At 39.5% G+C, this 144,179-nt stretch overlaps 3 protein-coding genes across 3 annotated transcripts in view; 2 read left to right on the plus strand and 1 right to left on the minus strand.

Moving 5' to 3' along the window:
- Positions 1 to 2,993: 2,993 nt before the first annotated feature.
- SPATA16 (spermatogenesis associated 16) lies at positions 2,994 to 69,807 on the plus strand (the record flags this gene model as incomplete). The annotated part of the gene is made up of 10 exons (XM_080624006.1): positions 2,994 to 3,111; positions 3,286 to 3,566; positions 17,805 to 17,950; positions 29,546 to 29,635; positions 41,345 to 41,429; positions 54,314 to 54,461; positions 57,695 to 57,841; positions 58,080 to 58,192; positions 65,171 to 65,335; positions 69,676 to 69,807. 10 exons carry the CDS (start codon positions 2,994 to 2,996, stop codon positions 69,805 to 69,807), a joined length of 1,425 nt encoding a protein of 474 aa, XP_080480132.1.
- Positions 69,808 to 95,493: 25,686 nt separating this feature from the next.
- On the minus strand, positions 95,494 to 125,713 carry ECT2 (epithelial cell transforming 2). The gene is made up of 24 exons (XM_080622769.1): positions 125,597 to 125,713; positions 122,265 to 122,422; positions 120,983 to 121,062; positions 119,672 to 119,854; positions 118,962 to 119,051; positions 117,848 to 117,955; positions 116,624 to 116,697; positions 116,306 to 116,436; positions 115,176 to 115,291; positions 114,895 to 114,957; positions 114,280 to 114,502; positions 112,539 to 112,675; positions 111,772 to 111,891; positions 109,820 to 109,888; positions 108,745 to 108,855; positions 107,627 to 107,723; positions 106,821 to 106,902; positions 105,800 to 105,878; positions 105,491 to 105,610; positions 103,394 to 103,532; positions 102,310 to 102,464; positions 100,180 to 100,287; positions 98,897 to 99,043; positions 95,494 to 97,200 (listed from the first exon to the last, which is right to left on the minus strand). Exons 2-24 carry the CDS (start codon positions 122,392 to 122,394, stop codon positions 96,889 to 96,891), a joined length of 2,874 nt encoding a protein of 957 aa, XP_080478895.1. The 5' UTR covers positions 122,395 to 122,422; positions 125,597 to 125,713; the 3' UTR covers positions 95,494 to 96,888.
- A 5,511-nt stretch (positions 125,714 to 131,224) lies between these two features.
- The window catches only part of NCEH1 (neutral cholesterol ester hydrolase 1), a gene marked incomplete at both ends in the record, with an annotated part of 15,930 nt that continues 2,975 nt past the window's right edge, over positions 131,225 to 144,179 (plus strand). Inside the window, 3 exons of the mRNA XM_080624161.1 lie at positions 131,225 to 131,362; positions 139,613 to 139,841; positions 141,907 to 141,976. Of these exons, the coding sequence (XP_080480287.1) occupies positions 131,225 to 131,362; positions 139,613 to 139,841; positions 141,907 to 141,976 (437 nt within the window). The remainder of the gene's footprint in view (positions 131,363 to 139,612; positions 139,842 to 141,906; positions 141,977 to 144,179) is intronic.

Here is a 144,179-nt window from a genome sequence, read left to right on the forward strand (position 1 = left end):
GAAATGTCCATATGTGACGAAAACATTACTGGTCTGTATTTCACAGTTTGTGCTCTGCTTTTTTTTATTCCATGACAAATTATTTTTCAATTCTTAAGACAGTCTCATGGCAAAAAGTTTGGTCCAGCCAATTTCCCTTTCACACTGATGTCAACCCAGCTTCAGATAGAGGACTTTGCCTTTGTTAGCTTTCTGGTGAGGAAAAGACGGCCAATTGTATTTTTGGCTGCATCCAAAGAAGTGTGACCAGCGGGAAGTGGGAGGTGATTCTGCCCCTCTAACTCTGCTCTGGCGAGATTCCACCTGAAGTACTGTGTCCAGCTTTGGAGTCCTCAATACAGGAAAGATATGGACCTGTTGGAGAGGGTCCAAGGGAGGGCCACAAAAATGATCAGAGGGATGGATCATCTCTTCTAGGAGAAAAAGCTGAGAGAGTTTGGGTTTGAGGTTGTTCAGCCTGGAACAGAGAAGATTCTGGGGAGACCTTATTGCAATCTTACAGTTCTTATAAGGGACCTATGAGAAAGACGGGGAGAGACTTTTTACCAGGATCTGTTGCAAAAGGACAAGATTTAAACTAAAAGAGGGAAGACTCTGGCTGGATGTGAGGGAGAAAATTTTTACAGTAATGGTGGTAAAATATTGGCACAGGTTGCTCAGAGAAGTGGTGGATGCACCATCCCTGGAGACATTTCAAGGCCAGGCTGGATGTGGTTCTAGGCAAACTGATCTAGTTAGAGATGTCCCTGTTCATTGCACAGGGGTTGGACTAGATGACCTTTGAAGGCTCCTTCCAACCCAAATTATTCCCATGATTCTATGATTCCATGATACTAATTCTGCTTGAGGGCTCCTTAGTACTATACAGCTGCTCAGAGGAAGATTCCTATAAACTTTTATGTGATGTAGATACTTAAATTTCATTTTCTAGAGTTCTATAGGACCTTCACTGAACGGGCCACTCAAAAGGCTGTGAAAGTCCTGTATTCTCCCTCCCAAACATGGTATAGCCATACACTGCAGGGCCACATGGAGGTCCATAACAGGTCCCACTTACGTTGGCATGACATGGCACTAAGATCATCAGGCTCATCCCCTCAGCTGGTGCTGGGGCTGGCTGGAGTATCTGCTCTGCTGCACAGTGAAGATAAATCATAATTTCCTAAATTACCTAGTGCTGAAGCCAGCACTGAAAAACACAGCTTCCAATCTTTAGGCTGTTCTATAGTTTGTTTTAAAAGGGATTGAATATCTTACAAACAGGTAAAATTGCTGCCAGATGCAAGTACATTAGCCTTTTCCAGCTGCTTTACTGCTGCCATTCAAAATAATCTGCTATAAATATGATTCCTTTGAGCTCTATCCTGACAAGTGCGGAGCACTATCTGGGGGAAGGGCCAGTGGTTTTCCATCTCCACTGAACTCAGTAGGAGTTGTGATTTCTCAGCGCATTGCTGGAAAAGTCTGCTGAAATTACCTTAAATGACACAATTATCCCCTCACCTCTTGCTCCTTCTTTTGCAGTCCTGGAAGGAGGAATAAGTTTCTCCACAGGCAGTTCTGCTGCACTAAAGTTTTCAGCCTGGAGGTGGTGAACAAATGTCAGAATCAACAAGTTCCTTGCTTCTGGGCTTGGTGACAGTCCTGGCTGCAATCTGGCTTAGCCAGGGAAGAGGTGCGAAACATGGCAAAGATCTGAAACCCTATTTACACTAACACTCAGCTTCTCATATGGGCTAAAATGGCTTCACCTCTTCCCTTTACCCCTTCCTATAAATTTCTGCCCATTACCTAATTCTCACTCCCTTACACAACAAAGGTTCACTGTATCACAGCATCCAGGACACATTCTGGCAGCTTTTACCCGTGCAGTAGCACATAACGTAGGGCTTTCGCTAAAATTCTCCAAGTTGCCTATTGTTTTAAATCTGTTCCTGGCTGAACAGAAATGGATTTATTATGTATTTTTCCTTTGTGCAATCTGTACCTGTAGTTAAGTACATTAAACTGGTGTTAAATATATGGAGGTCTGTTAAACAATAACAAAATGTTAAAGGCTGAGTGCTTATGCTTAACAAACCATTCTGAAAGACGATCATCATGAAAGCTATTTACAATTATACTTGTCATAATTGATGGAAAAACTGGAGAAGACAATTACCTGTGCCTTACACCTTTTCACTCTGAAGTCAGCAGAGGCAGATGAAAATCAACATTTCGTTTGAATCAGAGCACAGTTATGAGTTTACAATGCCAATTAAGTCACTTTATTGTATAGGAACTGGTGTTGAGAAGAGGCTTATGAACTTGATTCTGCACCTTGTTTCACAAGTTTGAATACACTACTGGCTCCCTAAACTGAGAATTAGGGTGTCAAATCTTAGGGGAGGGATGATTTTAGCAGCAACACTCCAGTGTCCCTTGTAAACAGTGCAATAAGAAATGGCTTTGAAAGCCAAATCCAGATCTGAATTTGGCTCAAATACAGCTGGGACCCCACTTGGAGCTCATGCCCCTCTGAAATATATTCAGTCTACCTGATTTTTCAATACCCCTCTCTGACCTCAGCAACTGTGCTTAGCAGCTCTCAAAGATCAGAACACAGCGATTTTTTGCACTGTGTAACAACATACAATGCAAATCAATCAGTCTCAGGGTTTTGGTTTTCTTTTGCTTAAAAGCCAGATTTTCCCTTCTTGTTGCAGATATAAAACTGGTACACTGACATTATTTTGCAGTTTAAGGGACTTAAACTTTTAGACAGGAAAGAGAAAGTAATTACAGCACGTCTAATATTTTATGTGCTAACTGTTGAAGGGTTTCCTTCTTTCATAATAATGCCCACAATAGTGGAGAAGGCATTAGCATGCTTTTTTTGGCTTTGGAACATTTGAGTATTCTTAACTTTCCTACATTTTCTCGTAGGACTTTTTCTTTGCTCAAGTTATGGCATCATAAAGCAACATTGACTTCCAAAAGAATATTTCGTAAGCATGAATGGCAAGAATGAAACCTCTCAGCAAACGCATAGTAGTAAGCAGTTAAATGTAGCAGCAAACAAATTGGATGATATTCCTGCAGCACTGCAAGAGGTCAAAAAACATCTTGGAGGTGCAGCAGCAGAAAATATAAAGGAGAGAATAAAAATGGCAGAGAGAAAGAATAAAAACCAGAACAACGATGTAGAGAGAGCACGCCATAAACGGAAATCAGAAAATAATGAAAAACCAGCTGTGCAAACAGAAGAAACAATGTTAAAGACTGGCAATCCATTAATGCTGACAGCTCTGTCTCATATTCCTCTGAAAAGCCTAAGTGACATAGAAACGAAGCTGGTCTACATTGAGGAGGATACCATTTTCCTTGAGTTTGATGAGCTTATGATGCCTAGCAGCACACCATCGGGGTGCCATGATTCTGAACAAGCACATGCTCTGAACACACCCGACAGCAGCACTTTGCCCCACATCAACAAACAGCTTCAGATGACCCTCCTGGAAGCCAGCACTTGCTACAAACAGAAGAACTATGCAGCAGCAGTGGAGCAGTTATCAACAGCAATGGAGGTATGGGGTTAAAGAAGTATGATCACCATAGCAAAGTAAATGAAAGGCTGTCATTGTGCTAACTTGGTGTGAGAATATCAGAGCAAACAAGGAGCACAAACCTGGGATGGATACAGTTTAATAAAACCCCAAGGTGCAATTTTCCCATGAAATCTGAAAATTAAAAGCTTAAAATAAATCACAGAGGGAGGGTGGCACTGGACTGAACCAAAAAAATCTTAGCTGATCTTGTATTTTTCTCTAAGTCTTCAACAGTATTTACATATGGAGAAAATTTAAGTCCCATAGAGTGTGGTGGGTTAGGAGGGGAATCTCTTTCTAATCCCAGCTCTGTCAGAGACAAATGATACCTCGATAATCAGGGGAGTTCCAACTCTATCCCAGCTGTCTATGCACTACTGGGTTAAGTGTTTAATCATACATTCTGATTCTTTTTTTTCTCTAAAGCCAGAAGATGGCCACTGGATCTGTGTGGAAATCCGTTTTTTTCCACATGAGAAAGAACAAGCCCGGTAGTGAGCAACCTCCTCCAGACACAAACGGCTTTCTCTTCAGTAGCTATGAGTCCGAAAGCTAGGGGTTTTGTGAAAAGAAAGTCTTCTTGCCTGCCTGAGATATTAAAGAAATTATATGACCTTGACTATGATCTTTGAAACTAATCTACGATTTTAATGACTTTCTGCTTTAAATGCTCAAACTTGAGCTGTCTTAAAACACATCTATTCTTCAACAAGCAGTTATTTTTATGTTTTCAAAAGCTGAGCCCTTTCCAGTTTCAGCTGAGCCCCCAAAAGGAGGTATATAAAGGCCTTTGACATTTTTTAAAATCTTAGCCAGCCTTGAGTTTTATCAGTATGATATGAAAGTTAAAAAATAGAAGAGGGAGTTCCTAACACTCTGACAAGGTTGAAATTAATTTCATGGGGGGAGGGAAGAGAAAGGAGGTGTAGGAAACACCATCAGGTGGGTCACAGTTACATCCACCAGCCTCTTGTTTCCTGGAAGCCAAAGCTAGCAGCATTTACAGTAAAACTGATTGTTCAAAGTTGTATCATTATTCCCAGATTTCTCAAGTGCTGCTAATCTCAGTTAATTATATTGGAAATCCCTTGTATTATGACCATGTAATTCATGATGTGCCAGTAGAAGTCATGGTTCATAATAATCACATAATGGGCAAAGACTTAGACGTAATCAGATTTTAGTTACCCTGTCATGTTTCCGTAATGCTGTTGTAAAACTGACATAATCACAAAAAAGCACCAGTTATTTAAACATTTTTTATCAGATTGATGTACAGTATCTTTCTCTCTCTTTTTTAAACAATGTAAGATAACAAAAATTGGATTACAATTGCTGGGAACAGACTATGATAAACTGTTTGCTTGTGTGCAGAATGAAATTTAATAACAGCTTCAGCATCTCAATTTTTAGTAATGTTAAACCTGTTCAATAGCAGCACTCTGCAGCCAAAGGCTGCTTTCAAAGAGGAAGCATTACAGCATTTTGAAAACTGTATCTCCAAGAGCATAGCTGTCCTATAAACGTTGAAAAATACCCTATACCCTCACAATTAACCTAGATGCTAACATTTACTGTGCAGATGAGGGCTTTACTTTTTCTATGATATGTGATGCAAAAAAAAAAAACCAAAACACTCTTAGTAGCTGTAAGGATTTTAAAGGTCAGTGTCTGCTTCTCAAAATAAAGAGAGATACTTTCTACTTTACAGGAATATGGTCGGTGACTAGAATAGAGGACTTGCAAGCTAGACTCTCTGAACTCTAATGTTTCATCTCCACTCTGACCCCAATCACTTCAGCTGAACACTTGACATCCTGAGAAAGGGTCCAGCTACACTTGTTTCAGCACTGTACTGCCAAACTTAATTCAAAAGCATTTATGAAACACTAGTTTGCAGTTGAAAAACAGATATCCTATTCCTACTTTTTTTTTCTACAATACCAAAACGCACTTTATTTTAAAACAATAAATACTACAGAAGTGAGTGCCTAGAATTAGTAACTGCAATCCTTTTTAGGCTTCCCCTTCTCCCTCTTTCAGAAATGAGCTGTGATGGTGACAAAAGTACTTATCAATTGACATCAAAGGAGTACCTGCTGCCTCCTAAAAGGAAATGGAAAAGCTAGCTAATAGACATCCTGCTGAAAGATTAAGTAGAGGTTAAAGAATTCCTTCCTGGGATTGTACACAGAGTGATTGGGAAATCACAGAATTGTAGGGCTGGAGCTTCTCAGCAGCCTCTTAATCTGGCTCTTCTCAGAAGTAAAAACCAGAATATCCCTGAAAGACACATCTGTGTCTTTCACAAAAGTGTCTTTCACAGACAGACTTCTCATCTGTATCAGCAAGCTGACAGGAAGTTTTTCCATGTCTTCCATGCTGCAAAAGGGCTCATAATGGATTTTGTATCCTTATTTGACATGAAGAGCAATTAACCAACCTATTCTCTTCGTACTTGCAACCTCCTGACATATCTCTTTTTCAGTCTTCTCTAAATTAAATAAATTTAATCCTCTTAACATTTCCTCCTAGGTTATGTATTCTGAACTTCAATTTTTTTTTTGTTGCTTTTTGTTGCAACGTCTCCAATTTGCCTACTGATTTGGATTTCTCTCCACAAATTGGAGATGGTGCAGAGAAACCCAGCAAACTTAAACTGCCAAGATTGGAACTGTAGTGGATTTGCCCATTGCTTTTTGGAGAAATAAACAAAAATTCCTCTGCATTTCACACAAGTGAAGAGATGTGTGATACGATGCAATAAGCTCAAAGGTCAAAGCCATGGTTTCTGTTTACAAAAATTTACAGACTTTTTCAGATTTAAGGAAATTAAGGCTTTAGCCTGACATTGCTACATTTTGAGTGAGAGATTTTGATACAGAAAAGCATGTGCACAGCGTTAAATTTGAATAATACCACAAAAGCTAGTGCTGCCTTACATACTGCAGACATCATATGTTTGGCTCTTCTTTAAGAGAAGAAAAAATCTTCTTCGAAATTTCTTCTCTAGATCCATCTATATATTTATATTGCATTATAATTTTTTATATCATGTCATTTTTCAGATATGCAAATAACAGGCAGTTCTGAAAGTCTAGCACTGAAATTATTGGATATAAAATTATTAATCAGAACGGAAAATTGAAATGCTTGTTCGATTTAGAGACTTTTATATGTTGGACAGCATGCTGCTGATTACCACAGACATCGCAAAGGCAATGTTATCAGGAGAACTGGTGGCTTCTCACTATTTCTGCACTATTTAGTTACCATTACATTAATCAGGAGGGACTTAGCATTAGTCAACTGCATTATAGTTGGCCTGGGAGAGTTAAAAATAACGCTCCCTTGGAGAACTCTCACCATTAGAGCATAAGAATTAAGTACTTTTTGTTGCTAGTGAGGAAAATAGCTGTGGAAATTGGGGCAATAGTCTTTGCTTTTCTACTTCCTAGCTCAATAATACAGTTTATTATATACACTACATTGAGAAACACTAAATTTCCCTAGATTTTCGGCATCCATCTGTTGCAACATAGGGGAATAGGACTTGAACATCTGGAGTGGGATATGAAGGGTATGAGGAATCACTCTTTAGCTTAAACCCTCAGTAGAAACCATATACGTGTATCTATAAAATCTCTAGCCAATTATTAACAGCTTAGCTACAAAATAACATTAAACCTTTATGAGGATTGAAAGATCTTGTCTCAAACTAATCTCCTAATATCAGAGAGCATAAAAGACCTCAGAAACACCAGCTTGTTTAAAATCTGCACAAATTTAAATTCCAGACCCTATTGTTCTGAAAATAATCCTCCCCTGTGATTAAAAAATAAAAAGAAGAGTTCATGACTGCAGTGCACAGAAAGAAGCACACAGTATCCTGGCACACAGCATCCTGGCACACAGCTTTTGGTGTAGAATATCTGAGACATTAAATGAATTCCGCAAGTAAGGTGAAGGCCTCAAACAGCATGTGATTAATTTACAGGAGTGCTGTTGTGGTGCCTTCCGTAAGCTGGAATACCTCCATTTTCCACAGATAGCTATTATGGGCATTGTTCCTATGGCAGGGAGATTAGTGTCATTTTTTTCTTGCACACCTTGAGTTTTTAGATTAACCTTTCCTGTGCAACAATGCCTTCCATGCAAAATTATCTGCAAAAAGCAAATATTTTGAAAGCAGCTGTGGCACTTGTGCCTTGTGGACATAATTACATACCAGTATAGAGTTAGGCAGCGTGGTTCAACCAAGCCTTCCATCAGTTTCATCTTATGAGAAGCAAAAAATCAATATTTCCTAGATAAATACCTGTGTGAAAAGAGGTACATTTTAAGCAGTGTATCCACTGGCAAAAGCACATGAGAAAAGCACAAGTGGCTTTCTTTGAGTCATTGCTGCAAGGGCATTTCCTGGGAGCACTGTAGGATTAAGGTCTTTGGATGTGCTCCCTGTTGTGACCATTGGATCAGTGCTGGCTGCTGCAGAAAGACTAGGGCACAGCCACATTTCTGCCCACCCTTCCTCCTCCAACATTGCCTCTTTTTGCAGATGAGTCTTGAGGTCCAAGAAGCTATCAATGTATAACAATGTATAACACCTTACTTCATGGAACATGAAATTCCTGATCATGTGGAATGAACAGGGCATATGATGGGACTTACTAGAGTTTTCCCTAACCCCTCTCACCAACAGCTGTGCAAGAACTAGACACAACACAATGGAAGTCCTCAAGGGAAAGCCTCATGTGAAAGGCTGAATATTTATTTTAGCAACTTTCTGGAGCTAAAATTCAGGCTTAGATTATCAACCCTTACCATCAGCACAGATCCTCTAGAAACTTCTTGGGAGTACACTAGATCTTGGGCAGAGAATATCAAAGATGACAAGCACTATTTCCCTAAAGCCTGAATACAAGATGCTGACTTCACTCTCTAGAAATATTCTTTGAACGTCTAATAACAAAGTATTTTCTGAAATATGCATTTAACTTTCTTTAAAAAAAAAAAAAAAAACAAAAACAACAACAACAAAAAACAAACCAGCTTTTTCTCTCCCTGTATTCCCATCACTATATTTTTAGGCTGCAAAGCCAAGAAATTGACTTACACACACACACACACACCACTGATTTTCTTTTATGGCTGCAGATTTTAAACCAGGAATGTGAAGCTTATACAGATGGCTCAAATCTGGCTTGTAGAATAGAGTAGGAATCTGTTATAATGATCCATTTGGACATGCTCCCATTTTTTGATCACTGAATTTGAATTTATTCATTTTCTAGACATTTCCAGCATGCCCATCACCATTAAATAAAGCTGAGGAACTGCACAGCTATTTCTCCATAAGGATTCTTGCCCCCTCTCTTCTTGCCTGATCAGCTGTTACATACTGTACTTTTTTCCTCAAAGAATACTATATGTTGACCATAAAACAATATATTTCCTTACTCATATGCATGTACAAGAGCAAAATTCCTATTCCAGAAAGGACAGGCCATATTTTCTGATCATTTTGGTGCCAAAGCGGATCAATTTCTAATTAACTCTAATTAGCTTCCTCACATTATGAAATCATTTACCTGGAGGTGACAGGCGCTTAAAAGCACCAAATATTTTTTCCATACTTTCCAAATGTTAAGCAGTATATTTGATTAAAAAAAAATCATCCACTCCTTGTCACTTACAATCAAAAGCCTCATTGTAAAATATAGCCTGTATGTGTTTAGGTCAGTCACTGAGAAATGGAGAGAAGGTCCATGTAGTAGGTTCCTCAGCAGGTAACACAGGAAAGAGAAGAGAAAGGAGGTAAAAAAAAAAAAAAAAAAAAAAAAAAAAAAAATGGAAAGAAAGAAAAAAAAAAAAAAAAAGACGGGACAGCCCTGAGGGAGGCTGTAGCCCATCCTGAAAGACACAGGCTCAGATTTCTACTCAGAGTTAACATCAGGGCTCAGGACATGTCACTGCCAGCTGGATCCATAAGGGGCTTCTCTGAAAGCTGGGCAGCTAAAATTATCTAGGTGCTTAAACCCTACAGCTCCCCTCATGTATTGCAGGCATTGTGGCACCCAATGACAGGTAAACACAAAGGTGCGATGCTACCTCACCTCTCTCTATGTGCCTTACAGCCTGCCTCAAAATGGAGTTTCTGTGATGCTCAAGGGCCCTAAGAAATTGGAAACATTTATCCTCCCAGCTGCCACCTGCTCCTGGAAGGAAGTGCAGGAACAGAGAAGGAAGAGCAATTCATGTTTAATTTGTGGCTCTGGGTGCTCCCTGGCTAGAGCAAACACAGCACAAGAATGCAAAGGACAATCAGCTTAATTTATACTAAGAAAATTAGGCAAGTTCGGAGAAGGTTCAATCACCAAAAGCAGCTAATTCAGGAAAGCAGCAGTCATAGAAGGTGTTCTGTTAAAGTATTTTCTTGCTGAAATGTCTTTAAATCATACCACTGCATACCTACACAGACTCTGCATAAAGACGCAGGCTGAAGTGGGCACCGAATTGGAAAGTGTTCATGGACTGATTTGAGAGTAACTTTATCCATGAGGACAGTTTAGAGAAAGTGTGTTATTAAAGTACTTTATTTCCATTTAGAGATTCACACAGGCATACACAGACAGTAGGTGGTGACAGCTGCTACCAGAACCATTTGTTATCTTACTCCTGTTCAGCTTTTGACAGTGTAAAATGAATATAAATGCTGAAAAGCTTTAACAGAGGTGAACCAAACAATAAAAAGTAGGGGGGAATGAATTCTGGTTAGGCTACTTTAGGGAAGAGCTTTATTTCTGTTTATTCCTGAGGCATGTATATGTGCTGTGTTTCTAATGCTGACAACACTGTTGAGAGGATTCTTGCTGGATTTTACCAAATCCAAACCATCCCGAGGTGAGAGAGAGGGGAGAGCTGGCCTTGCAGCTAGCTTTAATGATATATCCAGAAGCGGCATGAAAATTCTTCAACGTATGGCTTTTCCCTAATAACCCTGTCCATCAAAATGGAGTGAACCTTTCACATAGTTTGCCTTAATAAAAGAGCTGGTGAAATATCTCTGTGTTTGGACTTAGCAGGAGCAAATCTCTTGGCATCAAGGGGATTAAATTAGTTGGCCTGAAATTATATTGCTTTTTCCAAGCAATCATGACAGCTCTTAAAATCTTGCTACAATATAGTCACATCACACCAGCTGACAGTTGCCTCCAAAAAAACATCCATTTTGGCCAGCTCCTCCTGTGAACACTATCAACAGACTGATGCTCCTGCTTCAAAGTTGAATAGGCATTTTGAACTGTAATCCCCTCAAGAGGAGGTACCTGTATCAGTTTTGACTTCTGACTGTTTGGTTTTCATAGAATCGTAGCATGGTTAGGGCTGCAAAGTCCTTAAGATCATCTAGTTTAAACCCCCCTGCCACAGGCAGGGACTTCTCACCCTAAACCATGTCACCCAAGGCTCTGTCTAACCTGGCCTTGAACACTGCCAGGGATGGAGCATTTACCACTTCTTCGGGCAACCTCTTCCAGTGCCTCATCACCCTCACAGTAAAGAACTACTTTTTTATATCTAGCCTGAACTTCCCCTGTTTAAGTTTAAACCCATTATTCCCTTGACCTATCAACAAGAGGAATAGCTCACATGGAGTATATACTCCATCCTCAGTTTGGTTTGGTCTTGGATGAACTCACAGTGAAGGACTGACAAATTTCATATTACAAATACAATCTATAAAAGAGATTTCATTATGCTGTACAAAATAGAAAGTTCCTCAGAAACTAATGTATATTGATTCCACAATATATGTTTCATAATAGCACTTTGGGGTTGTTTTTTTGGAGTGGGTTTGGGGTTATTTTGGTGGTGACAGGTTTTTTTGGTTGGTTGGGATGTTTTTGCTTCTGTGACTACTTCTTTCACCCCAGCAGTACTGATAATGGAAACACTCGACAAAATTAGGATTGATCGTAAGAGGGACAGATTTATAGTGCATCACAGAGATTAAGCTGAAGTCAAATGGATGATATATTCCTAAAACCTTTGCTCCTGATGTAATACTTCTGAAGCAAATTATTTACAATATGAGACAGACCCCTAAGTTTGCACTGAGGGGAGATAAAGCCTTTCATCTGAACTTGGGCCAATAAACAGAAATGACTTAGGCTTAGGAATACTGCAGGGAACATCGTTAGCTTCTGTGGGAGGGAAAGATTCACATCAAGATTATTTTTATAAAGCAGCATTCACCTAGAAATGAGCACAAACTAAAATGTTATATCCTCCGAATTTGGTGAGCACTCGGAAAAAAAAAAAAAAAAAATCTCATTTCTGCAGAGAGTTCTTATTTCCAAAAAGGTCCAAAACAGTGATAGATGTACAAAACATGTCAGCCTTTGAGGAACATAAAATTTAGGTTTGAATTTCTCTAACATTCTGCCTCACCTGATAAACAAATCCCTTCCATGTACCTCTGGTTCCCGCTAAAAGGCTGGTTGTAGCCAAAGAAGGAATTTAAGCATAGGCATAGACAGAACTTAAGATAAAACCAATGAAAATGTCGGGAGAGCAGGATCAATTCTACCCCACCAGATGCCACAGTGAGGGCAAGCAGACTATTAAGTTCATCTGGTAAAGTCACCCCTCACCAGATCCATACTTTTCTGGTAAACTGGTTTTCTCAACAGAAATAGGGAACATTTCTCGTAACGCAGGACAACTCAGGTATATTTGGCTTTCAGCCAGTATTGTGCAACTAGCAATGTGCCCAAGATAGCAAATGTGTCCTGCACAAACATTACAGCATCCAATGCTAACTCTATACAAAGTAGCTAATACACCAAAAATACCATACGTACATATTATTTGAATTACCCATTGCAGAGCACATTGTAGGAAGCCTCGTGAATTTAGTTCTTCTCACCTGACATCTGCATTCATATTTAGTAGTGAATTATATATTTTCAGTATGTTTTCTTACAAGTTATTTACACAAATCTCATTAACAATAAAGACAGGGGGGTTATATACAATTCCTGCTCTGCTGACTGAAATTGCATACCAAGATGTCAGTATGACTTTGAATAGAGCTGGAAAGTTATGCTGCATGAAATCATGTCATTGAGGAAAAATCCTCTCTTTCTTCCCCATACTTTTTGTCTTCCCACTGAGCCAAAACTGCCATTAACAGTTTCTTTGTTATCCTGGTTTCCTGCAGTATTTTTCATAATGCCTAATAGTTGTAAAGACTCGATTACAGTACAATATACAAAAAGCAGTTTGTTTTCAGCACTGTGTGACGCCTGCTATCAGGTTTTGAAAATTATTTTCAGAAGTAGCTTTCCTTAGCAGACATTTTCTGGGATGCAGTTAGTGTTCAACTTGCCAGGTGCCTGATGTGCAATGCAGTAACATTACCAGGCTGATTACTTGGATGGATCCGAAGTGAAGGCATCTGGTTAGGACTGTTGGCCAGTCAGAAGAAAAGGCACTAATTAAATACTTTTTGCCTTTTCAGGTTTGTCTCTCTGATTAGCCACTCTAAAAATCACTGCAGGGAAAACCACCATTATCTTTAAAAGAGAGGCATGATTAAACATTCCTCTGCTAACAAAGAAAAAAAAAGGAAAAAAATAGAAAAAAGGCAACGCAATCAACTCAGCAAGGCTAGCAGGTTATTGCTGTATTCAAAGTAACTTAGCCCTTCCGTCTGACAGAGGAAACATGAGTGATCTCACGGAATTTGCCAATTAATCTTAGTGCCACACACTATTTGACCCAATTTACTTGTTTTCCTAAGCTAAATTGTTCTTAAAATATGTATCTATAACTACATGAATAGATGGACATCTATTGGGCATCTTTAAAGTAAACTGTATTCCTGAATTTAGCATACACCAAACCTGTAACAGTGATCAGTAAACTGTTACTATTACCAGTTTTTTTACAACTGAACCTTTCACCTGGCTCTCAGAGAAAACAGTTCCAAAGTGCCAAGGTACAGATCACCAGAGCTCTAATCTTATTCTTCTAAATTGCACATGTGCTAACTAGAAAGCTATCTTAATCATCAACATTTCCACTGGTCTTTTACCAAAGCCATGGTTGGTCTTCTGGGGGATCTTTTCCTCTCTTCCTTATTAGCTAATGCCTGGGAGGTCTTTACTCATAAAATTTCCTTGCTTGCTACTGCCTAAATTAAAGCCTTAATACCACAAAAAAATCTATGCTAAGTTCACAGTATCACAGACTCATTCTGTGACCTTTGATAAAGTACTTTATCACAAGCATTTATATGACTGTGTTTTCAGCAATATTTATAGGGTCCTATACACTGCAAGAGAGGCCTCTTTTATCAGTGAAAATAGAATATAGTGTCAGTTCACCCCTAATACAAAAATTGCCCATGATGCTTTCATTCCTTACATTTCATTTATATACTTGATAACTCTTTGAATGGGATAACTCAGTAGTCTTCTAAAGGATGCATGGGCACAAAACCTGCTTGATAGCTTCCAGTTGTAACAAGGGCCTCTATGAAAATATAAATATCCTTTGGCAGGATTTTTAAAATTAAATGTTATTTCTGGAAAAACACTTGTATCTACTGGCAGGGGCACTCTCAGGTAAACTAAGTCTGAAAGTAAAAATTACTGTTACATGTGCTAGCTATGGTAAAAGACATAAACTGGCACATTACAAGTTTTCAACCCCAGATTGGCTGTAAAACTTCAAATGTTTAAATGATTTGCTTCAGATTTAAAGCCTCTACAACCTTTAAGATATTGGCTAGATTTCTGCAGACCAAAAGCTCACTAAAGTTTTAGGCAAGATGTACCCCAAATTTCCCAGTTTGGAATTAAAATACAATTCTCACATAGCTCTAGGGAAAAAAGTAAAATAAAATAACCAAACACCCTCAACAGTACAAAAAGCAACTGCCTCTCCAAGCCAACATCTATATTTGAATGTCCTTGTGACAAGACCATAAGGTATTCAGAGGAGTGAGAGGGAGCTGCTTTTACTTAAAGCATTCCAAAAACACCACAGCCCTTTTGATCTTCAAAGTTGGTGTTATTGGACTGCAGACTGCAGCAACATAAATAAAACTCAGTTGTGCTAGGTGAAACATGAAAATTGCAAACAAATCTCCTCCCTGCTCATTATGTCTGTGCATGGCACAGCCTGTCTTCTCTTGCTCTCAGTCCAGCTGAGTTTTCTAAAGTTATGACAACCTGCAGCTACAGAGGCTCCTTTGGATCCCTAGGAAATCTTCCTTTTCCTCTTCTCCTTTGAAACTCAGATGTGAGTCTTTCTACAACTCTTCTTCACATCCCCCCCCATACTGAAAATCTCAGCTCACTGTTTTCTTTCTGCCTAATTCCTCCCCTGGGAGTTTCCCCTAATCAACTTTCTCAGGTGTTTTCTGGGACTGTCTTTGCCTCACACCCCCAGAAATGCTCACTCAGACTTCATATTCAATGCCAGACAGGCCAACACAAGGAAGTGGTCCTTCTCCTACTGCATAGCCAAATCATTTTATCAGAAAGGCCAGCAAAATACAATAAAGGGTGATAAACCACATACAAAACATAAATCCTCCATCAGAGCTTGGAAAACAATGATGCGCTTTTCAGGCAGTGCTAAGATCATTCACTCAATTAAAACCTTTTCCAGTGGTGTCTCTATTGCTACCAAAACAGTACATTTAATTGTGCATCTTATTGTGCACCAACACCAGACACTAGAGCTATTTAGTATATTTATAACTTTTCCCGCTTAGTACAGAAGGAGCCATTTCTGTAAAATTAAGTTGAATCTGATTTTTGGTGCATGTTTCTGCTGTTTGTATGGAACTAATGTGGAAAAGTCTCTCTCAAATGCATTGACCCACTGCAGAAATGCTACACAAAAATTAGGAGAGTTTGGGTCACAAAAAGCATACAGCTTAGATATAGGATGTCCCAAATGCAGGCACATCCCTTTAAAAATATTACTCTGATTTTGCAAGATTAAAGATCTAGTTATTATTAATTTCTTTGAACTCTTACTCTGAGATGTCTTAGAGGAGACCTTACAGAACCCAATCTTCACCGTATTTAAATATATTTTCTGAATCCTTATCTGTTCAGGTACGGTTTACAGAGACTCATATCTTGTTTTTTGTCAAAGATAACTGAGGGGTTACACAGGTCTAAACATAACTCTTCATATCAGCAGTAAGACTCAAGGGAACTCAGAATTGCAGCACTTTATACTGAAGGGAGTCCTAAATGATTTTTTCTTCTCACAATCGTTCAAGAACCTGAAAGTCCAGGGAGTAGCCTGATATCTCTTATTCCCATAAATTTAATAGAGGTCACAGCATGGCCAATTCAGCTGAAAAGTGTTATTACAGAAAAACCTGATGATACTTTTATGTTCACTGATGTGAACATAATTCTCTGGGTCTTTTAGGTACATATAGCATGTCTTATCTATAGAGACACTTCAGCAGATATATATGGTACCATGAGCAAAGTTGTAAGTGATGAATTTGCTGATTTATAACTTCTACTGATAACAAGATGATAGAAAATCTTAAATGTATGGGTGTTATTATATACACTGTGTAACTTCACTCTGTGGAGAAGGGATGTGAAAGAAAAAAATATTTATCACACCTCAACTAGGAGAACGCTTCCTCAAATGACCTTTGTTGCCTCTTCAGAATTGAGCTGATCTCCAATCAGTGAACAAAAACCTTAAAGATAGGGATAGCTTTGTAGATGCTAAGTGTGGATGTGGGTCTATAATCCTTCTTGCCTTTAAGAATCATAAGCAGGAAGAAAGATGCATACATAGGAGAGCTTTTTTTCTGGACAGATTTAATCTTCTAAAGGGATCTCAAACTGCTGAGTTGATAATGCACCTCCTACAGATCAACCACTGGATTTTAACTATGTAGGCACAAGAAACTAATTATTATAACTAAACTCATTAGTGATGCGGAGCTGGAAAAACTGGGTTTAAGCAAAAGTCCCTTGGTTATACCCCATTTAAAGTAGAGGCTACATTCATCCACGTCAGGCTGTAGTTGTATATCAGTGCCATAAGCATCCACAACACTGCTCTCAGTGTGATCCAAGATTTTAAGCACGCAGCCTAGATAAGTATTAATTTGTTAATCTTCATTACAGATCTACTTTTAAACCTGACTCGCAGTGAAGGCACTTAGATGAAATCATTGCACGCTACACAATCCTGTTAAGGATGTTTATCCAAGCTAGGGACATCCAATTCTGTTTTGATTAGTAGCACTGTATGGTTATTCTACTTAAAGACAACAATCTTATACTTCATTATTTGCTTACAGTTGACTTTTAGTAAGAGCTAAAATCTAATTTTTACTACTCTTGGGCATTACAAAATCAGGTAGACTAATAAAACAAAGATTTAAGGACTGAAGGTGGTCCTACCCAGTACTGCAGCTCTGCTAGCACTGAGGACTCTCCAAAACTTTGAGGAATTGTGCGTTATCTAATTCTAAAGATGTGCATTCTTAAATCAAACATTGTTTACTGAGAAAGTCACTGGCTGTGATGAACAGCAGGCCATTTATCTATCAGGAATAGATTTTTTTTTTTTAAGAGAAAATATGATGTTTCTCTCTGCTAAACTCTATATGGACCAAGACGATGGGAAAGATCTCATCCTTTTTACTTTCTATAGTAGTCTCCTGGAAGGACAAGTCCTCCCATGAAAGGAGGGCAGGCTTTCTGGTTTCCTTGCCTTGTATCACACTCTGCTTTCCTACCCATGGAACAAAGGCACCAGAGCCTAAGGCAGAGTTCATCACTGGCTTACTGAAATAAGTAAATAGCTGTCTGAGCCTCCTCCTTCAACCTGCTTCTGAAGACAGCCATGGATTTTGGTATCCTGAAGTTAAGCCTCTATTTTTTTAAATGGGGAAAAATATAGCTTCTTCCCTAACAGTGCTTTTTAGTTTTTAGTTTATTTTCTACTGTCTTGACTATCCCTTCAAGGAATATGACGCTGCATTTTATATATTCACATGCATTTGTACTGATTTTTATAGTGCTAACTTTGGTTGAAGTCAGGGTATATTTTACTTGGAATTCCATCTACTCAATTTATCAGTTACAAAAAGTATTTCTACCTAAAAAAGGTATATTATAACATTAGTAAATAACGTTTTTGTTTCTTGCACAGCTTTTCAGTAAAGGTGCTGCTATAGACAATCCCTTTGAGTCACCTCCAGAAGACCTTTCTAGTATTGCCAGTTTTATTGAGACAAAGCTTGTAATCTGCTACCTAAAACTGAGGAAGCCTGGTGAAGCTCTCAATCATTCATACAGGTAAAAATAAATATTGATTAGATACACTGCTAAGACAATAATAAACAAAAGACCATGAATTAAACCTGTGCAGGGAGAAAGAGTCTAATAATGAGAAAAGAGGAAGCAATAAAACACAAGTTACACATGACACTGATGCTTAGTGTAGACTAACACAACATTTGAGACATTAAGCCACAATAGCCCTGTATATATTTAACTGCTTTGACAATGCATAAGGTAAGGTTTTGCAGGCAAGTCATACAGTTCAGGGCATCCTTAAGGCTGAAGCTAAACAAATATAAACATTCTTAGCCTTATATGACAGTAATGATATTATGAGCTCTTGATCTGCTTCAAGCCAGATTAGGTCAGGGATAGCTTCAAATTACTTTCATTACATAATTCCTCATAGGCTCACTTGTGATCCACATGACCAGCACCACCAGCAATGCATAAAGAAGCCAGAAAAAAAAATTGTACATGGTGGAGATGAAATTCCCATTAGTTTCAGATGAGTTTGGATTTTGCTGGGCTTGTGCTGCCCCTAATTAGCATTCAGGCATAAGGACAGTTTCTGTTAAGCACATGCATGTCCTGCCAGCAACACTTCATTACTGAGGTCTCTGTTCATTTTTTTTTTCCCTTGGATGAGATGTATTAAGATGGATACTGCAATTAGTGCAAAGTGAGGATTTTTTCCATACAATCATTCCAAATTAATGTAACTACAAGAGAGTCATTACAACAAAAGAGAAGGCACGTGCTTATGCCTGATGCACAGAAGACAGTGGTGAAGAATAACGTGTTGGTATAGAAATGCAATGCTACCATGGCAGCAGGTTCATTTAGCTACACACTAAAGTCATGGGAAGTCTGAGAATCCTGACTTAATGACAAGGTCTTCATCTCCCACCCCCACTCATCCCCACCCTTTTCCCCAGGATTTTTTGTCTGTAAAGCTATACCTACCTGGAGCTTATAAACACTGGGGGGATTCATCCTTCAGACTAGTTCCAAGTACCTTTCTGGGTTGATAGCTTGAATGCCCAGGAGTGGTTAGAGAACATTAGGTGCGCTCCCAGGGAACACATTTAGCAAGCATTCCTTCCAGGTGGAGTATTCTGGTACATTAGCCAAAGCATAGGAAGTGGGGAAGAGGAAGACTGAGATTCCTGCCCATGGCAGTGGGGTTGGAACTAGATGATCTTAAGGTCCTTTACAACCCAAACTATTCTATGATTCCCGTTACAAAAACAAACCAAACCAAACAACAACAACAACAACAACAAAAAAAAAAAAAAAAAACACCACCAAAAAACAAACACCTCAAAAAATCCATAAAATATACTCCTCACACAAACTAAAGATCAAACACATTTTTGACGATTTCTCAAAGACCGTGTTAGAAAATAATAATAAAAAAAAATGTATGTATAAATTTGACTGGACTCCCAACTTTCAGAAAAATCACTCTCTCATTCTAACTGGTATTACCAAGAACACTAAAATAAGGAAACATTTAGACATTATAAATATAACTGGAATAGGAAATACTCTACTTGCTTTAAATTATCTTGGTTTCAAAATAGTAAAATGTATTGACCCTGGTGCTACAGAAACTAAAGACTATTCAGACATGCTTTGGTTTCAATTGTCTAAAACAGAAACCCACAACCTACAAAGAACGTACATGCAGTCAGATTGAGATCACTACAAAACTGAAAGGGGGAAAATTCTTCACTTTTTCTTATCTGCAACCACAATAATTTGTTCTTAACTCTCTTAACATAGCACAAAGAAAAGTGGCAATCAGTTATGCCCTTTTTCAATATAATTCATTTAATAACTTCCAGAATGGGAATAAACCTGCAGACCATAGTTCTCACACTGAAAAATGCAGCAACTTGTACAATAGTATATCAGTAAAAAAAAAAAAAAAAAAAAAAAAAAAAAATATTCTGAGACATAATTAACAGAAAGAGAAAACTTTAAATACAATCAATTGCTATATTTTTCAAAAAGATCAAATAAATTACTGTATGCTTGCCTACTAAAAATAGCTTACTACTATCAGTTAACTGGTGTTTATAGAATTTTTATTCCTATTGAGTTTTTATGTCATCACCACGTTGTAGTGGCTTGCTGGTAATCCTTTGCCATTAATCATGAATCCAAATTAAAATTTTATTTCTGCATTTATTTGCATTTACTGAAATATTCTTTCTTTAATTTAATGTAAATTTCACAGCTCATGCATTCATTTCTGAAGCCTTAATAGCCAAAAATCACTTTAATATTCTCACACAGAGTTGTATCAAATATATAGAAGTGGGTTTTGCTAGGAAGAAATCTTATAAAGTGTCACAACTAGAGGAATAGAAACAAATTCCAGCAACTTTGTTTTAAAGTATTCAAGAACAGGCATTTACAGGAGAATAGCTTTCCCATTCTTAAGAAATGAAAGGGAGTACAATTTATATCATCGGCCTTAGATCCTGTATAAGAAGCCAAGTCTTCCTGCAAAGTAGGAATTGTATTCTCTGGTTTCTCAATATCAAAATTTAAGGCTGCCTTTAGCATCACTGGCACAATTGAGGACACTGGCTGGGTTCTGATCATTTGTCAGGCAGATAACAAAAGATTTTACCCTTTGCAAACAAATACTCTCATCCATCACAGCTCTGAACAAACCATGGACTGACCTCACCAGGCAATGTCTGCAGTAACCTACCTGACCACCAATTTTCATCATGAGATAGCCATCAAAATAATTCCTAACTTTCAATCTGAGGCTATAAAATGAATCACACAATATTTACATGCCCTGTGGTCCTTTTGGCCCAGGCATTATGGCATACCAGGATTTAATGATCTTAATAACCCCATATGGCTTGCTGAGAAATTAGATTTTCCCTTTGGTTACAGAAGGCAATTCTCAATTACAGCAGATGGCAAAACAGTGAAGGTCCAAGAAGTCAAGAACTGAATAAGAAACCTCAGATTAGTACTTAGGCCTTACGCTGCTCAGCCTTATAATGTCAGCGGCTGAATTTCTGCCCCAAATGAAAACAGTCTCAAAGCAGAGCATGGCATTTCAGCAGAGCAGTCCCTCAGTTATGTCCGTTCTTCAGAGGGCCAGACCCAAAAGAGATATCCGTAAAGCTGCAGTCACATGTGAAGAACAACCCATTGAGTATCATGTACACAGCTCAGCAACAGTTAGGATTCAATTTTGTTTGAAATTGGAGAGAGCGATGCTGAACTCCAGGACAACTGAAGATAGACAATCCTTCAAAACATGATATACATTACTTCCTTGATAAGACTGCATATCCTCTTACAGTTTCATTGTTTATTTTGCTTTCTTCCTCCAAGAAAGCTGAAACAAATCATAGAATAGAATCATAGAATAGTTATGGTTGTAATAGTAATATTTATAGAAAGGACCTCAAGATCATCAGGTTCCAACCCCCCTGCCATGGGCAAGGACACCTCACACTAAACCATGGCATCCAAGGCCTCATCCAACCTGGCCTTGAACACTGCCAGGGATGGAGCATTCACAACCTCCCTGGGCAACCCATTCCAGTGTCTCATCGCCCTTACAGTAAAGAACTTCCTCCTTATATTCAATCTGAACTTCTCCTGTTTAAGTTTTAACCCGCTTCCCCTTGTCCTGTCACTACAGTCCCTGATGAAGAGTCCCTCCCCAGCACCCTTATAGGCCCCCTTCAGATACTGGAAGGCTGCTATGAGGTCTCCACGCAGCCTCCTCTTCTCCAGGCTGAACAGCCCCAACTTTCTCAGCCTGTCTTCATACGGGAGGTGCATCCAGTCTGGATGGCATCCCTTCCCTCCAGCGTATCAACTGAACCACACAGCTTGGTGTCATCGGCAAACTTGCTGAGGGCGCACTCAATCCTACTGTCCATGTCACCAACAAAGATGTCGAGTAAGACCGGTCTCAACACCAATCCCTGAGGGACACCACTCGTTACTGGTCTCCAGCTGAACATTGAGCCATTGACCACAACTCTTTGCGTGAGGCCATCCAGCCAGTTCTTTATCCACCGAGTGGTCCACCCATCAAATTGATGTCTCTCCAATTTAGAGACAAGGATGTCATGCGGGACAGTGTCAAACGCTTTAATCTGCATTAACACCATATGTATTTAAAGGGAGGCTATAAAGAAATCAGCGACCCTTCTTTGTACAAGGAGTCACATGGAAAAGACAGGGGTAATGGGGACAAGTCACTAATGGGGATACTTCATTTGCACACAAGAGAAAAATTTTCACCAGGAGAACAATCATTTATTGGAATAATCTCCCCAAGGAAGTGGTGGATTCCCCAGTGTTGGACACTTTCAAGATTCAGCTGGACAGGGAGCTGGGACATCTTATCCAAACGATGCTCTCGCCAAGATAGTTTGGACCAGATGATCCTTGAGGTCCCTTCCAAGATGGCATTCTACGATTCTCCAACTGCTGTGGTGCTCATGGCACACACTTTTTCAAGAATGACAGACACAGCTTGATCTAGTTGCCTAAACAGACTGCTGTTCACAGAGATCCTGTGCATGGATCAAGCACTAGAAAATGTGGAAGAGGCTAATGTCACCTACCCAGCAGCAAGTGACAATAAGCATTTTGTTTAATTCCTGCCTACTTTGGATTACTCCCTGCCCAGTTGTAGGATGGCTGCTGGTGCATACGGCTCCTCTAGAAGTCATCTGCTCAGCAGGGAAATGAGGCTGTCCACCATAAATGAAGAGTCATACCTCTTCACAATGGGATTGCCATCATGCCATAGGAAACCCACATCCGTTGATGGCAAGTGCCATCTGGAAGGATGCTTGCAACTTGCCTCCTCCCAGAGCACCCCTGGGCTTTACTCCTTGCCCTCCTTTCCTCAACATGGAGATTGTGGATGTAAGAGCTGGGAGGCAGAAGATGAATCAGACATTGTGGCATGTTTCTTTAACATTATCTCTAAGTAATGCCTGAAAAATATGTTCATGATAATGAGGAATGCTGTACAGAGCTATTCAAAATCTTTTGAGGGTTAGAAAAGATTTTCCTGTGTCCTTGCAGACTCTGCTTTGCAGCACAACTTGCTGGCAATTCTCTCCCTCCCTCCCAGAAAGGCAATGTATAGAGAATGTAATAAATCTGTAAAGCTTTTTCTGCTATGCCTTTTTATGTGTTCAGTGGAAGGCAGGGCTCTCTAATGCCTCTTGCACAATTCACAGGGAGACACATGAAGTAGAAAATAGCACCTATGTTAAGTAGTACACGATTGCTTTAGTGATGACTTAATAGAGGGAATCTCTTCTGGAGGCACAGTGAGGGGAAAAAAAAAAAAAATCTAAAACAGCTGAAGCCTCACAGATTTATTTCTAAATCCTTTGCATTTTTCACTGTGGCTGTTCAAACACTCAAAAGGTTTAAAATAATTATTAATGATCAAGCTTTATGCAATATCAGTAGGAAAAGAAGCATCTCAAAACTTGGTCAGTGTATTATAGATAGGATAAATCAGAACTCTTTAATCCAGATTAATTCAGAATTTTCAGAATAAAAATTCAATATTCAGCTACTTCTTCATTCCCTAGCTTCCTTATTTTGCACCTTTAAAGTAGGACTATATTAAAAGAAGTTGAAGAATATAATTCTAGTGAAATATTAAATAATCAAAAATAAATAATGCAATGATGCTATGATACAGTGCAGTCAGTGGGCATTAAAATTGAGATAGAATAGAAGGGCAGCTCAAGAGCAGCATAGACTTTTAGGTAGAAGTAGAAAAAGGTGAAATATAATAGTTGATGCTGCTAATCTGTGGGAAGTCTATAGTGTAATGTATACTTTGTTCTAAACTACTCTCATAATCTCTTACCTTCTCAGAAAAGTGAAGAAAGAGAAGAATTAGCAGCATCTAATTACTTCAGCAATTTTGTTAGGCATATTGCAATATACATAATAGATGAGATATTATTAATACAAACCTATTCCACTGAGATGCTCTTAGTAATATAAACCAGAAGTACTCTTAAAAAAATAATTCCTTCGCATGCAGCATTTCAAATATTTCTCTGTACTTCAACTTTTTATTACTTTTTAAATGAGAAACATTTTCTCTGAATTCCGATTCTCAACTCTGAATCACATGTTATTTCCAGGTTGGTATACCAGCAACATAGTTCCTATTTTATGGGCTTAGACTTCCTCCACTGAGATCAAAGGCTATATTCCCCTTGACTTTAATGATGCTATATTGCAAAAACATGTATCTACACAATGTATGGTGGAATCCTATTATGGAAAGGCATATTTGGTGGGGGTAAAGGGAAGAAGGGGAAGAAAAGCTCTGGAAGAAATACAGAAGAAACAGTCTGGCAACACTTTATCAGAATCAGATGGAATCACTTTATGGAATCAGATGGTTTGGTGGCAAAGACAGTGCTACTTGTACAGCTGGAAAGTGAGGAGGCAGTGCACTGTGCACACAAGATGGGAAATGCAAAGTATCTCCACTTATATTAAGATGTTTTGGGAGCTTGAGACAAGATCTTTCTAAATATCTTTTTTTCTGGATTGAAGAACATTCTCCTTTTTACCACCTTCACAGCTGAGGAATCGAGACCTGTATAGCACATTTATCTTATGCTTGCAATTCAAAGCAAATTGCTGCTGCAAAACCTTTTAGTATGACAGTTATATTTCACTTTACTGACAGAGAAAAGGCGTTGTGTGAAACCTTTTTTGGGAACCCACACTTCCTCTCATCTTGTCTGTTTAGATACAAAAACTTCATGAGATGGTTTCTTCAGTGCACTAAAGGTCCTTGCCTGCAGACACCATGACTGCATTTTACTTCTAATTGGTTGTACAAAAACAATCTAACTGCACACATCAAGTCAGGTGTCCTTCAGCATAAAGGGATTTGGGCTTGTTCCTTGATCTACTTAAGTTCAGTAGAAGCTTTTATGTCTTTGTTTGCAGCTGTTTCAGTGATGACAACTACATTAGAAGGGATTCCTAATGATTTATGAGGTTACCAAAGAGACCCATTATGAAGTCTGCCAGATTTGCCTTTATGGGTGCTTTTATAGCTACATCTACATGGCCTCTTTGTCTTCCAGCTTTTTCCTGTATAACACAGATTTTATCTAGCTTTTTGCGTCACTTCTTTAAAACAAAGAGTGGCAAGGGCAGAGAGGGAAGGATGCTCCTTCCTTGAGGGCCCAGAGCACACACATCACATAAAAACGCCTCCAAGTGCAGGGCAGGGTGGGCACCATCACAGCCAGGCATTTAGTGGCAACAGAAACTCCCCATGGATCCATGTGTCTGAACCTGCACAGCCACCAAGAAATCAAAACCTAGCTCAGGAGAAAGGCCCTACCTCCCTCACATGTCCCTTCAGGCAGCTCTCCTCACCACACACATCCTCCTTCTGCCTTTGTTAATGCCCACTAGCACTGAAACCACCACACTCTTGTCCTCTGGGACAAAGTGCTTCAGCATGCCTGCTTTCACAAGCCTACTAAATATTTCCACCTGCTTGTTGCAACAGGGAGGATTTTTTACCTCTTCAGGATGTCAGCTTTGGTAAACTCTCACACAGAGCACAGAAGACCCCAAGCTTTTGTGTATCCAAGACACATCCCTCTTAGTTCCCTGTAACAGCACTGGGAGGATAAGTGGTTTGGAATACAAAGTTGGCTGTAAGCAAACATTCCACTATTAAGTGCTCAAATAAAACTTAAATAAAATCATAACATAGCTGCACATACAAACTGCAGGAAAATATGATAAGATTGCTTCCTGGCTACCACAAGGTTCAGGGATTTGACTGCCTCTACTAGAGCTGAACTCTTAAACCAGCCCTTGGGAACACAGAACAGAGTATGGCAGACTCAAACATATGTAAGACTAGAACTACATTGCAAATAATAAGCTCCCTGCCATATAGATGAAACAAGGAAAAAGAAGAAAGTTGAGGTTCAATGTAATTGCACAGGATTCATCAGGTTCATCTGCGAGTATACTGGGGATGGATCATCAACTGTACTAATTAACAGTATTCACTGAAGATAAAAACTTTGTGTTGGTCTACACCAACCAATACATGGTTCTGCTGAATACTAGTTGACATTACTTGCACAGACATTGTATTTAATCTTGTGGTGAAGAACACCTCAGCAACTGCATCTGTACTCGATACACATGCATGTGCCAGCCCTTTATACTAACCCATGCTAGCTTTATGTCTCTCTGCAGAGGTACATATTGCTTTAGCAGTGAATTTTTACTTCTGATAAATCTCCTAATTTCTCTCTAATAGTAAATTACAATTGACTATTAAAATGCATCTGTAAAGATCACACTGTGTCACAGAAAAGCATGGACAACCAAGAAAAAGCTTCTGCTACTCAAAGAAATAACTGCATGCACTTCTACAAACAAACAATCTTTTACTCACAGCACTAGCAAGAAAAATTAGTTTATCTGCTTTAGTGGTGAAGCGTATTTTTTACACTTGTTTCATCTATAGAATCACCTCGTTGACTTTTTCTTGGCCTATAAAGGCCAAATAAGACTGATGTGGTTGGGTAGTAGCAGAGGCACTTTCTCATGTCAGTCAGAGTTAAATCCCTGTTGCATTTGGGAAGGAATTTGATAGAGGATGTGCACCTTAGAGAAGAAGCAAAGTGATTTCTAACAGCCAGTTTTGATGTAGCAATCCAAGTTTCTTGCCACAACTCTTTTCTTAACACCAGGCAGCAAGACTGAAAGAAAAGCTTGGAATGAAAACCACAGACTAACGCGCGCACCTTTGGTTCGTATACTCCAATTGTGAGAGAGTTGATGACTTCTTCCCCCTCCTCACAGTTTGAAAAAAAAGATAATAGGACAAACACTGTATTATTTTTAAGAGAAGATGTCAAGATGAAAAAATGAAAATGTCAAAAGAGGCTGATATACAGCATTACTTAAGGACTGTTTTGTTGAGAAAAACTGACCAAATGATTTACGAAAGGCTTTTAACAGGGCAGTCTTTGGATTACAGCAAAGATGAAAAATAAATGAAAATCTATTTCAAGTTTACTTTAGCCTAGTCATTTGACAGATGAGGGCAAAACCTGGCAAGAACACAAGTTTTAATCCTCAGATGTAGTGACTTTATTTGCAGTTTTGCAGATTAGAAGTTTTCTCTGGGCAAAATAAGAACTTTTCATTTGCAGACATTTCCTGTTGAAACTTTCTCTACCTGAAGCTTCAATGGCAGCACACGTATAAAAAGACCAAAGGACCATTGTTTCTGCTGATGGCACAAATTGCTGCACACAGAGATTGTCCCGACTGTGTTGCAGCTGGTGTGTCCATCACCTTCTTCCCTTTCTAATTCTTCTGTCAAGCCTCCCTCTTGAAGCACATCCCTCCTAATTAATTACAGGATAAACCAGCCTAGTATCAAGACTGCTCATGGCTGGAGGTGGATCTTGGAGCACGGACTTGTTCTCACTATGCACAGCCTGGCATATTTCTGCCTGGCCAGATGGGCCCCCCATCTGCTCCTATTTGAAGGAGAACTTCCTGGAATTAGGGTTTTCCTCTTAACCTTTGTTTGTACAATTCCTTTGCTTCCTATTCTCATTCAGGGTTGTGGGGGGTTTTTTGCATTTTCACCAAAATTACCTGAAACACAGATTCAGGTTTAAAAGCCAAAGGGACAGCTTTGCACAGTTTTAGTGCGCACCTGGCACTGAATTAGAACAGCTCATCATAAAGGCTAGTAAACTGCAACTGCATCAGTACAGCAAAGGTTTGGGTAGAGTAGTAATACAGCAGCAATTATTTCCAGCGTATAGGCTACAGAGAGCCTAGTAACATCAAACCAAACTGCTAGAAGTCAAAGCTAGGTTTCCGATACTTGCTCAAGCTATTAGGGCATGCTACAATATTTTTCAGTATAGAGTTTACAGATCAAGAAAAGCAGTTGAACTTTATGAGACTAGTGAAGAAAAAAAAAAAAAAAAAAAAAAACTCAAGATGGAAAATAGAGAGCCAGTATCTAATTCTATGAAAATCTGCCACAGTTCTATATTTATTATAAGCCTATCATAGCACATCCTGCTCAAAGACTTACAGAAAATGTGTTGCTAACTACAAGAGAATTATTGATTTTTTTTATTTTTTTTTTTTTTCCTTTCATAGTGCTATTGCTTGGCTGTGGTAAAGCCGATAACTTGGGGAGCAGGGGGAAGGAAAAAAATGAATATTACTATTATCAGCTGTTGACTACAGTTTACAGCAACCATAATCTCATAAAATTGCTTGCAGAAGTACTAGTTGTCATCCACAGAAGATATTACTGTTTTAGTCAAATCATTAAATGCTGATAGTATTTGATGTTTCAATGACCTTGCTTTGGTTAAATTAAGTTTTGGTGACCATCAGCATTGCCTAAACTTCAGACCTAAACCATGTTCAGCATGCATGTTTGCAGTTGGCATTATCTTTTCATTATTGCTAAGAGCAATTCGTTCCTCTTATTAGAAAAACTGATTTTTAACATCTCATGCTGTTTCATACACTGCCTTTTAGCTCAGTATTTAGATGTGCCCCTCAGTCACTAAGGTCTGCACTTCTTCCAATAATGTCTTAAGTTACCTGATATTCATTTGTCAATGTTTTTTTAACCTCCTACCTTCTTCCCAGAGAGGTAGTTCCTGCAGGGTAAAGCTGTCTCTCAATACAGTTGTCTGAGCATTTGTTCAAGTGTTGGACTGTGAAAGCATAGATCTGAGTTCTACATTTTCTACATGCACGTAACAATAAATATTAAATTTGGCATCCTACAACACACTGTAGGTACCTTTCCTGCAAGCACCAGAAGTGCTGACCAGAGAAGCCAGTCACTCATTGGTTCCACTCAGAAGTGGAACTAACTAGATGCAGGAGCTGTCACTCTTGCCCTCCCCCTGCTCACATCAGAAGTCTACCCTGCCTGCCAATCTAACTGCTTAGCTTATGCTATTTTTACCCTTCTTCTTTCTGATATTGACTTAAAGCCTGTAATTTGTTACACTTGGAATTGCATCTTTTAAAGGTAAAGGTCTAAGAAACATGCCAAGGTCCACCCACATAGAACCTATCACTTGTACAGGAAGTATTTCACAAATCTCCCAAGTTAACATTGAAACACATGCTACATACAGTTTTTCCAGGTAGATAATCAGACAACTGTGAATCATTTTTGTGGAGCTAGGATTTAACACGAAGTTGTACTGTAGCATTTTTGCTTATGCTTCCTACAAGCTAAAGGCAATATAGAATATTACCACAGAAACTTTTTTCCTAGAACAATACACAAAACCCCAATGAAACTGCATTTATGATACAACCTGAATAAAAATTTTAATAATGTTTTTCATATATCACAGCTGTCAAGGGAAAGAGAGAGTTCATACTACATTTGAGACATACAGTGTTGACCTGTATAGACTAAGTGTGTACAGTATGATTCTTACAGTTTGGTTATTAGTAGCTTTTAATGGTTTACAGAAGAGAAATCTAAACTTGTCTCTCTCTTATCTTTTGAAGGAGCATTATTTTGAACCCATCTTATTTCCGGAATCACCTGCGCCAAGCTGCTGTGTTTAGGTGCCTAGAGAGATACTCTGAAGCTGCAAGGTAATCCACTGCTTGTGGATTTCTATTGGTTTCTCTACATCTCTTTCATTCCAGCTCTCAGTAGTAAGGATATCACCTTATATCTAGGCTTTTATAAAGTCAGTGGGAGCTTTGTGCTGGCTTTGTGTTTATGATCTCACTTGCAACAGAGCTCCAATCTTCCTAGTTGGCATAGCATAAATAATCCCAGTTTTGTCCCTAGTTGCTGCTAGGTTAATGCATGCAGGAGCATTTACTCCTCCTCAGGCACAGAGGTCAGTTCTGATCAGGTCCCTGGGCTGTGCTGGGGCAAAAGTTACATGCACACAAGCATTTTCTTCTTCCTGGTTTCCCCATAACCCTGGGCAGAAGCTCAGGTGGGCTCCAAGTGGATGGGGGTGGGTAGAGAATCAAGATCTCCGGGTACACTGTGGTATGCTGCAAAATTTAGTCTGCGTGCAGCTGATGAGATTGCTGGTGTGAACGGGAACTGCTGGCAGGAGGAAAGCCTACGAGAGGAAGCTCTGCTTGTATGTTTCCATTAATGCTGCCAAAACCTGAAAGTTTCAACATGCAGCAGAAGTTTTTAACCATTTAACATACTTAAATGAAAGAAATGCATGAGGAAATGCAATGGTGGCTTGGTATTATCACCATTACTAGTAACATTAGACACTTACAGAGGACTGCTCAGCTAAAGACCACAAGGTATATCACAAAATATTTCACAAATCATTAGCTAACTAATGGCAGAACAGGGACTGCAAATACGGAAGAGACTGAAAAGGGTCACTGTGCTCATCATTTAAGGTGGATGCTAGTGATATTGCTCTGAAGCTATTAAAATAGCAGAAAACTAGTTTGTACAGGGAGTGGAAGACGACATTATCCAAGCAGATATGCAGAGTTGCAGAGAAAATGTGGGAAGATGAACTTCAATTTTCTGTAATGGACTCCAGCCAAAAGCTCTGGGACAAATGCTTTCTTTCTGCAGGACTCCCCAGCTTTCACAGGTCAGGACAGGGAGAAGAAATCTGTTCCTAAAGGCAAGGAAACAGTTTTTCCAGATTTCCTTAGAAATATAATTTCAGACAAACCTGGAATATTTCAGTTGTCTGTAAACCCACCTTTGGGTTTGGGGTTTTTTTTTGGGGGGGGAGAGGAGGAGGGAGGTGGGGTGGGGTGGGGTTATATCTCACTGATAACAGTCGCTTATTCCTAAGTCTTGTTAGAGCATTGGTTCAAAGAGAAATTGTCACCTTCTGAATCATCAACAGTTGAGGTCCACTGATCAGCCATTTTAGAGCTGTGTTAGGAGAGTACAGATGTTTTGTGATGGGTAGAGAATCCTGTCCAGGACACTTTTAAACCTAAAAATTCACTAGAAGCCCACCAGGTGAAGTGATACAAGCCAATTGTTTGGGGTGCTGCAGGGGAAAGAGGACTTCCCTCTGAAAGACAGGTTGAAGATTTTTAGAACAACAACAATCATAAAAGTTAAACAATACCCTCTCAGACACTGATCTTTCCTAAGCAGCAACGCTTGTGGAGGCCCATATTTGAGAAGACAGTAAGATGTAAAAAAACCAAACCAAACCAAAACGACACAACAAAACAAAACATACACACACACACACACACAAACCCCACAAAAACCAAAATTGTGGTTAGTGTTACTGCAGATAAGCAATCAGTAAGTTTACTATATCAGCAGGCACAGGGGAACCCTGTCAGCCTGTTTTTCCCCCACACTGAGTATCTTTCAGGGGACTAGATTTTAAATGAGATTACGTATTTTGTAAAGGAGAGGAACGCTCTGACAGACTGAATCCAGAGTGGTTCCAAAAGCAGTGACTATAGCAGTATTCAGAGTTTAGCCTAGTTTAACATAGTGTTATAGCAACTGTGCAGAGCTGCTTCTGCAGATTGTGTTAAACTAAGCTTAGCACTACTTCTGTCATCACATTGGAGTTGCTGGTCTTAGCTGAACCCCACTAATGGTGCAGAATGTACTCCAGTCATTACAGACAGACCATGGCACAGATATTCAGTTGCAGTTTCTCAAAAGACAAACTTGGGTTTTGTTAGCATAAGCCATCATTTATTTCTGCTTGCTTTTTCCACGAGAAAAAGGTCACTCTATTCCTTATTCTGCTTTTAAGCATCCCTTGCCTTCCCACCCCTTCTTGTGATTTTTATATTATTGCATAGTCCATTAAAAACACCCAGAACAATGTACAAGTGAACAGGAGTGGCTGGTTGTGAACAGTTCTGCTTGGCACAAGCAGCATGGATAACCACATTTAATTCAGCCTACCTATCAAGCTGAAATCCCCAGAGATTCTGTCTCTGAAGACACACCAGACTGAATTCTTTGGTTCAGAGAAAGTAATAGGTTAGAGTGGGGTCAACTGTAATTTAAACATCTCTCAAGTTCCTCTGTGTGGAATTTTCACTAGTACAGCAGGAGAATAAGCACGTGAAGCAGTCTAAATGCAAGGACAGCTGAATTAATGTGAGGAGTCTGATATGCCCATATCAGCATCACTTCTGAATTTTGTCAGCTGTAATAGCGACTCCTGTGGGATAGCACTGTGATAGGATGCCACCATGAGCGCAGCCTAAGGCCGTTTGGCATTGTAAAGCAATCCTAGAAACACCAATGTGGGGCCACAGAATCTGCAAATGATGAATTCCAAAGTGTTCCAAACACTTTCATTAAGATGTAAGCTAGTAAATATATTTCTCCTATATTGGTATCTCTGATAGAGGACTCCTCTTGACAAACACAGTAAAGATTTAAACATTAGACGGGAGAAAGCCTATTTCAGTGGAAAGATCATCTTGGCCCTTGAACAAGTGACCATAAATGCATTATACATAAATTTAGTAGAAGTTACTGGGAAGTCTTAGGCATTAGAAGGCATTTAGGTTTAGGATCAGCATCCAATAGCAGCTACTAGAGGTACCCTGCTAAAGGACACACGGTCACAGCTGATCAAAAGATCACTGATAACCAGAATGGAAAGTCAGGGGCTCACTTCTGTCCCAAAACTAAGAAAACGCTCTTGAAGGAGGCCAAGGAGAACTCAACTTTCCTGGCAATATACCCAACCCAAATTATTCTATGATTCTATGACTTCTACCTTAGGGAAGGATGAGATAAAGGATGCGACAAAGAATATGTATGCGCAAGGGGATGTGTAAGCCACAGAAGAACCTCAGAGGTCCATGCTGTCTCTAAAGACAGAGCAGACAAACCACCATCCTTTGCTTTCAAGAACAAGAGTGCTAGAAAGGGAACATGCACTCAAGGGTGAGCCTCAAAGCTCCTGAAGGAGAAGTTATGAGAGCCTACATGTCCTTCAAGTCACCAAGCCCACGGGCTGTGACCTCACAGCTGCACCCATGGGAGAAGGTCTAACCAGATGAGCAATAATGAATGAAAGCAATTTCTCTTTTTTACTCAAATAATGCAGGCTATTGCTGGCACTGAATAGCCTTGAATCAGTAGTAAGGTGAACATTCTTAACTTACAGGAAAATATTGCCACCTATTTGCTTTGAAACTGGAGTTTTAAGTACAGAAGAGATTTTGTCCCTTTTTCTCATTAAGCTGTATAGCTCTCATCTTTCTGCTAATCAAAATGCTGTGCTGATTTAACAGTGTCACTGTGTTCTGCGAAAAGCTTAAGATAGCTCTTTTATCACCAGCTAGAACACTAGTGACTTGAAATTAGTTGTATACATGTAAGGGAAAACAGACTGTCTGTCCCTCTGCCAGAACAAACAACTCATATTCATCTGACTGCATAGAGTAGGGGTAAGCAAGCATTAAGGAGGAAGACGCTTGAGGATCTTAATAGCTGTGGTACAGCTGACTCAGCTTTTTGACATTCATATTAAACATATATAAAATAATCTAGATAAATCCATCATCTGAAAAGCAAACTAGGTCTGCAAGTAGCGAACCTCAGCTCTCTGTAAGAGGTCGGGTGTGTGTCTCTTTGGTCTGACTTGAAAACACAGCGCGTGAAAGCTAGGTGAGTAATTTGGGTTAGTTTGTACATCCGGGTTTGTTTTACAAATCACAGAGTTGTACTAAGGAAAGTTATAGTAATAATTGGGGTTGGGGACACATTGCTGAGTGCCTCTAAACCAGTGCTACCTGCCTTTGCATCCAGCCTGGGTTTTCTCTTGGAAAAACAGATGAAGGTTTATATTGTTTCTCCATCCTAATGGTTTCAGTTTTCCTAAACTGGAATGAATGAATAAATAAATACCAAACAATCCTAAAAAGGGGGGAGAGTGGGAAATCTGCTGTCATGGCAACGGACCCCTCCTCCCGTCAGCACCGGGGTTCCCTCTGGAGCCCGGCGGCTCCCCAACACGCAGAGAGCTCTCCCGGCCAGGGAGGAGTATTTGTGTACCCTTGTTTCGGGGGCTGCTCGGGGGTCAGAGCCGCGGGACTGCCCTGCGCTGCGAGCTGCGGAGAAGCGGCCGCCCACACCCAGCCCCGCCGCCAGCTCCGCGCGGCACCCTGGCCGCCCCACGCCTGACTACCATAGGGCGGCTTCGCGGTCAGGCGGCTCCGGCGGGCAGCAGGGCCCCCCCTCTGGCGGGAAGCGCGTTGCACGGGCAGAACACGCTGCCCAGGACTAGGAAGGAAACGGGATCCGGTTCCCACACACACAAGAAGGGATCCGCAAGCTTTTGCTGGTTTTGTGATCTGCAGACTCCCCAGAGCAACACTGCAGAAGCAGCGCTGCATAAACTGGATCTAGGAAAGAAGCTGCGACAAGTGCTAGGATCACTCAAAGCCCAAAGGAAAGTCCACACAGCCTATTACTAATTTGACACCACCATATGATGTTAGACTGTGTCTACTGGCTGTTATTTCTGTGCCACACATACTATTCTTTATCATTTGAGTTTGTCCACATGTCAAACAACAGCTGGCTCCAACGGGGGCAGATCAGAGGCAGCTTTCAATGCTCATGTTCTCCATGTCTGACAGAAGCAAATCCAGCCATTGACAATACAAGATGTGTCCCTAACCCAGGGAGCATAAGGCACAGAAACACCAGCAAGCAGGGCAAGCACCAACAAAGAGTCCAGAACAAGCATGGACCATGGATTTCTGGAAGTTTCATGGCATCTCTGCCATAAGCGGTTCCAGCTATCCTATCCTGTCTCCAAATGGCTCAGCCATGAGGCTAACAGGCAGTGGGGCCTCCCGCACCTCTTGGGATTTGTAGAGCATATCCATTTTGACTAGAGTTTGTTTCATACCAGTTCACAGAGAGCCCAAGATCTTGCTGGGCAGGCAAGCAACCTGTTTTCTTGAGCATCTCTTGTCATTTTGAAAGATTTGTCATTTCCCTGTGCATCACTCGGCTCACGTTTGTAAAGCAATTTCCATGTCCTTATGTGGCAGTTGCCATTAAATGAGAAATGCTTGTTATCACTGCATAGCAATCTCAGTACAATGCAGAAAGCTGTTACCTGCATGCAACCGTGGGACAGATAATAAATATAATAAATGTATTCTAAGTACAGGTGCCATTTTCTTTGCAGGAAACTTACTTCTGCTTTCTGGCAATAGGCTAATGACCCAGAAACTTCAGCAAAGACAGCAAATATACCCCATCACCAATTCGGAAGGGCTGGGCAGGACAGAAGAGCGCCTTCCCAGTGCACTTAAAGTTCACTTGTGAAATGCTTAAAAGAGAGTTTTAGCCAGTCCACTGCAAGAATTAACAACATCAAGGTGTTATGCATAGATAACATAACTGTTTGTCCCATTTGGGGGCTAGCCTACAAATAGGTAAATCCTGATGTTAGTAATTTCATTTCTGCTTAATATTCTGGAGTTCTGTTTATCTCTCATCATCTAATGGTTTCCAAGTGTCTCCATAACATCAGACTAATTAGTTTACGTTTACTTAGGCTATATAGATATGTTTAAAAACTATTATCACTTTTCAAATAGGAAAATTGTGTTAAAATTTTTACCTCCTACTTATTCCAGTTATAAACATCACTTTCATAATCTCAGAAGAGAATAAGAAAGGTCATGCAGAATAGAGCAGTAGCTTATTTTGTGTCTTGCTTTTTAGTCTCAGTAGTATTACATTAGAGAGCTTAAATACCCAGGTGTCTACATCTGAGCTGATCTAAATAGGAATATAAGGGGAAAAGTTCCTTTTAAACTGGAAAAAAAAAAGAAAAAAAATATATACTTACCCTTTCCAAGCAGTAGATCTGCACAGGACTAACATCACATAGCAGCTGCCAAGGTCTCCTATTAGTACCACGTACTGAGGATCCAGGTGAGATCACCTGAAGTAGGGAACAACAGCTGCCAGGGCCTCGTGTTAGTACCATATACTGAGGATCCAGGTGAGATCACTTGAAGTAGGGAGCAAAGGTGATTTTCTTCTACTTCTCAGGCTATAATGTGCCTAGGCTGTGATTATTCCTAAGGCTCTGCAATCTGCAGAGAAATCTTCCTCTCTCCTGCAGGGCTTCCTTCCTTCCTTGCCCTGTAGCTCGAGAGCAGTCAAGGCTTAAGGAGCTGATCTTGAGCCTTGTCCTCATATGTTTCCCAGTATTGACAGTGGTAAACGAACACACAAGTACTTAGCAACAGTACTAATTTCTTGTCATCTTCGGAAATGTAACACTTTGGTGCATTCCAAAAATCTCTCCGTATTTCTTATACCTGTACCATCCATTTTCTTGTCATGCACTTGTGTGGCTGCTGCAAAGGATTTAGCTGTACACTGGCTGTTAGTGTCAGCAGCTGTCGTGCAGCAAAAGCTGCCTTTGACTCTTCTATTACAAGTTCTATAACATGTCTGGAGATGGGCCGAAGGAGACAGTTTAGGATCTGTGGTATGCTCTTGGCTTGCACATATAGAAATATATCTTATTATTCTACACCACCAAGTGGCCAGATTGAGCAGATATTGCAAAACACTGGTTAACCCAAGTGGGTCAGGTTATGTCATGGAAGTTCATACTGACCTGAACTAGCGGCTAGGAAAAAAAATTTGAATATAAAGCCTCATGTTTTGAAAGAAGGAAGTGTCACATTTTCTGCCACATCCCATAAGGTGTTCCTGAAGGTGCATTGTCAGAACTACTTCAGTTCTCATATCAGACAGAGCTCCTTGGTGGGCTGCACACCTGACACTCAGGCATGTTTTAAGTATTTCAAATTAGTAAGTCAAAACTGGTGGATGATTCTGTAAATATGAAGCAAATATTTCTGAGTATCAATGAAGTGGTTGTGTTAGAAGTTGGACAGGGCTTTGAGCAGACTGGTCTGGTGGGGTGTGTCCCTGCCTATGGCAGTGGGATTGGAACTAGATGATCTTTGGGATCCCTTCCAATCCAAACCATTCTAGGATTCCTTTGTTACGTTCTTTGTGCTCAGGAGAGTTCAAAGTCGGACCCTTATGTAGTCACTCTAGGGGTACAAATCAGAGCAAGGTCTGTTACTGGCCAACATTAATTGTCCAAAACCTCAACCTGATGTAACAGCTGATCCCAGATGATAACATTTCATATTTACATATCGTATTTAATATAGTTTTGAAATTGTAACAGGGAGGGAGTAGTCCCTCATTCTGTTTCTGGCAATATCAGTCAATGTATCAGGAAATTCCTTCTTTCAAGGACTTCTGCTTTCTGCTCTTCAGAAATCTTTGTTTGGGAGGGGAATTAATCCTACCCATCCCTACTGTACTCACCATATAACTTCTTTTTATCTATGGCATTCCAGTGAACAATGAAGCAACTCAGCTTCATTCTCAAGACACGTTATCTCCTTAAACCTTTAATAAAAATGCAGTCCTACAGTATGTTCTAGAGTTTTGTATGCTTCATTCCACCTATAATTTTACATTTAAAGCTGATGATAATTCAACAATGGGTGCCTAGTTTAGTCATTACAGATTCCCCTGATGATCTGTATTTAATGTTTTATCAGTCTGCAGATTGGGCCAATGTTTTCAATGTGCAAGTAGAAAACAAGGTTACAGCTGGTTCTGTAACTAATTTTCAAACTTTTTTAAAAATAGACACAGCATGTATTTAGTATATGTGAAAGTGTAAGTAATATTGGGCTAATGCAAGCAGGAAGAGATAAATGTATACATACAAACAGAAATGGCAAGAGTAATCTGAATTGCGAGTTACCTGTAAAAGTGACTATTATTTCAACTAAGCTCTTTACATGCTCCCCAAGCAATTCCATCAGATATGAGAAGCTTCAGAGTCAGGCAGTTTGAACTCCATCCCTCTTTTTTTTTTTTCTATTTTTTGTCTCAGTTTAGGGAAAGCAAATTTCTCTCTTCTTCATTAGCACACTGCAGGAAATGGAGGCATTGCATTGTACAGTGTGCAAGATTATCACAAATGGATCTATTTTAAAATAAAGAAGGGCCCTCCAAATAAAGAAGAAAACCTCCAGATAGCCGTATCATTGAAGGAAGGTTGGACAGCTTTGCTGAAATGCTGTTACACATGAAGCCATCAAAAAAGAAATAAAAACAAGTATGATGTCTTGAGATATGTGCAAACAATAGGCTTTCACTCTGATGAAGGCGGGAGAAAAAGATGTTAATGATCTGGGTCACTAGCTCTTGATCTTAAATAATAATTTCATAAATAGTATTTCATTAAATAATATATTGCAGAAGTCTCATTTTAGAGTGTCTCATGGGCTTGCCACTTGCTTACTGAATGTCTTTGTTACCTGAATTTCTATAGGCCACATGGATAAGTACTCACCTGGAGTTAGGAACACAGCTAAGTTACGTAGACTGTCATGTATTTCAGTGGAAGTCAGGCTTTTAACCTACCTAAATATCTCAATCAGTTTTTTGGCTTCTGAGAATTTAGGTGCCTAAATATTTTTCAGTGCCCAGTCCTGTAACCATATTCAGACAGCATAATTTCACCTGTGTCACTGTGTCTGGAAATTCATAGTTCCCTACTGCATGTGTTGCTTTGGTTCTGTGAATTGAGCTTTGGAGGCCTTTAAGGAACACTCTCTGACTTGGGCACATTTGGGATTGGACACAGGCCATGCACATAGAGCCTTAATGCTTGTGCTTCTTTTGAAAGTGTAGTTTTTTAATTGCAAACCCTGAGGTCACAGTAGCAAGTGTGCTCCCTGATGGACAAGGAACTGAGAAGCAAAACTGGGATGGAGGCATGTGAAAGGCTCAAAGGGGTTTTACGTCTGTGCCTCGCCATTCCTGATGTAATGCATGGCAATATGGAAGAACATGAGTAGGGATAAAAGCAGACATTGAAAAACTAAAGACAAATGCTGGAAATATAAATGGCCTCTGATTATTTAAATAAGAACAAATTAAGGAGGAAGAATAAAGAGGAAAGGCATTTTTCTGGAGTGCAGCAATGGCTGGAGACCTCTGCCACAACCAGAGTGACATTATGCTAAGCATGCTGCAAAGAATTAGCAAAAGGTTGTGCCAGGAGGACTCGCACACCAGATAAGTAAATCAGTCAAATATGATCATCCACATTTTACAGCTGATGCTGAGAAACAGAGAAAGATGAAGAAACTTGTCTGAGAAATTATTCCAGATTTGTCCAGGGCTCTGCATATATCTCTTCCGTTGAAAACAGTGCCAAACTGGGAGAAAAGTCTTGGCTACCGTCAAGGATCAGGAGGACCAGTGGAATGCATTCTCACGTCACCAGTCTGCAGCCCTGCAGTAGGGATGGAAAAACACACTGCAGGGGTCTCTGTATCAACTGATTGTGTTCGACCCATGGCAGTGCTCCACAGCAGCAGGCAAAGACAGGGCGATGCTCAGGTTAAGGATTTGCCAGTTTTAATCTTTGAAATGACAGCAGTTGAGGCATGATATATCTATAGGATCCCAAATGGTAAATGACCATTTGCAAATGTCCTTTGACTCCAAGACACACAAGGCTTTAGCGCCTAAGAATTGCTCTAAATTTAGATTGAAAGTTCCTTCTCTCTGATGAGGTGGCTGCAGGAGGACACCACTGCTCATGTGCACCATTACAGAGTAACTGTGCCATTGCCTGGCACAGTTTTTAATGGTAGCTGTTTTTAATGGTATGTTTTTTAATGGTAGTTTTTAATGGTAGCTGGAAGCTTTGTAGGCCACCTCCGATAGACCAAAGGTACACAATAACATGACAGATTCATTCAAAGTCTTCCCTCAATTCTGTGCCACACAGTTATTTCCCTTTTCCACCTCAGAATATAGTGAAGGTCTTTCCTCAAAACTATCCCAGGTCAAGCAGGCAAAGCTGGATGCTTTGCTCACCTTCTCTGCTTCACCCACAGGATCCATATGTCATCCCTGGGATTAAACACTGACACCAGTTGGAGTCAGTGAGAGTTTTACAAATGAATTTCAGGGCAATGAAGATTTCATCCTTTGTTCATCCTGTGCTGGCTGGGCTAATGATGTTCAATTAGAAACCACTCTTTGTTCTAGTGCAGTCAAGAGGATTTTTGCCAATGATTTAAATGAGCATTGGGTAAAGCTTATGGCTAAATCCAGTCGTTATGCAGAAATCCATGGATCCTACTGAATTGCTTTTCTCCTAGTGAAATTAATGGGAGCTGCATGGGAACATCTAAGGGAAGATTTAGTTCCTGTTTGTAACAGTATGTTACCCTCTGATACTGGTCTTGCTTTCAAATGTTTACTGTTGAATCCGTGTATTTTTGGTTATGTCTCATTAAGAACATAATACAGCCTTGGAAAGTACATTCTGAAAGGGTACAACAACAGGATTGGGATTAGTGTTTGTGAGACACTTTTAACTAGGGGAAAATTTCAAATTCAATTTATGGTAATGTCAAAGTGCAATTAATATATAGGCAATGATAAGGGGAACATGCAGAAGTACACATTGCTAGCACTACATCAACAAATAAACTTTTGGTGCTAGTAATTAGGTACAGAAGATTATTATATGTTTAATTGACTAAGTGACAATTTGGAATTACATCTAGTCACATTTAATTGGATTTGGAATCTCTAGAGGACAGGAAATGGAGAGCAATGTGGAGAGGCAGCCATAAAAGCAAACTGATTTTCTGAAGTCTGTTAAGACTCTACATTAATATCCATCGCACAATAGTTTTTTAATATCCCTCAGTCTAAAAAGAGCAATGCAGTGATTGTCACAGACAGCGGGAGTACTAAAGCATACTCCATTAGGTAGCAAGATGGCTGATTACTTTTAGTTTGTTTTGTTGGGCTTTTTTTAAGATATAGTTTAATCAAAGTTGAACTATGAGTTAGCCATAGACAAGTAATAAGCTCAAATGGCCAAGCCACAGGGTGTTATACGTGTTGATGCTGTCCTAGAAGAAATGTACATGCACGTAACATACATCCTCCACAAATACTGTAAAGTAAAAAAAAACCAGACTAGAATACTGTATAGCAGTCATTAAATATTTTCTCAAAGTAAAATATGGAAAAGCTATTAAAAGAAAATCTAGGGATGTTTGCTTGCAGATAGTTTAGCTAGCTAAAAAATATTTACTAATGTTTATCTTACTGAAGTTGCACAAAGACTGAAAGTTATGTGTAATCTTTTGATCCAAACCTTGTGTTACACTCTCTAAGAATTACCTCCATTAAATATTGCTATATACATCCTTCCCTCCCTGTACACTCATTTATTCTGCTTTTGTCATCAGGAGCGCCATGATCGCTGACTATATCTACTGGCTGACAGGAGGCACTGAGCAGCATACAAGCAAGCTCATCAAACTGTATTGGCAGGTAAAAATTGATAGCCCAATGAGGAAGGAGGTGCCTATCTTACTATTAAGACCAAAATGAAGGATTACTGCTTAAAAGACTGCCGACAAAGGTAGCTCTTGGCCACATCAATCAGCAGGACACTATATAGTACTACAGTATTTATAGTGAAGTAGATCTTCTTGGACTAATTTTAAGGGCAAAATTCAAGGTTGTTAACCCTTGTCTCATACTTCAATTTTATGGACTGCTATAAAATTTAATTCTGGATACTGTATAGTTCCCTAAGCTATTTTTTTGTGAAGTCTTCCTACCTTAGTGACACTTTTCTTTTGCAATTTGCATGATACTAATCTTCTGACACCTTTCCAAACTCTTCAACTGGAAGGGGAGTTAAAAATTACTCTAACAAATGGTCTCAGAGAAACCTAAAGTGCTCTGTGAAGGATGGTTAGGTAACACCCCAGTCCACAAAGATTACTTACGTGGGGAGTAGACTATTGACTTCAATGAAATTTGTCTCTGGAGCTATTTGAGATGGCTGTTCAGCCCCATCAGCTCAAATTTAAGTTTAAGGGTACCCCCTTCTGCACTGAGGAGAGCTCTCCTACAAACCTGGAGGTTAATGGATGCTAGATAGTTTGCTGGGAGACACTTACTGCTGCGAGAGCTTACCACTGCCACTGGTGCCCCAGCCTTCACCCTGCTAATTTCAGTGTGAGCAAGGTGCATTTCAGAGGGAGTGCAGTGTTTGAGCTCCAAGTGTTGGAAATCCCTTCTGTCTCCAAGAGCAGACCTTGCCCTCGGGTCCTCCTTGTCCATACAGGGGATTTAATGATACTAGGAACAATATATGTCCCTAGTGATAAAATTTCAGATTCTGATTCCATTTGTGGGTTTGTTCTGTGAGAACATCTGTGACATCTGTACTTTATGTGAAGTGGTGCAAAATATGTCTGACATGAGCCAGGATAATAAAGATCAGAATCTGGTATTTTATCTTCACTTCCACTGTAAATTATTCCTTTATAAAACTATTCTTAGTTGCATTCTTATTGGTAAAATTGAATAAATCTCAGTCCTGGGAGCTGCTGAATTTCAGTACTGCTGTGAGTGCAAAGTGCATCTCATTCAGAGAATTACCCACTGGGCTAGTGTTTGCAGTGCCTGTGAACTTTCTTATTTGCTTTCCAGCAGAGAATTTCTTCTGTACAGAACAGTTTGATTTTTTTTCCCACTGGGTCAGACTCATTTAAAATCTTGAGTTCACAAACAGGTTTCATGAAGGGGTCATTTCTTCAAATGGAATGTCTTTTTTTGTCTCTTAACACTCATATCCATTGACTTCCCTTCTTGATGTCATGGACATGAAGCTTCAAAGAATAAACCTTTAAAGGAGGAGCTGTCATAGCTGTCCTCTCCTCCAGGGGTTCAGACTCTCCTGCTAGGTAACACGGCCCACAAAGTGGCATGAAGGACAAGGTTTATCACAGTGTCTCCCCATAGAGTCTAAACCAGAAGCTGTGGCTGGGCTGAGATGGAAACAAACCAGAACTGAAGTGGGGCTACTGAATTGCTTCCAGCCATTCCCATCATATTCCTAGATAGCAAGGGCCAAAGGATTTTGGCAGTGGTAGGACTCTGGTTCACCTCTGCTTCACTCCAGAGCTCGTGTGTTGAGAGTTCATGTGTGGGTCTCCCTGGATCCCATAGTACCTAGAGGCTCCTCCATGCTGTTTGTGCCCCATTCTCTCTCCTTCTCTGCCTTTCTCCTGAACCTAAGTTGCTGTCATCTTTCTCTGCAGAAGCTTTGAAATGTCAGCAGAGATCTAACCATTTGTTTGATCCCCCACCGTGCTTGATTTTCACTGGGAGACTGAGATTGCTCTGCAATTTTGTGCCTTTTGTGCATATGCCTTAGCGTGGGCTCAACTAAGGAGTCAGCGGTATCTATATGCTGACACACAGGCAGTGGAGGCAGCTGGGTGCCCAGTACCGCTCCCACTCAAGTTAATAGCTAGCACTTAAGAAATGCTGTTCATGAAGATATATCCCCAGCACCAGTAGCAACTTTTTCCTTCCCAAGCTGATGAGTTCTGTGCACTCAGCATCAGGGGTGACTTCAATGTCATTAGAGCACACAGCAACAATTATGCAGGATGATGTAGCATGTGACACTGCACTGGGACTTTCCACCACAGAGAGACCAAGCAGAAGTAACATAATCTTTTTTATAAATATTCTCTCTATTTCACGGTGTAAAGCTGAAAATAGCTTGTCACAACTATACATGCTCATGCGCCTTTGTAACCAAAGCAACAGCTATTGATGCACGCTTTTCTTGCTAACTACTCCTCTGCCCCAGAGCTTGCTAGCATTGGCTCACAACCATGAGCAAAATTTTCTGAGGAAGAAGGGGATAGACGGTGAACAGGATGGTTTCTTTTTTACTTTTCGGAAAAAAGATTTTTAGATTAGATATGTCACTTTTTGCTTTGATCAATGGGTCATGTATATAATCTTCTGGTGTGTCATTGACTACTTTTGTTTCTTCTATTCATGATTCTTTTAACTGCTGGAAAAGGCTTTTCCTCCTCACAGCCTGCCTTCTGCTTCTTTCATGGTTTCAAAACATTGTAAGACCACTCCAATCCTGCAGCTGACATCTTTACTGCAAAAAAATCAGGCCTTTAATTCACATCTGCAAAGCTCCTTATTATTTATCCTACTTCTAAATCACTGTTTTTTCTCTCCTGATCTATTCCTCATGCTCAGAGCCATCTTTATCTTGTATCTCCTTTGGTTTTCCTCTCCTGATTTTCGTTTGATGCTTCCTTTTGAGCTTCTTCTATCCTTGACATCTACTGCTCTTTTTAAAATATCCTTCAGTTGCTGTCCTCCTCATTATTAACTTTTGCGTATTTCTTCTTCAGCAGCAGTAATCTGTTCCATGTGACTGTGTACCTCGTCTTATGCAAACTGCAAGGTTCAGACTGCCAGATTTTTAAGGCCAGATGGACTCATATTGATGAATTAATTACCTGACTTCCTGCATAACAACACCACACAACTGCACCGTTACCTTCCTACATTGGTGCCAAAAGAAGAAAGCAGAGTCTGGTTTTGAGAAAGTTACCCAATCTCCATTTAAACAGTTTAATAATGGGCTATTTAACATAGCCCATCTCATAAATTATTTGTTTCATTATTGCCCCCTGTTTCTTTCCCAGTTTACAAACTGGGATCTTACACGTCCAGTCCAAACTTCCAACAATTTATATTAAGCATTCTTCTCTGAAAACTTAAAGAACCTTTAGTACTTATAATCTTCTCCCTGTACATGCACCTATGGATCATGATCAAGGCAACTTTAAATATTCTTTTTGATTAGCTTTTTGATTAGCTTTCTTTGATTATCCCCTTTAAAATAAATCATCTATTTCTGGATCTTCTGTACAGTGATATGTAATATCTAATGCCCTATGTTGGTTTTGAATATTAATACCCACCTTCCATTCCAGTCTGAGATAAAGGTATAATACTGATGAGAGGTGAAAAAGTAATTTGCATTGGATAATATTATTCTGTAAGTTGGGCCTTTTTTTCTGTTCTAATATTTTATTCTGTGGCTTGAATATACATTCTAAGTTAATATATGATCAAATGGATGGGCTTTTTTTTCAAATCCACTACAGAATATGCTCTGGATGATTTGTGTATTGGCTGTTAGGTTAAAAATAAGTGACTTAAATAGAATTCATCACAATAAAATAATAATGCAAAAGTTATTAAATGCATTATGGTTGATACCTTCAAAGCAGTAGCAGCAAGACAAAGTTTAAACTTACTGAAGTAAGGTCCCTAGCATTTATTGTCAGCAATGTAATTTCTCAACTGGTAATATTAAAGCAAACAATAGGCTTGAGATATTTCATCCCATAGAAAAAGTCCTTCTCCAAACTGTCCAGTTTTACTCACACTTCTGAAGTCCTGTTTCTTTTAGCCGTTATTTCCAATGGCTAAAAACTGCAATATAAGCTGGATGTTTTATTCCATGAGTAAAAATACATCACATGGATACCTCAATGTCAAAAATGACCAATGTTCTCAAACTTGAACTTTGCAAAAATCTGGAAAGTCACAGCCTGACTTCACCAGTATCTGGCACTGACACCTTAGTGTAAAGTGCCTTTATTATTGAATTTATAAATACCTTAGACTTAATTCACTACTACAAATTTAATTGCTCTTATTATTCCATTGTTAAAACCATGTGGCCTATTTTATATGAAAGGTTCAGCTCTAGCATCTGCTATATACTTCCAGCCAAAGTCAATCCCATCTAGCCTAAGTCTTCTACTAAGTGACGTCGCACCAGCAATGCACGCTTAGTGCAGAAACTAACAGAACCCAGAAAGGCATTTCAAAGCTTGTAGATTCATATCTGTAAGCTTCCATATCCACCTGTACTAAAAGACTTAATTCCATAACGTAGCCAATGTGTATTTGCTACAGCTCAAATGGAGACCTTTTAGCTTTAGTTCCTGTTCAACCCCAGCGTTTTGGCTAAGATTGCAGCCATCACAGAGCTGCTCCTAGCACATAGAAAATACTGGCTCTGTGACTGCTGCACGTGGAGCTCACAAACTTGTGTGTCTGAGAACATTTCTGTCAGCTAAACTCAGTGTCACAGATAAAGCTTCCAGCAACACATGCATTGGCTGACATGGAGGTTTGGGTATTCATTTGTTTTGCTGTCTTGATGCTGTTGTGAACATCAGGTGCTTCCATTTCAAAAATCTTTACTGTTGCAAGCACAGAGAAATACACACATCACACAATAAACCAAATGATAACGCAACCCTGCAAGGTGGCTGAACACCTACAGTGCAGCGATGAATGCTGTCAGCTCCTTTAGAACTCAGCTTTATCTCACACCTTGTGGAGTGACAAGCCAAGTCAAGAAACTTAAAAGGAAAAAGCTCTTGGTAGCCAAAACCTCCTCTGCAGTCTCAGCAGGTGACAAGACCCGTCAGCAGTCCTGTGTGCTCACACTTGACCCGTGTCCTGCTACAGAGCGTGAGGTTTCCAAACTGGCAACGGCAGGGATGTTTTGCGATCCTCCTAATGGAATGACTGATAAGAGCTGACAGGCAGCCTCTCTGGGCAGCCTGGGCATCATAGCACTAAAAAAATATATTTCTCATTAATTCTCAGGGCTATTTTAGCAGATCTTGCTGTGCCACACTTCACTGCAGAAAAGTCCCTTCTTTAATTAAATCTGGGGAAAATCCCATTGAGGTCAATGACTGTTGTGTATACAGGCAGAAGTGTCTAATACCTGTAAGCCTATATTGTCTCAGAGGTCTGGGGAGCTTGTTACTGCTTTAAGAATTAATTTTGAATTTTCTCATGTGAGAAGAAGAGATGACATTTCTCTTACCTCTCTCCATAAAAAACAATAGGTAATCCTCCCTCTTCTATATGGCCATTTTGAAGGACAACACTTGCCTTGAAACACTAAGCTTTAAATTTTCTGATGGAAAATTGGGATATAATGATTTTCCTCATCATGCACATTAGAATTATAAAAAAGAAATATTTTTTTGGCCCATACGATCAGTGTTCTTAAGACAGTGCATTGGTATCCAGGTGATCTCAGCGCAGCTTCTGACCAGTTCATGATTTTCCTATGTTCTCAGTGCATCATGGATGAAGCAACTTGCTAAGATTAAAATTATTAACACTTTTTCAGGGCAGAATGGGCCTCTTCCTACATACACCGTTTCAGGGATTCAGACCATTCTGGCTTCAGAATATACTATTTTTAAGACATAGCACTCGGCTGCAAAAAATCAGCTTCGTTCTGTTCTCAAATAAAAAATACAGAGTAATTGAAAAGGCAAATAAAATAACATAACAGAGAGTTTCTATCATGTTGATACTGATTTGGGAGCTTTTTATTGCTGTTGTTATTGCTTATATTTCCATTCCAAAAACAATTCCACATGTACAAAAGCAAGGAATTTAACATTTTTCTTGTATTCTTTCTTCTTTAATAATATCTACCTCCACATATTTTCTACCTACTTCTATTTTTCTGGTACTACATCATACATGGTAGAATAACTGTTGCTTGAATCATACTTACGTTTACATGGTAAGAGAAATTATTAGTTTAAATGTCACAAGTATTACAACAGATGGGTTAATTGTCTCTAATTGCAGGAAAGATGGATTTAATACTAGCCAAATGTAATAGGCAACACATACCTGATTGTAGTTGGTAGCTGTTGAAATCCCACTATGAAACCCTATTAGGGTTTTAACTGTTAACAGAGGGCCATAAATCATGTCTCAAAGATGCTCAACAGGAGCAACCTGGCCAGCAAAGCTCCAGATCATTTAAAAAATCTACGGGGTAGCTCAAAAGTAATGTACGTATATCACAAGTAGAATTTTCAATTCATTCTGGCTTTTGCTGGGTTGCAAAGCAGAGCTTTAAGATATACAAAAGCCTGAGAAATCAGTGCAGAAAACCAGCTATTTTGTGCTGTTCTCAAACCTTATTGCAAAGGTCCTTAAGAAGTTACACATTTAGTATCCTCTTCCATTTTTGTATACTATCTCTTTCTCTGAGGAGATGAAGCTACAGGCAGAAGTTTGTGTTCTCAGGATCATTGCTGGTTATGTGGCTTTCCATCTGCACATCTGCTCTTGAAGAACTACAAAGGACATCACACAAAAATAGATAAAGCCACTTTCCAGAAACAACACTAGATAAAGTCAATTTGTCTTCTACTAAATTAGCAGCTATTCAGCCACATAAAGTAGCATGCTATTGCAATGATTCAGGCATGATTTTCACTGCCCCTTTGAACAGTGCTGTCCATTTTACAGCCTAACCACATCAGTCACCATCTCTGGCTGGCTGATTCATCTTTTCACATTTAAGTCAAGTTTCCAAAATACGCTGAGCTTAGTTCTAGGAAGAAATGACATCTCCTTCAGTTACTTTCTGCATTTTAGTTGCTTTTTCTATTTTTTTTCATCTTTTTTTTTTTCTCTTTTGGGGCTAAAAGCCCTGAAACCCCCTACAACAAGTATCCCACCTTTCTCCCAGGGCTGTTTCGTTGCCAGGCTCAATCACTGCCTCTTAAGCACTTGCCTGCATCAACAGATGGATGCAGCATCCAGCTGTTGTCCAGTGGGTTCCAACTACATTCACACAAAGCACTCAAGCTATGTTCAACTTTTAGCTCTGCCTGTCTGAGTTAAGATGTCCTTCTGAGCCCAGGTTACCAAAGCTATTCAGTTTATAAACCCCTTTCACACAAGAAAAAACCCTGCCATTTACACTATGAGCCACTGCTGACATAGTGAGAGCCATGTGGAGCTGGCCCAACACCTACTGAGGACTTGTGATGGCAAAAGGCTTCTCCTAGCACTGGAAGGTCACTCCTGCTGCTCAGAGCAATCCCAGTGAATTTTGTTTTGGGATTAGGGCATTTCTTACCACAAAACCTCTCATCTTTAAGAAAGGGGTGATATTAACAAAACTGGTTAAAAGCTGTGGTTTTGGCCAATAGCCCCACTTACAGGATAATTAGCCTGTTCACAGGGCCGGTTCTTTGATCATAGAAACATAGAACAGTTTGGATTGAAAGGAACCTTAAAGCTCATCCAGTTCCAAACCCCTGCCATGGGCAGGGTCACATTCCACTAGACCAGGTTGCTCCAAGCCCCGTCCAACCTGGCCTTGAACACTGGCAGAGACAGGGCAGCCACAGCTTCTCTGTGCAAACTGTGCCAGTGCCTCACCACTCTCACAGTAAAGAATTTCTTCCTAATTTCTAACCTAAATCTACTCTCTTTCAGTTTAAACCTATCGCCCTTTGTTCTATCAATACTTGCTCTTATAAAAAGTCCCTATCACATTGCCCCATTGCAGATTTATGCCTGCCCTCTGTCTTGAAGCTAGAGCTCCTGCCTGGGATGGCAGCAAACTGTAATCTGAGCAGTAACAGGGGCTCACCTTGCCAATGCTCTGGATCACCTTTGCAATGTAAATATAGCCTCTGTTTCATTGGTCTCAGAGTTGCTCCACCATAGCAAAGAAACACCCCAATCCTTCACATTTACCCCTGTGCAGAGATGAAAGGATAATATTCTCAGTTTGCGGCAAGTGAAGCAAAAGTTGAGGACTCTCGTGACACTCTCCATGCACATGAGTTTGTGAGACTAGGGCTTGTGGGTAGAGCACTTCCCTGATCTAGAATTGTATTTCCACATTTGTGCTCAGTCCCTGCTTTCCCACCAGCCAGCATCACAGACAGGGAGTTTCAGGAGCAGCCTCCAGCTTTTTCCACACTCTGTGTGTTTTGGCGGGTTTCTCTAATGAATAGCAATCTCTTTGGAAGGTTGTAAAGAATGGATTTCTTTTCTCCCAAAATATAAAGAGATTCTTAATAGGGTATCAAACAGGCCTTGAAGCCTAAGGTAACCCATTCGCAATACCTCTGCCTTTCAGAAGTCAGCAGAATGCACAGATCTATCACTGTGGTGCTCTGCAAATCCGCTTTCAAAATACACTGCATACAAAATAACTTGCAGACTTAAATACGTTAATAACTTAAGAACCTGAATAAGCTGATATTTGATGTGACCTATATTAATGGGGAGGCATTACATGGCAGATAAGCAGGAAGTTCTCATCTATTGTATAATACATTATTTATTCATACCACAAACATACTGAGCAAAGGATATGCTCTTGCATTCTGTATACTTATTTTTCCTCCAGAAAAAAAAAAAAAAGATATAATAAAAATGATGTAAGAAGATCATGCTGGTGAGAAGATATTCATATCACAACAGAAACAGACTTAGTGGCAGAGCTGCCAGATACTTCTTTATGGTTGGAAAGATATAGAGAAAAGCACATAGGCTACACCACTGTGCACCCACAATTCTAACTACCAGCCTAAGAGTGGAAGCCATTCATAGAAGAGGCTAATGGCTTTACCCTGACTCATATCGTTGCATTAATAAAAATCATCTGCAAAAGCATCAATTCCTGCTGTACTGTAAATGAGACAGTGGCTGAGTGTGCACTGCAGCTGCAAGATAAGGCACTAGAAAGACATCTAAATTTTGGCTTATTCTAGATGTCAAGATAATTGGATTTTCCAAATTAAACCTTTCTGTAGTTAAAAAGGACTAAGGGTAATGACTGTAGCAGGGAAAGCTACTGTCACTGTTATGAAGAATTTTTTGCTGCAGTGCCATATTTCTTCTATGTCTGCTCTAAGCCCACAAAATGGCAAGAACTTCATAAAAATATTGAAGTAGTTATATCATTTGCCATCAGAAGTTGGCATGGGAAAGCTTTGTTTCATGTGCATCTACCTATTCATTTTATGAGCTCTTAACAGGATTTTAGTGGGTGGTGAAGGGACAGTATAAGGTTGTTCAGGCTAAAGTTTGAGTTTTGTTAAAAGGTCTGTGAAATGTAACATTACTACATATGATAGAATGTAAGGATATTGCAGGGGCAAGGTGCTCAGAGGAGTATGTGGGGTTCGGTCAAATATATGTTTAAACATTTGATCATAACAAACTTTTATTTAAGAATGTCTTTTGGCTTTTTAATTGTCATGATAGCAATGTACCTCCCTCAAACCTTTTGAATGATTGTATTTCATGAAGGAATTAGTTGGTATTTTAATAGAAGTGCTGACAATATAAATACTCCTTGAGACACTTTGTCTCCAGATGGTTTCTCTGAAGACTTTCTCTGATACCCCACACTTCCAAAACAGGGATATAAACCTCCTGACATAGCAAAGTATGAGTCAGTCCCATAACTACAAAAAGAAATCTTCCCTGTCATCAGATTACTCTACAGCCTCTTCTTGAGCTACTTTTACATCTTTGCTGAAGCAATAGATTTTGTCCACTGCTAAGATAAACCACCAAATTCAGTGAACTCATGTCAGTCATAATCCTTACATTATCGTACGTTGCTAGAGGACCTCTTTCTTATAGTTAAAGGTCATCTCAAGGATTTCAGTTTTTCTAGCTCTGCTGGAATTGAAGGCTAGAATGTAACATCATGTGATGAGATGAGATAACATTGCAGAGCTCACTTGCAGGATATGATAAAAAAAAAATCATCTTTCTTTATCACCTTTATCAGTTTAGCAGCTACCCACATGCTCATGAAACAGCCTGACACTTCTTCCACTCCAAGGCCAGAACAGCAACGTCCTCCCTGATGCATCTGAGAGGATGCTGCAGAAAGGACCCTTCAGATGAAAATAAACCAAAGCATGTGCAAATGGGGAAGACAAAAAACCCCACAGTTGTCCTGTCCTCTCTGCAGGAACTCTCTTGAAAGTCTGTTGGAGCCCTTGCAGTCCTCTCCACAGTATGACTGTATCCTGATGCATGGTGTACAGCATGACAGATGATGTTCTGTAGGCATTCCTGTTTCCTGGACACATTGCCAGATATCCATCCACACGTATGGACTTCAGTGCATAAAGGCTTAGCAGAAAAATCCTTAGGGATTTCATCGTATAAAGTTTTCTCCTCCAAAGTTTTTATGGGCTTAAGTTTTATATCCTGAAAGACTTTACCCCATAAAAATCCAAGAGGATAATAAAACAAATAGCATCTATGTCCAGGGTCAGTAGCTTGGGGAAAAAAAATGCTCTTGGGTAATAATAATACCTTCAGTAGCAGTATTGACCAGAAACTACAGACCTATTCTTTTCCCCATTGGCTGACATTTTACCGTTATTGCCCTCTGCTGTGCAGAACAGCCATGGGTACATGGCAGTGCAGAGATATTATAGCCATGACTTTGAGCTGTTCTTGGGAATGATAAAGCCAGAAGAGAACTTTTCAGGCAGAATACAGAGCTTGTCTGATCCAGATTAGGAAATGGCTGCCAATCTATAGAAAATAAGCAGAATGCCCAATATCTCACACAGAATAAGGCTGACCTCATTCTGTGCCTATAGTTACATATGAAATTCAGTAAAACTTGAACAGGTAGGCCTCTATTTTTTAAAAAAATGTACCTTGGAAAGCTAGATTGGTACCATTGTTTTGCTACTGATCCTCTAAGGGCCCTGGATGACAAGATACTTAAAGTCCATAGAAATACAAAATCCTAAAATCACTTCCTTATAAATCAGTGCAGACTAGTAAGTATTCCCGCTGGGAGGAATGGGCACAGGATCCATTCATGGACCTCCAAGCTCTTGGCAGGAGGACACACTTGCTATTTTCTGGTCTGATATCTCCAAATCTGTGGCATTAACCGTGGATAACACAGCTGTACCCATAGAAAATTGCAACTCCTTCTCACTGGGAGGGAAAGCTAGTACTGCCCCAGGTGGTCATGATACTTTTGCACACATCTGAAGCTTTTTAGTGTTCCAGGGCTACACGCGAGCCACTCCAGACTGCTTCCATTCCAGTAAATGCAGGACAATGGGCTGACTAAATACTGTAATCTAAAAATATAAAGAAATCCCCAGTGACACCTTTGACATCCAGGTAGAGTATTCAGTGTAAGAGTACTCCGGATGCATGTATGACAGCCTATCCCAATATCTGCTTTAAACAATTCTATAGAATTTCCGCATACCCCACACCAATAAACAGAATGTAAATAAAGTGGCGTAAGGCTGTATTAGAGGACCTGTTGTCTAAAGCTATTAAAGAGAGGACACAGGTATTTAACTAACTGGCACTCTCAGCCTTCCATTCTGAGTTGGTGGAAGCAGTCATCAGCTAAACATATGACTCATGGAGGCACGCTGTTTCTTAAATATTTTTACATAGGTGGAGGATAGACAGGAGAATAAAAGGAAGGACTTGTCAATAAAATACCAAACTAGTCCCATAATGATACCTTCAGTGTATAAAGTGATCTTGGAGATTCATGCATCCTGTTAAAAAAATATCTTTTCCTCTCATACTTTTCTGACCATCTCTAGTAACTTTCCTAAGTATTGTCACTATTAACCATGTTTATCCTATTGCTGAAACACCTTAGTGAAGCCTTGCAGTTCTCCCAGTTTCCAGAAAGGACTGCCCATGTCAAGGAAACAAAATCTTTTTTAGCAAACAGATGCAGCTGAAGCGGCACTGAATGTGGTCTTAGCCAAACCCAACCCAGGAGGAGCTGCAGTTCAATCTCTCTTGCACTGATCAATAAGAATACTGAGCAAGGCTGTTTCCAGGCTTGTAGCTCCTGGCAGTTCCAGCACCAGTTCATTGGGGTCCACTAAGTGTGAAATCCACCTCTGCATGAGACCAGCACAATGCATCATCTGAGTCATTTTTAAGGGATGACAAGGTTCATAAGCTTCATGTTGCCCTCTGCACAGAAGTGAATTTTACTCAATGCAAATGGTGTTTAAATGCAATATTTTAAGACTAATATTCCGTATAGGCAGTGTCGAATTCATGCCAACCCAGGGGGTAATATGAATGCTTTGTATTGTTTAACCAACTCCCAAGGACTGAATAAAACCCTCAGATGAAAGATGTGACCTTCAGAGAGCATGGAATCACTTTTTCTTTTCCTCTAAAAGATAATTTATCTAATACTTTTCTCTTCATTGAAGATATAGACTAGCTGCACTGAAAACTGTTTACAAATGTTCTTTCTCCATTAAATGGATTTGCTGAGTATAGATAGGCAAGTGTTTTCTGGAACTAATTTAAATTCTCATCTAATTAGTATTCAAGACCAAAATGTGTTATCTTTGCATGACTGTGCAATTATTAGAGGGGAAATATAATCTGTGAAAGTAATTTTTTTTAATTTTTTTTTTCTAACTAGCCATGAACAGACATGTAATATACAATTTTTTTGCCTGTTTTAGGCTATGATTGAAGAAGCCATCACTAGAGAAACATCTTTTTCGGTTATGTACACACCACTTGGGACAGAAATCAAGGCTGATGAAAGAAACAAGTTAAAGACCAGGTTTGCTAAAAAGCACCCTGATTATGTGGAGCACATATATACAGGTAACAGCAGATTTCACATGTCCTTAAGCTCTGTATACTGCTGCTTAAGTGGCTAACTTACTTAAAAAAGAGTTTGAGAGAGTCTGAAGAGTGAGCTCCAGACGTTTCTACAGTTCAGGAGGGGAGGGAGAGGGGAAATAAATATCTAAAATTTGCTTTATGATTGCCATGATTTAGGTAATCAAATCAGTACTTAGGCCAAGTACAGACTTTACACTGCAAATCCCATAAAGATGATTTTTATCCATGAAACCCCATGTTTGAATTGTTGAATTTCATTATTGTAACTAATATTTTATTCAAACGTAGATTTGCAGTGCATTGCAGTGACAGTGAGACCCAAGCTCATTCCCATCTCTGTGGGTTTCCATCTGTCACCGATGGCCGTCCCTGCCGCAGGGGCTTCACTTTCCAAAATTCACTTTCCCTTCTATGAGCGCCAATAGACTGACTGACACTTTTAAGAGCATTTCAGCTGCAGGAATGGGAATAGATAGCCAGGTTTCCTTTAGCCTGTTGAATACAAGTAGAATCAGAGTGAACAAGGCCTTTGCAGAGCCCTTTGTCATGTCCTGGCAGAGTGAACTCAAATAGCATCTCCTGAAGTAAACAGATGCTTAAATTCTGGTGACCACAGCCTTATTTCAGGAGGAACAGGAATGACATTTTGGCAAAAGAGAGGCAGGCGAATAAAAGGCGTTTCTTACTACCATTAATGTGGTGACTTGGAGCATAGCTGACCTTGATAATGTTTGACCTTGAGTTTGATTTAGAAATGTAAAGGGAAAAGTAAATGTCTCAGGTGAAATTCTGAAAATCCTCTATCTTCGTCACACAAACTGAATGTGTAGCTCACCTTTTACTGCCACTTCCAGCAGGGTCACGCCAAGGGCTGAGGTGCTGCCTGCTCCCTGCAAGAGCTAGACCCAGGTCAGACAGCTTCATCCTTGCAGCACTGCTGAGCCCCAGCACTCAGCAGATAAATAAGGCTTCCAAAAGGACACACACTGCGTCTTTGGGGAAGAAAAGAATACCTATTTGTAAAACATAAATAGGAATTAGGAAACCAAATGTTTACCAGAAAACTCTGCAAATATTGAACACAAGTAAACTCCTTTTGTTCATTTTTGTTTTGCTTTAAGGAAACCAGTATAAAACTAGATTGTGTCTTGCAATTTGCAGACCACCCATGTACAGATTTCTGGCAGTAGCTTTGGGGTTGTTCAAAGGAGGAAAATAAGGACTTACCTATCATGGTGGTTGTAGAATCCTTGTCTACTGTTTACTTTCTAATATGATTTTGTGAAGAATTTCCTGGGACAAAAGTATTGGCATTAAAAGGAGCATAAAATAAAACTCCCTGAATCTGATTTTAAAAAAGATAAATTCATATTTCACATAACCCCCTCAATTTAGTTGAGCATACTCAAGTAAAGAGTGAGACTTCCAAAAGCACATGAGCAGAAAAGGTGTGCAAGTGCTACGCTGAAACTCAGTTTGTGTTCATAAATCAGTGAATGACTCTGAAAGTGTCATCAGCCATTTTTTCACTCCTCCCAGTAAGGAAAAGGAAGAAGATAAAAAAAGGTGGAAGGTGTAAAAGATCTCAGTCCTATAGTACTTTATAATTATAACATATAATTATAACATATAATCATAAAATAGATTGAATAGAGCCAGATCTGCCTTCAAATACGTTTGTTTACAGAAATCTATTGGTTAAAAGAATTGCTTCAATTCTACATAAGTTTCTCTGACTGCAGGTTCTGAAGTTTCTAGGAATTAAGTGGGATAGAATGCCAAGAAAAAACAATATGGGTATCAGGGTTTTGAAAGTTCAGTGGTGTGAGATGTCTCACACAGACGGGACCTCTCCCAAGCTCCCTCCTTTCTGTCCTATAAACACAGCAGACACAGCTTCTTTTCTGAGATGATGCTGAAATAACTCACAACAGTGTTAGGTGGGGTCCACCAAAGCAGAAGGGTTGCTCAACTTGTCTATTCAGGTCTGACCTAAAATCACACTGCCCACAAAAAAAAAAAAACATCACAAAGCAACAAGTTTAGCTCATTGTCGGTGTGATACCGCTGAGCATTCAACCTGCAGGTCTGTATCTCAAATAGCTGAAATTAAAAATATGAGCTAAACCCCATTTTAACAGTGGGTGTGAAATACCAGACTTCTCACGAACATGTTGTTTTAAATAACCTTCCTATTCTGTAACAATTATCTATCCAATTTTAGTCCAAGTTCTGCTAGAGTGTAAGGATTGAATTGATTTCGAAGTTTTCTGTATTGCCAAGGAAAAGGAGCAGACACGCATTTAAATCCAAGTATACAATGCAGTTTGTTGCAAAATTGACAATCCATTAAAAGCAGAATATGCTGCAAGGGAAATATCAGGTCCGCTCACTTTGATTTATATAGGAGTAAGTTCAGAGAGCTCTGAGTGGGGTTCTCCATTTGTCACTCTGACCACGCAGCCTGGCATCTTAAAAGCAGAGCTCCCTGAAAACAGAGCACTGCTTTGTGAAAAGTGACACTGACATTCAATCTAGGTTTATTTTTTGCAGGGCAAGAGGAGGGAGGCAAGGACTGGTCTGGTTCTCTAAGCAAAGGTGGTTTAAACAATTGGTCTGAGCATCTGTCCTTGTTGAGGTCAGGGAACACCAACTCAGCTAATACACAGGGGCTTTGGCAGCAGCAGTCACAAACTCTGGACAAGCCACAGCACATGCTGTTACATACCAGCTGGGTGGATCAGAAAAGACATGCAGGAAGCCTGGGATTACAGTGGTGGTGATGGTTAAATCACAAAACTGTAGGAAATAAAACCTCAAAAGTTCAAGGAATAACAAAACAGCTTGTTTTGCAGTAAAAAGATCACTATGTTATGTTACTGAAGTGGTGAGTTATTAATGCTTTGGATTATCAGCATTGAAAAATACATAAATGGATAATGCAAGTTTTATCTTATGCATCAGCAAAATTTAAGCTGTTGATGCAAAAGGTTGCAAAATCTGGAATTTCAAAACCCGATTATAGCTGAATGGGCTAGCTTAGTCACTTTTGTTTTGGCAAGCTTTTGGAACTACATTTCATTCTTTCTTAGACTTCCTTTCTTTTCCGGGGGGGGGGGAGGGGGGGAATTGAAAAAGAAAAAAAAAAAGTAACTTCTGTTACAACTGAAAAGAAATATGACAGTGGAAATTATTTCCATTTCCTATTCCAGATCCTCATGGGCTTCACATCTTGCCACAGACGTCTGAGTGGCTGCCTGAGCCTCCCCAGAAGTACTCACTGACTCTGGGTTTCAGAAACAAGAATATTGGAAAAATCTTGGAAAGACTGTCAAACAAAAAACTGCCAATCTTTTCAGGTACGCCAACCTGCTTAATAGCTGGGACAGCTCAGAGGAGACCTCCATGATCCTTGCTAAATGAGGGAGAGTGGGGGTTTCTCAGGACCCATTTCTCTGTGCTGGCAGCCCCAACTGTCCAGATATCTCTGCCCATACTCTTCTCTCCTCCTTCAGTTTCCCCATCTTCCTGCTAGATCCTCTGTGGAAAATGTATGTAGATAAACACAGTGTATGGTTTTGTGGTTTCATTTCCTAGATCGGAAAGCACCTTTCTGTCCTCTCACCAAAGAAGAAACAAAAAGATATTGGGATTACACTGGGGAAAAGATCATGCCAGTAATAGATTTTATAAGAAGCACCAAATTAACTGTGAGTATAAAATTCCCTTTCTGGTGTATACTGTGTATGGCAGCAGAAGCTTGTGCATGTGTGAATGATATGTGCTTTTTGGTGGGTAATTCATTCTGCACATGCTCCTCCTGTGTCCAGAAATGCTCAGTGAATTGCATTAGGAACAGAGTTCAAATGAGGTTTAGATACTTTTAAGAAGAACCCCTAATTATTTGACAATGTACCCAGTCTATTTAAAATCACTTTGCATGCAATTTTCTCAAATCTTTATGGCCTATTATATTATATCCCTACTTCACATAACCACCAAAACAACTTGCTATATTTAATACCCGTAGTTTACTACACATATCACCAGGATCTCCATCAAGAGTTAATAATTGCTACTTGAAACATTTCTAGTGCTTTAGATCCTGATCCCTATGTAGTGAGGTATGTGAAATAGCCTTCAAATCTGCTACAACCATACTGAAGGTATATTAGTTAATTCTACTCCATACTTTCTGCAATAATGTACACAGCTTTTTAGCACCATGGCTTTTGATTAGCACAAAAGGTCAAAAATCAAATTTGCATGTAGACTAGACTGTTTTAATGCAATACTTAAATTATTCTCCTGAAAATAAGTGGAAAAAGCCTCTCCTCCCCAGACTGTAAATGCTAATGTTAACGCTTCTTCCCTAGCAATAACAGTTTTTTAGTTTTCTGCATGTTGAAGGGATCAGAGCCATTTCCTTGTATGAGGTGTCTTAGCAAATCACAGGATTTATATTCTTAGGTTTTGATACCAGATACGAGGTTGACAAAAACTGCTACTTAGCAACCCCTAGCAAGGAGGAAACATTAGCTAGATATTTGGGGAAGCTATATCTCCTTTACTTTTGGAGAGCAGCTGCTGAAACAGCAGTAAGTGCTTGAACTTACATGGTTAGTGGGAGGTAAAGGTGTTTAGTGCTTCGCCAAAATGGGCGCTCATAAAGCATCTGTATCAGTGTGAGGCAGGTGGAGGAGGCTGAGGGCAGACATCCCCGAGGAAACACAGAGCTACTTCTTTCCAGTTCTTTCCTGAAGCCATGTGCTGTTGGCTTCAGATGACCAAAAGCCCAAGTTGTTAATGTGCAGGCTAATGGAAATGGCATCTTATGGAAAGTGAAATACCCATCACTGCTGTGTGCATTGCACTTTGAATGTTTCAGAAGCTTGAAGTATAAACAGACAGCGGGTGAGTACTGGATACAGAATAAAACCCTGATCTTTCTGAAAGCCACAGTAAAAGTCCAATTAAAAAAATATATATATACAATGCTCTCTTTCGGTATAACAGAGCTTTCAGAAGTGAGATTCCTCTATTGCAGTTAATCAGTCTTTAAAGAGTATCAGGAGAGAAAAAAAGATTGAAATCTCATAGTCTTTGGATTCCCCATAACAACCCTGATCTATAAATGAATTTGGAGGAACTGGACCGCATGGTACAAGCAGAGATACATGGTATCTGGTATCCGGGGTATAGGGAAAAGGAACTCATCATGTGAGAGATGAGAGTAGAGTGGTATATTAGGATTGCTCAAGCCAGTCTCCACTAGCTGTATGAATTTACACTGCTTTTACACAGTAATATTTTCTACCAGGTCTAGACCTCACCTCATGCATTTAAATAGTCTTGCTGAAACAAAAGAAAGCTCCCAGAACCATTGAAGTCAGCAGCAAAGATGCCTTTTTTTCAAGGAGGTCAGCACAACATTCCTGTGTTTCAGGCCAGGTCTGTCCCAGTGCCACCTCCAGCAGCAGCAAGAATGTGAACCTCCATCCTAGAGATTTATAACTAGCACCCAAGGGGTCAGTATGGGAGCTTTAATGGAGAGGAGGAAAGACACAAGATAGAAGAAATTATCACTGAGTTAGAACAAACAGCTGCCAATTCCACATCCCTTATCCCTTATCAGCTTAAACATATTCACTTTCCCTTCAGTTTTCATAGCGTTGAATGATCCAGGCAAGACAGAACCTCTGACCCAAAGAGCAAACGACAAAGCTAATTATGCCTGATAATACAGATAGGCATGGAGCCAGGACTGCTCTGCTGCTGGTGATTAAAATCTCTTTATAGACCTGACAGAAATTTGGCTACTTTTGCTTCTTGAAAGTATTCCAACACTTTCTTCAAGCTAGAAATATGATTCCATCTTATTTCCTTTACACACATACTAAAAACTTCTGCAAAAAAAAAAAAAAAACTTCAGATACAGACTCCAGCTTTGCCACTTACTTTAAGAAGATATAAGAATGTATTTGGTTTTTAATAGAAAACACATTCCTTTCTGCCCTCTTCCTCATTTGTGAATGCAAACATACAATCCGAATACTTGTTCTTATCAGATTTCTTTTTGATGAAAACATCTCAGTGCTAAAGCAGAGCTTATTAAACCATGGCAACACTTAATATAAGTCAGTTCTGCCACCTCAGTTTTGCAGCTACACAACCTAGAGTTAATTATATGATTTATACACACACCACTGTTTGTAAGATATGAAGTTAAAGGTTAAAAAAACGGAACATTTTCTGTTGGCCCCTCTTTTTCATAAAGAACAGCCAGTCCCATTTAAATCAAGGGGACATTTATATATTGTAAAGCAGGAAGCATTTGAGAATGAATGTCGCAGTCTGGTCCCCTTGCAGCATCATCTGCTGCGGCTGAGGAAATGCCATAAACCTCGTCTATCCAGAAATATGTACCATGACACAAAGGTTATTTTATTCACCTTAAATATATATATATGTGTTTGTGTGTATATATATATTAGTCAGAACTTCAGCTACTCATATTCCATTCAAGATTACCAGCACTGACAAGGGGTTATTCTATCAAGTGATTTCACTGGGGTAATTTCTGCTGCTTTATACACACCAAGTTTGCCTTTCTCCTGGTGCTGTCTCATGCTAATGGCACATGATGCTACTTAACAGGAGAAACAACGGCCAGAGGGGCTCACATTATAAAGGTGAACAAGAGCTACTGTATGATTCCCAGCATTATGCATGCATTTACAGATCTCACTGTTTTGATGTCTATTTTTTAAGTAGAGGGAAAGTGTTTACTACATACAGATTTCAGCATACGTGTTTTCCAGAGGATACCAAAGGCATTAAAGAAATATTATGATGGATTTTTTCTGCTTGTTACTGCAATACACCACAGAGCTGCTTGCAAGGCATAACTTTATTCAGATTTTGAGCTGAAAAATACTAGTAAAGACTCTACAATAGAAAAAAACTACTGGGGGGCTTCTGGAAAATGATGCTCTTAAAGCTGATAGTAAAACACTTTGGATGTGACAGACCCTGCTTCAAATCCAGGCTGACCAGTCACTTGCTTTTCTTTTTCTTTAGCACTCAAGCAAGTAAACTTTATTTATAAATAGAAGTGGCATAAAGGATGAATCCTTTCTTGAGTATAGAGAAAAGCAAAAAATGGGGATATCATCCCAAAATTCTCAATACATGAAAGGAGACGATTCACTCTTATCACATGTCCTCCAGCTCCTTTTTGCAATGAAAGCCTGTCCTAGTTATTGCTGGGTATTTAACAACAGCAGGTAAGCTCCATCCAGAACAGGCCAATCTGCTTTTTTTAGGTGCCTTTTCATCCCAAGGTCAGAGGAATGAAGATGTCACAGGACTGATCTTTGGGTATGAGGACCTTATTTCTGTCCTAGAAGAAAGGTCTTCAAACACACCTGTGGGGATAAACACCTTTTCATTTTCCTTTTTTTTTTTTTTTTAAAGTCTAAAGGGAATTTGTTCAGAAAAAAGTTTGCTGGGAAAAACTCTCTTGAGAAGACCCCCACCTCAGCCAAGACCGCCCATTATGAATAAAGTCATCAAGAGAAAATCCATCAATTACTGGTTTTTACTTTCTTCTTTAAATTCTCCTTGGAATACCAGACAATAAGGGTGAGACCCATCCAGAAAGCAACAGCAGCAATATGCTACTGCATTTCTAGCCAGTATGCAATTGTGACTCCATGAACTGCATTTGTTGGTTCCTATGCTACCTGATTCCCCAAATGTGCATTTCTTCTCTTTGTTAAAGGAGCCAACTCTTTTCCACTGGAGTCTCCATTTAGGTTTGGTCTTTACTTAACCTTCACTGTGCCTACCTGAGCTGTTTTCATCTTCATCTAATTGCTTGACCACTTTATTGTGTTTATTTCTACAGCTTAGTAGCCCCTTGAATTCTGCTATAGTTCATTAATTCTCATCACGTGGTTCAGCATCCCATGGAATTTTTTCTCTTGCCAGCAGCAGTTATGTACTTTCTCTTTCTGCATTTTTCACTGTCAGTGAAACATCACCTCCAACAATGTTCAACCTCCGCTAATCTCTTAAAAAAAACCTACTGTTGGCTACTTATTTCCAATCTACTATAAACTTCCACAGAGTGCATGTTGGCAAAGATGCCAAATTTGTTTCCCATGTCTACATGGCATGCTCTCATATTTCTTTTGGAGAGTCAAGCAAAGAAAAAAATGTTTCTTTTTGCCTTTCCTTTCTTAATCATTGAAGAAGCCCCCAACAGACACAGCGTGATGAGAGATTTTTACCTGCTTTCTTAGCTGGTGACTCAATATACTCATTTCTTAGTGCTTGCACAAAAAGCTTTTAGGCGGATTTCAAGAATAGCAGGGAAAAACCTTTTGCTGCATCTAAAATGTGAGATTATTTCACTTATATAAGAGCTCTCTTTCTCTCTCATTAACTGCTTGCTTCTCTTTATTTTAATGCATAAAGCTCTACCTGGGGACACAGCTATCTGGCTCTGAAACACCAGTGATCAGGTGGAGATAGGGTTCTACTTTGTTCCTTGCTTTAGTGCCATGCAAACTAGACTGTGTCAGGCTTAACAATTTAACATATCAGAGATTGCAGGATTTTTTTTTTTTTCTTGCTGATCTCTCCTAATAATACTAGGTCAGGGCTTCAGAAAAGGGGTTTTCAAGTGATAAAAATAGTTTGTAAGAAGGTTGTCCTGGTCTCCTTTCTTAGAGGTAGGTTAACAGAAGTTCATGAGAGGGTAGGTCTGGAAGGGCTCTCCTGGCTCCTCAAGTTGAATCATGCTATTATACACTGCTGTGTCACCTAATATTCTATTCATAAATTGAATAAAATCCATCTTAGAACTGGTTAGGCTTTCTGGCTTTTCTGCTCTTGGTGAAACACACTGCAGACCTCCAATCTGAAATATAAGAAGCTTAATTGCCATCCCAGTCTTATTGGTACCTATTTATACACAATGGTCCTTCTGTTATCATTGTCTTTTATCTCTCCTTCCCTTTTCAGTTGTTTTCTCTCTTTGGAATTTAGCCCTGCATTATGTTTATTGAGAAGAATAATAAGCTCTTGGCATTTTCATTAATGGACTAATCAAACCACACTTCTCTCAAATGAGGTATCTCCTACTGTACTGGCTTCTCTGCTCCATGATGCTTGGGTTTAAATTAACCTCTCCAAACACAGCTGACTGGAGCTATCTACAATACTCCAGAGAGCTGCTGACTAGAATTCCTTTTCCCTGTGCAGTGCCCAGTTCTCTCCTTCAGCTAATGGAAATACCAGTTCATTGGCTCAGTGCTTTCTTTTTCAGTTACTTTCATATCTGGAGCTCCCAGATTATAGCTGCATTCCTACCAATGGTCACCAGTGCATGGTCTTATATTTCATACTATTTTACAATTATATTAGGTATTATACTAAAAGGGATAAAATGAACTCTACCAGGACTATTTTTCTAGAATGAAAAAAAAAGAACCTAAGCTTTTTTTTCCAGTATTATTCTTGTAATTATTGTTCTTGTAAGTTTTATAGAAAACAAGAACAGCATTCTTATTAAATTCTTATACTTGATACAAGAACTATGTTGATGATCATTTTGATAACACCTGATGCTTGCCCCGCACAAATTTTTGCAAAAGATCAAACCAAATAATGAAGATTCTTTGCCAAGAAATGTTAATTTTAAAAACAGAACACCATTTCTTGAAAAATAAATGCCATTCAAGACTTTCCTTTCACCCCATTCAATATACAATTGGACCTAGAACCACCTACCTGGAAGCATTATGTAAATGGCAGCATCAGTGTGCTACCATATGTAACTGTCAGAACAAAGGTCTGCTAAAAATACTGGAAGTGGTTTTGAAAATGGATGCCAATTCTTGGAATTTCAGGCACCTAAATACATTTAAAACCCTGATTAGATGAATGGAAATTTCACTCTGAAGGGCTGAGCATTCAGATATACAATGGCTACATCTCATCGTGAATCTAGGCCAAATTGCTTTTGAAAATCTCGGTAAGATGCTTATTTGCATTTTTGGCAACAGAATACTTTCAAAGATATGGTGTTAAGGCTGCCATCCATCAGACGCTTCAGCAGGTGCTGAAATTTTACGCAAGCACTTGGCTGGGTTTCTGTATTCACATGTTTAAAATTTAACATGTGCCTAGCTGCCTGGGGGATCAGAGACCATCTCTGCAGGTTTTAGTCCCTCAGGGTTATATATTTGAAAACTATGGATCTGCCTAGTCTGCAAACAAGCCATAAGCTGACACACTGCACTGTTTCCTCAACCTCTTCACTGAAACTTTAAAAGCAATCCATAAATGTCAGGTAATATTTAACAGAGGAGATTATGGAAAAGCCATTTCCAAATGAGAAGATTTCATTCAGGTTTGTTATCTGCTGCCTCCCCTTCACATATATTACAACAACATATTTATTTTTCTAGTACTACTAGACAGATTATGGCAAGAAAGTCTTTTTTTTCCCTCTATAAAGATTGACAGCAGCACTATCTTAAAGGTGCTGGATGCCATATTGCTTATAGTATTACCAGCACAAATATATATGATGATAAGCCTCAAGGCATAAGACTCAAAGGATGAGTATGTTTTTCTGTGACTCTCCCCTAACCTACTTGCTTTTGCTGAGAAAACAGGACAATCGCTGCGCATGTTCACGTGGGATAGAGAAGTTGCATTATGCCAGCTTCCTCGGCCGTTTGCAAAGAGTTGAGGAACAGTCCCAAGTGATTAATCAAGCGATGGCTGAGCTAGCAACTCTTCCCTACCTACAAGACACCAGTGAGAAAGATGTCAGAATGGTAAGTTTTTATTTCTAATACTTGTTTTGACTTTAGAGGCAGGAAGCCAGGGAGGGAAGGGCTGGGGCAGAGCATTGCGCTGCAGTTTGCTCTGGAAATCATTTTTTGAATGTGTGGACCTGAAGTAGTTTTAAAATCCTACCGCAGTGCCTTGTCAGAGGAGGTGCTTATCACCTGCAAGGATGACTTTTATAGAACCAACATGACTCATCTGTAGGCATATTTTTAAAACCTCTTCTTTTCCCCCAAACCTCCCCAGATCAGTCTGGGAAAATGATTGCAATTATTCAGATCGTGCTACTTTAAAACACCCAACATCAGAAGCCACCTGCAGCAAAACAGGCCCAATCTAGCTAAAGCTGAGGAGAGGAGGGAAAGGAGAAAAGATTTTCTTTCCTGGCTCCATCTATGACTTGCTCCCTGTCTCTGAATAAACCTGTCTACCTGCTATGCTTTTGTTTTCCCTTTGCAAAATGAGGGCAGTGATGCTAGCAGGGCTGTTGCAAGGCTAGAGTCATTAATAGCTTTATCGTATATGAATAAGCTGCAATCAGAAAGTACCGTATGATTGCACTTCCACGAGGCTGTCAGGTTTTCTGATGGAGGAAGGAGGGAGGGAGGGAGCTCACATACATGCAAATTTTAAGAATTCCATTCTAGAAAAAAAATAAAGTCCCTCCAGAGTCTCAGTATTTAAATGCAGTCCAATTTTGATGATCCAACTTCAGTTCACTAAAACCTGTTGGTTTTCCCAAAGCCAGTCCCTTGACATTTGTTTGCAGTCCTGCAAAGCTCATAAGCTCTGTAGAATTAAAGCTTCGCAGCAGCTTGCTTTAGGGAAGAGAAGCAGTGGCCTGCAACTGCAGGAGGTGGTTGCCAGACTTTGAAGTCTGGGCTTGAGATAAGGGGAAACGACATTGCAAAGAAACTGTGCTATTAAAAGACATTCGCCTTTTGATGCAAGTTTCCTACTATTAAACTTCAGCAGGCCCACATTTCAAGGCTGACTAAAGGGTCTTGTGTTATTGGTACATATTTCAGTGATAGGTTTTTCTTCAGGGTACAATATTTTTAGTACATCACATATAAGGCACAGGCTATTACACTTTTGCCTATATCTTGTCATGGAGTAATCGTAAGTCTGACCTCCCTGGAAAGCTTTCTGAGGGAGGCTCCAAGCCACCCACAACATAGGTCCTCGGTCTCTTAGGGTTGGTTTGGGCAGAACAAGGGTCTGTGCTGGGACATTTAAGTGGCAAATTGTAAATCTTTCAACTAAACACACATGATTTGTTTACTAAGCCCAAGGTAAAAATGATTTTTAAAAGAGCAAAGGCAGAAAACCTCTACCAGAGGTTTAAAAACTCTGTCCAGAGCATTTAAAGGTATTAATTCAGCATTCATTTCTTTTTCTTTGTCTTGTCATCCTGCTGAAAAATGTATCTTTAGTCTGTGTTGCAAATGGAGGCTCAGATGCTTTGTAGCTAGGATATTTTAGTAGACTTCAGGCACCACAGTGTTAAGGCACAACACTGCAAGCAAGAACTTGCAGAATGACTTCACCAGGGAGTGATTAATGAGCTTTACCTTTCCTGGTGACATTAGCCTGCATGGCACAAGCTCCTCTTATGCCAGTAAAGATCATTTGCGTACCACATCACAACTGCATCAAGCACAGAACATTGCTGCCCATCACTGCGATCTAGTGATTGGGTTGCCTTCTAGTGATCATGACTTGCTCAGCTGACCTGTCATCCTTCTCGTTTCTGTGGGGTCCAGGCAGGGTGAAACACTTGCAGGACTGGGTTATACTGGTATGATTCAGCAGCTTCCAATGAATGCTGCAGAGGCAGCTCCCCTGTCTCCCTAGGCTTCTCACTCTCCAGCAACATTCTAAGACATCTGAATTTCTTCATGGAGAAAACTGAGCTGGCCAAATTCTAATCTCTTGTACTAATAAAAAATTAAAGTAATTCCTCCATGGTCATTCTGACTTTACAGTGGTAAAACTGAGACAAGACTTTATGACCAAGCAAAGCAGTTAAATCATGAGTTAGAAAATGCTAAAGATGCCAAATGTCTACTATCACATACAGTATAAGTTGTATAAAGTTTAAAACACACTGAATTTATAAGAGTGCAATTTTCACTGAAACAGCAAGGATCACAAAAGTATTTCAGGTATAAACTCTTCTGTGTAAATGTCTTCTGGTAACTAAATAAATAGAATCCTGATCTATAGCACAGAGAACCTCAGCCGAGGCCTTTTTAGATCAGTATTTATTCATAGACCCTGGAAAAATAAAGATTTCAGTTAGGATGAACAGTTGACTATAAGTGGGGAAAAACTTTGAAGAACATCTTTCCAAGGTTTATGATTTCAATGTCACCATATTTGTACATCATAAATCAAGATGAAAGCTTGTAAAAAAATCATAAATCTATTTCAATTTAAAATCAAATGAGGATATTTTTTTAAATGCAGCATTATTCCTTCGAGAGGATTTAAGAAAAAAAGAGCAGCTCTGGGAGAACTCTGGCGAACTGCCTGCTCTGGTAGTGTTTTGTCTGCCAATAGAGCAGGGGAGAAATTTTGGATGATAAAATTAAACCCAGAGCACACATTGGGCACTTTTCACTGGCATGTATTGATATCAGCAAAATTTTAACTGGAAAGGTTTCTTGTTTTAAATTGTAGCCCAAAGCAGTGAAATCTCCAGCCTGGTTCAGCTTGGCCCCTTAGGGGTGACAGACCATTGTCCTAGTCGCTGCCTCAGTGAGTGCTGTTCCACTACTTTTTCAGAGAGAACCACTCTAAGAAAAGCAATGGAGAAATCCTCCCCTTTCCCACCCAGTTCCTCCTCTGCCTGGTTTGATGCAGGATCTGTGCTTTGCCCATTCTGCCCTTAATACCCTTAATCTCTGGACTCTGTCTATTCTGGATTCATAGAAGATTATCTGTCATAAGAGTATTGTTATGGAAAATTTCCGACAAGTTCTTGACTCTTTTCACATTAATCAGAGGCAGAAATTTGTGGGATTTTTTTTTTTTTCATGAATACTGATGCATGACTTACTTAAAAAACTAGAAGTTTCCATCAAAAGTTGGGATCAATAAGGTTCAGCTTGGTGGCTGCCCAACCGCAAAGCAAGCAAGTTAGAAGCAACCATAGTATGTCTATTTAGAGATTCAAAAGAAGATTCCTTCACCCTTTATCCAGTGTTTGGACACAGACAAACGATTTTAACTTCAAAACCTTGAATATGAAGGGAAACTTGAGGAAATACACATCTGCTCCTTGAATCTCAAGGCAGCATTTTTTATACCTTGTGTAGATAAGCCTAAACTCTGATGTTTTAAGTTTCATGACCTTATTTATGTTAGACCACTGCCCGTCTAGGTACAGAAAGAAAAGACAATACCTCTATGAATGTGTACAATTATATTTGTCCAATTACTTGTAACATGTAACAAATTTGGGAAGAGACGCTGAAAAACTATTGTCTGGGTTCATTTTAACCAGCTAAACGTTTCAGAATAGACCTAATAGAGCACAGCAATATCACAGGTATTGGATCCGCCCCCTGTCTGTCTCTGTGCCTGAATTAAGAGCCATTGAAACATTCTCAAGTGTTTGGGAAAGGTGCAGAGTGAGGCACTGTTGTGACTAACCTGGAAGGGTACCGTGGGAGCACTGCGGCTAACCCGAATTTTAGCCTTCCCTCCAACAGTAAGGACTGATTAGCAAGTATTTTCCTACAACTTCTTTTTATAGTTTACGCTAGAACTTGTCAGCTTTGTTTTTATGCTCTGTTATGCTGAATGATGGGGAGAAGGGAAGGTTTGCCAAAGAAAAAGGATAGTAAAAGCGTGGAAAATGAGCTAGATACTTCCAGCTACAGTAAAAGCATCTCAGCTTTAGTGTTGTCCTCTTGTGAGGTTTTACATGCTGCTTTAAATTATGATACATTAGCCTTGGGAGAAAATACTAAAAAGCATTCATGTACAACAAAGAATATCCCAGGCAGCTAAAGAATGAAATATGGAGCCTTTATTCTCTACAACCCAATTCCTTTACTGAGTATAAACATTTACTGCATTAAAACGTATAGGCTTAAATACAAATTTTCCAGAGGATTTTTTTGTCGTTGTTAAGTATTTTATATCCACAATAATACAGTGTTATGGCTGAAGCAAAGATGAGGTGCTCATTGTGTGAAAGATGAGTAATAAAATCATCAGCATACAAATGATTTTTTAATTAGGTTTTAATCTGTGTATTTAGAGAAGTTATTTCTGTGTGAATTCCACACTGATAATTTTTATCTTGGTGCCACAGCTGCGGTTGCTAATGGCAGATGCCATGGACACCCTTGAAGGAAGAAGGAGTAAAATACGTGTGTGGAATAAAATTCAAAAGGTAACACCCTGCAGCAAAGAACAAGAGAGTATATTGTTCCTTGGGGAGTAAATGTCCACCTGAGTTGTATCTGTTCAAAAGATAGAAAAGAAAGTAGGTGCCATCTGAAACCTGACTGTATGCCTTGAACTCTGTCAGTGTTTAGGCTATAGCCCCTATAGTTGAACTTTGTCCATGTTAATAGTCTCATGTGGTTATCTAATGAAAAAAAAAAAAAAAGAAAGAAAGAAAAAGAAAACAAACCTTGAATAGCTTATTTTTGGCTGATAATTATATTTTCATCTTTGTCATATGAGGTACTGTGCTAACTGGGGTGGGAAGTTGTTACGGAACAAAATTCAGCCCAACAAAATAGGTCCATTAGCGGAGCTCAAATGAGGCTTTGGTGATGTGGGAGGTAAAAGACATGTAAATACCTTTCTGGAGTCTCTGCACAGCAACCAGTCAATTTAATTCTTAAAGGATTTGTGAAATGCAGGGAGCCTTGTGTTGGTTCTCTGTACAGATGAATCTGACACAGCATAATGAATAATAGGTCAGGCTGGGAGGCAATAGGAGTATCTTATGTTTCTACAAAGTCTTTCGAACCAGAGCAAATCACAGCTCTGGGCATTCAGCATTCAGCCTCTTCTGAGGAAAAGGAAAGCAATTCATCACCAGGAAGGTAAAACGTTACTAATGATTCCAAGCAGTGGTCTTACCCCATGTCTTATGGCTCCATCAGTTCCTAGACAGATGCACGCTTGCTCTGGGTTGCGGCTGCAGCAGGAGGCTGGAGAAGAGAGGATTTGAATTTCTGCACTGGCGAAATGTGGAATTGTCCTTCTTTAGGATTTAGGGTTTACAGACAGATCTCAGAGAAGATGCTGAAAACCAAACCCTGGCTGCACTGGGTCAGCGTAAACAGGATAAACAAATAAGACAGAGGTGGTGTAAAGAAATCACAGGAGCGAAGGGTCAAGGTATTTTCAGAATCCATGTTTCCAAGTGATTTGAATTAAGATTTCTGAAGTCATCTTCTCTGAAAGAAAGTCTGAGTAGGTGTATTGCTTCAGTTAGCTGTCAGATCGGTGGCTGTTAATAAAGTTTTCCAAGTACAGAATGTTTTCAGAAAGTAAGCAAAACCCAAATGCCAAAAATTACAGACAGACCGGGTTTCATCTCTTTCAAGCACTCATGAGGCAAAACAAAGGATAAATATTCATACTGCTTTTACATTGTGCCAGGATAGTCTCCAGATCTCTCACACCTGCCTACACATCATATGAGAATCTTTTGCAACACAAACACTACGTTTAAGATGAATTATTTATATTCAATTACACACATATTTCCTGCCATATATAACTAATACTGATAACTAGATGAATGCAAACAGTCAATGATATATTTACGAATAGGCTATTCCCTGTACTTCTCTAGCACTTATTCTTTGCATTTTCAGACAATAGACTTAAATATCAAAGACAGTTTTCCAAAGTTTTTACAAAAGTCAGATTTTAATCCACAGTTAGGTGTTTGAATGACCAGCCCAATTTTCACTACTCTGAGTCACTACCGCTCACAGGCTGTTGAGAATAGGTTGTGGCTGAAAGTTAGACCAAGTACACAGATAACTAAATACTTATTAAAGGCTCATCAAAAGTTTGTTGGTGATACCAAAATTATTCCCACAAATTTCAAGAGACTGTGGCTAGTATTTAATTGTAAATTCGTTAAGGCAAAGTATTTTCTTTCAGTGTATTCGTATGTCTGTATGTATATCCTTTATATTTCTCTGGATACTTTCAGTGTAATCTTAACATAAGTCAAGCTAACATTTAAGAATGGGCTGGTGTCCCATTTTATGCCACATGAACCTGTACATAATTCAATATTCAGGAATAAAATCTGCTGAATCCATGAAAATATGCTCTCTGCCATTTTAAAATTTGGTGCTTCAAAATTCATTTGCATTCTAAAAGTACTTTTGCATTTCATTTTTGACAACTCAGATAAAAGTTTGATTTGAAGCATCTTGTTCTAAGCGGAACTCACTGTTAGCTTCTTAATACAAAAATATTTTCTCGATATTATATCAGAACAAAGAAATTAAGAGCTTCCTCAAGTATTTCTTTTCTACTTTGTTTTTTTTTCCAGAAATTGATTTCAGTATATTCAGCATGCTCTTAGGAAGAAAAAATCTCTTTAAATAGAGACTGGAAAACACTCAGGGAGCTTGCTGGGAGTTCTTTTTATTGGATTTTTTGTTGGTTTGTGTTGGTTGTTTTGTTGGTTTTGGGTGGGATTTTTTTTTTAGTTTTGGGATTTTTTTGTTGGGTTTTTTTTCAATCAGCTCTAATTAAGAATGTTACGCTAGGTTAAAGAGCTCTAACACATTACAAAGAAGGATTTAATCTCATGATTAAAAATTGATGTGGTGTGAATTACTGCATGTCACTTGTGGAACCATTTCAAAAACTTCAGTATTCCTTGGTTTGCTCATCACATGACACTGATTGGAGAAGCCTACAAAAAACCTCATACAGACCTAGTTACAATGTAGTTATTTGTATAGTAGTTATTTGTATAAAACAAAAGAGAACATTAAGGAGTTTATACAATCAGCTATAAATGCAAAACTCAGGAAAGCTGACAGCTACATTACCACCAGTGAAGTTTGGCTTTTGCAATAGAAACAGCTGTTGCACCTAATGAAAGCACTCAAAATTTTTCTCTAATGCAGCAGAATTATAGCCGTGCCTATTTTCCAAATGGTTAAAGGGTCTGTCAGAATTGCCATTACAAACCACCGTTTTTACAGTTTTATATTTTACAGTCAGCCATAAAAAGATCATTCAGGTTGAAATTTGACATAGAAGGGTGCAAAGCCTGACACCCGAACACTTTTCTTTTTGTTATTATTGCTTATCAAATTAGTTTGAAATTAATCTGGGCAATTTTGAATTTGCAGGACTGACGAAGTAGTAATATATGCATAGCTTCAAGTGTTCTGGGTGCTGCACTGCTCATCCAATTCACTGACAAATGTACGTTTTTTAAGCAAACTAATTTATCAGATGGGCTAATTTATTTTTGGAAGCTTTAAATACAAAGAAATTAAAAATGACCTTGTAATTAGCTGGAGAAAAGAGAATATTGCTGCAAAGAAGATGCCTTTCTCAATATTACCAGGTAACAGCCTCTCCAACCACAAGGAGAGCTGACCCAGGAGGGCCTGGATTACCTTGAGAGATTAAGAAACATCCTCCTGCAGATGCTTTACCCATGTAGCCTAAAAGAATGCCTTAGAGGCAGAAAAAAACCCAATTCAGTTAGTTTCTCAAAATCCCTATTATCCAGAATTGTACTGACACTTTTCCTTACAGTCCCCTGGATAAAGCGTGAGATATGTATTAGCAGTTTGGAGAAGCAAGACAGCTGGGTCTAAGACCTTTCAAGTAGTTAATGGAGGGACTAAGTCCCAGTCTACTTCAGGAAAAAGGGCATTCCTAAAAAATTTTACCACCCTCCTGCTTTTTGTACTCGTCAGAAATTCTCAAACTGAACCTGCTGGTGGCCAGACTCCTGGACTTACAGAGGATTCAAGGCAACATACTAGGGCTTAAGAATTTTTTTTTCGGTTGCTGGCTCTGTCCAGATTGTGTTAGAAGTTGAGTCACAAAGGTCCTTAAGTATCACACCATCAGCTTTAGATGAGAAGGGACTTCTCTGAAGCTACCCTTATGAATGGGTAGCCCACCTAAAGTAGTTAATGGGAAATGTTATGGGAAAGAGCACCAAACCCTCTCTTTTAAAGAGGCTTAAGTCTTCACCAGTGAACAGAGGTAGAAATATACTTTTGGTTACTAGATTTTGAAGTGCAAATTCTCTTATTAATTCGAATTACATTTGAATTTATTTTTTTAACAAGATTGACTTAGCTCAGTGGTTTAAGCAATGACCTCTGATGCACAAGCCTCAGCAGCAATGAACAAGAAACTTCCAAGAGAGATGGAGGAGAACTAATCTGATTATTCTGCTCTGTCCCTCAAAATCCACTGCAGCCACTGGGTCTTAAGCAGATGAGGACACTAGCAGAATAGCCAGATTATTGGCTAGCTTCTTTGCTGACAGCTGATATGAAGATGAATGCTGGGACCAGTGGTAAAGCTTGGCCTTGAGTAACTCAAGGAACCAGGTCTCTGCATGGCCATTACAGAACTTCGTAGCAGCTACAGACAGGCAGAGAAGTTTAGAGTATCTCAGATACATAAAATGTCAGGAAGACTCAGGCTTTCCTCTGGAAGTCCTTTGTTCTCTGCAGATTTGTAAAAGTAAAAATAAAGAAATAAAAAGAGATTGCTTTCCTGTCTCATAAGGTCATTAATAAAGCCTCACAAAATTGTAACAGTGAGAGGGATTACATTAGATAAATAGATACTTTAGAGACGATCAACCAGAAACTTTTGACATCCAAAGAGAAGAGAGCCATGTAAGTGCAAGTGCCAGTATGACTCTACTTCCCTTATGAAGATAATAATGTAGTTCTACTATTCTTCTCCATTTAGCCCCTAGGCTTTCGTAGCAGTTTCACAGGATCCTCTTAACATCATTTCAAGAGCCAAAGGAGAGACAGGAGATGGCAAATAAACACTTTCCTACATTTCCACATGTGAGACACTTCATAAAACCTTCACATCTGAGTTTACCTCAAAGGCATCACATACTTTGCAATTTAGATAAGTTATTATGCCCATCATTTGCTGCGCTCAGTGGAATGCCTGTTTCATAAATCTGAAAGCAGAGCAAACATGGATGAGTGAATAAAAGAACAGATGTAACTTACATAAGGATAAGTATATAACAAAAGCTGCAGTAATATATATGAATATGAAATGAAGTAAAATTAGCTTAACATGTTATACAATCTTTTAGCCAGGCATACGGATTTCCAGCAGTTGACCTCTGCTTACTACATCTCTGCTTCCTGCAACAGCAGGGGAACACTATCTGATGAACTGTGCTCTTCCACTGACATTATCTTTTAATTGAAAATCGAGCCATGGAAAAGAGCCATAGACTTGCTAGGTTTTCGGTCAGCTGGAGAAGCAAGGAGAGAGATTCGTAGGATGTTGATGGGAAGTGGACATGTTGCTGAGTAGTATTGTGCTGGCTGCTAGGACAGTTATTTGATGTATATGACTTTGTAACATCTTGTAAAGTCATCCAAGTCCATGCCACAGGCACAGGGAACTGCGCTTGTGCTCAGAGCATGCAGGCTTCAAAAGTTGTGTTTTGGTGCACGGTCTTGATTCAAACTTGGCTATTCCTGAATTAATAGAAGGAAACTGGTTCCTGTTTGCTGTCTTTTGGGGGTTGTGATGCAGCTGGGTGTTTCATAAATACATAGACCTATTGTGAAAAGGAGAAGCAAAGGATAGGAAAGGATAGCAAAAGCACAGTTCTGGAACAGGAGTGGAAGTTTAATGTGTAATATCTAACGTTCAATGAAGTCATAAATGAGCAAACACAAAAGGAAAATAATGTTATTGGCATTGGTTCAGGTAGACTGAGTGAAGGAAAATAAAACCAGAGGAACCAGGTAGAAATGCAAAAATTTTTATTAAAGTTCACCAAAGATTGGCTTCATGCTAAGATAAGAGAACACTTATTAAGACATTCTGGAAAGGATGAATCAGCTTTGAATCAGCAGCAGCCTGGCAAGGGACAAGAATTTTCTGTGGTAGACATTTCTGACCTGGCACTGATTAAAGTGTTCAGACCTGGCAGACGAAGTTAGGAGAGTGAGCAGGAAGTGAGATCTGCCCCATTGAACCTGAGGGAATTCAGAACAAATGTAGGCAGCCAAAGCATCACATTAATAAAATCAGGCCCACCGCAGGGATGAGAAAAGCATGATGGCATTCACAGAGAGTGACAACAATGGGATTTCAGCAGTTATCTATACACCTGTGCCTAATATAAATTCCCACCCTTGAGAGTCTCCAGTTCTTTGCCTTGCATGCAAGAGAAGAAAAGATGCCTCAGCAAGACGCCTACATGGCCCTCAGCTACACTGGAAGAAGCAATTGCATCCTGCCTATTTCCCACTCTCCAGACACCAGTATCCTACATGAAGCTGAGCTGTTTAGTGACCGCACACTAATCAGCTATACTTCCTTATCACCACTAGACCAGCATTGCAATATAAAAACAGGGGCTGTGAGTGCAAAGAAAGAGTGAGCTTCTAGGCGTACAAGGTTTTATTCAAGTCTGAAGCAGACATGGAAAATTTCAAGTTTGTTGTTCTGCACCAGAAGTTAAGTTTCTGTACATAAAAGCATAGGGGTTTTTTTCCAGCTAAATCAAGTGGTCTGATAGCAGATATCATCTATACCCGTAATGCTGAGGCCATCACAGCTACAACGAGACACTGCTAATGCTATTGGGAAGGAGTGTTTTATGATGAGAAAGGCTTTGGTCTGTTCCACCAAGCTATAGGGTGTGATAAATCACTGGAATAATTTTAAATAGCAGCAAATCCAGCAACTGAGCAGTAAATGTCCTAAACATTGGAATAACGTAGCTGGTTGTATCTTCCTGGCAGTTAAATCAGAGGCAATTCTGGGCATTAACAATCCCCATGTAAGGATTTAGATAAACATTTCCCCAGCCCTTGCTAATCATGCTGTCAGTTATAAACAAGCAGTCTGCTTACCTGCTGCCCTCTACCAGAGAAGGTCTCCAGCCCTATAAACACTTGCTACCAGATATTGTTACTGTTGTAGAAAACAGCATGAGTCAACAAGACTACTCATAGTAAACACTGCTCTGGACAGTGATTTCAGGAGAACTTATGAAGTACAAAGGGACCATCTGAGTTGTGAGGTAGTTATACATGTATTCCATTACCAGCATCAATAGTATTTTTATTTAGTTCCTCATCAACAACAGTCTTTCCTCCATCTGCTTTTAGCAGTAGAGCTTTGCTAGTGTGATAAGAAACTACTGGCAAACACTGGTTTTCAGAGTTTGACTCCTTCCTTTACAATGGAAATATGCAACCGAGCTGGTTGTCAGACTTCTTCCTTTAAAGAAAGGCAGTCCATACAAACAAGGCATGTGAAAATGCAGAAATGGAGCATGAGGGGTACCATATTTATCTCTGGCATTAACGTCTGAAGCTGTGAACATTTCTAGAAGCAGATCCAAGGCAGGAGTCGCACAGTCAGTGGGTTACATTGCCAACCAAATGCAGAGAAGCACCTTTGGCCTGCCCGTGGCAGTTCAGATCATGCACTACTGCACAAACCCACTTCCTTCTGAAAGCAACCATAGCAGCTCAAATGCCCTTTGCTTAACACAGGAACAATAAAATCATTACCAGATACTGGTAATAAAATAAAATAATCACCCAGATACTGAGGAACCTTTGTTCTAACTGACTTTAATGAAAAGTACAGATTGGGATTTAATTTTTATTAAAATATCAGTCGCTTTTCTTAAGCTTTTCCTCGATGCTCTGTACAGCCATCTCTACTTACTCGTAGACCCTTCAAGTACTGTTCCTTTGGTTATATTCACTCCAAAGAGTGCTTTAGCAAGTAGCTCTGAGAGACAAAGCAAAACACTGAGAGGTACTTCATGTTTAAAGGCAGCTCATTTGCCTTCTATTTCTAATATCTCCCAAGTAATAAAAATAGATTCTATATGCCAGAAGATCCTTTTTGCCATTACATGTTATTTATAGCTCCCGCATATGTTTCCAAAAGCACCTGTTTCTTATCTGAGAGTGACTCACTTGATTTGTATTGGGATTTAGGAAGTTCAGATGTTTAGGCATTATAGGGAATGCATGCACATGCATCCATGTGAGACATACTTTTAACGATTTTACAGTTTCCAGAGTCTGCTTGCTGCTTATCCATCTGATTTTTTTCTAAACAAAATTATTTTCCTACAGGAGTTTGTCACTGTGGGAACCTGGATCTTTCTCACTTCATTCTAAACTCTTCAACACATACTATAACTGATATTTTTCATTTGTATTCAAATTTATGCCAATCCTGTAAAAGACATGTGTGCTTTCAATTTAGCTTGTAGTGAGAATAGCTCCCCCATTTTTGGAGAAGCTTCCTTTGGACAGTCAGTAAGCCATCAAACATAGACATCTGTTCCTTGGAACAGCCCCCTTGCAGCAAAGGTTGACAAGTTTCATGACATCTGTGGCCCATCAGGACTTGGACAAAACCACACTGAATGATGGATAGTATTGCAGTTTTCCCTCATCGTAGCTGGTGCATATCACATAATTAGGAACAATATGTAGGATGTCTTATTCGGATGAGTACATAGGAAGGGAAAAAAAATACTTGCATTGTAGTATATCAGGGCAAAACCAGATGCATGCAGGCAAGTTCAGAAGCGACTGACATGGCATTACCAGAAATGCAGTAAGTTTTTTGGAAAAGGAGATATGAACTTGCCATAAAACCCTGCTTTGAAGAGGAGTTTGATCTAAATGACCTCCAGCAGTTCCTATGCTGAAATCTTCCAGTGATTGTAATTCAGCTGCAGCAGCAAGTGCTGCTTACATATCCCCCCACACCGTGAGTGAATCAATCTGGATGGCATCCAGAGAGCAGGGCTGAATGCTCACAGCAACGAGTCTATCCCCTTTATCCATCACTGGAAAACACGTACAAAAGGTCAGGATTAGAAATATTTTTATATGTGCCAAACAAAGACTGTATTGTTCCTTATCTTTGCACGGATCTACATAATGTCATTTATCAAAAACTCCTGTAGGTCCAAATCTAATCCTAAACCAAAGGGAAATCATATATTGCCTCACCTGATTAGACCCACTGCAGTTCATCCCTCCAGCTAATCCTGTTGCATTGCCTGTTACTCAAGGAGCTTTGTGTTTTTATTACAGACATAAACTGCTTTAGATAAGTGTACCAAAACTATAAGTATTTACACATTCTGCCCAACCTTTGAGAATGATGTAAAACCATTTCAGTTAAGAACAAGCTGATAACCTCAGTATTCACATGGACCACCGACCATTTTCTTCTCCCAGCATACTTAGAACTGGAATTCAGAGCAGACTGATTGACTTATAGTCCATCCAGTTACTTCTGGTGCACTGATTATGCTTTTCACCTTCTCACTTTGTGTCAGAATAAAAATGCCTTGATGTGTGGCACTGAGGAAAGGCAGACACCTCACCCATTTATCTGATTTTCTGTGGGAGCAGAAGAACAGGAATACTTTTGAGACATGGCCTGTTGGTGCTGCAAGTCTGTGCTGGTGTTTCAGCAGCATGTGATGTCAAGGCAGCAGCTTCTTGGTCCAAGGGTCACACAAAGGTTTTGTCCTTCCCAGTCATTCGTCTGACTTAAAAAAGTGTCATTTCCTTCAGGTGGGCCAAAGAAGTTTGCTTTTTTTGTCTTGTTTCTCACTTTCATTTAGCCACCAGTCTAGAGATGTTTTGATCCTAACTTAATTCCCCTTAAGCGTCAGGCATGCAGACCCAGCATTAGCCCATTGCTTTGATTCCTCAGGTACTTCCATGGACTTGTGGGTATAAAACTGAAGGTGGACAATTGAAAGGCCAACGCTATATATTTGTACTCTTGTAGAAGTCCAGTTGTTTTCTTGGTGTTAATTCCCTTGCTTTTTGTTCTGGCCCTTCCCAGATGCAAGAATTTGAAGCACAAAGGAGAATTTGGGGGCAATGTAAAATAAAAGCGGTATTAACATAAAGAGCACAAAATAAACTCTGCATAGTATCTGGTTCATTTTCTAATTTCTGCCCCCAAACCCTTACACTTCTCTGCTTAGCTTGACCCCAAAACACCTATAGGTACCATACAGATGTTCTGTGGACTAAGCATGTAATTTGCTTTAACAACATCTTTTGTTTCTATTTATTCCCATTTGATCTTCATTCTGTTCATTTCCCTTTTTCGCCTGCTCCCTCCACCTGATTACAGGGTCCAGACTAAAGACAGAGGGAAAAATCCAGTGAAAGAACTAAGATCAGGAGCAGCCTGACATAGGCCAGGGTTGTAGGTATTGATCCAAAGTAGAAATGCTGCCTGTGCACTGCTACGGGTAACTGGGGAGGGGCTGAGGGGATAAATACTCAGGATATCTTGAAAGTAAGATGTCGTAGCAGTGGAGGGTTAAAAATAGGTTGAAGCCCAATTTGTCTTTGTGAGTTCTCAGGTCAAACACTTGAGAAAAAGACCATAAAGACACTGTATAGCGGGTTAGATGAGAGAAATGTGGTTTCATGTGTTCAGGAGAGTATTCAAGACTTCAAGAATGTCAAGTAGCAAGTTCAGCTACTGACAGCTGAGCACAGCCCCTGCAGATGCAATGCGATGTCTGACCAGCTCCCAAGCGCTGACTGTGGCTCACACAGACATCATGTGGATCAGGGAATTAGAGGTGGGAAAGCATCATCCAAGTACAAATAGAGCAAAGGACTCATCCAACATTGCTGATCTCCCTGAGGGTTGGGATCGGGCCTAAAATGAGCCTCATGTGAATCACTGGCAGCACCAGTAGTGAATCCTCTGCCGTGAACCCACTCCTGCAGAGCTCTTAGCTTGGGCTTTAGTGCTGCTTTTTAGTGTATCAGGTAGCCACAGGGCTCAGCTATATAACCCTGGGATTTGGTCTCAGCATCAGTCTGTAGCCATCAGTCTATTGTTTTGCTTGGGAGTAAGTCACAAGTCTTTTACAAAATCCAGTTTCCTATGACAGCTGTTGCTCTAACACTAATCAAGTTTGGGCTGGCTACAAACTATGCCCTTCCTACTCCCATCCACATGGATTCTTATTTAAACAGTTACCGGATTTAAAAAAAAAAAAAAAAAAAAAAAAAGAAAGAAAAGCTATTGATTTAAAAAATTTGCATTTCCCAGTGAGAGCCCCGAAGGTGGCTCACCGCAGTCAGTCAGCAGAAGAGCAGGCAGAGGGAGGTTTTAAATTAAGGCAAAAAGGCAGAACGTAATGCTTCCAATTTACTTTCTTAAAATGAAATGTGCAAGCTAGAAAGCCACGAATTAGCACTACTGAACACTGCAGCCACCAAAAAGAGATTTTTAAACCACTCTCCTCCCTTCCTTTATCTTGTCAAGAGACTGTATTTTCATTGTGTTTGTATGGTAATTTAAATCATGCTAGGGCTCAGAGTATACAGTGTAATTGTAAGTCGGCAAGGGTTTGAATGCCATCACTGCAGTGAAAATAACATCATCAGCTCATCAGCTGTGTCAGTAACATTACAATTATGTAAGCAACTATTATTTCCACCCCTGATATGCTACATTAGGATGTACTGGGGGGGCTGGAGCTGACAGGTATTCTGTAAATATGAAAAGCATGCAACAGCAGCCGTGCCATGATTCAAGATAGGAACATCATTCCACCGGGGCTTTCTAGTGGCATCACCAGCAGTGCAGGCATCACTGGATGGTCCTAAAGGATCTGCTGTAAAACTTGTAGCTTTTCTGGCGTCCCTTTTGCCCTTACACCACACCCTATCCATCACCTGGGACCCATTTCCTTTCCTCTTACCACCTTTAGTGCTCACCCAAACTCAAGCATTAGCCCCAAAATAGAAAAGATTACTTTAAACTGCAGAAGAAATTTACATAGACATTTTTATTTGGTCTGTTGCAGAACAGTCTCGTGGATTTGGTGGTTGCGTTAAACATGTCTAAGCCCCTGGACTGGAGCTTGTCTCTAAGTGATTAGTCTTTCTTCCTGCAACTTCCCGTGTGCTTTTGGCCAGATCGATGATTTCCTAAGCTTTTATTTCAGCTTCTTAAAAATGAGGCTAGCATAATGATGCTTTTCTCTAATCCTCTGCATGTTTATATGGTGAGCACGCCACAGCGGAGCCAGCCCATGAGGCTGTCTTCAGAGACCCCCAACCTCCCCGTGCTCCTGTTGCAATGGATCTCTTGGCAACAGAGGAGTGAAAGCCCACGCATAAGTGCCTGTCAAGGTTCATCAGCACAGTAGAAAACTCTTTTCCATGGCATCATGCGCTGTGCTACGCAAAGGTGATCTGCTGAAAACATCACCCCTGCAAGCTTCACGGAGAGGAGGAGGCAGAGCTGCTATCCCAAACATGTTCCTTGTTCTCTCAGCACCCCAGGGAAGCAGATGTAATTGTCCTTAAGCTTATCTACTTGCCTCATTTTCTCTCTCTCACACACACACACACCCCCCTCACCAACCCAAACCATAGTCGGAGTGCATGGCATGGCTTCAGATTCAGGGCTGAGGAGCACTTCAATAACAGATCAATATATGAATAAATACAATAGGAAGCCACACTTGGACTGATTCTCAGTTTGGTGTTGTGCCTAAAGAAGCAATGCTCCACTGAATGTGTGTCAGGTTATGGAGTCAGCATTTTTTTTTTTAAGATTTCAGTTTAAAATGCAATTGGAAGATTGATTCTTTAGATCCTCACATTAAAAAGGGCCTAGGTATTGAGTATAACTCAGTGTGAATGGATATGATTCTCATCTTCACCTTGCAGAAATACCGCATATGGTAAAGGCTGACAAAGGGTATGAATAAAGGTAAGGTATAGGGGGTAGATAGCCATAAAATTACAAATGCCTGGTATTTACAGAATACCTGTACACAGTACTATTAATCTATAGTTTTGGTTGTTTTGAAATCATCCCTGCAAGGAAGATGTGTCTATCTGAATGTACTCTTTATTAGAATAATTGCATTCTTATTTTGGGAGCACACTGAGGTCGTCTATTCTTTTACTGTATTCTCTAGTGCATTATATTCATGGGAAAACATATTTATTCAGAACTTCATTTTGATATAATAGAAAAATAGTTCTTGCCACAGCAATGTGGAATACTCATTTTTCTCCATGTGTTGATTTTGGCATATAAATGCCAGAAGCCTCTGTTCTCTTTCCTTATCAAGAAAAACTTGCCTGAGATTAATTTCCTCATCATCCTTTCCTTTTAAAGTGGCTGTTTTTCAATGCCATTTAAAAAACAGAGTTGTGATAAATTCCTGTTTTCAATGTGCACATTTCAATGAAAGAGTCTATTCCACAGCAGTAAAGTAATTGAATCCAAATAGAAAGGGACTAAAAAAATAAATTATGAAATCAGGTGCTGTTACTCCAGCCAATTGTATGACAGGTGCCTTCATGTATTTTTCTTTGTAATGACAATTAGTTTTGAAATAAATCAGTTAGAAAAGCTTTTGAAATTTTTATAGAGGGTAAAGGACATGCTTTTGACACCACTTCTTTATAATTTCAGATTGGACTAATTGAAGACTATTTATATCAAGTAGAAGACAATTACTTAAAGAACAAAAGGCTGAGAATAGCTAAGATGGAAAAAATGAAGAGAACCCAAAGTACACAGAAACATCATAGGAACTACAAAACCATCCCTTACAAGCCCAAAAGTCATGGCCACACAGCAAACAAGAATGTTAACTGTAAATAATTGACAGATGGGTCAGCAAAAGCCACCTTTCCAATTAATGAGTCTTCCCTGACTATGGAGTTTAGCAAAACACCCCTGCACTTCATTAGTCTTTACTGGTAGGAATAAATCTCTCTGAAAGGCTTGTTTTAAATTGTCTTGTTTATTTAAATGGTAACACCCAACAGAGAAGTGGCCTGTATTGTATTTTCTGTTCTAAGAACATTCTGCATCCAAATTCTATAAGATCCTGCTGCCCAAGCAGCACTGAAAAACCAGGGTTCCTCCATCCTAAGCTAGGATTCAGCCCCACATTGCCTTCTTCCCAGGTTAATGCCTTACACCCATACAGTACCATCTATAGGTGAAAAGCGGCATTCTGCACCTTTTAGCTGTGGCAGCTGCAAGGGGAAGAAACACAACACTATGAAAAGAGAAAGGAAAAAGAAATGGAGCCAAGCTGTTGTCCCATGGTTAAGAACGTGAAGTCCTCTCTCGTCTGTGCCCTTATGATGATTTTTTATCCCCTCCATTAGATGGTAATTAGATGGTAAACCAAAACACTCCAGGGAAGAGAAGAACTGCAGCTCCCTTCTTCAGGGCCAATCTCTTACTTAAGGACCAGCCACACGTCTTGCACTCCCAGAGCAGCAGCCTGTAGTGTAGGCATATCTTACATCACTTTGGTCTTCAAGGGAGGACAGGATCGAAAATCCCCAGACACCTGTCATCAGTGAGCAAAGCAACACACCTGCTTTTCAACAGAGATCACCTTATCAGATGATGTTTGACAGGCATCCCAGCTGATGTGTGCAGCCTCTTCTAAGACTGACATTTCCTTTATGTTCACTCTGTTTACTTTGTAAGTAAAGAACCTCATTCTATAAAACCAGTATTCAGTTCATTTTCCTCATTCAGGGGTGATTTTAAAAACAAAAAGATTGAAAGAAAGTGAAAATCCAGCCCCCAGCCCTAAGATCTAATTAAAAATCCAGGACTTCAAAGGTATTTAGCACTCAATTCCCACTATCTGTTTATCTCACATAGGAGTCTAAATCCTACAGATTTTTAGCTGCTCAAGACCATCCTTCCTAGGCTTTCACAAAAGATTTTTGAAAAACTAAGAAAGAACTGGTAAAAGCTTTAATGGTTCTTTGTTCATTGTTAACAGAGTAGGCATGAAGAAATCTTTTTGAGAAAATCTGAGCTAGCCTGAGCTCCTTAAACATGTGGGACAGGAAAACAAAGAATTATTGCCCTTTAGAGATGGCATTATTTTGCTATGGAGTTGGTTTTGTCAGTTGAAGTTTTATGACACGTAGTGGCAATCATCCATCTTCGATGAGCAGACACACATTAAATCAGAAAGACTGCTCTCCATGGATCATCAAGTCACAGTTAACACACAGTTTGGTAAATCATGAAGGTCTTAACTAAATGCTCTAAATATGATGCAAGCTGGCTTACAATCCTGCAATATTTAATGCAAAATCAGGTATTTTTACCTAGAATGACGAAGAATAATAAAATGCAGTGAAAACGGGTGATATTTACGAACAAAAAAGCAACATTGCGAGTGAAAAACAGTTGTCTGTGCAACATTAACGAGTTGAGCTGAGCACACCAAGAAAGATGTACCAGTCTCATCATGGAGTTTTGCAAGAAACCCTGATCCAAGACAAGATGCGACATTTCACTTTTCAGGTGTCAAGTAGGGCAGAAAACCTGTCTTATGATGTAGATCAATGAGAGAGAGAGAGGCCATAGCCCTTATCAATCTGTAAGGGGTCAGAAACATCTAGGACAACACTTTGCTACAGTGCCCTTTTACCTCCAGAAAGCCACAGCCTAAAGTAGTTGTAAAGAGATGAATTCAGCTATGAAACAACACAAAACAAACATGCAAGGAGCCTCTGTCACAGAGAAGGTTATTGCTGTTTTCCAGAAATACTCATCTGTGATGCATAGGGCCAGGTCCAAACCTACATAGTATTTTATTCATGACTCTCTGAGAGTCAACATTACTCTGCTCAAGGCCAGGTTAGACAGGCCCTTGAGCAACCTGGTCTAGCAGAGAGTGTCCCTGCTCATGGCATGGGGATTGGAACTAGATGCCCTTTAAGGTCCTCTCCAACCCAAACCATTCTATGATTCTATGAATATACTAAGTTTTGGCTGCACAATGGGGAAGAAGGGCAGGGTGAGTTTCTGATGCTTGTTGCGTACAGTATAGTTCCTAAAGCATGAGATTCATTAGGATCACCTACAAAACTAAAATACATAATAATAAACAACTTGCCTTTTGAAGATATGGCAGACTGCATTACAGTGATCCTGTGGCTTCTCAGCTGGCAATTTCTATAGTGGGATGACATATAACACAGCCCCTCTCATTGAGGAAATATTATTACAAGTTGGATTTCATTCTTCATCCCCTTTTTTATTAAGAGCACATTAAAAACAGTCTGGCCCAGGGTTGTGGTGGCTTTTTTGCTCCTGTACACAAGGACACATGAGACAACTCCCCAAGAGTTCCACTTTCAGGTCACTTCTCTTTCAAAGACTGGTTTCCAAATGAATGATGGGGGTATGTTTCCCTCCATCTCAGGTATTTTTTTGTCACAAAAATGATTTATCTGTTGACAACTAGGTTCACCGGCCCCAGGCAACTGATGCCAGTTGAAACTACTCAATGAAAAGCACAGAACATTATGACAATTTCAAGAAAGGTGAGTGGGGGAAAAGAAGAATACTGCCTTGTAATTCTTCCGCTTGCTGCTGCAATTCTTGCTCCCTTGTAAATGGCAGAATTTCTGTACTAAGCCCTGGAAGGGACAATGAGCACTCAAAGAGTCAGCTCCTTCAGGTGTTAGGTGTATGCTTACTGTTGAGTTACAACACTAATTACGACTCAGAAAAGGTAGACCAGGGAGTGGTTGGTCTTAAAAAACATTTTTCGCTTTCACTATTTGTGAAGTCTCCCCTGTCAAAGGGGCATGGTAAAAACACCTGACAAATACAAGATTGTGATTCAGTGATGGAAAATAGTTCCATAGCTAAAGTATCAATTAAATTAAACGCATCACCAGAGGAAGATGATGAGATACACTTGTGACATCCAGTGGTAAGGACTAAATCAGTAGCCTGCTGTTGCTAAGCTCATTCTGTAGTCAATGAGAGTGACAGTACTCAGAAAATAATTGGGAGCACCCGAGTCATGCTCCTGCCTCTGCAAGTATCTCTGTCTACCTCTGTTTCACACCAAAAGTGAAGGAGAAAAGAACAGTTACATCAAGTTTTCCTTCAGATTTGACTATACAGATTGCAAACTCCTGGGAACAGGGACTGTCTTCCAGTCCATTCTAGATGCCTTCTTAGGAATTAGCATACTAATACTTCTTAAGAAAACACCACTTAAAAAGGAGTCTCATACTAAGAAATCTATAAACTAATCATGAGTTTATTAACACAGAAGACATATGTGCGATATTAGGCACCACAGTATTCCCAAAATAAAGTCCACATCTAAAATTAGAATAATCTATATACATGTACACTGTATTCTACTTCCAACCCAGCTGAGAAGTCATACAAATGTAACCTGTTGCTTATTCAGTGGCTAGATGTGGTCACACATCTTTAATCTCAAAAACCAGAACAACAGCAGGTACCAGCTTTACATTTTTCCATTTGAACTACAATCATTTTCACAAGAGCCGATTTCACATTGGGCTCGTTCTTGTAATTCATCACAAGAAGACATGAGATCTAAGACACCTTAGCAAGGCATAGCCCATGAATAATACAGTGCATTACTTCAACCTTTTCAGTTTGCTTCGTAGTGTGATTGGCCAACCATTCCTGTCCTCTGTTGACCACCCCATTAACCTGAGAGGAGAAGGCGGGACGGACAGACAATTAGCCAGAAGCATACTAAAAAAGTTAACACTGGAATGCACAGCCCCAGCTTTCATGAGGTTTAATGTGTAATAAGATTCAGCCATCTCTTTCTTCTTTCAAATTATGCAGGGAATAAAAAATAAATCGCACAAAATGAACTTTGTTTTCATTTCAGATTATAATCATGTCATTCCTATCAGATGTCGCACTTGAATGATTTTAGTTTATGCATAAATAAACTGAGAAGAATGTTTATTTTTGCCCCTCTCAATATGGAGAATATTGAATTGGAGTGCTGAACTTTTCCTTTGAAGCTGGTCATTCTTGAGTAAAAGAAGATGGGAGAAAGTAGAGGCGAAAAAGCTTCATACGGCAGTCATCTTTAAAAAGGTCACACTTGCTACACTAACTACATGAGCTGAGTCATTCCAGACATTTCCTAGTCAGAGAAAGGAAATGGGGGAAGTTTGCATCCTGTGGGCTGTCAGCTGCAGAAAGCTTTATCTCCATATTCACCAAGAATACCAGGGCAAGAAGATCTCACGTGTCTCAGGCACACACAGAAAATGAGGCGCAGTAGGTTTTGGTGGAGGTTCAGAAGTGCCTGTATATTTCCATACATCTTCATAAAATATTCTAGATTTTTATTTTGAAAGGTGACACTGTCATGAATGACACAAAGTTATATAGACAATTACCAGAAAATATTTCCTGAAGCCTTGCAGCCAAGAGACCCAACTTCTTTTGCTTGTAAAGATTTTCTAAACATTATTCTGGTGTTTCAGTTACAATGACATGGGATAGGTTTTTTTTTAGATGTGCCATATCCTTGTCTTTGTACAAATGTGTTACTCTGAGTTGCTATTAATAGCAATGATGTTAAATACTTTAGATGGAAAAAGTGGGGGAAAAAAGAAAGGGACCTTTCTGCTACCCATTAGAACATCAAATTTTACATTTATTACAAGTATTGACCCCAGTAATGCAGTCTTTTTTATTATATCACAGTAATAATATAATCTCTATTTTGCTTAAGGTGATATTCAGACAGGAAGAATTACTAACAAAGAAAAGATAAAGCTTTAAATTACAAAAATGACTTCATGGTTTCGCTCTGTAATACATTTTAAGTCCAGAAGGGACCATTAAGATCACCTGTATGCCAAGGATTTTTACACTGTGCTTTTTGATATATGGGATCCCAAGTAACAGACCATTTCTTTTGACCCTTGCTCTTGAGCATTATCTTTGATGGATTTTTACAAACTATGCCTTGAAATATTCACACGCTTAGAGGCATGCTCACAAATTGGTTAGAAAAGCATAATTTCTTTTCAGAGGACCAGTCATACTTTTTAGCACAAAAGTTTTCCTGTGGTTTTGTAACAATTTCAGTGAAATCAGCACAAAGAAAAGTTAATCAGGCTGCAATATCTTTTTATGTTGATTTGAAAAAATCTGTAGCAATTTTAATGAGCTCTTACTCTTGATTTAAAGTTTGGAATTGAACTGAATGCTTCTGAGCATTTAGTGACAAAAGTTATAGCAGTTACACCATTTACCAGCTGTCCATAACTCTAGCCCATTAATGTCCCATTAAGCACTTGAGGGACACCATCATCATCATGAGAACTCCAATCTCAACAGCTTGTTTCTATGGATCACTATCACAAATTAAAATATATAATGAATTAGGAGAGTAGTATTCCTCTCAAGAACCAGATTAAATTCTGGGTATGTTGAATAGAAAGGAAAACAAAGAGAAAGAAAAAGACAGACTATCCATTCCTGCTTCTGTTCTATTGTCTAGGTGACCTAGGGAGTGCCTATGGCACAAAATGAATTCTCCCCTCCAGAGATAAAGGACTAAAGATCTTTTTGTTCTTTGTGTTCACTAAGTGAGGGCCGAGGCAATTTGTAAGAGAACGAGAGCGTCAGGAAACACTGCTGCTGTTGTGGTTTAACCCCAGCTGGCAACTAAGCCCTGCACAGCTGCTCACTCGCTTCTCCCCGGTGGGATAGGGAAGAGAACCACAGGAGTGGGTGAGAAAACTTGTGGGCTGAGGTAAAGACAGTTTAATAGGTAAAGCAAAAGCCACACACAAGTAAAGCAAACCAAGGAATTCATTCACCACTTCTCACGGGCAGGCAGGCGTTCAGTCAGTCCCAGGAAAGCAGGGCTCCATCACACCTAATGGTTAATTTGGAAGACAAACAACATCACTCCAAACATCCCCACCGCTGCCTTCCTCCTTCTTCTCCAGCTTTACATGCTGAGCATGACATCATATGGTATGGAATATACCTTGGGTCAGTTGTCCCAACTGTGCTTCCTCCCGATTACTTGTGCACCCCCAGCCTGCTCTTTGGTAAGGGGGTATGAGGAGCAGAAAAGACTTTTACTCTGTAAGCACTGCTCAGCAGTAATTAAAACATCCCTGAATAATCAGCACTGCTTCAGCACAATCCAAAGCATTGCTACCAGGTACCAGAAAATTAACCAGCACAGCTGCCTTGAAAAGTTTCTCCCCAATTCCTCCCTTATAAGCAACACAGCAGTAACTTTATTTTTTAAATGTATTTATCCTCCTCGGCAGGTCCCCTGTTGGTAAACATGCCCTGAGAATTTATGTTTTCCAGAGGGATGAGAGCATCAGCTTTTACATATTGACAAACAAGCAGAGAGAAAGCTTTCTTTTTGTTAAGATATGGAGTGTCACTTCTTGTGGAGGTAAAAGCTGGAGGTGCATAAAACCAGATTCTGCCATTTAATTAGTAATCAGCAATGATCTGTCAGTCAGAGTTACTGTAAGTCATGAACTGTTAAGTCAAAGCAAAAATGGCAAGTAATTAGACTGTATCCATTAGAGCTTCACTAGCACTCACTCATACATATAGGGTTTCAATATGAGGAAGAAATGGAAGTGTGAAACTCCTTATTATATTCAGCTTTTTAATTAGCAATCAGTGCTGATTTGTCAGCCATACCAACCCTAATGCACAAGCCATTAAAACACAGGAAAAAAGGTACATTTTTCAAAATAGTTTATGCCTATTTTTACATTCCCTCCAGGCCAAAACATTGGAGAAAATACTGAAATATCATCTTTGCCATCACAGAGCAGCAGAAAGCAGGTAGGAGCTTACAGTCCAACAAAGCCAAAGAATTACTGACTCTTTGGGTAAAGACCAAAGTTGAGATTGTGAGAGAGAGATAGTGTCTCCACACTATCTAACAAATAAATATTACCATTTTAATTGTGCATGAAACAAAATCTCTAAGAGCTTAGGTAACACAATTTATATCCCAGTCAATCCCATTTTAAAGAATCCATTAATAAATTGGCAGCATTCTTACCAGACTGCTGCATTTCCTTGATCTTTGGCTGATGAAGGAGGTGGTTGAACAAAAGTGCAAAAGTCATCCTTTACTTGATCTCCCAGATACCTGAGCTAGTGAAGCAGAATGCAGCCTGCTTCTGGACTTCAGTAGGCACAAGATCCCCCAAAATAGGGAGGGCTCTGCAGTACTCCCGGTAAGCTGAGCAGCAAAGCTGGGCTTTCCAGCCTTAGGCCAATGACCACATCTTTCTTCCTCAGTCCTCAAAGACACTGAGATGCTAGAGGTAGAGGGGGAACAAGGACTACAGAGGTTCTCTTTTTACCCATATTAATATAAATATCAGAACTTTGATTGCTTAGTTTCACCAGTAACCAACACCAGGCTTCACTATGCAAGGTTAAAAAATCACTCATCTCTTTGTAAGTACATTTTTTTTCACTATTTCATACACATATATAACAGCTTACTTCAACAGTTAGATGGTAGCTCCCACTGTAGCCAGGCTCTATACTTACAGTGCCAGTACACGGATCAGCTGATAAAAGGCACCAAAACAGCTTAAACTAATTACAATTTGCAGGTAGGGTGGTAATTGCACTTCTAACTGCCTAAATTAGGCATACAAATGCATGGTTGCATTTGTTAGAGGCCAAAAGAATACTTCGTGCCAGCTGAAAATCCAGCCCTGAATAGTGGTAATGTTCTTATCTAAAAATTACTTTTGTTTGCCTAATGTCTGACAGCGTAACATCTATTTCACTACATGTTTAATTAGTTTGTTTTAATGGTGTTCTCCCTTCCATTTTAGCTTTCATTACTGATGCGAGAGAGCAGGTTTCTGGCTCTGCACTTAAAACTGGTCCCAAGGCAAAGAACATGGCACCAATTCACCCTTGCAATGTCAGCTGTACAGAGCACTAAGCCAACATTCTAAGCTCCCTACAGCTTTCGTGTTTTTTAAGTACCTTCTTGCTAGCCCGTTTTGTCTCTGATGGCTGGCTTTCAGACGTTGTAAACATCTATCTCACTGTGGAGTTTTCAGTTCCTATTTTTGAAACAGCAACTATTTTTTCTGCAAAATACAGGTCAAGCCGTCCTGTTGAATCTATAACAGATTCACAGTCAGGTGCTCTCAAGCAGCTATAATCTCTCCACCTTTTCTTTTCAAACAAAAACTTTTAAAAGGTTAATAATTCTAGACCATAAATGCTCTAACAGCTTGCTGTGAGTGTATGTTTATGAATTCTAGGTGTAGGCTTGTGAATGGCTGCACCGCTCAAGCCCAGACTGAGCTACGTAAGGAAGTTCACATGATTCAGATATCAACAAAAGGAGAGTTCAGCTCCAACCTGTGTTTCAGACTTCCTATGGTCTCTTGGCCAGCTGCCGGCTTCTTTAACATCTCAGTGGGGATTCTTCTATTATTTTTAAGCAAGCAAGCAAACTATTGCTTCCTCGTGTATCACCCTGCCTCAGCACAAGCTTCAGTCTATGTATCCCCTGCAAACTACCACTCAATAGCTATACAAGCTCCTTACACACTCTTTGTAGTATAAACTTCTGTGCATTATTACATATTTCAACTAATAAAAAAAGATAGGTTGGTACCACAATACATAATTTTCTCCAAATGTTGAAGGGCATATTTAAACTACATCACAATGTACTTACAACATTAATTCCTACTCAACCAAATTTTCTTCTTGGAGCATTACTACCCAGAACCACAAGATACACATGGCTAACAACAGAAGCAGGCAAGCACACTGCTAGAAAACTGCATTCTCCTTGAAAGTTTGGATCAGAACAGTGAGACATCCCCACGTAACACCCATCTAAAGGAAGACCCTTCCCTGTGTTTCAACTTTTAGAAGCACCAGCTTAAGACAACGGTTAAGAGTAAGGATTTTTGTAGCAAAGAACACAAGCTCATTGAGCCATTTGATTTTGTACAGCCTACAAGAAGGTTGTCTTTTAAACAATGATTATTTTTCAACCTGTTCTTTGGAGAGTTCCAGCCTGAATGAAAACAACCCTTTTGTACATCAAATGTGTGCTGGTTCACTCTCCAGCACAGTGTTAAGTGAATGAGAGCTAAGTTAGAAAGAAGAAATGTCCCTTTTATCCCAAAGTTTGTTCCTTAAAGCATTGCAGGATCATAGAACGGTTTGGGTTGGAAGGGACCTTAAAACTCATCTAGTTCCAGCCCATGGAACAGGGACACCTTCCACTAAACCAGGTTGCTCAAACCCCCACCAAACCTGGCCTTGACACCTCCAGGAATGGGGCAGCCACAGCTTCTCTGGGCAACCTGTTCCAGTGCCTCACCACCCTCACAGTGAAGAACTTCCTTATATCTTATTAAATCTCCCCTCTTTCAGTTTAAAGACATTCCTTCTTGTACTATCACTACATACCCTTGTAAAAAGCCCCACTCCAGCTTTCTTATAGGCCTCTTTTAGGTACTGGAAGCCTGTTACAAAGTCTCCCTGGAGTATTCTCTTCTCCAGGCTGAACAAGGCCAGCTTTCTCAGCCCGTGTCCATAGGCTTGTAACACTGACATGCAAGACACTGCCTTACTGAATGGGTCAGATGATTCCTAGTATTTTCTCCAGTATCCAAAAGACTTGTTACTAGCTCTAGCTAATTAAGAACCCCCATTAAGTTATCAAATCAGCACATCAGTGTAATTACTACCTATTAGCTTGTTATTTTTGACCCCAAATCTGTTTTCCTTTCTATCTCACCAAAAACCAGTCAATATCTAGAAAGCAATTAAGGGCTTTGGTACAATCTAACAATACACTGCGCTGGTGCACCATCTCACCAGTTTGGGACAAAGCATACCTTCAGTTAACTGCTGCTACAGAACATTGCCTTAGAGCATCATCAAAGAGCAGTAAACAAAGTAATGACTACATTGTCCATTTTGTATCATCTCATTTAATTACAAGAGGATGGAGCTACCATTTTTCTTAGTCTTAGGATAAGATTATTTTTTTTAAACTATGCACTTTTTAATAAAATAGGGGCCTCATGGTGAAATTTAACATCACAAGTTAAGATAATAATGCATCCAGAATGCAGGAGAGTTAAAGTCACACTGGAGGCAGGCAGAGTCTTCCTTTCCTTTCCTTCAGGTGTTATCAAGACTGAGCAGAACTAGTTTCTTCTTTAGAAAGTTACATGCACCAAATGACAAGCAGTAGGATGCAGCCCTCTGAACAATCATTTTCTGTTCATTTAGCAGAGCTGTGCAGCAGTGGTAATGCCAAGACTAGGCAATACAGTAAGCAATACAGAAGTTCAACTGGGTTTGAGTGCAGGTAAACTGTGTAGAAGCCAAATACAAATAATTCAGAAATTCAAGAAAAGCAGAGGTATAATGATGGGCTGATATTATTATGAGTTTGCATGGAGGTTACGAGGTTGGAGATGCCTATCCAAAAAATAATCACAAGAACCCCAAAACAGTTGTTGATTTTTTTTAGCAGTATTTATTGAATAGTTTATTTCCTATAGCCACTTTCTGTGTCAGTGGGGATTTAGGTCAGATGTTTCTTTTGAATGGATAACAGCAAAAGCCCCCTCAATACAGCTATCCAGGGGAAGATGGGAAAACAGTGAATATATTACAAAGAAAAAAAAAAGTTTGATTCTGGCAGATTCAGGCCTACCACGTTGAATACTTCATTCATAATAGTTACATAGATAATCAGAGTACATTTGTAGGCTGGAGCCCAACACAACTCTATGTAAAAATACAAAGTAGACTCTCACAAAAACCTGTTTAGCAAAGCCATAAGCAGTATTATTTTAAACAGTTTATTTACATTGTTTGAATTGGCAAAAAGAGATATAAAAATCAGTTAAGTCTGACATGTCCAAAAGCATCACTAGTTACATACAGACATAAGACAAGACACAGGTGGTTAAAAAGGAACCATAAGTTGAGAACTCCTAATACAGAGTGACAGCTAAATAATTAATGAAATGCAGAAATATACATATTTAGATAGTTCCTGAGATAGCATTGCACCACACTAAGTGTTCAGAGATGAAAGAAGTGAACATGTAGTTTTGAAGGAAGACACAAAACACATGAGAAAGCCACATAAAAAGCCTTGGAGAACTACACCCAACATTTGACACACCAAAATAAGGCCCTCAGGTTATGATGTCACACAACTATTCCCACACATTAAATAATGATTTCTTGACCAAGTATGTGGAAGATACAGGACTTGGGGGATTTAACAGCCCTACTAAAAGGGAATAAAATTATTTTCCTCAGACTTCGACTCCAAAGAAATTCAGAAGAATTCAACTGATTATTTTTGGTGGTGGAAGCTAGGTCATAGCCTTTAAACTTACTGTTCAAATAAATGCATGTAACATACCAGTGTGTTACAGTAAGACTGCAGAAGACCATAAACATAGAAACTCAACTCTATTTCTTTACAAACAACTTCCATTATAAAATACGTGGAACAAGCAGCTGTACAACAGGTTAACTGTCATACTTGAAAGGTCAGGTACTTCATAATGCACCTCCATTTAAGAAATTAACAATTCAAACATTAGAGTGCTCTGCCAACTGACAAAGTTAGGCAAGCATAAAAGCCATTCAAACTAGCCGTAAGTTATCTGAACATCATCTTCATTTCAAAATCTGAAAAATCAGTTTATTGCCTAGAGAGGACAAGTTCCATAGAAGAAAATGCTTCCATTATGTTCGCAAGAAAATAAATTTCTGCAAGGGAATACTGTCTTAAATGAAGACCAAGTTACTTATTCCACTGATTAGCTGATCTGCTTCAATACAACTAAAAAGCCCTTGTGATTAGTGTTATCTAACATTTTGCTAATCATTGCTAAGTGCTAATGACTAAGGTACCATTAACATCAGTAACAGGTCATTTGAACAGCCAAGCTGTGAGTCAGTCACTACAATACAGCACTGTATTACAAAACTGCTTCATATCAAGTGGGTTGTTGATCGACTTAATGTATGGCTCCTTTTTTCAAAGATCGAGGGAAGACTGACCAAAGAAGGAGAAGGAATACCCTGTTGGGAAAAAAAAATAAATATAGTTATTTGATCATTTATTAACCAGTATCAACAGTGCAGTAGTCATTTTTCTGATACATAGTATAAGGAATGTAACAGTACAGAAGATAGTTAAGATTGGCAGCTTTGGAAATTAATGATTCAGCATTTCTAGATTTCAAACAGAGAAGTTAAACAGCACCAAACGAGTAGAATAAATCTTTTTTTTTTTTTTAATTGCAGAGGAAAGCTTTTTTTCTTGTTACTGGCCTTGAGAGATTCAGAAAGCAAAAGCATGTTTTTGAGGAGTATTAGCATACATCTTGCATCACACTTTTTGCAATGGTAATCTCCTTCCAAATTGAAGGCAAGAGATATAAGAATCTCTTAGATAAGTGGAGCTCTCTTCAGAGCCTATAACTTTCTATATTCTTCCCAGCATTGAGCCCCAGATTAGATGCTGAATACATGCCTTCTTGGCTACAGAAGGCAACAGAAATCACAACAATTTGTGAAAGCTTGCTTTAGCTGCACCTGGATAGGCAAAAACCTTACTTTCTGATGCTAGAAGCAAAAGCTACTACTGGGACTTAAAATTACAGTGAAACCAACACATCAATGTGTAGCAATAAAAGTTAACCTCTTTGGATCAGGTGAGATTTAAAATTCTTTCTACATTAGACCTCAAGGTTCTTTCACAAGTAGTCTTCTGTTGCTCATCAGGCAGAGAGAGCCAAGCTTTTCAGCATACAAACAGGTCATGGTAGTTTGACAGCTTGGTGCACCTCCATGCTTTAAGAATCTATTAAACAGAATATTTTGACCAGGTAAGGATATACCACTTGTGCCTATTTATAGCACATCTCTTCACAGTCACAGGCAATATTCGAAAATTAAATCCTAAACTCCTCTTTATATAGCAGCTCTTACTAGACTCTGAAGTATTTTATGCAAGATATTCTATTTACAGATAGGTGGGGAAAAAAGCCCTTAAAACCATAGGTAAAACCAGCTGCTCGAGACTTTCCTGAAACTAAGTTATGAAAGTCCTCAGAATTCTGGCCAGGGGGCTATACTGCCAATTGGACAACTGAACTGAAACACTAAGTAGTTCAGTGGTATAAAAATAAAAAAAAAAAAAGCTGAAAAATTAAAAGGATTTGTGAAAGAATTAACTTTATATCCATAAACAGAACTAGACCATGCATGAGTGTTGACTCCAACCCCATGCACTATAAAGGTCAAAGAAAAACCCAGCACCATTTACTTTGTGGATTCTAGGGTTTTATACAGTTGTACCATGCTGTCTTAGTTTAGAGAAACCAAGATTTTTTGCTCACTTAATGCAAGATGGACATTAACAGTCAGGATTTGATGTACAGAATTTTTCAGCACCACATTGGTTATCATCTCCAGCATCACCACAAGTGGTAGTAATAATAACAGGGATAGGACATGATCTGCCCAAGACATGACCACTTAAGCTTTCCAAGTTGGAAGAGGTTTTTTCTTCTACAGCATTTGCAAGACGAATATTTGGAGAGCCAGGACACAGCACAGGTCGAGGCCTGGAATTTTGAGAGCTCCATTCAACAGAATTGGAGCGATGAACATTAACAGCACTTTTAACAGATCCATTTAGGCTGCACGCAGACGTTGAACAACCAATCTACAATTAGGAAGGGGTTCAAGAGTTAGTCCAAACAAGAAAAAACTCCAAGCTTCTAAGCTTTATCAATAATTTTACTCTATAGTTTTTCTACACCAGAAAATCCCCACATAAGCACAGGCCAGGATTTTATTTAAATAAACCAACAGCTTTGAATTACAGCTGAATTACAGCTTTGACTCAGACAAGTTTCCTGCAGCTTTAGTTTCCTACTCAAGGATTGCACTGGTATCCAAACTTGAGCAGCTAGAACCTGAACATCCCTTTTCCATATAACCTTACAATTCAAACAAAAAGGCTTAATGCAAGTTTCAGTGGTGTGTGGGACTAGTAAAAAAAAAAAGAAAAAATTAAAAAATATTTTAAAAGTATGCACAAAAAAAACCCCAAACCACACACGACATCACACACAGCATACGATCTGCTGCCAAGCTGCATCTTAATACCTCAGAGGTCCAAGAGCTCTGGGGAAAAATTTGAAATGGGGAAAATAGTTTTTATTACTCTAAATTCCTATTGCTTTGCTGACGAAAGTATTTTTATAAGAGATAGATACACACACACACAGAGGCATGCATGACTTGTATTTTCATGAGAAATAAGATACAGTGCTATACCAAAATGAAGACAGAATATTAGAATTTGAAAGCAATTGTTGGAACAATCCTAACTGAAGCAAGAAACTCTTTACAGAGAACTGTGTTACAGCCACACTGGTAGATTTTTTTTTTTTTATTTGCTCTGAAGCAAGGGAGTTCACTGTGATTACTTCCTCCCTCATTAATTCATATTTTCTCATGCCTATCTCATGTGGGAGAGCAGGGCAATATCTTTCTGTTGTGCAATTTAATGGCTACTCAAATATACTGAATTATCTCTATAGTAAGGTACTGACATATCAAGCAGTAGTAGAAAGATGCACAGGAGATCCTCTTGGTGGCCTTCTCTCCTACAAACCACAGACTTTAAAGTAGATGTTTACTCAGCATACAGACTTACTCAAACACTACAATAAAAACAAAGGTGATGAAAAAATTCCTCCAAATCTAGTCTGCTTTACTAGACTGTACTAAGAAATTGAGTCTGACTTATTGTAGAAGAAACCTGCAATAGGTAGCCAGCACAGCAGAAGAGTTACAGTATGTAGAACAAAACATTATTTTACCAAGTTTTCTTAAATGTGTCTAAGGAGATAATTCACTTGCCTTTCTAAAAACTCTAAGGCTGCAGCATCTATATTTCTCTACACTTCCTTCCCTGTTTGTTTCATAGGATGTCTGTCATCTCACTACTTTCATTGATACTTTCACTGTACTATTCAGGAGTGTACACCACATTTTGTATATATCATCCAAAAACTAAAAGCATAAACCAATGTAAGTGTGTAAGAAGTTTCTCACTCAGAAGAGGATACATATCTCTGGCAAAAAAAGTCAGTTTGATTTTATTTTCCAAACTTCATTGTACAAAGCGACTCTCAGTTTCTAGTACATACAGCAGATTTTTCTGCATTTTCAGACAGTAAATCTTCTCATTAAGCAACTCTCTCAGAAAATAACATGTCTATGAATATAGTTAAAAACAAAATTTTCCACTGTGGATCTTGAAATTGTTAAATTAAGATCAGCACCAGGCATTAAAATAACTGTGATCTTTAAAAAGCTACTTATTTGGTCTGCACAGCCAAATCACTTACCGCTAGTGACGATGTACTAGTCAGTCGGCTGCCTATATAACTCTCATTAGCTGAACTGGGACTTCTTCCTTCTGTTGCACTATGTGACATTAAAGCCCTTCGAAGAGCTCTCTTTGGTGTTTTTGAGAAAGAAAATGCTCTTGTAACCTGAGGAGTTTGACAAGCAGTTATACACTGACAAAAATCAAGTTGCAATAACTACTACAATATAGGCTACTGTTCAAATTCTGAACATCTGTAGGACATGTGTCAAATGTTAATATGACCATATCAAAACTAGCTAAACACACCCCCCACTCCCATAGGGTGATCTGACTTTAAAGGCTCCCCATCACCACTGTTCTTCTCACTGTCCGTATATGAAGACAACATGGGGTGGGGGAGGGGGATGCAGAGGGCAGAGATCCAGGAAGAAGTCAAAATAAGGTCCAGTCAACTATGCTTCCCCACATTCCCTGGGTTCTGCAGAGTAACCCCCCCCTCTTTTATGCTGCTCTCAATTTAGTCTTCAGCAGCTTCCATGCTACAGCAGCCTCTACAGTTTTCTCTAAGAAACAGTCTCATCAACTTGAACCTACTAAGCCTGCTCCAAGGCTGCTGAAAACAGGGAACATATTCCTCTTTGCTGCATCCCTTCTCACATGCCAGACTTCAGTAGACTCAAACCCAGCATGCAGATAACATGACAAAGCAGACCAGCAGCCTTCTTCCTGCCTCCCAGCCAGACCCTCTTAGAGGAATAGGGCACAGTTCCTCAGTACATTAGTTGAGAGCAGCTAAGCCATACCCAAAGACAAAGCGTACAGTGGCAGACAGCAGTGTTCAGCACTTAACTTGCTTGCTGTTTCAGAGTCTATTTTATTACCAGGACACACACACACACACTACACCCATCCTACTTTTTGAGGTTCTTGAATCTAGATAATTTCATGCAGCTTTAAAACTCCATCCAATATACTAAAAACATATTACAAAAAATGCCCCAACTTTCAGCTGTAACTATTTAGAAGATTCAAAAACATTAAACAAAGTTCCATAACAGACTCAAAAATGACTACATAATACTTAAAATCATAATACTTAAGACCATATCCAAAACTACTCAGTCAAAACCTCAAACACTTCCCACCTTCTTTCTTTAAGGAGCTTAAGAGCTTTAGTTCAGATTAAGTTTTTTTTTGTCACTACTGTAAGTACTACAAAACACCTGAAACAGGAATAGTAGCACAATTCTGTGACTAAAATGGGTTTTACTATAAAGCACTATCTTTGTAGTATCTCACCTTTTTTGATGTCTTCTTTATCGCCCTGGATGCTCTGCTTAAAGTACTGTCCATATCCTTAGTATTTACTTCAACTGAGTCAGGATCAACAGTATAAATAAGATTTTCCTATAGACAAAAATAGTCTTAAGTAATGGTCAAACAAACACCAGCACTTGTAAAAATATCATGGTCCAGTTCATTAGATCACATTTAGAGGTTTTAATTACTATATTTAACTCCTAACATACAGTTAAGCAGTTATTTACTTTCATGCCATTTAATTAGATTAACTGCTGGTGCAATCAGTTTAAGAAACCATTTCATCAGTAGTTTTACATTTGGTTTGTTTGATTCAGTTTAAAGTTAGATGGTTGACCGAAGTAAAGGCACTAGTTCTAATGTATACCTAGGAAGGTTCATGGGATACATATCTGTTTCACTAACACATTTAGCAGTCTTCTAAAGTTAAATCTTGATAGAATTCATGTTTGACAGCTAGATGTAAGTCTTTCAGCTCAAGCTCAACAGATATTTCAGAATAGCCACAAGGTTTGTTTGTTTCCTCCCCCCCTCCCCCCCCCCCCCCCCCCCTTTCTTGAAGCAATGTGCAAAGCAATCTCTGGATAATTACATATAAAACTAGGGGGGAAGGAAGGAGCAGATAGGGTGCGGGTTTTGCTGTTGTTTTGGGGTTTTAGTTTGAGAAAAAACACAGTTGATACCTAAAAACCCAAAAGTTTTGGGGAAAAAAAAAAAAAAAAAAAAACAACCACGAAAGGACACGGTGAGCAAGCTGTAGGGATATTCCTAGCGTTCAACAGAGGGTCGTTAAAGCCTTTACTGCCACCATGTGGCAAAGTCAACTGTATCTCATTCTCACACGACTAGTTCTTGAAAACCAGGGAAAAGGGGAAGATTGCTGAAATTGAAGCTCAATCTGACATTTAAATCAGGTAGAAAAAAGTATTACATAGTTGGTACAAAGTAGTAATTACAGAAATTATAACTAATGGGTTTCAGCATAGTAGGTTACAATCTGTCAGCAGACGATTCTGAATGTCCTGGGACAACAGGAATGATAAATTTATTACACAAAGATTGAATTTCTATTAAAAAACACAACATTTTTCCATCCTTTTGTGTTATACATAACACAAAAGACTGAAGATAGGCAACAGACAGAGTGAAGTAAATTAACATTTCTGAATCAGTACCTTTCCTACTGAGCACCTAAAAAGGAAGGAAAAGCATAAAGCCAAGTTTCTTATGAGTAAGTCCAGACTCAATCTTAAAGATATTTTCCAACCTAAATGACTCTACGATTCTATGACAAACCAAGCAACATAACACTAAGATGCTATTCTGATTACTTAACTACCCCTTCCAAAACAAGCATGTCTTTAAAAATCAGACAACCAAATATTGTACAGTAAGAGCACAATGCAGAACATAAAATATGCCTAGCTCAAACCCAAGTTGTTTCAGCTATAAGTACTCTGCACATATTTTCAGCAAATTTAGATGACTGATATGGATACCCTCACACAAATTAGCTGCCATCTATTGCCATAATTGGAGAGAAGCTACCCTTCAAATTAATTTTCCAGCTGTGGAAAGCCCACACTTTGAACTAAAAATGTGAGGCCAGTGCCTTTTTATTTCATTCTTTTATTTATTTTCTTGTTTTAAGGTAGCAGGCTTCTGTCTATAGGAGGAAGATGTTTCATATCTCTCACATTATGGTGCTCATGCAGATAAGGTACAGAACAAAGAATTCAACCTAACACAGTTAAAGCAAAACACATAGAATCATAATGCTAGGACCACAGACTGAAACATAGCTGTGAAACAAGTGAGCTGAAGACAATTCTGTTTAGATATACAGTGCAGAGTTTAAACTATTCATAACTAATTTGTGATGGAGGAAGGGCATGATTCTTGATTTAAGTAATTAGATTCTGTAAAAGCTAACTTCCAGGCTATTTTTTTTTTCTACCTTTTAACCACACCCTTGCAGGCATGCTAGCACAAATGTTTTCTGCTCTATTTCACCTCAAGCACGTCCACTATTAACAAGTTCTTTTGCTTCATGTGCTTCAAGCCAGAGAGAAACGTTTCCTATCAGCAATATGGCTTCAGAGTACTTACTGCATCTGCTTTACAAATAGTATTAGCCACATGCCGACACAACATCTTCAACCAATCTTCTTTAGGAGGTTCTTCAGTTGTCATTTGGAAACTAAGTAGCTTGTTGTTGAGTTCTGTTGGTGGCCGCACAACTAAGGCAAAAGCTTTATGGCAATCTATAGTTTATAAGAAAGAAGAGAGGCAAGGAATTAGGACAAAGAAGAATCATTTTTTCTTATAATTGGGGGAGGGTGGGGGGGGGAAGACAGAGGAGGAAAGGGGATAACCTTCAGAAGAGCTAAGTCTCCGCCTGCCAGGAGCTAGAGTTAGGTACAATATGATTTTGTGCAAGGATTTTATCTTTATTTACATGATAGCTGTTTTATCACTTTCCAGAGTTCTGTATGCACCCTCCATCAAGAGGCTGCAATCAGCCATTTATGCAACAGTTGTTTATTTACCAATAATCTGCATGCTACAGTCTGCAGACTATCTTTACTGTATATAGCAATAAATATCAATTTCATTCTCTAACTAATGAAATGTTGGCCAGATAATTTCTTTATGAGCAGAGATCAAAGAGTAGAACAGTTACCCTGTTTTGTAAAGCAGGAAAAGGCAAAGACATTAGTACTATACATGACACATTTAAATAGTCAAATTACAACAGTTTTACTGTTTAAACTTGACAAAGGCTGCTCACTTGGTAGCAGAAAAATAATCTATTGCTGAAACCAGGATTTACTCCTTTATAGCAGACACAGCTGAAACACACTAAGCACAGCTGAGAGAGAAAGGAAAAACAACCCACTGCCAATTCAGAAAAGCAGCACTGGACAAGCAATCCCATAAGAGTGCATGTAAGAGAGAGTAGCTGACCTCTCTCAAGATGTGCATACTAAGATCTCCACAGATACTAAATGGTACGCTTACAAATGGCTCCCATCACCCAAGTCCCAGATGATCCTCAAGATCCTTTCCAACCTGATATTCTATGATTATATGAAATATACCTTAGGATTCTATTCCATGACAGCCCAACCTTCATCCTTTATACTCTGAACAACAGCTTTTTAGTTATCACAGCACTGCAAAACATACTGACCTTCTGTCTCCCTGATGTCTAGGACTTTCTTGATCTGGGAGAGAGGCATGAGAACAACATGCTTGAGAGATGCAGGAGGCCTTGTATGGCCATGGGGACTCTTGAAAGCACCAATAACTTTATGCCGTTTCCTTGCAATCTGTGGTTAAATAGAAGACAAAAAGGTAAAAGAGGGCTTATTGCCATTGATTTGTCTTTTCTGTTCTTTCACCTTCTGGTATACAGCAAGGCACAGAAAGCTTTGCTACAGAGAAACACTCTATGGAGTATTTTATCCTATTTACCACATAAGCAAGTTTCCTAAAGATTTATCTCACTGTTCACTGTCTACAGTTCAAGTGGCCCTGCAATATTTGTTAGTTGGTATCAATACACTCACCTCAAAATTTTTTTTTTCTTTTGAAAAAAAGCATCAAAAGGGGAAGTAACTTTTCATTACAGACTTCAATTCTACGCTGCATAACAAGCAAAGGCCCTTTGAAGCCTACCACAAGGTCATCTAAAGGCTTCATATCCTATAAGTATCACTTGCTGTTGCTTTTGCATGCAGCCATCAAGTGGGTTTTGCAGTGGACATTGGTCGGTCAGTTTTTACTTCACATTAACACATAGGTATCTTATATGTGAGTTGATGAGAAACTTAACATGAGCAGGTAGTGTGTGCTCACAGCCCAGAAAGCCAACCATATCCTGGGCTGCATCAAAAGCAGTGTGACCAGCAGGTCGAAGGAGGTGATCCTGCCACTCTGCTCTCGTGAGACCTCACTTGGAGTATTGTGTACAGTTCTGTTGTCCTCAACATAAAAAGGACATGGAGCTGTTGGAACAAGTCCAGAGGAGGGCTACAAGGATGATCAGGGAACTGGAGCACCTCCTGTATGAAGACAGGCTGAGAAAGTTGGGGCTGTTCAGCCTGGAGAAGAGAAGGCTGTGTGGAGACCTCATAGCAACCTTCCAGTATCTAAAGGGGGCCTACAAGGATGCTGGGGAGGGACTCTTCATTAGGAACTGTAGTGATAGGACAAGGGGTAACGGGTTAAAACTTAAACAGGGGAAGTTTAGACTGGATATAAGGAAGAAATTCTTTACTGTGAGGGTGGTGAGGCACTGGAATGGGTTGCCCAGGGAAGTTGTGAATGCTCCATCCCTGGCAGTGTTCAAGGCCAGGCTGGACAGAACCTTGGGTGACATGGTTTAGTGTGAGGTGTCCCTGCCCATGGCAGGGGGGTTGAGATCCTTTCCAACCCTAACTGTTCTATGATTCTATGTCCTTTTAAGTAAGCAATCTACAGTTGCTTGTATCTTGTACAAGAGACAAGCCAAAAAGCTTTATTGAAAGTGTTTTCATTTTCCTCTCCTTCCTTCACAAGAAGCGATGAAGCTGAGTCAACCTGACTCCCAGGAAGAGCTCATCACTAGTCACAACAACAGGCTTTTGTCTTTAAGTGCTGCTTAAGACAGCACTAATTTTGGATTATTGTAGAGTTAGTCTTGTATGAAGACAGTGTTTTCACAGCTGTAGACAGTAACAAGTACTACCATAAAGTACCCTTTACAACCTCTGCTTCTCCACAGAGGTCTCCAAAACCTATGTTAGATTACTTTTCCCTTCTAGTTCTTGCTAATGTACTTTTAGTCTAAGGCATTTAATATGCGATTATTCTTTTTTTGGTAGTCTAAGCACAGACAGACCTGCCCCATAGTCCTACTGTCTACTCACATTAAATATGACTAAACCTTAAAAGGACAAATATCCTGCTGAACCAAGGTCTCCAGTACTTTTTCATCCACTGGTACTATTCAAAGTGCTATTCAAATACACACTTATTTCTTACCATACTAAGCTGCTTTTAAATTTTTTGATCTGGCTGCAACACGTAAAGGTTACATTAACACCTCCCAAACATCCAAAAGTGACTAGCTACTTGTGTTGGCTTATGCACTACCTAATGGAAAGGCAACATCAGCATCACATACTGAACTATCAGCTTTCCACGACTTAGAATTCTGTTCCAAAGGTTTTAAATTTTGTTTACGTTCATATGTAGTGTCAAGCCTTTTACAAAATTCAGTTCATCAGATATATAGTTATCTTACCTCTAAGCAATCATTAAATAGAAAGAGTGTGACCTGTTCTCCCCTGTCACAGAGGTCATCACCAAGTGCTACAGTTTCCAAACGCTGAACTAAGCTTCGATGAGAGGACAAGAGATTGGCCTAAGTGATAGAAGCAAAAAGCTCATTAAGCATTTAGTTCAAGAGCTGGATTACTGCTTGCTTACAACTTAACACTGGAAATCTATTTAAACCAGCACCATTGCATTTTAACCTCACATACTTTTGCAAAGCAAGCAAGCCAGTGCACAGTCATTTTAGAGGTCTAGCAGCTTCAGAGAAATTACTTACTGGACATCCATCAACTTCATAGACAACATCAAAGAACTGCCTCTGTGCCTCTGTTTTTCTTTTGTCTTCATTAATATGTCTGAGGAAAGCATATTATATTTAACTTCAATATCAAGCAACAGCAAATGAATGCACTGTATTCAAAACATCCAAAAATAATGAAGCTAATCATTCAGAGCTCTAGTTTACACAGCAGCACTGGAAAACACAAAAATCAACCACTCTTGCTCATTGACGTATTCAAATACCATATGCTAAGGATATAGGAAACTTCAGATCTAGAATATTCTTTCATGTTATCAGTAGTTGACACACCATACAGTTAATATAGAATTCCCCTTCCTTGCCCAGAAGATTTTGAACTAGAGACTGACCCACTGCAGTTCTTTATAGCCTGCATTTTAACCCTCGAAGTCAGGACTGCAGCTCACAAAGAAGCAGACGCAAGAATAATTACAATTTAAAAGTAATTGTTGTTAAAAAATTGGACAAACATTTATCCAACTAATACAGGCAGTCTCCATGCTGGAGACATACACTGTACTTCAAAAGAATTGAGATTTACAGTCTGAACAACTTCAGCTTTAAGCTAATTAACTCATGGCATGGTGCCATGAACAGCTAATACAGGACCGGAGGAGAAACTAACCTTTCACCAATAGCATGTTCTTTCAGTAGATGTAGGCATAGAAGTAAGATTTAAAGACAAAACATGTCTTTTCTGTGGGGAATAGACAGAAATAAGAGCTGGAACAAAATAGAGAACTTGGGAGGTTCAGCTTCATGCTGAGGCATGGAGTCAGCAGAGGTTCAGGTAGAAGTGCTGGATTACAATGCCACAGAGCTCTAGCACAGAATGCCAGAGCAACAACAGCAGCCGAAGGGAAACTAAAGGACATGCACAACTATGTATATTTACACAGAGACTAAAGTTACGGCAACAACACACTAAGAGCAATTTAGAAGGAACAGAGAGATCTAGATGTATAACAGTATGTTTCATAGAATGAACATCACTTACGTCATCACTTCCTTTAATGATTCAATAGCTCTCTCTAGAGTTATTTTATCTGGGTTGTCTTCTGCTGTATGCTTCTTAATATCTACAATAAAGAAAAAATAAATTAAAATGAGAAAAAAACCCAACCAAACAAAAAAAACCCCACAACACAAAAACACTCACAACCACATATCCTGGAGTCCAAATAGCCTTGATTAAGTGGGGAGGTAGACTGAGCAGCAATTGTCCATGCATCTCAGTGGGGAAAAAAAAAAAAAAAAAAAAAAAAAGAAAAGACAAAAACAACAAAAAACCCACACAGAACACCTACAACACAAAACCAAACCCTCAAGCTATTCAAAACTCAACAAGACTATGTGCTATTTTTGTTGAAGTGCAGAGACAAGCACAGAAGTCTTTTTCTAACTGAAGCAAAGGGTGTTGGTGCAGGTTTTATTATTTTTATTAATGTACTCATTATTACAGCAAACAGGTGATACCAGGTGGAACACATGAAGCTGTAAACCTTGTCAATATGAATTGCTCTCTAGTTTATGCAAGCTGCATTTGAATCTCGATTACATTTGTATTTGAAGAGACAAAACTGTTGTCAGAGCAAACTTTTCATCTACCTGTATCCTGCAAACAAGTATATGAACAAGTGAAATTTAGCCAGAAGTATGCTTTCCTCAGTAATTGGTCTTATTAAGCATGATTAACTCCAGAAAAGCAGTTGTCAATTATGACCAAAAGTTGACATTACCTTGGTTTTAACACTTTCACAGACAAAATAATTAAAAAAAAAAACAAACAAAACATTAAATTACCATTTAGCAGTAGAGCAACACTAGGCAGCCTTTGAACAGGACGTATAAGGAGTTCAGCTAGACTTTGACGGCCACATTCAGGTTTAGCTTGATTTATCTGGGGAAAAGAAAGAGGAGAGAGGAAATAATTATTTCTTTTTACACACACGCACAGAATCCCAAACTAGGAGAAAAATTGTCTTCCTTGAAACTAGCATTGCAGTAAAAGTTCAAGGATCACTTACCATAAATACTCAGTCATTAATATATTGGGTTAAAAAAAAACAACCCCATATTCAAATCTGCACAGTATTTATCATATTATTTATGCTCTCAATGTCTAGTTTTACATCGTCCATATTATCAGCCCCTCAAGTCTTTGTTGCAGATGCTAATGTGGAGTGGGATGGGGGATGGCCTAATCTCTTATTCATGCCCCATCTTTTAGATATCAATACTTGGATATAATTGCTGGTACCTCAGAAAAAAAGGAGCTCAACTCTTCCAAATCTAACTCAACAGTTTGATTACTCCACTATTAGAGAGACACTCGTTGGATACAGAAGAGTAATTAAAGCGATGCTGCTCTATTAATCAACTATAGACCTTTATCTGAAAAGCTCAAGAGTCTTAAGACTCATCTTCAGATAACTTTTTGAATATTATCTTCCCATTAGATCTCCACTGTTACATTCCTATTCGCTAGTTACAGGAAGTTGAGAGATTCTACCTCCCTGAAACTTCACAGCTGCCAAAAGCTAGTTAAAAACTATTTCAGAAATTCAGGTCTTTTAAACACAGGGAGGGGGACCAATAGAAAGCAGCAGCTCTAGTTATCTTTACAGAAAAGACATATTTGTGAGAAAGTAAGCAGAACACACTTTTTCCTGCAACAGATGCACATAACTAACCTAGTTTGAACGCTGTATAACAGAGGAGGAACCCAGACCTCTTAAGAAAAGTCTTACAAGAAGCTTGAGGGATGGAACTTCAATCCCTCCCTATTTCTGTCTCACCAAGAGATGTTCTCATTCCTCCAAACTTCCAAAATTCCACATTTTTCCACCTACTGCATTAACTAGTTTACTTAGTAATGGTCTCCATGTTCTACACAAAGACTTAGTTTCACAGACACTTACCTTTAGGAAGGCATGAAACCTTGGCTTCTGTTTTTCACATCTAGTAATAGTCTCCTTACTCATTTCGAAGAAATTCACAAATGGAGGGTATGTTTTCAACAAGTCTTTTGACTGAAAGAAACAACTGTTACAGCTCTGCTTTACATATTACATAGCATTATACACATGTTCATATACCCTGAGAGCCACACAAAGCTGCTCAAAGGTACATTTCAATAAAGAATAATAAAGATAGTGTTGTTAATCCATATGTGTCCACAGAACAAGTCAAGGTAGTTTTGCGTGCCAGATGCTCAAGATTCAATGCTGCTGATTAAATGCAGATAGCTCTCAGAAACATTAATTACACATGTGACAAGCTTAGAAAATGCTGAGCAGCTCAAGTGTAAGGCAGATTCTCACCTGGCAAGATGCTTTTGATGAGAACTTTGAAAATTTCAGACAAGTATTTTATCCAGTTACTTCAATCACCTTTAAAAGGCACTAAATCACCAGAAGCAATACCTTAGACTGAAAACTTTTGAATGCCAGACACTACTGGCCTCAAAATGGACCAGGTCAGCAAAAGCACAATACCTAGCAGATTACTTATATTAAAATGCATTACAGTCCCAGATCTAGCTTTCCTGTTCTGCATTTTCTGTACTTGGGAAAACAAGAGTCCTTACATATTTCAAGTCTTGAAAGAGCAACACAAGAAGTTTCCATGTTAAGTTATTTTCCTAGTTATTTACTATTGATCAGAGGCAGCAGATAGTTAAGGCTACAGGAAGAGCACCTTTTAATGTTCGAGTAAAAGCACATCCGTAAGTGTTGCAAATTACAGTTCTCAAACCGTATCTATTTGGAGTTTTACCCCCTTATACAAGTGAACAGATATGGATTACCTATACAGAGTACATCATCTAAATCAACTGAAAAGTCTGAACAGAAAATACAACGATTCAAGTTAATGTTCTTTCTCACTCAGTAGTGCTTTGCTTTTATCTGCCAACTCCTATAAATGGATTGTTTGTAAGACAAGATAATAGCTCATAATAGCATCAATGCATAAAAAAAAGAAACTGAAACTTACATATTTAAGAATGATATTACCAATACTTTTGCTTTCAGTCCAATTCATCATAAGATCTTCCAGGTCTTCCTAGAATACATACAGGGATAGGGAGAAGAAAATAAGATTAGAATGAACTGCATAAAGCCATAAAGATGGGTTCAGTGTTCTGCCAAACATATACAATTAGCTGTGTGTTTCCATGCTGACAAAACAGGCAATCCTAAAAGCTGTACAGTTTCAAATTAAGCCCCTACAGTCCACTGAGAGCTGAAAGCAAGAGACCTCTGGTTTATTAAATATGTAGTTTTGAATCAATGCAAGCCGAACCTAGCCATGTTTAGCACTAGACAACTCTGCAACAAGAGGACACTGCTTTGTCCGACACGCTACAAAACATATCCCACAGGATGATTAAAAAAAAGAAATAGACACAGAAGACTGTTGAACCAATTCTAATTAAGAGTGCACAACTAATACAGGACTCTTAAGTCCATAAAATAGGATTGAAATAGAACTAGCATAAATTTCCCTCACTTACTGCACCAGGGTGTCAAGGAAAGCAAGACCAAGCTGTTAAGCCTGTATTAGCTTAATAAGGATCAAGCTTATTCACTGTCAGCTAGTAACAGGGACAGAAGGGCACACCTGAAGGTTCAGGTTTCACCTTAAGTGAAAAGGATTCACCATTAATATTTGTTGCTGCCACTTCTCATATTTTATTACACCAAAGATGAAGGGAAATGTAACCTAAATACTATCTAAGCAACTTTGTCTACACTGCATGCTGCAGGTGAATCCTACTTCACACACAGACACACACACTCTACTTTCACCTCAAGAGGCACACATCAATGCCTGTCATGATTAGACTGGATCCCAACAGTTGGGGGGAAAAAAAAAAAAAAAGGGCAAAAAAACCCAACACACACCCAACCAAAAACAAACAAACAAACAAACAATATATATATATATATATATAAAAACCCCCACTCAGTTACAACCAGTCTGCAAGTCCCTCTATTTTAAAAGCCTACAGTGAAATGCAGACCAGAAAAGGCATTTGCCATTATTTAAAGGAAATATTACAGCTTCATATTTGAGAAAGACTTGAATCACAGTCTATTGTGAGACTCAGAGATGGCTTCAGAGCGCACTTGCAGTCCAGATTGTTTTCTTGAGTCTTTCTTTATTTTATATTTCAATTTCATAGGAAATTCTAATCAGCTTTTATCAGGCCTTAGTACCAGCCTAGCTGCTTCAAAATTTGAATTGTGAGCCAGTTTCATGAACTGGTAGTTTCTGACAATTGGTTCAAAGCCATTTAAGGAGGGATTATTTTTTCCTCCTGAATGATAGTAGTCTCCTTATATGAAGACGTCTAAAGCCCAGGAAAACACTGATTTTCATTCTGTTGGTTTTCATGGGGTTTGGTTTTGTTTTGTTTGTTTTCTTCTGTGTGTTTGGTTTTGGTTTTATTTGTGGAGTTTTGGAGTTTGGTTTGGGTTTGTTGGGGGTTTTCTTGGGGGGGGTGCAGGGGGTTGTGGTTTGCTCATTTTAATTCCATGATTTTAGCTTTCCTTCCAAGAGTTCTTGCTTGCTGCTTTAATAGAAACATGTATGTTGTAAGTACTTGTGAGGTAATACCATTTGAGACCACTGCCCCCTTTTGACCGGTTCTGTATCAGTTACAGAAAACCTCCTACAGGAGGAGGTATTAAAACAGAAAAGGGAGAAGACAACTCATGAATGGCAGCATTAGTTACATGCACAATGTTCAGACTTCAGATATTTATATCTAAGTGTTATAACTTCAAGTGTACTTTGGATTTGCACCTAATTCCACAGGTTGAACAGTATGTAACAGCACCAGGATGAATCTACACCTATTCTGCAGATACAACTTAAAGCATGCAGAGAAGATTCAAGGTCTGTATCAATGCTTCCCCTGCAGGGGAGAAGTTGGAGCTTGCCTTGATTTTAGTATGCACATCAAGAATATCTGGAATGCTGCCAAATATGGTCTTAATCTCTTCCTGTGCAAGGATTGGTCCCCCAAGTTGTCCTTCCTTTTCCAACGGAACTTGGAATAACTGTTGGAGAAGGCAAAAAAGTTAATGCCCTCCTAACCACCACACATTGTATTAGACATAGTTATGAAAGCAATAGCATTTCCCCTCAAGATTATACTTTCCTGCAGTCACAGTCTTGAGATACTCCCGTTTAGCAAAAGTGAGTTATGGAGGAGTGGTTTTAAAGTACAAACATGGAGTTCACTACAGCATTTCAGCATAACTCCCCTTCATCTGCATTTCTACATATCTTAGCTCATTCTTTAAGTAGATAATCTGCTGCAATGGAACCAACTTTCTAAGCATTTAAGCTTTCCCTGTAAGCCATTTACTCTTCTTCCCCTGCCATCTCTCTATTCACCATTATCTTAAAAATCTGAGTGATGGAGATCCTATTTTCCTGAAGTTCAGAATTTCCATATAAACTGCAACCCATTACTAAGAAATTGTATTTTTCAGCCTTTATTATTAATAGATAGTAAACATTTTCATATGTCAGAAAATTACATAAGACTGTAATCAATTTATTTAAAAGTAAAATTATCTTGCTTTAAACCTTTGATATACCCAAGCCCTCAAAAGCCTGCAAATCACATGTTGAAAATAATCATTAATGTAAACACTAAGTACCTACAATTGAGCAGTACTTGCTTTAAAAATCAGCTTACCTGAATGATTGTTGTTAGAATATCAACATAGTTACTTTCTGTCTGATACAATTCCTTTGCAACCTGCCATCTTGCAGACTGTTTTAGTGCAAGAGGAGTTGCATTTTTGGAAGGCCTTGCAGAAGACTTTGGTGTTTCTGATGAAAAGATATTCACAAAAGAAAGAAAGAGAGCTTTATTACAACAGAGTCCATAAACAAAAACTCACCCTCAAAGATAGTGGGCTGGAGGGGAGGGCAGAAATCATAACTTTTAAGAAAGGGGTTTTTTTGTTGTGTTTTTGTCTTTTTTTTTTTTTTTTTTTAAAAAAAGGGTATTCTGTAGGTTATTATATAATTATCAGAGCTCTTTCTGAAAAATGGCTTGCTTTATTAAAGCCTTATTATAGAACAACAGTAACATTATTCCTCAAAATTAATCTGAAACTAGTAAGCCATTTACGGTCAGGTCAATGATTTAACCCTATTATATTTAATAGGATGTGAGGATTAGGTGCTGAATATTATTTATAGATACGCTATGTACAAAAGTATTTTTCTACTTTCACTTTGCCATCAAAATGATTATCTTTCAGCTGCCTACCATCCCTCCATGAAGTATGTAGCTCAAAACCAGTCATTAAAATCAGTCTTGGCATAAAATACATATACTTCATCTCATGGGGAAGAAAGGAGGGAAGACACAAGAAAGCAATTTTCCTTCAGGCTACAGACAAGATGGACCTGGAACAGTCCATTAATTTTAAATACTTGCTCATGTATTGGGCCTTAGGAAACCTGTACTCACTCATTTTGATGTCAAAGTTCATTACTGCCACAGCTACTATGAAACAAGCACCTTACCTGCTGTTTTTGAAACAGCACATATTCCTGACACTGCTGATGTTGGCTTATAAGAAAATTCCACACAAGGGGTTACAAAGGCACTAGCATAAGCTAAGAAAGCTGGTCTTTGAGAGTAAGCTGATCTTTCCAGTTCCTTCTAAATTATCACTTACAGATTTTGCCTCACTAAGGTTTCTTATTCGACTTGCATACATGGGCCTTTTTTAAGCAGTAGTAACTCCAGATACCTCCTCTCTATGATGGAACTGGAGACTTTATTTTTTTTTCTTTTTTTTTTTTTTTTTTAAAGCTCAGGTATTACCTTTCAACTTATCCAAAACTTTGCAGTTTCTCTCTTCCACAAGAGCCACATGTGCAGAGATATTAAAAGCTCTTTAACAGTTATCTCAAAAACAGTTGGCGATTGAAATTCTTCAGAAGTTTAGACATAACAGTTTTCTGGCACAAAGAGTGTTACCTCAACAGAATGTTTCAAAGACCCATGATCTGGCTTTGCAGTTCTTTTCCCTTTAAATCCTTCAGCAAAGAATCCTTGCCCTCCTTTCTCCAAGTATCCCAACTAAAGAGGTTTTTAGATGATTTACTCTTAACTACATCACTCATCTGCTGCAGACTTTCAGCAGAGTATTTGAGGCATTTTGGAGTAACACTCTACTTCACACTTATCAATTCCGTATCTTTTCCTTTTCGGATACGAATATGCTGCGATGACAAGAGGCAGCCTGGCCTCCGTCTGAACTCCTCAATCCAATTCTGCTTTTGACATGCTTCAAAAAGGCAAAAGCCTGGGATTACTTAGCAAATCTGCAGCAAAATCTCTAAAACTTCCCTAACACTTGTATGCAGAGAGCTCTTAAACACTGCAAATGTGTCTGACTGAAAGGTTTTATCTCTACCTCCACTGGTAGTGCTCGACTCTGGAGTGTTAGAAATATCCAGCAAGGACCCAATCGAAAGTGAATGTTCAGCTGATGGGCGTTTCCGAGGAGGGAATGGCGACACATCTGTTTCTCTGGTCAGCTGTGCAAGAGTCTCTTTCAAACGGCGCCTTTTGCGATTGCTGTTTGGAGTATTCAGAGAAAGTAGTGACACAGACTTCTTGAGACCAGGACTGTCTGACTGTAGTAAAAGAAAGTTTAGTGTTTTCACTCACCGTATCCAGCTCAGTTCAGTACAAAAATAAGTGAATTGTAGAGATCAGCATATAACACAACTATTCTTAGGGAAGCCAAAGGAAAACAGGTGAAGCTTTTTCCTGCTTCCCAAAGGTTGAACTTGCTTTTAGTCAAACAAAATACTAGCATGGTTGTCAGTTTAAAAAAAAAAATTAATAAACAAATTAAAAAAAAAAAAAAAATCCAAATTTGTATTCTATATATAAAATTTAGAATGGATTCTCTGGTACTTAAATACTGCTTTGAAACATTTGATCCCTGGCCCAACACGTACCATTGTGTATGCCAGCTTTACCACCAGATACATGCTGCACATTACATGAGAGTTCAACATACCTTTTCAAATAAATACATGGACTCTCCAGCTCTGGCATCCATTTGAATGCTTCCCCAGAACCACTAAAGGGAAAAAAAAAAAAAAAAGGAAAGAAAGAAAAAAACCATTAAGAACACACTGCAGCACTTCACTCAAAGCTAAAAATATTCAGAATAATATGTATAATAGTAAAGCAGAGTTTGCATACTAAATACACTTTTTTCAGAATAAGCCACATGTTTGCATCTCAGACATGGAGTACCATACAGCAATATTCTTTCAAGAATTTGCCAGTACTAACCTCTTGCTTTACAACATAAAGGTTTTTTAAAGGTTCAAATGGAAGATCTTTTACTGTACTTTCTTCAACCACTAAGTGCGTACACCTTTCATCACCAACTGGTAAATAGTGTCCTCCTAGATAAAAAAGGCAAGTTAGCAAGACTGAATATTATTATTGTTAGAAATTATAGATCAGTTGATAGTTCTGTGGTGCCTATCATTAACAAGAGAAGAACCAAAAAGAGATGAACTCTTCAGTAACCTCACCAGTTTTGGAGCTTACGTAACATCCCAGCTAGTACCAACAGTGGGCAGCTTTTAGGAAACAGAATGTAATTTGCAGTAGTAAAGTACACATTGAAAAGTCAGAGTTCACAGCATTCAGGAAGCATTTAAATCTGTCTGGCAACAAATGCAATATTCTTCTGGAAAGCTTTTTCTTGTTTCTTGGAAGAGCAAGCCAGGAACACTCACTCTAAAGACATCCACAAGCTAGGACCTGTGCATGTCACAATCTCGTGAGGGAAGACAATTTTAAAAAAAAGAAAGAAGAAAAAAAGGCAAGCCGAGACAACTTTAGTCTACTTCGAGCCTGTCAGGAAGCCTTGCTGTTACAAGCTTCCTCCATTCCCATGTCTATATATAGTGCTGTCACATGCAACTCAACTTACAAATCTCCAGACTTGTATTGCTAATTTGCTACATCATTACTGCCAATGCGATTATTAATACTGTAACACACTGGAAATTGGAACACTTCCAATCAGGTGTTCTGCCAGTGAAGATTCATATCAAAGTTGTAAACATTGTAGATACTTTCTATGAATTATGCAAACATGCATAACCACAAAACTGGTTACAAAAACTGAAGCAGAACATACATACTATGTAGCAAGTTTTCCAGGATATCTTCAAGCATCCTATAATTACTTCTTTTTCAATTGTATAGTTTCAATCTGCATAGGAAGTTTGAAATCTTCAACAGCTACCAGAACTTACGCATATACCAACATCTAAAAATCAATTTATAGCTCTCCACATTCAAGAGACTTCATTAAAATATCCACAGTCTAGTATTTGAACTTCAGTGAAGTATTTATCAGCTATAAACCCCATTCTTTCCACATCTCAATTTTCATGAACAATAACCTTGCATTTCTGTCATTTCTTCCATGTTAGCTTTCTCATCATCAGAGAATCCAAGGAAACTTAGCATGCAATCCTGGAAGGGAGGAACCTTGAACTGATTTCTAAAGTCATCATCAGCTGCACAGAAATCACTGAAAGAAGAAAAAAAATAAGTTAATAATAAAAAAAAATTAAAAAAAAAAAAAAAAAAAAAAAAAACCAAAACCAAACAAAAAGGTCACTAAATCAGTGCTATGTCACTACTTAAAAAAAAAAAAGCTCACAATACCAAAGGTGAACATGATGCAAGGTTAAGGCTGAAGGCAAATAAACACCTACATTTCATTCCTTTTCTCCCACGCCTTATAAATCCACTCTGCTTTCACAATAGGAGTGCCAAGACTCACAGCAATCTACAAAACAAGAAAAGCACAAGTTGTACCAAGGGTTTCCATTTAAGTCTTTCCCATGCCAAGAAAAATTCATAACCTTGCTTTTATCTTAAGATAGATACTGCAAAAAGTGAAAATATTCCTTCAAGAATCATGTCCAACTAACTCCCAAGAGTTAGAATGTATTAATTTTTCAGTGACTAGGAAATCAGATCAATAGCTATTTTGACACTTACTCCAGAGTGTACCATTGTTAGTCTCATGTCCTCTATCACTGACAAAAACACAAAAGAAAACCTTTGCTTCAGTGGAAAATGGGATCTTTTTTCTGCTTTTGATACTTTGAATCAAGACACGCATCCCAGCCTGCTTTTACCAAAGAGAAGGCAACTATTCCGAAAGTAACTTCCATGACTGAGAAAAATAGTAAAATTTTCCTACTTTTTCCCTTTGAGTTGACAGAAAGGAGTGTTTGGACAGAGTTAGAAAGTAGGTCTTCCAATTGGAAGACTAGAAGGACTGGGAAAAAAGCAACAGCCTGCTAACAATTCAAACAAGGGAGAGTCAAGGGACACAGGCATTGCTATATCCTATTCCATAGTAAAAAACCCTACAAATTTGTATATACTTGTCAACTGGACATACATGTTCTGAAATATTCCTTTTTTTTTTTTGACAACACCAAAACTCACATACATTTATACATAATAGAAGATTTGAACACTTACACGTAAGAAGTAAAAAGTAATTTTTAAACAAGATGCACACAAATTGATTACTAAAGTTTTTTGCAAGTTACTTTAACCTTTATTGTTTGGACAGTCAAAAAAAGCAGGTATATTGATAAAAATTTGTTCATTGATGAGCAAGTATTTGTCAATCTTTTCAGTACTGATAACATCAGCAGTTAAGTACTTAAGCATTTTGGTTATTTACTATACTTGTCTATTTCAAAATCTTAGCATTGGCAGGTTTCATTATTATTACTATTCACCAGAGACAAAAAACATGTCAAAGCTCCACACCATGAGACTAAGAACTCACCATTACAAGTTATTGCTGTTAATACAGGAAAAAAGAAACCAGCAGTTTACCAGCTTAAGTATAACTTACAGACTTAGTCTACAAGAAACAAATTCTGGAATTTTCCAAAAAGTACAAGAGTACATACTCTGAATTTGTCTCCATGTGTTGAGTTAGCCACCAGATGTGTAACTTTTGAGCTTAAGTCCCTGCGAATAATTCCACCCATGTGGTGAACCAAGGTCACCAGCTTAACCTGAAAAATAAAGATGAAATAAGTTTTCAGTATATCTTTTGAAATGTACAGCGCAGAGTGAAAGTGATACAAAAATAGTTTACAAAGCAAGCTAACAGGTTACACCCAATGTCTTTGTTCTTAAAACAACTTGTTTTAACTTTCTAAACTTTTTTTTTTTTTTTAAACAGTTAATACAGCCTTGCTGTGTAACTTGAGGAAGACTACTCAAGCCACCAGTACTCTCATAATGATCATACATAATGCCATTACCCTCTCATACACAATAGACTCGAAGCATGTTTTCCTCATTGATTTAGTCAGCTCTCTGAAAGGGCAATTGCCAGAATTTACACTGCAATTTGTTCAGTTTGAATTAAGCAGATCAAACCTAATTATCTCTAACACTGGGTAAAGCTTTTGTTTTGTTTGGTTTTTTTTCTGTTGGTTTTGGTGTTGTTTGGGTTTTAATTTCCAAATGAAGACATGGAACCATATAGTTGACTCCCAGGTGTCCAAGAGGGAAACTGGGTGTCACCTGCACCACTGAAATGCAAGAGTAAAGTGCTTGAGTATCAAATCACTTCATATTTAGACATGTCAAAACTGAAGTCCTGATAGCATGGCAGCAAGACAACATGTCTGCAAATGCTCTGAACTGGACTACAAAGCTTTACTTCACCACCCTACTACCTGTACAAAGTAAGAGGACACTGTTTGGTAAACATAATCATATTAAGGCCTCAATCCACAAATCTTTAAGCCCTACTAAATCAAAGCTGCTTAATATCACTCAAAAAAGTGACCAAAAATAGCATGGACAAAATTATTTCGAAAAGGAAGCAGTTTCATTCCCATCCTCCAATATCACTGCCTTTGGACATGCAACAAAGCAAACCAACAAACAATTCATCCCTCCACACAAGCTCTAGTAATGGTTAAACTCTACGGGTGATTGAACAGAAGATTATTTTGAAAATAAACTTAACATAGTTTTACCAATCCAAAGGGAAAAAAATTGTCTTACTAATTCATCTTTCTTTCTGAATCCTGTAAAGCACAGTACCAAGTTCAACATACTTGCACAGTACAGTGGACGACAGGAAAAGGGTAAAGGCTGAAAATGAGAAGTAATCATATTAATCAAAAGCATATAGTACTGTTGTTCCTAGCATTAAGATGCATCAGACACTAGCCCAAGTCTATGTATAACCTTTTATGTGTCCCTACCCATGGCAGGGGCATTGGAACTAAATGATCTTTAAGGTCCCTTCCAACCAAAACCATTTTACAATTCTATGATTCAGTTATACCTCAGCTCCAGACCTGCCAGCATTCTGACAAAGAAACTACAGGATCCCCAAGTTCTACAGGTAATGCTCCATCCTTTTTTTCCTCTCCACAGATCATCCTCTTTACGTGATAACCTTTGGAAATATAAAGCATTTGCTGGAGCATCATTTGTATGCTGCATTTCATAATGGCACAATCCCAATCAGTGGGTCAACAACAACCACAACTACTGCAGCAGCTGTAGCCTTCCTACTGTCTTTCTTTGATTTCTTGCTACATGCAATATTCTAACGCAATACAAGAAGCTTGCTTTTCTTAAAATTCTCTTGCTAAAAATATTTATGATTGATTGGCAGAGCAAAATAAGACACCATTTTGAACACTTAAGATTTAGAACTCACTGCACCAGAGAACTATTCAGCTGATTTCAAAAGAAACACATACCTCTCCTTTTTGTGCACAGTGCAGTACTACTGGAGGTCCAATGACACGGCAATCTGCTTTGCAGAGGTTGTTGAAGATAGAATCTTGAAATTCTGATACAACAAAGATAGACTCAAATTCTGGGGAATCAGAATCTCCAAGTTCTTCTATTGTGTCTGTCTTTATGTAGGGCACTTTAATTTCCTTGATGTATAGGGATGAAGGGAAAAGCATTATTCAGGCAACATACTTACACTAGTATCAAAATTCAACTGGTTTTTATTTTGGACCATTAGAAAAAGATACCTTTCAGATTTCAACAAAATTGCTCTTAGTTTTTGTGAAGGCTGAGATGCCCTGCTCTCTAGCATAAGAATAGGTATGAACTGCACCTAAAAAGAAGCCTTAAAGCAATTCCTGCTTCTGAAGAATTAAGAATTTGAATTGCTTTAGTAGTTTAGGTATCAGTTCACACTGATAATATAGTACTGGAAATATTTACAGAAAGAGAAAAAATAAACTAAGCACGAAGAGAAAGTAAATTTCAGACTGTCAGAACAGCTTAAAGTTCTTCTGGATGCTGCTAAAAAGTAGTATACAGCTTGCAACAGGAAGCACTATGCTGCTTAAGACCTAAATGACAGAAGTCAATTTTGTTCATTGCTTGATATTTTTAAAGGGCTCTAAAAAATTTGTCTGTTTCAATTTCAATCAATAGTTCCAGATTTTATTTTGTAGGTTTTTCACATTAAGAAATGGAAAACCACTTCTTACTCTTAAGTTTAAATACAGCTTTCAACTGAAAGAGAAGTCAATTAACCAATTATGAAGCCAGATCACAGCAAAAATTTATGTGCTGACTGAATAAAAGCATGCAGTTGAATGTCTCCATCAAATCTTCTATTCCCCGTTAGGTAACACCACTAATTAAGAGCTGCAGATATTACTTCCATATTCAAGAAAGTTTGTAAAAGAAGTGCCAATTTTGATAAGCTTTAAGTGACACCATCAGAACCATTAGCATGTAATATGACCCTTATGCCCAATTGATAAAAAGAGTGTGTACATTTCAGTCTCAGTGAAGTACAGCATGCTGCATGCAATCACGTGTGCTTAATTGCATGACATACCATATGAATAATACTTTTAATTAGTTTTTCTTCTCCTTTACCAGGACTAGTTTTCTTTATCTTTATAACTGGTACTTCCATTATCTTAATGGTCTGTGGAAGAGGAGAACTTTAGTACAGAACCAAATTGGTAACCAGAAGTCTAAAAGCATACCATCTCATACCAGACGAGATGGTATCTTTTTATCTTAGACCCACATACCTCCAAGGCTTTCAGAAGCTCTTCACGTTTCCCTGCTTCCTGAACCAAAACCACTCTTGTTTCTATTTGAGGCATTTCTTCTGTTTATAGAGAAACAAAGGTAATATTCATATTTTAATAGAAAAATCCATGTTCAGCCTAAAGCAAGTAGTAATATATAGGAAAAAAAAGGCAAACAGCATCCCTCCAAGATACCTCATTTATCAGGAGCAAGTCTGAAATTAAATGTTACCTCAAGAAGTCTTTAATTAAGGCATACCTAACTGACCACAGAGATTAAATTTTCTAGGATATGGTGAAATGAGATTCTGCAACTTATAATGATGATGGCTTGACTTCGCAAACAAAGATTTGGGAAGGGCTTTACCCAAGCTTTTGCAAGTGTGAGTAAACCCTTCGGGCCAGCGCAGTGGATTTTTTAGGTGAGGCACAGTGTGCATGGAACTGGCCCCACTCTTTACACCTGAGATTTATCTGCCAGGGCCTAGCGAGCTTGGACAGTGACAGAAAGAGTCTGCAACTTATAACCAGTTATTTACAGTCAAAGCAAGAACATGCAAGAAGAGTCAGTGAAAGCAAAAAAAAAAGTTGACTTAATGCTTCTAGCAGAACTAGATTCCAAGACTTGATGGAAAATAGACAGCTGGTATCTTTTTTAATTTCTGTGTTCCTGTCTGACAAGGTTCATTACTTAGTAGCAATTGCTCAGTTTCACTCTGGAATATCAGAACTGAAGTTGGATATCTTGTTCTTTTTCTACATGTATTAATAAGTTTAGGAGAAAGGGACAAGTGTTGCCTCCATGTCATTTGCACCATAAGACTGCCACTGGATTTTGGTTACTGCATTGAAGGAAAAAAAATGGTTTTGTTGGGCTTTAATTTGAAGATTTCTTCTTGAATGAACTTCAAGCTCAAGACTATTCACCTCTCTAAGGTCTACCTACACACAATAGAGCAGTAGTTTCCAAACACTCAAAATATCACCGTGAATTACTCACTCCACAGAAGCATCAAATGGAACTAACAGCTTTCTATACATCAGCCAGAAGACTTATTTGATTTCATGGCTGTAACCCCAAAATTCTTATAACAAGATGAGTGAAAAATTAAGACACTCTGTATGTTAGCAAAAGGATACCAAACCAACACCATTTTGGCTACCCTACATTTAAGTTTAGAATTCAGCAAAGCACTTTCGGTTTTTCAAAACCGCTACATACCTACAAAGTAATCAGTCATTGAAAAAATGTAGTAGTATTAAAATAACCTTCTCCCATTACCTTCAACATGCAAAACAGATCCAAGAGATACATTCTCTTTTGAGCTTTCTACAATTTTTGAATCAAGAACAGAAGAATCAGACAAGAGGCTCCTCCTAGTTTCAGACACGAGCATGCTGTTGTCAGCCATGATTATGTCTTGCTTCTTTCTTCAACAGCTAGAAGACAGATAGATGTGCTAAGATAAGTTACAGTTGCAAAAAGCACAATAAGAGTTCTAGGACTAAAGCAGTCAGAAGTAATGTTAAACTTTTGAAAATAAAACATGTAGACTCTTATTAAACTCCCACTCACACTGATAGGGTAGTTCTGACAGAGTATTATAGGAGTCACACAGTTTTTAATAGAAAGGACTGACAAGAAACCTGTTACAAAAATGATTCTGAACAGGCTGCTTACCACAGAAGTAATTTATTTGCACAGAAAGCTGCAGAGGGTACTCCAGCTTTGAACAGCAGGGAAGCACTAACTCTAGTGTTCATTTTAAAAAAGTTTTATCACAAAACACCAAGAAACTAAAAGCACTTATTTGCTTCAGTGATAAACTATTATGAATTACATCTGAGACCGAGATTAGCATTGAAGTGAAACATTAGCAGAATGCTAATTAGCAGGGTACACAAAACATCTTGCCATTTTTACTTTTTTTTTTTTTCCCCTATGTGTACTGGTTACATAAAAATGACCAGCCAGGGAGTAGAACCAGCAGTATTTAATGACAGAATCATAGAATGCTTTGGGATGGAAGGGACCTTAAAGACCATCTAGTCCTCTGCTATGGGTAGAGACACCTTCCACTAGGCCAGATTGCTCAAAGGCCCCTCCAACCTGGCCTTGAACACTTTCAAGGATGGGGTAGCCACAGCTTTGCTGGGTAAACAGTGCAAGTGTCTCATCACCCTCACCGTAAAGAGCTTCAAATATCTAATCTAAGCCTACCCTCTTTCAGGTTAAAGACATTACCCCTTGTCCTATCACTACTTGCTCTTACATATTTTTTTTACTCAAAGGGAAGTTACTTTTCTGAAAAAGCACAAGTCTTCAAAATTCATAAGCATATATATATATATATATGCATACCTGTCTGTATGATCTAGTCTGTTGTCCTACACTAACTGTAATATAGTAGAAGTAGCCATACATCATCATATAAAGAGGCCTTCTGTCTTCTCACAGATAGAGTATATCTGTGCTCTCCTTGTCCAAATGAACATACTGGAAAGGCAGAATTCTCACTACTCTCATACCCGAATCTTGTACCAGAAAGTTTGTTCTAAGGCACCTGCCCAACACAAAGCACATTCTTTTGTGCATGAAGTAAGAAACATACATTTCCTGTGACTCACCATTCACACAGATTTAAATATTTGCACAGTTTATCTAGACTAGCCACTGTATCTCAACTGCTTTAGTATAATAACCTTCTATCACTTTACTGAAGTTGTTCTCATCCTGACTGCAAAAGACTTTTTAAAACAGTAGCCACTCAAATAACATACTGAAGCATTGTCTGAAAGATATGACACAGTAAAACCCATAGAGAACACCACATACTATTTTTCAAATTGTGCAATGCTTGTCCATTTACATAGCAAAGTAAAAATCAGAAGACAAAGAAAAACACCTATGGATGCTTTGGCACAGCAGCAATGTAGAAAAGGGCTTATCTTCTAGAGTTTAGGAGATCATGTTTGAGACTCTTGGACAGGCTTCCTATCTTCAACATACATCAGGTAATGTACAGGTAATCCTAACTAGTGATGACCAATAAGTCAACACTACAAATCTGTCATCATTCTAGGCATATTCAGTTATCAATATTGCCATCCTAGTTACAATTTTAATGTCATGCACAGCTATGCAGGCTCCGTAGAATGAAGTTCCCCAGCAGTAAATCCCAATCACCCAGCTAGTTTATAACAAAATTGCTTGAGACCTAGCAAGAGGAGAACATAACTTTAACCAGAAAGTCTTCCTGGATCACCTGTCCAGAACGCTATAAAGATACTGCTGGGAATTGGTATACCATTACCTCTTCTTTGGTAGTGAGGGTGGAGGGAAGCATAATCTTGGAAGACTCAAACCACATTGTTAATAATGATTACCACACAGGCAGTTACATGTAAAATTGGTGGGGGAAAAAAAAAAAAAGAAAAAAAAAAGCACACTACACAAAACAAATCTCACATACTGCTAAGGACACCATTAAATTTAAATTCTAGAGACTACTTTTTAAAAGTCTAAGACATCAATATAATTCCTGTCATGCTGCTGTTGTCATACCTAATAGCATATACACGAACTTACAGAGAACTTCCTAGTGTATTTGGGAGAAGCCCATACTGTGGGCTGGACATTCATTTTCTTTATAGCTTTTCCAAATTATTTATTCATTTATGAGATTCCATTCTGGGTGTGTTTTTAAAAACATTCCCTGTTTTAATGGTCACATGTTGATAGCTTAGTTTTAGCCACCAGACTTAGACACTGAACATGCCAACACACAGAAGAGAACAGCACACAGAAGATGGGGACATAAGAGTTTCCCCTCACACAGAAAAGAACCAAAGTCAGAACGTCATCATTACAGCATTCAAGCAGACCTGAATGCCCTTACAGCATTACACTTAGAAATTACCTGCCAGGAGCTTCTGGAAAGCCTTAAGGTTAAAAATATTAGTACACTAAAACGTAGGTAAAATTTAGGGTTTTCAACGCGAGTAGAACACATGTAAAAGCTTCCCATGCTGCCCATTCCTTCCGGAGGAACCATCCAAGAGGGTGATCAGGCCGCACTGCGAGGAGGCGGCCGGAGGCGAGAAGAGATACCACCAGCTGCTCTCACCTCAGGAGCTAGCAGGTGCTCGCAGGCCAGGGCCTCCACTCTGCCCAGAAAAGACCACAGCGACCTCCGAAGGGCCCAGAGCGGCGCTGCTCCGTGGCCCCTGTTCTCACGGATGCCCCAGGCACAGCCCCAGGCCCACCTTGGCTGACGCACCCTTCCCACCGCACCCGCACCCTCCGCTGTTCTCCCCGAGCTCAGCCACCCAGCTCCGCGTCCCAACGCCACACCCGCCCGATACTGGCGCCAGGCCCCACTCTCCTCTCACCGCTAATGCCTCCAACCGCAAAAGCAACCTCCTCCATAAGCGGCCGCCACCAACAATTCAAAAAGCGAGCCGCCGCACTAAGTGCGCCACGCATTGGCTGCCAATCCCACCGCCCCTCTGTAAACCACCACCTCATTCGTCATCTCTCCGAGTTGTCTCGCCCCCTCCCCTCCTTTTTTGGACAGAGCTTCTCGTCCTTCCCTCTCGGATTGGGTGCTATACCTGCCGCTCATGGCTGGGAGGTCTCCTATTGGCGGTGGGAAGTTTCCTGGGCAGACTACCAGGCCTTGTTGCAGTACTCGACAGCAGGTTGTCGAACGGGAGAGGGGTGTTTTATGCTGATTGGCTGTCGGGGGGTATCGAACGCTTCCAACGGCCGTGGCTGAGAGGCCCGGATGGGGCGGTAGCGGGCAGTGGTGTCCGCTGCCGATTCGAGGCGCTGCCGGCTGATGTCACTCTATGGCTGCATGGAGCTAGGGGTTAGCAGTGCGCAGCTTGTGCAGGAGGGCTCTTGCCTCGGAGAACACCCGCCGCCCGGCCCGATCCGGCTTCCCTCAGCCTGCCGCGCTTCCCCGTCGCAGCTCCCCTCACCGTGTCCTGCCTCAGACTGTCCCGTCGTGTGCGCCTCCGGAGAGCACAGTGCATCCAGCTGCCCTTCACCCACCTATGGACATTATGCAAAAGGAGGAAAATAGTTACTGTGGCTGCTATGAAATATATTAATGCTATTACTAACTTAATAAGTGCTGCCTTGCCGAAGGTATTAGAGTGCATATATTATGCTGAGTTTCAAAATAATCATTTTATAGGAAATGAGGGAAGAGAGCTGACAGGAGAAAATACAATAGGTCAAGGTGAAAGTCAACCAGCTGACTCAACGTCACCAACCACAAAACAGGTTAATTATAGCAAATTCTTTACTATCCTTTTTAATTTTCTCTAATACTAAAACCTACCGATCTGGAAAGGAATTCTTTCATAGGGGCTCAAGCATCTCTGAAACCTGATTTAGCTTAACATTTCACTGGCTCAATGTAAAAAGAATGAGATATTTTCTATTTCTGCAATTTTCTATCTTATGCTAAATTATATGCCAAATTGAGTTCTTAGATCTTATTAATTTTGATACCATATCTTAACACCTTATATATAACTTAGGATATATAACTATATCCTAAAATACAGGGGTTTATTAGTTCAGGCATTTTCATGACTAATGCAGCAGCTGTGAGAATCATAGAATAGTTAGGGTTGGAAAGGACCTTGAGGTCATCTAGTTCCAACCCCCCTGCCATGGGCAGTGACACCTCACACTAAACCACGTCACCCAAGGCCTCATCCAACCTGGCCTTGAACACCGCCAAGGATGGAGCATTCACAACCTCCCTGGGCAACCCATTCCAGTGCTTTGTATGATTTGGAAGAAAAATACGAAAAAAAGAGAAGATGACAATAGGTGTTTTTTATGTGAATAAATATTTGCTGGTGAGGTACTATTAGAATCATAGAATCATAGAATAGTTAGGGTTGGAAAGGACCTCAAGATCATCAAGTTCCAACCCCCCTGCCATGAGCAGGGACACCTCACCCTAAACCATGTCACCCAAGGCTCTGTCCAACCTGGCCTTGAACACTGCCAGGGATGGAGCATTCACAACTTCCCTGGGCAACCCATTCCAGTGCCTCACCACCCTTACAGTAAAGAGCTTCCTCCCTATATCCAGTCTAAACTTCCCCTGTTTAAGTTTTAGCCCATTACCCCTTGTCCTATCACTACAGTCCCTAATGAAGAGTCCCTCCCCAGCAGCCTTATAGGCCCCCTTCAGATACTGGAAGGCTGCTATGAGGTCTCCACACAGCCTTCTCTTCTCCAGGCTGAACAGCCCCAACTTTCTCAGCCTGTCTTCATACAGGAGGGGCTCCAGTCCCCTGATCATCCTTGTAGCCCTTGTTTCCTCTGGACTTGTTCCAACAGTTCCATGTCCTTTTTATGTTGAGGACACCAGAACTGCACACAATACTCCAAGTGAGGTCTCACGAGAGCAGAGGGGCAGGATCACCTCCTTCGACCTGCTGGTCACACTGCTTTTGATGCAGCCCAGGATATGGTTGGCTTTCTGGGCTGCAAGTGCACAATGCCACCTCATGTTAAGTTTCTCATCGATCAACACCCCAAAGTCCTTCTCCACAGGACTGTTATTCTGAGGATAACACTATCCTGAGGATCCTATTAGGACTATTCTCCTGAGGAATGTATTTCAAAATAACAGCTTGGGAAACAAGGAGGGCAATTCAGTTTTAACACTTGAGTCAGCCAATTATTACACAGTTCCACAATTATGTTATTTCAAACAGAGAATTGCAACAATGACCTGTCAAAATATAGCCTAACCCAAGGTCTTCTTGTCACTCTGAAGTACCAGTTTGGGCCAGGATTTTGTGGGGCCAGGCCATGCCAACCTGCACTGGCTTTCCCCCCGTTCTTTCTTCACACTGTTACAAAGTCCTTTTCAGCCAGGTCTTAGGTTTCCTTCATGCCCTGAACCAGCGATCAAGTTTCTCCTGGGTTTGGAACAAGTTCTGCAGTCTCAGAGTCAATGTTGTTTCTGCAGTAGAGCTTCTGGAAAAGCTATTGGTGATTGCACATTAATTTCCACTTACGCTCTACGTCCTTAAAAAAGCAATATAAAATGTTGTGCCTGCAAAGACAGGAGAAGCATTTTTATTGGAGGTGAGGATTAACAGCTGATATATGCATCATTTCTCAGTTAAAGTTTTAAAAAGAATATAGGGATACCTAAACATTCATTATGTAAATACAGGCTCACTATGTATATGAAGAGTGACCTGGACATTAGCAATTTCTTAAATACACTTGAAAATTAGAATTACAATCTCATGAAGCAATTAGGGTATTTTCATCAACCATTGTAAGCTATCCCTCCTGGGACTGACAGAACTTAAACAAATTTTCAGTAGTAATCACTTAAGAAAAGTGAGTAAGATTTTTTTAAATCAAGTGCATTTATCATAGAATCATAGAACAGTTTGGGCTGGAAGGGACCTTAAAGTTCATCTAGTTCCAACCCCCCTGCAACAGTCAGGGACACCTTTCACCAGACCAGGTTGCTCAAAGCCCCATCCAGAACTGGCCTTGATCACTGCCAGGAATGGGGTAGCCATGGCTTCTCTGGGCAACCTGTGCCAGTGTCTCACCACCCTCGCAGGGAAAAACTTTTTCATAGCTTCTAAACTAAATCTCCCCACTGTCAGTTTAAAGCCATTTATTCTCACTAGAGTTTAGATCAAGAGTGATGATAAAAATAATTATTATTATTTATATGTCTGACGTTTAAAAATCAAAGTCCTTTTCTTAAAAAAGGCTCTGAAATACAGACACCTATTGCCTTTTTTTGTGTAAAATGTAACATGCAGTTGAAATTCACTGTTCCTTCCAGTTACCTAGACCAGTAACCCAGGAGTATAACATTCATTTAGCAGTTAGTTTCCTCTCACAGTAACACCCACAGGGAGAAAGTTCCAGGAGATTCAATCATTACATGAATCCCATCACATCCACTTTGTGGGAGCAGGGGTCTCACACTTCATGGAACATAGACAATGAGGCCACATCAAAAGAGCTGATGGAACCTGGAGAGAGGCCTGAAGGAGACCTCGTTGCCCTGCGTTGTCTCTGGAAGGTGGCTGTCCAGCAACTGCTCGATGGCTTCAGGCTGTGAGTTTATGTAGGTAAATTGCTTGTCCCCTTGGAGTTTAATTTGTTTTTCTCAGACCACCAGTGTTTTATTTTTTCAACCGACTTACTTGTAAGTGCCTAGGAATCAAAACCAAACCAAACAAAACCAAGCAAAATCAAACAAAAAACCCTCAAAAGCCCACCTCAAAACAGATTCCTCAAAGAGATATTGATTCAGTTTAGCCAGAGCAGCAGCTTTCAAAATTTGAGCAAGGGGGGATATAAAGTATGGGGTTAGTAGAAGCACGAGAAACCCCAGAAAAATTCCATTCAGCCTTTTTATGTCTATTTCAAGGAGATAAGTAGATGAGAGAGGAGTTGGACAAGCCCCAGTTTTGCTGGAGGTTTGGGAACAACGATTTTTGATGGAAGAGGCAGGTACAAATTTTTACACTCAGGGATCCTGGGTGTGGACTTGGGAAAGCAAAGTGATGGGAGTTTGCCGAGCAAAGGGTGCAGGGGAGCAAGGTGCAAGGTAACAGAGAACATGGAAGCACAAAATGACACAGAAATGGGTGACTCGGCGTAAAAAGATGGAGACCTCAGGAATCTCATAGTTTGTGGCTTTCTTGACAATGCTTGTTTCCAAGCTGCCCTTTCACAATCGTAGTCTGCCCAAAACTGACTGAAAATTACGGAAACTCCATCTGCTGTCGTTATGAAAACAGGGTAAAGATGCACGAGTCTTATTTCCTCACAAATTCCAGAAACCTTCTACTGTGACCTTTAGAATCAGTGAGGTTTTGCTTCAGTTCTGGTAAAGCTGGCTTAAAAGCTGACCTTTTACTTCTTAGAAACATATTTTTCTTTTATTACCTTTTCATATCAGTTTTTAAAGGAAACTTGTCCTTTCTAGGACTCTATTTACATTTCTATGTGACTTTTTAGTATTATGAGTTCACTTTTAAAAGCAATGTTATTGCTAAAGTCATATTGTTCATTCTTTTTTCCACATTAGGTTCATAATGCATGTGATCCTGGCTATTTAAATATTTTATTTTGTTGAAGATAGGACTGCGACTAAGCATTAAGTAGTCTGTTGTGTCAAGGCTGAACTCTGTAGTGCTTTTATTTCCTGTATGTTGGTGATGAAAAAGACCTATTTAGAAAATTTAGGTACAAGAAATATTCCCATGTTAAACCAAAATCTATTACTGACCCAGGGTAGAAAAATAAAAAATAAATTCCCAGTCCAGAATAAAGTTACAAAAATCTCCTTTTTGGAATTGTTTTGTGATGTGTTAAATGGGAAACAATTTCTTCAGCTAAAATAAGGGTGTCCTGGAGTTCCTCCTGGAAACACATTGGGTCTGGAATTCCCCAGGGTTGACTTGATCCCTTTTACAGCCTTCATCCCACATTCACAGCCTCTGGGCTCTGCAGAAGGGCAAACCCTGCCCGGACACTGATGTTCCCGCACACTGATGTTCCCGTTCTCTGTTGGTGAGGAGCTGCCACTGGACATCTTCTGGTGTTACAACCCCTGAATATGGGAACTGGTTGGGATTTTGCTCATGGGTCAAGCTCGTTGCGGTCTGCTGTGCCACACAGAACCACACAGAGATGCTTAGGTCGAAAGTGGGCAACAGGACGCGGGGCCTGGGGGAGGGGGGCAGAGTGAGACACTCAGGATTTGGGTGGCCATTGGTGGCCCAGCGTACGCTGCAGAAGCTCACTCAGCCCACGGCAGCGGCAGGGCAGCCTCGTGTGGACCGGCGGGGCGACGCCAGCCCAGCGACGCCAGGCCCAGACCCTTCCCCCGGGCGACCCCGGCCGCACGGGGGCAGCCTCTGGCAGCCGTGTGGACCACGGGCAGCCCGGCGCCTGCCTCAGGGGCGGTGGCTGCCCAGCGCCTTGCCGGGCGGTGTAGCCAGCTGCACGGAGCGGCCTCTCCGGCGGGGGAAACGCGGGGTGGCGCTGCGCGGGCGCCCAGGCGAGCCGCCGACCAGGCCGCCGCCCGCCGGAGCGGGCACACAGCTGGCGGGGACGGAAACGCCGCGACTTCCTCCGAGAGAGGCCGGGCCGGGGGCGGTGCGCGCCCTGCGGGCAGCCGCGGCGAGCCGGCTCCGCGCACCGCGGCAGAGGCGGTCGCGATGAGGAGCGCCTGCGTCCTGCTGGCGGCGGTGGCCGCCCTGTCTGCCTACTACGTGTACCTGCCGCTGCCCGGCACCGTGTCGGACCCCTGGAAGCTGATGCTGCTGGATGCCACTTTCCGGGCAGCGCAGCAGACGGTAAGAGCTGCACCGGCCCCGCCAGCGCTACGGTCCCGGTAGCGGATCCGGAGGGAAGGACAGACATATCCCTCCCTCCTTCCCACCCTCCATGCAGCGGGCTCGGTTCTCGGTCCAGTGCCGGAGGTGACTGGAAGCGGCGGCCGCGCCCGCGGTTTTGATGTCAGCCCGGGCGGAGCACGCCTCGGGCACTGGAGAGCCGAAGCGGCGTCCTCCGCGGTGGGAGGGCCCCGGCAGGAGAGCCGTGCGGTGGGCAGCGTCTTGGGGTTGAAGCCGAGGAGGGGGCAGCCGCCAGCATCGGTGACATCCGCGGCGGGCGGGAGCCGGGGCCGGTCGGCGCTGTAACGGGTGTTACCGCATGGAATGGGTTTCGATGTATTGCTCGATCGGCCGAGCTGAAGGCAGCGGGGAGCTGAGGGGAGGGTCGCCCTATGCCGCTCGTGGTTTCCCCCTGGTTAGAACATCAAGTGTGTACATTGCCTTAACAGAGAAGGCTCCGGGAAGACCTCAGAGCAGCCTTCCGGCACCTAAAGAGGGTCTACAAGAAAGCTGGAGAGGGAATACTTACAAGGGCATGTGGGGATAGGACAAGGGGGAATGGCTTTAAGCTTAAAAGAGGATAGATTTAGATTAGATATTAGGAAGAAGTTCTTTACTGTGAGGGTGGTGAGGCACTGGAACAGGAAAGCTCTTCCAGATATTAAACTGCCTTGATCTGGAATCTTATTACTGAACATAGCTCTCTGCTTGATTTTTGTCACAAGACAGTTGCCGCTTCATGAGGGCTCCCTTATTTTCTGCCAGTGTGTTTCTGATTAGATGAAACAGAGCAGAGATCACAAACTTTATAATAATGGCTTTAGCTGTGAACTTTATTTTCTTCTAGGATGGTCGGATCTCTTACAAGGACTGATCAGTGATGGTTAGGCCTGATGTAAGGAACTATGCACATGAAAAATTGTTTTCTGTTTTGGGGGTTTTGTTTGGTTTTTGTTTGTTTGTTTGTTTGGAGGTTTTTTTTTTGGGGGGGAGGGGGGATTTTGGGGGTTTTTTTTGTTTGCTTGTTTGGGTTGTTGAGGTTTTTTTAATTTCTTACCAGCAGTTCAGTTTACTAAAACTAGAAAGACCACTCATCTTCTCATGGTCCAAATGTATCACTGAATCAAAGCATTATCTCTAGGATGAAATGATTAAACCTGTTTGCTTGTACAGGATAAAACCTGTTTGCTTGCATACCTTCCCATATGTCTGCTATGAAAATTATGCAGACGTGGCCTACAACAGCTTCATTCATCAGTAAAATCTATGGCTTGACTTTCACTTGGTCGATGTTTTTAACTCCACTAACTGAACAGCAAGCACTTAGCTTGACCAAATTCATTGATAAGTACGGATAGAAGAGGCATGATGCCCCCAAAGCATGCTGTCTGTGAAACTTACCATCACAGCTCATCCAGGAACACCTAAATCAAGGCTATAACCTCTAGCTGAAGGAGACCTATCTTTAGAAGAATCATATGACTAACGAGGTATATTGCCATTGGCTTATGTACACATTCAGTTTGTTTATGTGATATGTTGGCATTATCAAATGAATTCAGGTGCCTCTAGCTTGGAGGCTGCTATCTCTTTTGGGATATTCTAGAGGTCATAATCCCAAGAGGATCTGGCAGAACAAAGCCTGGCAGGTGACAGCTGGAGCTAGCTGGCGGGCAGGGCTGAGGTGCCCACATCTGTCCCAGCATTCTGGGGTGGGGAAGTTTCTGGTAGGGGAAAGTGGCAATTTCTTAGTTGCTTACATATCTGGCCTAAGAAATACATACTTCTACAGTACCAAACAAGTAACAGTTCCTGTAATGTAGCTTACAAACCAAATGAAGGAACAAGGGAGTTTTACACAGAGAAGCATAACAGAAGTGAGGCATTAGTGCTGCCCTGAATCACACAGCAGATTGGTTTCCAGAGAGAAAGAGAAGGTGCTTTCAAAGTGTTGAAGAGCCTTTCCAGCACTGAAGGACAGCACAAAGTCAGCAATAAATGACTGCCATTAAGAAGGAACTGTGTGAACTGCAGCTGAGGTTGTAAAAGTTAAGCTTGAGCATTTTGCTAACAAAAAGACAGCTTTTGTCTGTGTATAAGAATTAAAGTGTATGTCCTTTAGCAGAGCTCAGCTTCCACTTCATCTACAGCTATTGCAAGACCAAATGGTTTAACATTTCTCTAAATGTGACCACTGAACTTTCACCCACTTCTGAATGTATTTTCAGCTTGCTATTTATTACTTTCCTTTGTAGGTTTGATAACAGGCAGAAGTGCATTTCTGTTTTTAAAATCTTTGAAACGTACTGTAATCCTTTTTTTCCAAGGGTATGAAACAAACTTCATATGCTTCAAATACAATTGATTGTCTTTTGCTTATTTTGAAATAGATTTGTGAAGACTGACAATTAAGCATGACAATTTCTTGGATAGAGATAATGTGTTTGTTTTCTCAGTGCACTAATAATCACTAGCAATAAAACATAATAAGGCTGTCATTGGCTTTCAGCATACTAATTATAAGGGGTTTGTATTTCCATACAGAGTTTTGTCCCAGTCAGCTACAAATGTTTTTTACAAGCTTGGGACTGACTCAGTGTCCTGGCTCAGCAGGAGACACTTCAACAAATGTTCAAGTATAATCACATGGTTAAAAAAATGCATAATGCTTATAGGGCAGTTTCTGTAAGTAGGTTTCAAAACATACTACAGAAGGGGACCAATATTGTTATCCAAATCTTAAACTGGGGGGACAGAGATAGGAAGAGGTGGAGTGCTCAATCTCAAAAATTCCCATGGGGAAGATGGCAACTGAGCTGGGTTTTCAGGGCCTTGTTCCTGCACCCTCTTTAATGTCCTGTGCTTCCCCAGTCTGAAAACAGAGAAACTTAGACTTTAATAATATTAATGAATTGATATGAAAGTGCTTAACTGAGAATGAGAGCAATTTGGCCCTCTCACATGCCTGAAAATGGGACATGGTAACACTTTAACAGAAAACTGTGATATAACACCATTTTAGATCAGAAATTAAAAATTACCTATGTATGTATTTATACAGGTGTGTTAGACTTGGCTTCACTGAAATTTGGACAACCACATAAAATGGGATTGAGCCATAGATTAAACTATAGCTATTTGTTTTACTTGGTGTCTGTCAAAAAGTGTCTAAAGCAACATTTCATAATTCTGCTGTTAACAGCAGGATTGATACAGGCATTTTTCACTTCTTCCTCTAACCGCTCTCCCTTATTGCAATAAAGAGAACAGCATATGTTTATTTAATAAGCCTTTTGAAAAAGGTTATTTCTGAACACCTCCTGTCATGACACTTGCTATTGTAAGGAAGAAGGGATTTTTTTAACTGGAACAGCTGTTAGCAGAGGTTTGGAAGCACAGATTGGTTGGCGTGGAGACCATCAGATAGATGTATATGGAAGAAGGTAGGCTACGATACAGGGAAGAAAACTATCCTCATATTTGTCCTCATCAGCCATTCCTTCATGCTTCTCCGCCACTTGCTATCAGAATTAAAACTAGGGCATGGGACATCAACATTCAGGATTACAGAAAACAGTAATTAGTTTGTTCTGACATTTTGACATTTCTCTACCCATATATTTCAGAGTATGTGACTTCTGGACAGATGTAAATCCTAGTGGTAGCCAGCCAAGTAAATAGTTGATATTTTTGCATGCAAGAACAGGCCTTGGACTTGGTTTACAGTAAATCAAGTTGTTAGTTGTGGCAGGTGGGTCTCAAGGCAGTGGTACTTGAGCAGAAAATGAACCACGCTGGAAATCCTATTTGCAGTAACAGATAACTTTTGTCTCTATCTAGTATAAAAGCAGATCATCATGAGTGAATAGGTGTATGCACAAAACCTTACATTAAAATGCAATCTCGTTTCTGCTTCTAATTAATAAAGTGTAAAACAGTTGTCTTGTTTTCAGTTCTAAAGGAAATTCATCAAACTAAAAGCACTTGTCTTTGAGGACTGTCTTTCTGTCTTTATATAGCAGTGTTAAAACCACATACTCTTTACTGGGCAATAATTCACCTGCATTAAGAAATGGTTCTGTAAAATAAAATAGACATCCACCTTTAAACAGGATAAACTGCCTGAAATGCACACAAAACAATGTTCTGCACCCGGCTAAGTGGGGAAATGATCCTGTTTATTTTTCACTAATCTGTTATCGACTACAGATATTGTAGTTGGCATGCTGGAATGCATTTTGCAAAGTGATTCCAGAACTTATGATAGTGTCTGCATCTTTTAAGCTAGGAAGTTTAGTCTTGGGCAGTTCAGTTGCCCAGTTCTGGCACCATTACTCATTTGAGTCAGGAGTGAGATTTGGCTTATCCCTGAGTAGTGTTATGTGAAAAAGGAGTCTTAGCTGTGTGCTTAATTCCTGATCTTGACGAGGTCTGAAAGCTCAGTGCAGGACCTTGGCCCTGACCAGCTGTAAAAGCAGCAGAGGAAGCAGCTGATGCTTTCAGTTTGGCTTTAGAGGCTCACTGCCTGTATGTGCTGTCTGAATGTGACCTGTTGCAATAATTTCATGGCCACAGGTCAGAGATACGAGCAAGACAATGTCAGTTATGGAAGTCATACAAGGACAAAGAATCCCAGTGTGCCGAGTACTGTTAGGGGTTAGACATTAGCAATAGAAAAACTTTACGTAATTTTTTTTTTTTGAATACAAAACACATGACTAATATGGAGTACAAATCCACGAGGGAGGTAAGCATCATAGCAGTGAGCCTTTGCGTTTCTTCATGAAAAGCTCTAGAAAATATCTCTTCCAGGTTTTTGGATTCTTGGAAAGAGTGGTTCTTGGAAACCAAGGACTTGGATTCCAAGTGGATCCTTGAATATAGGGAAAATATAGGCATGAAAGCATGTGATAACCTGCAGATGGCCATGGTGCTCTGCAGTTTAAAGAACAAAGCCAAACACTTCTTGGTAAACAACACTTAACTAGCTTTGAAAAGAAAACATTTCTGATTCCAGGGAATATGTGGTAATCTCCTCTACAAAGAATGTGAACTAAAGTGGGAGAAAAGCAAAATGGGACATCTCTTGCAGCACGGTCAGGCTAAAAAAAAATCTACAAAATGTTTTCCCTGTCAGCACTTCTAAAATTGCTGTGGTTACCTTTCCTGGTAACCTCCATGTGGCACAGGGAGGGTCAGGTCTTCAGCTGATTGCATCAGTGGCAGCACAGATTGTTTGCCAAATTATAAATAGATGTATTGCTCTTCAGATTTCAGACTCAAGTGGGGTTTTCCTGTGGGAATTTTTAAGTAACAGTGGGAGAAAAGCATGATCTGAAATTCAGAGACACTAACAGACTTGTGAAATCCCAGTTTCTTCCTGCCAGGTGGATACTTTGTGTTTCTTCTCCCAGAGAAAAGCTTGCAGTATAAAGAAATGATACTCCATCCAAAAAGCAGCAAATTTTAAAGTTTGGATTCCCACCAAACTATCTCAGCAGGGTGACATTACCACAAGCTAAAGCAAGAAAAGAAAGTCATTTTTGTAAATTCTTGGTTTGGAAGTGAATTCCTCTCCCCACTTGCATAACAGCCCATTGTATTTGGCATAGATTGGGGAGCAGGGGGGGAAATATTAAAGCTTGTCTTTTTCCTACAGCAGTCTGCAGTGGAAGTGGGTTTGTGCAGGGCCTTTTCTGTATAGCATCTGACTAAAAAACAGTATTTTTTTTTTTTTTTACATTAAAACTAATGATAACAGATTAAAAAGTTTCATGTAAGGAGTAGGCTCTTTAGTAGGCTGTAGACGTAAAGAGACAGATCTTCTTTGGCATGGATGCTGCTGAATGCTTCAAAACTTGCTTTTCTTCCAGAGGTGTGTGTTTGCCTCTGTTAGCCCTTCCTTTACTGCGAGCAGGCGCTCCTGGAAGAGGAGCTGAAACTTGGCACTGCAAGTGGCTGCAAAAACAGTACTGCAGAAGTACAGGCAAGAAACCCGTCAGGGAAATGAAATAGCTGTCCTTGAGAACAGATAATAGAAACCAGAAAGAGACTGAAACTCTAATTTGCAAAATCACATCTGTCATGAGGAGCCAGACTGGGCTTCTGCATAGTTTCTGTACAGGTTAAATTATGGCAACTACTGGTTCTTCACAACGTGAATGCAGTTAGACCGGTCCTGGGTGACCCTGCTTTCAGAGGTGTCAGCATCTTTAATTCATACTAGCAGGTCTGCACTGCACTAGTGGTAGTAGTAGAATTAAACCAGTAAAGGAATCATGTGTGAACAAGCGTCATAACACCTAACAGTACACTTCTTATTCCTAGTATTGGTACCAATACGTAAAATGAAAGGTCACACTTGACAGTTTTCCTTGGTAATGGTGGTCCTTCAAGTGTACATTAGGTATGTGTGTTAATTAATCATAGAATCATAGAATAGTTAGGGTTGGAAAGGACCTCAAGATCATCAAGTTCCAACCCCCCTGCCATGGGCAGGGACACCTCACACTAAACCATGCCACCCAAGGCTCTGTCCAACCTGGCCTTGAACACTGCCAGGGATGGAGCATTCACAACTTCCCTGGGCAACCCGTTCCAGTGCCTCACCACCCTCACAGTAAAGAACTTCTTCCTTATATCCAATCTAAACTTCCCCTGTTTAAGTTTTAACCCGTTACCCCTTGTCCTGTCACTACAGTCCCTAATGAATAGTCCATCCCCAGCATCCCTATAGCCCCCCTTCAGATACTGGAAGGCTGCTATGAGGTCTCCACACAGCCTTCTCTTCTCCAGGCTGAACAGCCCCAACTTTCTCAGCCTGTCTTCATACAGGAGGGGCTCCAGTCCCCTGATCATCCTTGTAGCCCTTGTTTCCTCTGGACTTGTTCCAACAGTTCCATGTCCTTTTTATGTTGAGGACACCAGAACTGCACACAATACTCCAAGTGAGGTCTCACGAGAGCAAATTTTACCTCCCAACTCCCTTGCCTTAAGAAGTTGTACAAAAGGCTTAGCTGATTATCTGATTTCTAGCCTTCATCACTAGGACAGAGATTAACTTTGCAAAAGGGAAAAGACCCCACTTACTTTTGCTTTTTAATGGCCACTCTGGACATCATAGTCCCTACAGTCCTTTGGCTCACTCTGCCACCCCGTCTGCACCATGTGGGGAATGGAAACAGGTATGCACTACAAATAGTGTGCAGGTCATAGGTGGGGAGCAAGTCGTGACCATTTAGGTTGGAGAAGTGCCTTGGATTCCAGTAGTGTTTGCTGAGAGAAACAGGGTTTTAATCTATTCAGGGCAAAGTTAAAAAAATAAACATTAAAATTAAAATCCTGGATAGCTAAAGAGGATAAAATCTCTCTCCTTCTACAAACAGGGGACATAAAATCAAATCATTGCTAATTTTCATAGTGTTTTACCCCTACAAAAATTTAACACACTTTAGTTGCTGGGGGGAGAAATCATTATAACACTGTGCTGACATGGTTCTTGTATTGAGGGATTTATTTTTATTTATTTATTTATTTATTTTATTAAATTTATTAGATTTATTTATTTATTTTATTTAAGGATGTATTTTTATTTATTTATTTTATTATTTATTTTATTTTTTTATTATCTTGAAGGATCTTTCAGATCCTTCCTAATTCAGCAGGTAAATATAGGACAAGGCAATAAACAACTTATATTCCTTTAAGATCATCCCTGTTTTCAAATATCTTTGTAATCCTTGAGAACTTTCTTAATTTGGAAGTGGAAGGACTTATGCTTTGGGGTGGAACAAGAGAAATACTTTGCATTTTTTATACCTTACCACCACAAAAGCTTTGACTGTGTGGTATTGCCCTCTGCTGGCACTGATCTGAGGAGCTTCACGAGTCCCAAAGAGGAGCATGCTGGTGAGGTTCATCTCCTTTAAGGGCGGCTTTCAAGGGCAAGGATCTGAGTGCCCATTCTCAGTTGTCTTGAGCCACATAGTAGTCATGGTTTGATTTATTTATGGACAGGGCTTTCTCTTAATATGGTCTTAAAAGCATTAGAGGTCTTTGATAGTAATTTATTTTCCAGTGAATAGCCTAAGAATCCATATTCATTTTCATATAGGATCTGCCCTTTGAAGACAGTAGCATTAAACATCAATGCAGTACTGTATGATGTGCTTTGAACTAACAGATATTTTCTTTTCTTCTTTCCCCACCCAGTGCCACCTAATTCACTATCTGAGACTCAGCCATCACTTGATAGTTCTGAATTACTTGATCTGTACCTTTGACAAGCTGAAGTCTGTCTCCTCCGAAGACATTCACATCACGGATGCTGTTTTTGACGGTGTGGAAGTCAGAGTGTTTGAACCCCCTGCAAAGCGAGATGAAAGGCTCAAGCGCAGTGTTGTTTACATCCATGGAGGGGGCTGGGCCTTGGCAAGTGCAAGTATGTGCCTGCCAGTAATTAATAAGATTTTGATCTGGTTTTCTTCTAGCAGGAGAAGCCAAAAGCTGTTTTTCCTGCCAGGGATGACAATTTTGCAAAGACATACCTGAATTCAGTAGTAACTGTCTCCACTCTGGTAGATCAGCTCTAAGGAGAGAGGGGGGAACATACTGTGAACACAGCAAAAATGCATATCTTATCTGCACATGAGCTGAAAAAGGACAGAAAGGTTAATTTTGTTACATCCTGAGAGGACAAAAGAGCTTATTGTTTAAATTCCTGGGATGCCTGAATAGGCTGTTTGGGCCAGTCCCCTGTTTTCTGTGGTCATATGCAAAAGTCAGTCCTTGGTGATCAGGATCCAGTGACTGTGTGTAAGGTTTTTGCCCCATTTTTGCAGAATAATTATCAGAAGAGTGAGCTGAACAACAGTGCATGTAACAGCATTGCTAGTGTTTGGCTCTTAAGTAACACAGACTTGGGGATACGTGTTGCTGATCACTGACATGAGGCAGTGTGATGTAGAAACAGGTAGAGGTCAGATCTGGTCATGATCTGTCCCCATCCCTTAGGGGATCATTACCACCACTAGCAGAAATTACATTAATTGGTTACTAATGCTGTTTACTTCAGTTAACTTGGAAACCATAAACATGATCAGAGAAACTAAGGTATAGCTATAGACAACAATAAGCTAACCACTGATCCTTCCACATCGTACAGGAGGAGAAAGGGCATGCGGTTCTCATGGCTGCTCCAAGATCCAGAGCCCAGAGGAGTCCTCCCCTTTTTCCTTACCCATTGCTCCCCTGACATCATGAAGTCCATGCAGCCCTGAAGCATTCTATGGCTTCATCTAGAGAAAAAGAACATTAATGAGTTTTTCTGAAATGCTCTAAAACAAAGATTGTATTGATTGCATTTGGACTATGCATATATGAGTCACTTAGACCATGATTTAGGTGAGATTTAGGTCCTTAAATAACTTTAAAATCTGTTCTTCACCTGCCTTGGGAAATCCCAGTCTCTTTGTCCTATGGTCCTGTAGAATCATGGAATAGTTCGGGTTGGAAGGGACCTTCAAAGGTCATCTAGTCCAACCCCCTTGCAATGAGCAGGGACATTGTCTACTAGACCAGGTTGCTCAAAGCCATGTCTAACCTGACCTCAAACACTTCCAGGGATGGGGCAGCCACAGCTTCTCTGGGCAGCCTGTGCCAGTGCCTCAGCACCCTCACCTACAGCAGTTAAAAATTTTGCAACTCTTCCTACAGAGGAATTGTGCTTTGAGATGGGTTTTCTTAGGCCTGACTAAGGGAGGTTTATTAATGCCCTGCCTACCTCATTTGTTCTGTAACAGTTTGCATATGACTTGTTGTGCAAAAAGTTTATATTAAATTAGCACGCTTTGGATTACTATAACTCAGGTATGTCAGATGCTATCCTCAAGTCCAAGATGAAGAAGTTAATGGCACAAATATTACAACTAAATATTAAATTCTAAGACTAGCTACTTAGAAAAATATTTAGTGTCTTAATATATTTTGTATTACCAGGAACTAATGATTAAGTAACTGGAAAGGAATAAAATTAAAGAAAATCAGCCCACTGATAAATAGGATAGCTATTATTAATCCTCCCATAAATGAGTAGTTCAGTTGACATTAATAGGGCAACTCATTTGAATCAAAGCAATGCATGCTATAATAAAATGAACAACAAGTGGTGACTCATGCAGTGATAATTGTCTTTGGATGCTAATGCCCCCAAGCCACTGAGTACCTTAAATTTTGCCCGAATGAGAGAATTGTGATAGGTGGATGAAATTACATCCCCCAAGTCACCAAGAAAGAGATACATTAGGCTGCAGGACTTCTCAAGGCATGAATTATGTTCTTTCTGCTACAGTATGTATTTAGCACTTTATCTATTGCAAGCTGATCTCATTTACTTTGCTTATATTTGTATAATATCTTCATGTTTTCTGAGAAGGCTTACGTACGGCTTTGCAACTATTGACACAAATGGACTTGTATGTCCCTAACACTGTGTCCTTTCATTCCAGGAACAAGCCTTTATAACAATCTCTGCAGAATCATGGCTGAGTCTCTCAATGCTGTCATCGTCTCAGTTGAGTGAGTAATCTAAAACTGATCGAGTAATTTTAAGGTACTAGAAATATATAACACAGTTCTTTCAGCTTTTCCCTTATTGTTGGTTTGTGTATAGGGCTTTAACTTGGACAATAATTGTCTATATCAGTCTGATATTTTTATCCTTTTAAAATTACAACAAATTGGAATGGTATCAGAAATTCATTTGGGTTTCTAATTCTTTCAGTGGTCATTTTAAAAGGCAGAAATGTTGGAAAATAAAGTAGCACTGAATTCAGTTGGACAAATACTAAAATGCAAATGTTAGTGCATATTGCAATTGTATCTACATTTAAGGAGATGAAACTTGAGATCACTCAGGTGTCAAGTTATGATTCTGTAAATACTTTTGAACTTTAAAAGCAATCAGAAAACCCAAACACATTTGGACAGGATATATACCTGAAGGAAAGCTGAACCACTCTTGTGTTTCACACTCCTTGTGTGGCAAGAGGGACTTTTCTGATCCTCAGTTGCCAGTCCCACAAGATATATTTTTAATATATATTTAAAATGTTTATATATATTATATGAAAATAAATGTATTAAGTCCACCTCAAGTCTTTCTATAAAGCACAGTTTCTAAAACATATTGTGCAAGGATCTGCAACATAAAAATTATCAAATCATTTTATCCTGCTCATTAACCAGAACACACTGTGGAGTCTGGCGGTTTCCTGCTGCTCTCTCCATCTCCCACTGTTCAGTCCTCTCACTTAAGCCTTGTACTCCACTCAAGAGCAAAGGACTGCCAGGGTACCAGACAACAGAGAAGCAGGGCTGCTTTTTAAACACAATGAACAATTCCAAGGTAAACAAACCTCTCAACTAACTAAATACATTACCTTGATGACTCCAGCATGACTGGTACTTTTCCCATCCTTATTGTCAACTTCAATTTTTTCTTTTACAAACCCAATCACTTGATACAACTACTCAAATTTCCCACCTGCAGTTGATTACATACCAAGCTCTGTGATCTAATTGCAATTTAATTATAGGGAGTTGATATTACTCATTTAATACTTATTATAGCGTACTTTAAAGGGCCGCCGCCTTTTTTTTTTTTTTTAATTCTTTTTTTATTAGTAGAAACAATGAAAACTAAAAAAAGCAGCTGTTGGTTATTGCAGACAAACAGCGATCACAGTATTGAAAAAATCCTTTTCATTCCTTTTCTAGTTTATGGTGGTATAATTCTACCTGTGGTATAATTCTACCTGTTTCTCTGAGTTATTGTTTGCCTCTTCTCCTTAGCGATTATATCTGTCAGTCCAGGCATTTGTACTCAATCAGTGAAGTCTAATTAGGTTTCTCACTGGTTTAATTGCATGTCTTCCTTTCATGATCTATGTGCAGTCTATGATATGCAGTTTTGCAAAGAGTTCCCAAAGGACAGTCGTACTCCTAGATATGCAGTATATAGATTGCTTTCTGAAAGCAGGCCAGATTTGGAGTTTGAAACTTACAACTCAAGTTTAAAATTTATTCTGATATGAAGCTTCTTTTTTCTAGCTTACATTCTAAAGCGAATGTTTTGAATCAGAAAACTGAATTTTGTTTTGCTTATTTCACTCAGCTCTACTGGGAATATGTAAAATCTGTTGTTTGAGAAGCTACAAACAGAAGGCATGCTTTGTACCATAAGGCCTAGTAACAACTCTTACATGACAAATTATTCAGTAAATATGAACAGACTTCTCCTGACTAGAATTTAGAAACTGAGAAAATCTAATTAATGGGACTCTGCTACTGGCTGTTTGTGGGCAGACTGCTCTCTTTGTGCTTTAGGCTCTCCACCTTTGCAATGGGTATATTTCTGCTCCTTTCTTTGATAAAGTAGAGGAATTATTGAATATGTGGCATTGGAGCAAAGTAATATTGCCTCACTTCTTGGCTATTGTTTATTTCATGGCACAGAGGTATAGCAAGGTTCATTCTCTCCTGCCTATAGGTAAAAAATTCAGGAAACAGAACTGTTTAGGTGTTTGGCTCAGCAGAATCTGTTGCATGTAGGTGACTTGCTCTCCCTCTTACTAGTTAAGGTGGGGATGTGGATCAATACCAGGCTGATCGTAATGACTCACTTGCCAAGAGTGTTTTTAAATATTCATTAATTTTTATAATATATGATTAAATCCTCTATTGGAAAATCTTAGGAAAGTGCTGCACAGCTTTATAGTAT

This window comes from Psittacula echo (genome assembly GCF_963264785.1).
Source record: "Psittacula echo genome assembly, chromosome: 7".
In the NCBI taxonomy this organism is placed as follows: Eukaryota; Metazoa; Chordata; class Aves; order Psittaciformes; family Psittacidae; genus Psittacula; species Psittacula echo.

Excerpts from the sequence above, each read along its gene's own strand:
- ECT2 (XM_080622769.1), bottom strand. The coding sequence starts at position 122,394 with ATGGCTGACAACAGCATGCTCGTGTCTGAAACTAGGAGGAGCCTCTTG. Across the intron at positions 109,889-111,771 it reads ATGTGCATACTAAAATCAAG|GAAGACCTGGAAGATCTTAT; the intron begins GCAAGCTCCAAC and ends TATGTATTCTAG. Across the intron at positions 103,533-105,490 it reads TATTTAATGATTGCTTAGAG|ATTGCAAGGAAACGGCATAA; the intron begins GTAAGATAACTA and ends ATTTAACCACAG.